At 36.6% G+C, this 123,789-nt stretch overlaps 3 protein-coding genes and 1 long non-coding RNA gene across 5 annotated transcripts; 3 read left to right on the plus strand and 1 right to left on the minus strand.

Annotated features, from left to right (window-relative positions):
* The first annotated feature begins 24,545 nt into the window (after window positions 1–24,545).
* On the plus strand, window positions 24,546–38,759 carry nr1d4b (nuclear receptor subfamily 1, group D, member 4b). The gene is made up of 8 exons (XM_051913517.1): window positions 24,546–25,207; window positions 30,304–30,633; window positions 30,719–30,807; window positions 30,940–31,084; window positions 34,203–34,759; window positions 34,891–35,076; window positions 36,452–36,662; window positions 37,631–38,759. Exons 1-8 carry the CDS (start codon window positions 25,192–25,194, stop codon window positions 37,825–37,827), a joined length of 1,731 nt encoding a protein of 576 aa, XP_051769477.1. The 5' UTR covers window positions 24,546–25,191; the 3' UTR covers window positions 37,828–38,759.
* Window positions 38,760–45,004: 6,245 nt separating this feature from the next.
* Window positions 45,005–55,102, plus strand: faim2b (Fas apoptotic inhibitory molecule 2b). Its single transcript, XM_051913520.1, has 12 exons — window positions 45,005–45,215; window positions 46,847–46,910; window positions 47,002–47,078; window positions 47,167–47,231; window positions 49,361–49,414; window positions 49,515–49,565; window positions 49,663–49,702; window positions 50,243–50,280; window positions 50,391–50,478; window positions 50,645–50,740; window positions 53,938–53,991; window positions 54,129–55,102. The coding sequence occupies exons 1-12, from the start codon at window positions 45,201–45,203 to the stop codon at window positions 54,276–54,278; spliced, it is 792 nt and encodes a 263-aa protein (XP_051769480.1). The 5' UTR covers window positions 45,005–45,200; the 3' UTR covers window positions 54,279–55,102.
* A 3,822-nt stretch (window positions 55,103–58,924) lies between these two features.
* Window positions 58,925–117,311, minus strand: rbms2a (RNA binding motif, single stranded interacting protein 2a). 2 transcript variants are annotated; one of them, XM_051913519.1, is made up of 14 exons: window positions 117,171–117,311; window positions 94,005–94,165; window positions 79,033–79,091; window positions 78,827–78,918; window positions 71,422–71,579; window positions 70,630–70,709; window positions 69,810–69,919; window positions 69,635–69,678; window positions 69,419–69,512; window positions 67,296–67,346; window positions 67,047–67,157; window positions 66,128–66,205; window positions 65,950–66,037; window positions 58,925–64,395 (listed from the first exon to the last, which is right to left on the minus strand). In XM_051913519.1, exons 1-13 carry the CDS (start codon window positions 117,240–117,242, stop codon window positions 65,957–65,959), a joined length of 1,191 nt encoding a protein of 396 aa, XP_051769479.1. In that variant the 5' UTR covers window positions 117,243–117,311; the 3' UTR covers window positions 58,925–64,395; window positions 65,950–65,956. The 2 variants fall into 2 exon arrangements, with proteins under 2 accessions (XP_051769479.1, XP_051769478.1); XM_051913518.1 differs by having other exon boundaries at window positions 67,272–67,346.
* LOC127523064 (uncharacterized) lies at window positions 116,204–117,517 on the plus strand. The gene is made up of 2 exons (XR_007932810.1): window positions 116,204–116,894; window positions 117,205–117,517. It is a non-coding gene; the product is annotated as an uncharacterized LOC127523064 (long non-coding RNA).
* The last annotated feature ends 6,272 nt before the right edge of the window (window positions 117,518–123,789 follow it).

Here is a 123,789-nt window from a genome sequence, read left to right on the forward strand (position 1 = left end):
GAAATAATTTTTAACTGTGTATGCATGTGTTCAGTGGTGGTCAGTGATTGAAAGGTTGGACAGCAGTATTAGAGGTCAGTCCTGTGAGTGTTGTGTCAGAGAAGTGTGCAGAGAAACAGGCAATGTGTGCGATATTGGTAAGTTTTCTTGCCAATGAAAGAGGAAAATATTGTGGAGTCCAAAAGTCGTAAACTACTAGTGATCATGCTTCTATTTGTCAGTTTTTATATGGGTAGTTTATAAATAATGTATCAATGGTTTTTCATCACCGTGATTTTAGATTAAAATGTACAAATGCACATAATTTCTATAAAAGGGAACATGTATGCTGCGACTGAATTTCTTTCATGTCTTACATGTTAATTTTAAAAGTACACTGTTCCATGTTGCCTTTCGAACATATGATTTTAAAATCTACATGCATAATACTTAGAATTAGCAAAAAAAAATCCTATTTTTTTGTCAATAAATTATAAATATTTCTTCTTTATTTTACATGATAACATTTTATTTGTGTTAACTTTTTTGAAAACCTGAACTATTCTGTTTATTTCTAGGTTTAGATTAAAAAAAAAAATCCCTGATTTTCAAAGCAGTCTCAGACGTTTGGACCACTGCATATACCTGCTAGTTTGCAGAGTGAATTAACTGAGCATGACAGAAGCTTTCCTGTACATATCAGCATAAGTAACAAGTATACTTGTGGCATAACTACAGAAATAAAGAATATATCCGATCTATACAGAGCAGTAAAACAAATATATAAGGGCATGAGAGCAACAAAGTAAGGAAAATAACAGAAAAGGAAAGTACGGTTGAGTGAGTTTTTAGAGAACATAAAATGGGGCCCCGTTTGGAAGCGAGCAGAGGAGAAACCGCAGAATGGAGAGAGCCTCAGGCTGAAGGAGGAAAAGAGAAAAGAGAAGTGTGTGTGTGTGTGTATGAGAGAGACACAGTAGGCTTTAATCAACAGCAAGTTGTCTGTAATGAGATCACTACACAGTCCACACAGATTGATGTCATGTGAAGTTCTGTGTGTGCATGTCTGTGTCTGTGTGTGTGTGTGTGTGTGTTGGCATATGCATCAGCACACCAACAACAGCACACATAGACAAAGAAGTTAAGCAGAATGTAAACGTGTGTCGTACTCAAACGTCCAAAATCATTCTCAGTCGGGGGCAAACACACAAAGAGCACACTGTGCTGCATTTAAAGGGACCTGGCAAGAACAAGAGGAGAAAATGAGATAGAAATGGAGAGAGAGAGAGAGAGAGAGAGAGAGAGAGAGAGAGAGAGAGAGAGTTTTTAGTTTTGGGTTATAAAGTTAAGCTCACATCCTAACCAATGAAAGAGTACATTCATTGTGCAGACACCCAAATGTGAAGTCATTTATACATTTCCACTGCCATGGAAACACACACAAACCCGTTAATTACTTCATGCATGTTGACACAAGGCCATGCACTTACACACAGTTCCATACACTAATATAAGCGTTAGGGGTAAACGGTGCACGTATTCGTACCGAAAATGTTCGGTATGGGTCTTTCGGTTCGGCACGTATGTGTACCGAACTAATGCAGTGTAGTTTAACCACTGTGTGAATGTAATTTAAAGGGGTGGTTGATTGTGATTTCACTTTTTTTAAACTTTAGTTAGTGTGTAATGTTGCTGTTTGAGCATAAACAACATCTGCAAAGTTACGACGCTCAAAGTTCAAGATATATTTTCTTTTAAAGAATTTGCTGGTTAAGGACTACAACAAAGGCTGGTATAGGACTACAACAAGCGTCTTCCTGGGTTAGTGACATCACTAACCCTAAAATTTACATAAACCCCGCCCCCGAGAACATGCAACAAAGGGGGTGAGGCCATGTTGGGCTGCTTTAGAGAAGAGGAAGAGTTGTTGTAGTAGAGTGTTGTTGCCATGCCATCATTTTACGCCGGACTGCTTCACAAACGAGGGTCAATTCAACGCTGGATTTGGACAAAAGATTAACATGACGCCACATGCTAGTCCATGAGTTGAAGCAACTCAACAGCAACTACATAAATTTATCCACTAACCATTCAGAAACATCCAGTTTCATTCTAAAAGTTGTAACTTCTTCTTGAGTCTCTCTATCAGTGTCTGACTCCGGTTTGAACAATGTAAGGCTGAACACCGTTACTGACAATCCTCATTTTGGCTGCGTGAGATTCTCCAGCTTTGTTGTTGTTGAACAACTGAAGCGCGAGCTGTTAAAGCTCCACCCTCTTCTGGAAAGAGGGCCGGGAGCAGCAGCTCATTTGCATTTAAAGGGACATACACAAAAACAGTGTGTTTTTGCTCACACTCAAAAAGGGGCAAATTTGACAAGCTATAATAAATTATCTGTGGGGTATTTTGAGCTGAAACTTCACAGACACATTCTGGTGACACCAGAGACTTGTATTACATCTTGTAAAAGGGGCATAATAACTATGTTTTTACTCAGTGCATAAATTAGGCCTACATCTTACAGTTGAATCCTTATCTGTAAATGTGTGTATTTCCATTTTGCATAAAGCCTCATTCTGACAGCAAGCGAGTCCCGGTTAAACTTCACAGACTTCATTGAAGGAGCGCCAGCGCGTGCATGTGCATCAAGCAGATGAAGTGCAATAGAATAGATAGCGCAAATATATTGTAAATATAAATTTATTTTGATGGTCCCTTTTACACATTCTGTTGACTATAAGTAAAGTTGATAGAATATTAATAGAGTGGTAGGGTTAGGGTTAGAATAAGTTGACATGTACAGTATTTGCAAAGTGATTTATAGTCAGTAGAATGTCTGTTGAGAGCATCAAAATAAATGGTTAGCAGATATTAAGCAGACGGTCTACTAATACTCTAATGAGAGTTAGTTGACACATGGTGCAACATTACTTATAGTCAACAGAATGTTCAAAGGGGACCATCAAAATAAAGTGTTACAAAATATTTTTATCCCAAAAAATTGGAAAAAAAATTTTATTAAGTTTTATTAACAATATTCGGGAGGAACACGTTTAAATGATCTACCCAATCAGCACGAGAGGAGGCCTATATATAGATCTGACTCACCTATGCTCCTCTGCAAACATATGATTTTCTGCATCGCTCCACCACCCCAACTCATCACTCTTGGCTGGTTTCTATCCCTGCCAGGGATACGGGGGGAGTATTTACAGAACCATAATTTTTGTGTATTGTTACACCCCTAATAAGTGTAAAATGAAGGTTTAGCCCTCACATATGGACATACACCCATAAAAATCACAAAAACTTTAAAATAGCGACATTAAAGGTAGTTTTCTCCTGGCGGATGAGTGAAAGAACAATTCCATATGCACTGAAAGTGATCCAAAGCCTTATCTAGGTACTAGAATATTTAGAGTGAGCTCTTTTGATTTGTAGATCCATTGAAAAATGCTGGTCACCAGCATCTGATGTTTTCTGGATATTGGTGTCCTATCCGGGCTTCTTAGCTAAGCCTGAAATACCTCCTTGGTGAGCTTCAACCAGCTTCATCAGAAATACCATGCTGGTTGACCATCATTTTTTTCTGGAAACCAGCATGGTCCACCAGCTAGACCAGAAAGACTGGAAATGCATGCTAGTCCAAGTGAGTCTTTTCAGCACGGAGCCAGCTAGCAACACCCTAGCAACGTGCAAATAAACCACTCTGATCAAGTAACCACAAAGCAACACTCAGTGGTGTGGTGTAATGTAACGAAGTAATAATACTTCGTTACAGTACTTAAATATTTTTTGGGAGAATCTGTACTTTACTTGAGTTTTTATATTTCTGTCAACTTTTACTTTTACTCCACTACATTTCCTAAATAAAATGTATACTTTTACTCCGATACATTTTCCCAAAGCATTTTCGTTACTTACTACAAAATAAAGTCGGAGAAACACTGACTGCAAACAAGCATGTGCAAACAAGAGCTCGTACAACCGCGGTTGATCTCATTTTCCGGGTTGCGTCCGTTGCTGGAGTGGCTGAGAAGAGTGCGCGGTCATTAAACAGTACGAGAGCGGCCTCTAGAGGCGACATAAAAACTATCACCGATGCCTCGTAGAGTTTGTTTTGACACGTGACGTGAGGCTCCGCGCTGCACATAGCGCAACACTTCAAAAACGGATTTAAAACGGACAACAAAACGGTATGTTATACAGTGTACACTACAGTACATGTTTTCAAATCATTATAAAGTAATTCGTTTGTTGACTAGATGCTGCATTAGTGAAGAACAGTAGTATGTTTGCCGTCGAGGCTGAGAGGATGCTAACATTAGTAGTACCTCAAGCGGTTAAAACAATGTGAAAAAAACACCAACTGTTTAATGTCTCGATTGATACCATTCATTTGCATTCCTTTATATCCATTTGTTCGCTGTTATGCGTTCGTTATCCAGCGAAGTTGCATATTTAAACTGTGTCCTCATCATGCAGCGACAGAAACATAACAAATCAGAAATGTATACGATTTCAGTTCTTTTTTCTTTTTTTTTATCGCCACTGTAACACATTTTGACTAGATAATCATTAAGTTTTCTAAAATAGAGGCAAATAATGTGTGAAAGTATACATATAATAGGCCCATGCTATGCCTTTGTGTGTAAAGATGGTAATTTTTAAGCATGACTGTTTGGATTCATATGAAATGGTAACACTTTACAATAAGAGTCCATTTGCAACATTAAATAAGGTTAATAAAAGTATTTTTCATTGTTAATTTCAACATTTACATTTTAAAGTTGTCTCTTACATTACAGGTGCTGGTCATATAATTAGAATATCATCAAAAAGTTGATTTATTTCACTAATTCCATTCAAAAAGTGAAACTTGTATATTATATTCATTCATTACACACAGACTCATATATTTCAAATGTTTATTTCTTTTAATTTTGATGATTATAACTGACAACTAAGGAAAATCATAATTTAAGTATCTCAGAAAATTAGAATATTGTAAAAAGGTTCAATACTGAAGACACCTGGTGCCACACTCTAATCGGCTAATTAACTCAAAACACCTGCAAAGGCCTTTAAATGGTCTCTCAGTCTAGTTCTGTAGGCTACACAATCATGGGGAAGACTGCTGACTTGACAGTTGTCCAAAAGACGACCATTGACACCTTGCACAAGGAGGGCAAGAGACAAAATGTCATTGCAAAAGAGGCTGGCTGTTCACAGAGCTCTGTGTCCAAGCACATTAATAGAGAGGCGAAGGGAAGGAAAAGATGTGGTAGAAAAAAGTGTACAAGCAATAGAGATAACCGCACCCTGGAGAGGATTGTGAAACAAAACCCATTCAAAAATGTGGGGGAGATTCACAAAGAGTGGACTGCAGCTGGAGTCAGTGCTTCAAGAACCACTACGCACAGACGTATGCAAGACATGGGTTTCAGCTGTCGCATTCCTTGTGTCAAGCCACTCTTGAACAACAGACAGCGTCAGAAGCGTCTCGCCTGGGCTAAAGACAAAAAAGGACTGGACTGCTGCTGAGTGGTCCAAAGTTATGTTCTCTGATGAAGGTAAATTTTGCATTTCCTTTGGAAATCAGGGTCCCAGAGTCTGGAGGAAGAGTGGAGAGGCACACAATCCACGTTGCTTGAGGTCCAGTGTAAAGTTTCCACAGTCAGTGATGGTTTGGGGTGCCATGTCATCTGCTGGTGTTGGTCCACTGTGTTTTCTGAGGTCCAAGGTCAACGCAGCCGTATACCAGGAAGTTTTAGAGCACTTCATGCTTCCTGCTGCTGACCAACTTTATGGAGATGCAGATTTCATTTTCCAACAGGATTGGCACCTGCACACAGTGCCAAAGCTACCAGTACCTGGTTTAAGGACCATGGTATCCCTGTTCTTAATTGGCCAGCAAACTCGCCTGACCTTAACCCCATAGAAAATCTATGGGGTATTGTGAAGAGGAAGATGCGATATGCCAGACCCAACAATGCAGAAGAGCTGAAGGCCACTATCAGAGCAACCTAGGCTCTTATAACACCTGAGCAGTGCCACAGACTGATCGACTCCATGCCACACTGTAATTCAGGCAAAAGGAGCCCCAACTAAGTATTGAGTGCTGTACATGCTCATACTTTTCATGTTCATACTTTTCAGTTGGCCAAGATTTCTAAAAATCCTTTCTTTGTATTGGTCTTAAGTAATATTATAATTTTCTGAGATACTGAATTTGGGATTTTCCTTAGTTGTCAGTTATAATCATCAAAATTAAAATAAACATTTGAAATATATCAGACTGTGTGTAATGAATGAATATAATATACAAGTTGGAATTAGTGAAATAAATCACCTTTTTGATGATATTCTAATTATATGACCAGCACCTGTAGTTATAATGCACTATGAATTAACATGAACGATCAATGTATAATTAATATATTAGTATTTTTTATATTTAAAAATTACAATAAACATTTAGCCATTTTTTTTAATTCAAAGAAACAAAATGTAAGAGTTAAAACTGAACACAATCTTGCAATTTTTAATAATATTTTTTGCTCCTTTAGTATTTTACATTTACTTGTACTTTTACGTTTTAATACTTAAGTACGTTTAATATCAAAAAAATACTTTTCGTACTTAAGTACAAAAAATATCACATACTTTAAAACTTTTACTCAAGTAATATTCTAAACAGGTGACTTTTACTTCTACCAAAGTCGTTTTCTGGTAAGATATCTATTCTTTTACTCAAGTATGGTTTTCGAGTACTTTATACACCACTGACAACACTCCAGCAACCACCCACAACAGCGTGGCGCCATATAGTTTTTACGTGCACACATTTTCTTCAGAAAAAGTAAATCTAGTTTACAGTTCAGCATAGGTATTACATGTTTAACTACATGTGTTTGGTGAGACAAAAAACTTTTCTCAAATTTGCCAGTGATGTCATCACAAACCTGTCATGAACTCATGTCTGTCAACTACCATTACTGTCAGATTCCCGTCTGCTTTGCAGTCATTCTTTTTTCTTCGTCTTTCTTGCCATTTTCCCTCACCTAAGCCTCCACTACTTTCCACTCCTCCATCTGTAATGGAACATCTATTTTTGCTCGAGTCGCCTCACAGTCGAGAGAAAGATTGTTACCACAGTCTTTCTGTTTTTACTCTGTTCTTTTTTTGTAGTTTTTTCTCTCTCGCTCTCTCACTCTCTCTGTAACTTTGACTTTTTCTCTTTCTCTGTCTCTCTCACAATGATTGAATTACCATAAGTTTGTAGCCATGCCAAAATGTGCCAGGTTGTTCTGATTAAGACAGACATCATAAAAGTTTTAAAAACTCAACATTATTAGAAAAGAGAGAAAGAGAGGGAGAGAGAGAGAGGGGAGAAGGAGGAGTTTGAATAATGGAAAAGCAGTTTGATGCACATATGGAAACAATTGTACAATTTCTGCTGTTTCTGCCAGGAGCATGAGTTTAAAATCACCACCAGAGTGACGCTGTCCTCTAATCCATTAGTCCATTAATGTCTGCCTCAGGCCTTCTGATCCGAAACAAAATTATCTTAAAAATATGAATTTGGAATTTATTTTTTTAAGTTATTGAACATAATTTGAAGCATCATTAGAATTAATATAGATTTCTATACAGAATTAATTTACTTTCTCTGTCAAAGTAAGAAAACTGAGTCTATGTGTTATGTGTTTAAAACTATAGTGTTTTGTGCAGTTACCTGCTGCCTTAGAGAATATAAGCCATTTAGTCTGTTTCTGGCATATGTTTACAATGAAGCGCTTACAAAATAACATGTTTGTAATGATGACTTCTGCAGAACTATATTAGGTCAGGCGGTCAGGAAACCATTCAAAATACAGTAGGGTCATATTGTGAAATGACGTGACATGTGGCCAAATATGGTGTCCCATACTCTGAATTTGTGCTCTGCATTTCACCCATCCAAGTCCACACACACAGCAGTGAGTAATAAACACACACACACCATGAACACATACCAGGGCAGTGGGCAGCCATTTTTGCTGCGTTGTCTAGGAAGTGATTGGGGGTTTGGTCTCAAGGGCACCTCAGTTGTGGGTAATGAGTGTGGACAAGAGAGCTGTTCATTCACTCCACCCACCTACTGTACATTTCCTGCCAGTACTGAGACCCGAACCCACAACCTTCAGGTTACAAGTCTGACTCTCTAACCTAAATGAAACAAATATTTTATTCAGATCCATTCCAATAGCGAAATAAATTTCCTAAGAAAAATTCAATTTCTCATGCAATCGTGGTAAATAAATAGAGCATAATTTTGTTGTCACATGCTCCTTTTTAAGCCTTGAAAATCTTCTGGTTAAAATGATCTCCACTTTCTGAATTTCTGCACCAAAAAAAATTTTGTCACAAAGGAAGTTCTGTCATGACATCTCTTGAAGTGTTCGGCATGGTAATGGATATGACAATGTTGATATGTTTGGTCTTAGATCTGCTTCTGTCGGATGGTGCTGCTGCTGTGGTTGGTTATTGCTGCTGATGTTGGTTATTGCTGCTGCTGCTGCTGCTGTTTGTTATTGCTGCTGCTGCTGCTGCTGCTGATTAAGAATCAAAAATATTTATAGAAGATTTACCCATTTAAACTTGTTTTTAATTATTCAGTTTGGGTTAAAGTATGGTGTATTATAAAACACTAAAGTAAACTAGCCAGAAAATATGATATATAAACATTCTTTTAGTTATTACACAGGCTGCAGCATACCCAAATCAAACCTGAGTTTGCGGACTTTTTCGCCGAGTTTGCCGTCCTGTAAACGTGCATGCGGCAGATGATGTAAAACACAAAGCTTACCTCAGGCTTTTTTTTATTTATTTATTTTTATTTATTTATTCTTTTACGTTTATATGCGAATGTTGTACACCTCCCTATATTAACTTACTTTCAAGACTATCAAGTTTATAAATGACCAACTTATAAAATAAAATTTATAACTGTCTTTGTAAAGAAATGCTCACTTTATATGCAGCTTCGACGCTGCTGTGACGCTGTACAAACGCTTCCAGTGTGAACACTCGAGCGACTCTGCAGCTGCAGTGACGATGTAGTTATGCTCATCTGTTATTGCTGCTGCTGCTGTTATTGCTTTTGCTGCTGTTATTTATTGCTGCTGCTGCTGCTGTTGTTGTTGTTATTTCTGTAGTCTCAGCCTCAGACGTCACGCCCACGGACCGTTGGCTGAATGTCTGATGCATATGGCACACTTATCTGGAAACACTTCAGCAGTATCGAAGTCATCATCTGGTTGGTTGAATTCTACAGGATGTCCGGGAGACGTGTGTGTTGCTTTCTTTAATGGTCCGCTTGGAAACAAATACCATGACGCCAAACCGAAGAAGAATGCCGTCATGTTTACAACTGTGACAACGAGCGCTTATCAGGATCAAATAAACGCTGGATTTTCAAAAGTATGTGAAGTTCGTGGTTCCATTGTTGCAGTAAACTTGCACAACGTTCTTGAATAATTTATAGATGCACGCCGGTCTGTTATTGTAGGGACATCAACTTTCATTTTCACACCCCTAAACATGACGTGGAACAAAACAAACTCTGATTGGTTGCTTTACATGTCAGTCAAACGTCCTCTTGGGCGGTCCTTAGCCAATGAAAGCTGCGATAGAGTCCTGACCTTCTGCTGTCAGTCTGAAGGTCTGGCTACGCGAGACTATTATTGCTGCTGCTGTTGGTTATTGCTAGTGGTAGTGGTGGTGGTGGTTATTATTGCTACTGTTGCTGCTGCTGCTGTTGGTTATTGCTGTTGGTGGTGGTGGTGGTTATTGTTGCTGCTGCTGTTAGTTATTGCTGCTGCTGGTGGTGGTTACTGTTGCTGCTGCTGTTATTGCTGCTGCTGTTGGTAATTGCTTCTGCTGGTGGTAGTTACTGTTGCTGCTGCTGCGGCTGCTGTTATTGCTGCTGCTGCAGTTGTTCCCTTTCAGTCGGTCACGTTCGACGTATGTCAGTAGTGACCGACAAATTGGGATATCGCTAGAGAGCCCTATCAGCTTTGAGTGAACTACAACAGGCCAATGGAGTTGGCGTGCGATATTTGCATAATGCACACCGCCCCCGCCAGGTGGTATAAATAGGGGAGCAGATGCCATCGCACTCTGTCTTTCACTTCGGAGCCACCCTGCTATTAGTCTGAGAGTGACTTCACAAGCCTTTGAAGAGCTTTTGTTCTACAGTGCTGGCTTTATGGCACCTTACAGTGAGGCCGCGAGCTTCCCAGAGTGAGCTTCTTGAGCTGGTATACAGCTCTCAACTTCTGTTTTCACAGCATTATTTGCCCCGTTTGGTTTGCGATTTGGGCCGGTTCCTCTGTGTCTGTGACTCAGGGAGTGAAAAGTGTACCTGGAGTCACATCGCGGCTGTTCCCTGTGTGCTTCGGCACAAAGAACAAGAGCTTCTAAAAGAGCTTCATGTCTCGATTCTGCTTCGTTACAGACCCCTTCTACGGTTTGCGTTCGAGGGTCGGGCATATCAGTACAAAGTCCTACCCTTCGGGCTGGCCTTGTCGCCAAGGTCTACGCTCCTGCCGTATGTCACAATTCGCCCGCCATCTCTTGCTATGGAGTCAGAAGCATCTGAGGTTGCTTCGTGCCATTCATGTCCCAGACATGCTCAACCGTGCAGCCAACGAGCTCTCACGGCAGCCTCCGCTTCCGGGCGAATGGAAACTCCATCCCCAGGTGGTCCAGCTGATCTGGCAGCGCTTCGGCGAGGCACAGATAGTTCTGTTTGCCTCCCCGGAGACTGCCCACTGCCAGTTGTTCTATTCCCTGACCGGCGGCATGGTCAGCACGGATGCCCTGGCACTCAGCTGGCCCCGGGGCCTACGCAAATATGCGTTTCCCCCAGTGAGCCTTCTCGCACAGCTCCTGTGCAAAGTCAGGGAGGACGAGGAGCAGGTCTTGTTAGTGGCTCCATACTGGCCCACTCGGACCTGGTTCTCGGACCTCACGCTCCTCGCGACAGCACCTCCCTGGCCCGTTCCTCTGAGGAAGGACCTCCTGACTCAGAGACGGGGCACCTTCTGGCACCCGTGTCCCGACCTGTGGAAACTCCATGTGTGGTCCCTGGACGGGACGTGAAGGTTCTGAGTGATCTCCCGCTAGCGGTCGCAGACACTATTACTTCCGCTAGAGCTCCTTCTACGAGGAACCTCTATACGTTGAAGTGGAACCTGTTCGTCGAATGGTGCTCCTCTCACCGAGAGGACCCCTGATCATGTTCGGTCAGAGCCGTGCTTTCCTTTCTGCAAGAGGGCCTGGAGCGAAGGCTGTCTCCCTCCACCCTCAAGGTGTATGTTGCCGCTATCGCCGCACATCACTATGCAGTTGATGGTAAATCGCTAGGAAAGCACGATCTGATCGTCAGGTTCTTGAGGGGGGCGAGGAGACTGAATCCCCCCCGGCCCCCCTCTGTACCCTCTTGGGATCTGACCCTGGTTCTTACATCTCTACGGGGTCGTCCCTTCGAGTCTTTGCAATCAGCTGAGTTAAAAGTACTGTCCCTAAAGACCGTCCTCCTGGTTGCATTGGCCTTGCTCAAGAGGGTAGGGGACCTGCACGCATTTTCAGTTGACGAATCATGCCTGGAATTCGGGCCCGGGGACTCTCACGTTATCCTGAGACCCCGGCCTGGATATGTGCCCAAGGTTCCTACCACTCCCTTTCAAGATCAGGTAAACCTGCAAGCGCTGCCTTCGGAGGAGGCAGACCCAGCCCTAGCTCTGCTCTGTCCCGTCCGTGCTCTGCACCTGTACGTGGACAGAACACGAAGCTACGGGTGGGTAGTGGTCTCCGCAGCGTCCCCTACGGGTTCGCTTCCCCAGTGTAGTCTAGTTTACTTAGTGGGTATATCGGAACAGCAGTAGACTCTCTCGGCGTAAGCTCGCCCCCTTCCCCGTCCCACTGGTGCGCCGGGTGGCTAGAGCTTGCGCTGGGCACTGGAAGGGGTTCATACTGTGGCGCTTTATTTGGGATCCCAATTCGTCGGTCACTACTGACGTACGTCGAACGTGACCGACTGAAAGGGACCGTCTCGGTTAGACGTACTATTTTTTCCGGTGTGCATGTTAACCAACGGATGCATTCACACCGCCTAGCAGGAGCAGCGCGTGAGTGTCAAGAAGGAGCGTCGCATGAGCAGCAGTGAAGCGGGGGTTTCGGCGCCGAGTCTATTTTTGTTGCACTGCTGACGCTCAATTAAAGTGAAAGCACACTTTTGATGGACAAAATAAATATAATTTCACACAAAAAGTGTTCAAAATGCACAGAATAAACATGTCTAATGTGTTTTAACAAGAATTTGAGTATGACAAAAATATTTATAGAAGATTTACCCATTCAGACAGGTATATAGGCTCTAGCACTACCCAAATCAAACCCGAGTTTGCTGACTTTTTTCGCCAAGTTTGCTGTCTTGTAAACATGTGCAGGTGGCAGATGATGTAAAACACAAAGCTTACCTCATTCACGTGCAGCAATGAATGACACAAGGCTTTTATTTATTGATTTTTATTTATTAATTTTTTTCACGTTTATATGCAAATGTTGTACAAACTTTCAAGACTATCAAGTTTATAAATGACCAGCTTATAAAAACAAATTTATAACTGTCTTTGTAAAGAAATGCTCACTTTGTATGTAGCTTCAAGCCGCTGCTGTGACGCTGTACAAACGCTTCCAGTGTGAATATTCGAACGTCTCTGCAGCTGCAGTGACGATGTAGTTACGCTCATGTGCTGCGCACGCGCCGCTCAAGCTTGCAGTGTGAAACGCTGTTATTGCTGCTGCTGCTGCTGCTGCTGCTGTTGGTTATTGCTGCTGCTGCTGCTGCTGCTGCTAATGGTTATTGCTGCTGCTGCTGCTGTTATTGCCACTGCTGGCAGTGGTTATTGCTGCTGCTGCTGCTGTTGTTCATTGCTGCTGCTGCTTATTGCTGCTGCTGTTGGTTATTGCTGCTGCTGCTGCTGCTGCTGTTATTGTTGCTGGTGGTGATGGTGGTTATTGTTGCTGCTGTTATTGCTGCTGCTGGTCATTGCTACTGCTGCTGTTGTTTTTTGCTGCTGCTGCAGTTGCTGCTGCTGTTGGTTATTGCTGCTGCTGCTGCTGCTGTTATTGCTGCTGCTGTTGGTTATTTCTGCTGCTGCTGCTGCTCTTGTTGCTGCTGCAGCAGAGCAAGTACGGGACTTGCTACTGCCAATACACACACAACACGCTGCTATAAGCAAGTAAAATATGCTGCTGCTCTACAAAAAATATCACATACATGAATTACCTGTATCAGATCTATACAGGTGGAGCTGGGGAAGGTGGAGGGTTTCTGAAGCACGCTGCAAACTGCTACAGTAAATGCTGACCAAGTATTTGAAGATTGAGCAGCGAGCTCATTGGCTACTGATACAACAGGAACCAATCAGCTTTGACCCATAGAGAATTATGTGATCGCAAGCAGGTTGAGTTAAGGACCTATTAGCCTGCAGTGTTTAGAGTTTCATGACAGAACTTTGTATGAATGAATTTGCAGATCATGTCTAACCTGAGGATTGTATTTAATTGATTGCATTTCATCAGATAAAGCTCTCAGTTCACAAATGCTACTGAGGGCAAGTAGGGCAATCGTAAGCCGTCTTACACCAGAGAAACAGTCTGACCATAACCACAGACTCCAGTCTTTTGTTTATGTTTCCAGATCAAAACATAAAATGCAAATAAAAGAACAGAAGTATTACATGCACGCTTTTAAAAATGCAATCTTTCCTTTCATTGCATACAAGCTGTTTTTCGGAATGTATTCATCAACTTTCAGGCAGTTCAAACCTATAGTGTGCTTGCATATACATTGACTAAACGTAATTTGCCAATAATGCTGATTTCATGTGTGTGTGTGAGTGCACATATGCTTGTGTTTATAAGAGTGTCGGTATGAATTAGGGCGTTGAACGCTCTAGGCTCAAGGTATTTTGCAAGTGTGTGTTGGCAGAGCTGTATGCTGAGTTTCCAAACACCACGCTCACTCTGTAATTACCAACATGCCCATCACAACATGTCCTGACAAAAACCTTTTTTCTTCTCTGGATCCCTCCTTGTTTAATTCTCTCTTCCTTTCTGTATACAGTTTCCCCTCAACACATGCAGACATATTGTAACGTGTGTATTTGGATTTATGTTGCATTCTGCACATCACTAGCATCATTATCCAAAAAAATAAATCTTAAGGTGAATAGGGGGTGATCCAGAAAGCAGTTTAACTGTTAACAATGGAGTAGCCTACAGAAGATTCAGCTCTCTAGTGGTTGGACTGTAAAACTGCAAGTTACTTGCAGAGAAACAATCCCAGGTGAAAAAAAGTACATTTCTACAATGTACTTAAAGTGCTCTATTTTCATGCACTAATTGTGTACTCAATATACCAAAAAGTCTTCTTTAGTACTTCTTAAGATAATCTTAAGAACATCTAAGTATACTCAACTGTGCTATTTTGTGTCACCATGAAATATGAACTAAAATGTGCTTTTAATATATTATCTAACTAAAATATGTATTTAGTTAATACTTATAGTACATTTGAACCCAAAGTGTACTACAAGTTGTAATTAAATATATATTTTAAATACAGAGATAGTATGTTAAAAGCACAGTTGAGTACACTTAGATGTTCTTAAGATTATCTTTAGTATTAAGAAGTACTAAAGAACAATTTTTAGAATATTAAGTACAAAATTAGTGTACGAAAATAGAGCACTTTAAGTACATTATAGAAGTGTACTTTTTTTTCACCTGGGATGTTTTGGTATATGAGAGCTGGGCTTCGGCTCGGCTCTTCAGCACAGATGGATGAATGATGGTCTGAGGCACACCCGTGATTACAAGGCGATCATTTTATTGGCACCCTTCTAAAATAAATATCTATATCAACAGGCTAAATGATGTCTTCTGAGCAGGTCTACCACTGTTGCTTTGACAATACAGTCTGTCTGATATTGTCCGAGTTGTTTATGGACTCACTTTCCCTTACTCCTTGTATGGTTTCCTTTTAAAAGATACATTTTTATCATATTATTGCTCGTTAGTTAAAGGGTTAGTTCACCCAAAAATGAAAAGTCTGTCATTTATTACTCACCCTCATGTCATTCCAAACCAGTAAGACTTTCGTTCATCTTCAGAAAACAAACAAAGATATTTTTAACAAAATCCGAGCCAGTTCTGTTCTCTCCATTGACAGTCTACGCAACTACATCTTTGATGCTTCAAAAAGTGAATTTAGGCTTTTTAGTCACATATAAACATTCATCAGCAAACATAAACAGAAGCTCAAACGTACTGCGTAACACGAGCAAGTCAAGCGAACATGCTTGAGCTTCCGTTTACCACAACTGATGTGTGAGTTGATCAGTGTTTATATGTGAATATAAGCCTAATTTAAATCTGTTCATCATCTACAGCAATCATGTCTCTTCTGAAAATTTGGACTGTAACACTTTACAATAAGGTTCATCAAGTTAATGTATTAACTAACATGAACTAACCATGAGCAATACATTTGTTACTGTATTTGTTAATCTTTGTTAATGTTAGTTAATAAAAATCCAGCAGTTCATTGTTTGTTCATGTGAGTTCACAGTGCATTTACTAATGTTAACAAATACAACTCTTGAATTTAATAATGTATTACTAAATGTTGAAATTAAACTAGCTGTCTATGGAAAGACAGAAATCTCTCAGATTTCATCAAAAATATCTTCATTTGTGTTCCAAAGATGAGCGAAAGTCTTACTGGTTTGGAACGACATGAGGGTGAGTAAATGATGACAGAATTTAATTTTTTTGGGTGAACTAACCCTTTAAGGCTACGCACAAGCTGTCAACTAACACACCTGACGTAACCACACAGGAATTATGTAAAACTAAGATTTCCCGCTTAATCCGACCCACAGCTTAAATTCTAAATCATTATTATTAGCTTACCGTTATGAGTCAGGGTAAGGAAAGGAGTTTTTACTTGCTCGTCTTTTTATCCCTAGTAGCTGTGAAAGAACATTTTGCAAACAGTGTTAACCTCAGCTTAAGGTTCCAAAAATCAAGTTAACTCGCAGGGTACTATGTTAGTAACCATAGCAACTGATCCAGTGAAACTAACCTGCTTCTGTATTCCAGAGTTACTTCCGGTAAATGACATTTCCTGAGGATCAGGTGGGTGTAGTCACAGATTCTATGCAAGATTATAATTATTATACTACAGTATAATACCACATATTTGCAGTACACAGAATGCTCATTAAAATGGGTTGATCTGTTTTTAATAAAAATCTCTGATAGTGCTTTAGATTAGAAATTGCTAATATATTTTTAGGATTTTAAATATTATTGAATATACAAATATCTACAAATATTCAGTGGAATACCAGTTGAATTGTAGTAGATTGACTTTGAATTGAGGTGACAAACAATATATATTTGCATAGTTGTAGAATTAAAATGAATTCAACAAAATTTATATAACTGCAATAAATGTTTGGTTTTTTTTTTCCTAAAAAGGAAAGACTGTCAAGACAAACTTTAAATATCGGCTTGTTTCTGTCATAATTCAGCTGTGAGGCATTTCAATTCAAATTCTAGGCAACTCTATCTTTTATTGTAAGGGCGCCATCTTGTGGTTCATATACTGAACACAACTGCAAGTTCTTTGCAAAGACATTTTAAAAAAGTAAAATAAAAATAGTAACTACCTACAGTGAATACAAACAAATCTCCAAATCCTCAGTAATGACTGTATTTATTTAACAGAGTAAAAACCTTCTTTAAATTCAGTTTTATTATTGAAATGCCTGTGCAAACAGCCAAAGAATATAAATCTATGGATAAAATGATCCAGGACAGCAGTAGAAATAAAAAGCCAGAGGAATGGCCAGAGGGTTATTACGACATTACTGTATTCAAAGTCCAGTGTGAAATAATAGTCGTCAGATTAAGTACAAAATATATCTATTGTGATAATTCTCCCAAAACCATCAATCATTATCAAATTTTGATTCTTGTGGTCTTTATATTTATTGTGATATTTTTGTTAGTTTTATTTATAATAGGTTTAGTTATAATTATATTTGGGTCATTAACGAATAAGGTTTTTAAAAGTGTAAAAAAAACAAACAAAAAAAAACATAATGGAGTTATAATTAATTTTGAAATTTTATTAAGTGTTAACAATGAGATTATGTGGTTTTTATAATCAATTAACACTGCTTTTGTCATTTTTTACAAGTTGGACAAAATTTGTCACCAAAAAAGTAATTCGGTTTAACCAAAATTTTAGTTTTACCGAATGACACTTTTGGTTATACCGAATGACCATATTTTCAAACAATGCTAACAGGCTGATATGCGATACTTGCTGATACATGCGTATAAGCAAGTGAATTTTTCAGATAGTTGAGAGAGAGTTAGTTACTTTGCTTCATGATATTGTGGTCCTTTTGCAGGTGTCTGAATGATGTCACATCCTGTCACATGATATTGACCGCATGACATGATCCAAAATGGTCCCTTTATTTTGGTTACTCCGAATGATATAAATGAAATTAATTTTTCCCGGACATTCTTTCTCATAACAAAGAACGACTTCTTCACATAAGAAGGTTTTTGTGAGAAAAATAGGTTTTTGTGAGAAAAATATCCATATTTAAAACTTTATAAAGTAAAATAACTAGCTTTCGGCAGACAACCATATGCATCGATTTGCGTCGAAAGAGTAACCCCTGACCTAATGCATGACACAATGACGAACATGGAAGCACAGAGGATAGAGCAAAACAAAACACCGGTCACAAATTAGAATTCTAAAACGAGATATTTTAAGAGAAATGTTGGAGGATTTCGATATAAGAGAAGAGGAGCTTGAGTTTGTTGTCCAGCCCTATTTGTTTGAACCATGAGAGGTTACACTCTGCATCATACATCGTGTTTTTCGTCAAGGGTTACTCAGAGGTTACGCAGTATGTGTACGGTCGTCTGGCCGAAGCTAATTGTTTTACTTTATAAAAACCTATTGCTTCATTTTAGAAGGCCTTTATTAACCCCCTGGCCTGGAGCCATATGGATTATTTTTTATGATCGATGGATGCATTTTTTTCAGGCTTCAAAACACGCCCCCCTTTCACTACCGTTATAAAGCTTGGAGGAGCAAGGATATTTTTAAATATACCTCCGATTGTGTTCGTCAGAAAGGAGTCATATACACCTAAGATGGCTTGTGAGTGACAAATTGAATTATGGGATAATTTTCATTTTTGGGTGAATTATCCCTTTAAAGACACTACAAAAGAGCTGAAAAGCACTACTGAAGAGTTACCTTCCTGCAGACCTCAGTTCCAATCCTGTTCCACACCTGCCTGTAATTTTCAAGTAAACCTGAACACCTCAAATATACAATACACAAATATACAAATAAATATGTCTTGACTTTTTTCCTTTTATTTTGTAGGTATATGGCATCAGGAGAATCTGCATGCAAACAGTCTCAATCTGCATTGAGGAGACATGCAGGGCAATTGAGATGCACGTGATGCACCAGTTTCTCCCAAAGCCCACAGAAGACATCTGGAGAAATATAGAGAGGAAAAATGGCAATTTCTAATCATTATCATTTATTGCACTTATTAAAGTACAGATCACTACATATGTAAATTTGTGTTATAATTAAATATATTAAAGCCATTTATATATTACATATATCTATTGTTCATATCACACTTGCTCATATCACACTTATTCATATCACACTCACAGACACAAGCACACACACACTATTTCAGACTCTGTACTAAACACAGAGTTCGAAAAGATTCATGTTTCAAAGTCTGCATCTGAAGTATTAGAAATTACGGTTACAGAGGAGTCATCACCAACAGACATGCATATGAGACAGTGATCCATATTTTTATGTCCAAAGGCCTTAATTATAACAAAAAACAAAGATATGACATCCAAAGTTGTTCTAAATATAAAAGAATAGCAGTGTCCACACCACCGCTATAACGATAATGCTATAGAGAAACGATATCGTTGGGATCACTTTCAGAACTATTTTTTTTTAGCTGTTGAACGATAAAACACTGACAGCCAATCAGATTTCATTCTAATTTAAGGGCTTGCGCATTTACAATGGCAGACGACATTACGGAGAAGTTAATCGGCGAGGTTCAGAAAAATCCAGTGTTTGACAAGTCAAACCCCCTTTTCATTATGAGATCATTATGCAAGGCTAGCAAACAGTGTAACATAAAATTACCGCATATCCAGCGCTAGTTTCGACAACATTGTCTTGCTTCCTTAAGTTGCAGTGAAAAAGACTAGGTGTTGTTTTTTTTTATTATTATTATTCCACTATATTGACTTCCTCAGCTAAATTCACTGTCAGATTAGATTGATTACACTAGCTATTCACTCGAAACATAGCATGCTGAGGACATCCGCTGATTAAAATTGTGTAAATGCATCAAGAACAGCAAAAACATGTTGTACACACTTTGAAACCACAGCGCATGAGTTAGAATAAACAGACCGTTATCGTTCGTTAGTGTGGATGCAAGTTATTGTTATAGTTATCTTTATAGGTAGAGGATGACTTTTATAAAACTTAGGTGGAACATCTGGTTTCACTGAAATCGTAGCTTTAATGTCCTTCAGAGTGCCCAGTTCATTCTTAAAGACTTCACTGTACTTGTAAAGCACTTCATGAATAGACCCAGGCTGCTTAGTTTGAGTCATATCGTATCATACTTGTATATCGAATTACTTTCCAATTCAGCTTAACATTCTGGAGCCAGTTCCTACCACACAGGTTTGTACCATTCCCTTCCACTACAATTAGTGGTAACTCAATATGCTTTTTAATGTAAATTCTTCTTCTTCTCCTCTTTTTTTATTTTTTATTTTGGGGGAGGTGGTGAAGCATTTAATTTATTAAAAACTAATTAAATAACTGGTAATCAAACTGGAAAAATATGAATTACAGTTTCTGACAATGAATTACAGGTTCTTCGAAGCTTTACGAATCTTTTGTTTTGAATCAGTGGTTCGGAGCGCCAAAGTCACTTGATTTCAGTAAACGAGGCTTTCAATAGTTCGAAACGTACAAAACGAAATTTCAATAGTTCACGTGACTTTGGAAGTTTGATACGCGATCTGAACCACTGATTCGAAACAAAAGATTCGCAAAGCTTCGAAGCAGTGTTTTGAAATCGCCCATCACTAGATATTGTTGAATAAAGTCATTATTTAGTTTTTTTGGCGCACAAAAAGTATTCTCGTCACTTTATAATATTAAGGTTGAACCACTGTACTCACATGAACTGTTTTAAATGTCTTTAGTAGCTTTCTGGGCATCTGAAAGTGTTAATTATCTTGCTGGCAATGGAGGCCTCACTGAGCCATCGGATTTTATCAAAAATATCTTAATTTGTGTTTTGAAGATTAAAACGAAGGTCTTACGGGTGTGGAACGACATGAGGGTGAGTAATTAATGACAGAATTTTCATTTTTGGGTGAACTAACCCTTTAAATAACATTCTGTTCACATGACATTTCATGAGGACATGTACTCATGTGTCAGGTTTTTGGCTAAATAACACCAAGTTAGAAAACATGGCCATATATTCTAGGAAACAGTGTAGGCTGTAGGGAAAATGCTTATGTAAGGCTGCACATTAGGGTGTATGTTTGAGCTCGATGCATGTTAACAAATAACACCACATGTTAAACTTATAGGCTACATCACTGTTCAAAGGTTTGGGGTCAGTGAGATGTTTAATGTTTTTAAACCAGTCAAAAACCATAATATTAAGAATAAGTCTCCATGAGTGCAGCAAATGATTGATTAGGATTGATTATTGTTTGATGTGCAGATGCACAGTGGAAGCAGACGGTCCTTTTCCTTTTCTCCTACATGAGAGATTCAGTAGAGCTGGTGTGTGCTGCTTGACTTTGTAAGTTCATTCTTTTGAATTTTGTCTTTTGTATAGTGATGGGAAACCGAGGCTTTCATCAAATGGTGCTGAAAAACGGTTCATTACACAAAGCTTTTAACACAATGCGCATTAGCGACATCTGGTGGTCAGACTTGTTTTCTCAACAATAATATAAAATATACAAGTATGTGATCATAATTAATAATTGACCTGAGTAGTTGAAAAATATTTTTTCGCGAGCTGTTTAACCCTTATGTTATGTTTGGGGTCTCTGAGATCCCAGCTATAAAACTTTTTTTAAAGGATTAGTTCACTTTCAAATGAAAATTACCCAAGCTTTACTCACCCTCAAGCCATCCTAGGTGTATATGACTTTCTGATGAACACAATCGGAGAAATATTAATAAATATCCTGACGCGTCCAAGCTTAATTATGGCAGTAAGCGTTACCAAACGAGTATGAGCTGAAGAAAGTGTCTCCATCCACATCCACTTATCATAAACATATTCCACACGGCTCTGGGGGGTTAATAAAGGCCTTCTGAAGTGAAGCGATGCGTTTGTGTAAAAAATATCCATATTTAACAAGTTATGAAGTAAAATATCTAGATTCCACCAGACCGCCTTCCGTATTCAAGTTATGAAGAAAGTGTAAACTGGCGTTGCGTCAGTTAAGCTTTTTCCGTAAGTTGAATAGGGAAGGCGTAGGACGTAGCGTAGGCATTTTGAAATGCTAGAGTTTTACACTTTCTTCGTAACTTGAATACGGAAGGCGGTCTGGTGGAAGCTAAATATGCATCGCTTCACTTCAGAAGGCCTTTATTAACCCCCCGGAGCTGTGTGGAATATGTTTATGATAAACGGATGTGGATGGAGACTTTCTTTAGCTTCATACTCATTTGGTAACGCTTACTGCCATTATAAAGCTCGGATGCGTCAGGATATTTATTAATACATCTCCGATTGTGTTCATCAGAAAGAAGAAAGTCATATACACCTACAATGGCTTGAGGGTGAGTAAAGCTTGGGGTAATTTTCATTTGAAAGTGAACTAATCCTTTAAATGCAATAGAGGTGTGACGTGCATTCAGTTTCTGTTTGGTGTTGAGGTTACAGTTAATTTAACTATTCTACTGAATCCCAAATAAGTACACACACACACAACCAAGTCAATATAAAGTCAAACAATGACGAGCAACGAAATGACTGGATAATCATCATGCATCAGATGGGGTCGCGAAGTGCCTTTTTTTTTTTTTTTGATTGTTAAAATGTTTAGTATGTTTAATTAGTTGGACTATATGAATTGTAATTCATTGTTTTGTTATATTTGAATTTAAGGTTTTGTGTTTTATTGTCTGATATGATACCATACAACTCTATGGCTCAATGCTGTTGCTGCCAAATAAATGATCATGGATTGAGAACTGGATTCATCCTGGTAGCACATTTCCTGAACCCAAGTCCTGTATCCCATACTTACAACAAGTGAAGGATAATCCACAGCTAGCTGTGCATTAAATGATTTTTATGCCTCTGCGGAGTGCATTCAAATGGTTTAATGCACAGCTAGCTGTACGTGGATTGTCCCTCTTATACCATGGTCATTTGCAAGCATTGACAAGTTAAAGCTGTCATTGGTGTTTGCAGCACCACAGAGATAAAGTAATGTGGTAAAGTTACCTTTATTTGGTTGAATTATAACATTTATATAAATGAATTGATTATTAGCCAAGAGAGACAGAGAGATGTGCATGTGAATTGCCTGCGTTTGTCTCTCTAGCTGTGAGTTGAATTACTTCAAAAACAGCGATGTTACCACCTCTTTGCTGAGTAATATAATGTAGCGATTCAGTAGCAGTGAAGTTAATTTATTAATGAAAGCCGTGGAGCTGCATTGACTAAAAAGTTTATGTATGTGCGCAGCATGTCTGAATGCGGGTCAGTGATGTATGTGTGTGCACTTCAATGAAAGCTGTGCATTAATATATGGTGATTAAACTGGCTTGGAACTACCTATGCATTAAACTGTTTAATTGCACACCTTCCAGCCAATCAGAATCAAGTATTCAGACAGACCATGGTATAATTTAAAATAACGTTTTCTAAGTGAACATATTTCAAAATGTAATTTATTCCTGTGATCAAAGCTGAATTTTCAGCACCATTACTCCAGTCTTCAGTGTCACATGATCCTTCAGAATTTATTCTAATATGATGATTTGCTGCTTAAGAAACTTTTATGATTATTATCAATATTATCACATTTTACCAATTCCAAACCACATCAATCTTAATAACTACTATTAATTGTGTATTTAATCATTTATAAGTGATATATAATTGTCCATGAAGGCTGGAAATGAAAAACGCCTTATATTCAGGTGTACAGAATTATTAGGCAGGTTTTCTTTTACAGGCAAAATGAGCCCAAAAAAAAGACATTTAACTCAGTCTGAAAAGTCAAAAATTATTAAATGCCCATGAGAAGGACGCAATACTAATGCATTACTAGTAATTGCAAAGTTAAAGCATGATCAGTGGACAGCAAAATGCTCATTGGGTCAGCAGGGTCAGACAAAAACAGGCCAAGAAGAAAAGACACATGTTAACTGCAAAAGAATTAAGAATTAAGGTGAAGAATGAAAGTGTGAAACCATCAGGAACCCTTTAGTCTCCAGCACCAGCATCTTCCAGAACTGCAACCTACCTGGAGTCTCCAGAAGTGCAAGATGTCAGGATCTCAGAGACTTACGTTAGGTAAAGAATCCTAAAAAATGACCCCCACTTAATAAGAATCACAAGCTGAAGTGTTGTAAAATACATGAAGACTGTTTTTTATAGGCTTTATAGACAGACAGAGTGAGAGTGACTCTTGAAGGACCAGCACCACGTCCTCTTGTACCACTGTTTGAAGAATTCATCTTCCAGAATCTGACGGTAAGTTTTGGGAGTTCGTTTTTTTCCATATCTGCAAAACAGACTTTTCAGAATACGACTCAAATGAACTCCCACCTAGATTCTTTGACAAATAGAAAGTTCAAAAGAACAGCATTTATTTCAAATAGACAATGAAATATGTAACATTATAAATGTATACTGTCACTTTTGATCAATTTAATGCGTCATTGCTGAATAAAAAGTATTTCTTTTTTTTTCTTTTTTTAAATCTTACTCTTAATTTTTGACGTGTAGCCTATACAGGCACATTTCTCTAGTAATAGCGTTATATAGACATGTTTCTAAACATCATTGTTTAGTTAGAGTTCTCCAAACATCAAACATTATTTTACCAAAATATGGGTAGCTATTTTAGGCACATGACCTACATCCAAACCAGTGTGATGCAGGCTAAAAACGTGAGACCCACATGATGCCTTTCCTAACTGCGTACTTCAGGCTGTTTGATGCGGTGTTCAGTCGGGCAAGCCCTCGATGGCTCCGAGCCTATCAGTAGCGCGTGTGTCGAGAGGAGGAACTCGAGCAATATAAAGCTCTGGAGGGAAACAAACAGCAGTCACGGTGCGCTCCTCCTCCTCTCCATGTGCTTCACCCGGGGCTCTACTCCCCCTCTTATCACATTTGCATAAAATGTGTGTCAGTAGGGCAGCGCTCACATGCAGCGCGCGCATGTAGCAGGCATTCCAATGTCAAACGAGTCCACGCGCAGTCATCTGCCACTGTGAACAACAGAGAGGAGGAACAGCAGTTACTACAGCAGCGTGACTGGGAAGGGAAAAGGGCGTGTGAAACGGAGTCATAGTCCTTGGCACACAATACCACAAACAATTTAAAGGGCATAGAAAGGAGGGGGGAAACTAGTGGGGGAAAAGCTCAGTCACATTTCTAAGACACCTGAAAACGTGTTTGGTGTGTGTATGAGTGTGATGCCTGTGCACGTCTCAAACTAGTTGCACATCTCTGCCTTGATGCCAGGTCACTAGCTCTGATTGTTCGTTACTGTAATGTACACGATCCAGTCTTTAAGGACAGCTCTCAGAGAGTGAGGACGCTTACCTAAAGGACTTCTGACTTTTGAGAATCAACTTCTTTTTCCGAGACAACAGACTTCTTGAAGTTCTCACCTGTGTGGACGGAATTTGAAACACGCTGAATATTATTATTATTATTATAGAGCCGACTCAGATATCTGCATTTCCTTCATCAACACCAGGAACAGACACCATGGACGGCAGTCCAGGTGAGTTTTAAGAGCATTATTTTGGCTACAATTATTAATTAATGTAGATAAATTATTTGTACGGATGAGAGACTATTGGTAGGCTTGTCATTTATTCACCCTTTTATAGTTATTTGCCTATTTTGACATAATATCTTGATTAACTTTGTAAAATAGTGCAATAAATATATTGGTATATATTGGTATACAAGATACGCTCACTTTTGATTGCCAAAGATTGTTTTAGCCTACATTTTTTTCATTTTACAATACCATGATGGTGTTATTTTTAGCTTTTGCACGTATATATATATATATATATATATATATATATATATATATATATATATATATATATATATATATATATATATTACTATACCGCGCTCTACCGATGTTTTGTCAAATGTTTCCGGTCTCGCGTTGCACGTAAACAAACTCACGTGTAGCTGCTCGCGCGGTCTTTCAATAGACTGTGTACATCATCATGATGCATCATCCTCATAAATGAATCGTGACCTCCTACCAACCAACGACTTGTTGGTAAAACAAAGTTGCTATCGTAAAAATTAAAAGCTATATCTGGGCACTCGCCAAAGTGATTCGTTTATATCATGTGTACTCCAGTATAGAGGTGGGTAAAATTCAAAACTTAGCTACTACCAAGGTGTTTCCCTTTCGACCCGGTAACGTGTTCATACTGTGATTCATTAACCAAGTCACGCTTGTGCGCCGGTGACTGATGGTCATTATCTTTACGCGCTCCTCCTTTACATTCACTCAAACACGTGCATGTCAATAACTGCTTATGAACATGTGAGAGGATAACGATCATTTATCCTGAAATGAAACACAGTAATAACACTTATACAGCACATCATGATCAGGCAGTAAACCACAGTTTTGTTTACTGACATCACATGACCTTTGTTATGAGGCAGTGATGCTTTTAAATGGCTAATCTGAAGTCATTTATTAGAAAGTCATATATTTTATTAGTAAATCATACTCAGAATGGAAAGTATCCAGCTTAGTGTGATTCTAAAATACTGATTAAAAAAAAAAAAAAAAAATGGCCGCAAGTAAAATAATGATACACACTTAACATGGGCACTTTAAAATAGTAGACTCTAAATTGCAAAACTGTCCATTTCTTGTATATTCTTCTTCTTCTTCTTCTTATTATTATTATTATTATCATCACAGACTACAATTATGCAGTCTAACAATTATCAGTGTGCTATTTTATGATGGGTTAGAAATAACATCTCTCGAAACACATAACCATATTGTCAATTATGTTTTCTGTGTAATTCAAGTATGTGATTCTGGAGCCTGTGATTTCTTTGAAAGCGCTCCCGCTGCGCATTTTGCATGTCATCATAGCGCTGTTCAGTCAGACAGACTTTCACTTTCACTGTCACGAGGATCAACTCCGAACTCCACGTGCCACGCGTGATTTCCCAGGCACACACCCCCTCCTTGCTTGTGTTTTTGTTCCGGCAGCCCGTGTCTCATCCGGCCTCTGAAGGGAGGGAGGCTGGTCACTGGGTCAAAGTCAAACAGGCACAGATCCGAGCTTCTCTCTTCTCTGCCTGCGTGATCTCTATTAAACACATATGCTATAACAGGCACACCCTTATGTGATAGAAGATGGTGCTTTTAAGGCCTAGATTAAGTTGTCTCGTAAAAATAGAAAGCTTAAAGCTGTAACAAATATTTAACTAACATGCACTTTTCCCCAGTACAACATCTGGTAGTGTTGCTTAATTCTGATGCATTATGCACATTAATTATTCCTGATGTCAAAAATGAATAAATCATATTACAAAGCAAATGATAAGATGTTCATTTGTAGCACACTGAGTGTTCATTCACATAGGTTGTGCTGCACACCTGTGTTTTCTTCAAGAAGATATAATATTGACCTAGTTTTCAGCAGCAGCACATGTCTGAGGGCATCAAACCTTCCAACGAGATGGCAAAAAATCAAAGCCTCCCAACTGAGTCTGAAAGCTCACCTGCCAAATCAATGAAAACGTAATTTACTTAATGTCCATTTGGCTGGTTTAAAATATAGTTCAGTCCTTCTAGCGTTTAATAATTTTTCTGTAAATCATTTGACACTGCCTTTGTTAAACATGAACATGAAGAATATATAAATAACGCATGAATAAGAACGGTTCAACTACACATTCAGATACACCTATACATGAAATTCACAGCAGGCTGTACATCTGGGCTATAAATAAACGCATGAGAAAAACTGTTTGGAAGATGAGTGGGCACTTGTAATTCACATTGTATTTAATGCACATAATGGATGAACAAAAGTGAGCTCTCGAATAATATTGAATATGAATAATAACACTGAGGGGAAGCATACACTCTAAAAAATGCAGGGTTAAAAACAATAAATTATATTGTTTTTACCCAAGTTGGGTTGAAAATGGCAGTTGGGTTAATTGTTTGCCCAACCTGCTAGGTAGTTTTATTTAACCCAACTATTGTTTAAAAATTATTGTATTTCTTGTTTAAAATGAACCCAAAATAGGTTGGAAATTAAAAATCAGACACATAATTACTAGAGGCAACAATAATAATTAAAAGCTGAACATTTATTAATAAGCAATGTAATAAATGTTTATTGTTTAATTATTATTCATTACACTTATTAATAATATTCATTTAATAAACATATAATACATGTTAATTTCCAACATATTTTGGGTTCATTTTAAGCAAGCAATACAGTCATTTTTAAACAATAGTTGAGTTAAAGTTTGGGCAAACATTTAACCCAACTGCTGGGTTTGTCCAATTTTCAACCCAACTTGGGTTTTTTTCTAACCCAGCATATTTTAGAGTGTAGGATTCGTAAGTGAGTTAGTATCACATTCCAGGTGATACAAAATTATATACAGTATCACTGTAACACAATATGCGATACAATACTACATAGTATAATATGAAATGTACATTTATAGCCTACTAATGTTATTAAAATCCATTAAAGTCACTAAGTGATTATACATAAAGTCTATCTTGCATATAAAACGAATGCAGCATTCATATGAATGTCATGTATGTTGCTGTTGAGTGGGACCTTTGTTTTTCCTGAAGAGCAGGTTTTACAAATTCAGACCATAACTGAAATTCAGTAACCCATTCAATTCTTCATTCTTTCTCTCACTCTCATTCACCCTTGTGCATGTGAGACACTTTACACTAGAGAAAAGATGTTTCATGTGGCAAATTATGTCCCACAAATATCACCATGCGTGGAAACAGTTTAACTCGGATGAAATTGGGAAGGGCAGTCAATGTAGCATAATCCCAATACTTAATGCAGTTTGAGAGGCAGCACGTTATATAAACAAGTGAGAAGAGGTGAAATGAGATGCGTTTAAAAAACAACAAGGCGAAAACAAAACAAGCTCGTATGTCAAGCAAACGTGACCGTGCACGTTCATGCATGCTCTCCAGTTTCCGGTGACTCAAGTATTACAAACACGGGCGCATAAATATGGCCTTGGTTACTGTTTTTAAGCCCTCTTCAAACGTGAGCAGCAGCCTGGCAGTTTGTGTGGCTTTTTTTTTTTCTCGTACTGCGGCTGTTTTAGACACGGGACTGCGGAAAGAGGCTTGTATTTTCGGGGCGTTCACTGTGTCAGGAGTGCATGTGAGTCGGCGGTCAGGTGGCTGGCAGCTCTGGTGCGCGTTCCCGGGCGCGCCGCCAGAGGAGCGCGCAGCGCGTGAGGTGGGGGTGTGAGAGTTCTTAGTGCCGTGTTTCTGATTCGCAAACAAATTGTTCTTTTGAGTCGGTTCTTTTTGATGATTCGGTTTAACAGACTCGGAAGGTTAGGAGGAGTAGAAGTTAGTAAGAGAGAACTTTTACACGTTGGAGACAACGCGACGCGACAAGAAAAACACGCGTAAGAAAAACTTTTTTTAGGATGGCATCATTAAACTGGAAGAAGCATATTGCATTTAAAACAATAAAATATAAAACGCAATCATGTAAACAAACGTGTATTTCACTAACACTGAACTTGGGAAAACCAGCATTCAAACACTGTGGAGAGAGACGAAAGTATTGAATCACTAGGGTGAACCGACTCACTGAAGCAAATCCGATTCCCCTACACGTGAGTCAGTCTGGCTCATCCTGGCACATTTCTCACATGTTTGAGCCTTCTCCTGGCGCGGTTTGAAACATGTGATTCATGATGAAGGATGAGCTAGCCAGACTGAAAGTAGTGGAGGGTTCAAACATGTGAGACATTTCCAAGTTTACATAGAAATCAGTGGCCTGGCAGCTTTTTCAACATTCTACTGTTCTGGACAAAAAAATAAATACATTTCTGAATAGGCCACATCCACACCCTCTCTGAAACAATCCCATTCAGTTAATAGCAGACATTTAACTGATTCAGAGAGTAACAATGTGGCTGGTAACTGAAATGTTGCACGTTCAAATCCCACATACATTTGCTTAAGATATTAAATGTCAGGTTGACATGGGGGGGGAACAAAACAAACAAAAAAAAAATATTTGGCTATTTGGCACTTTGCATAAAAGCCTCAGCTAAATGACAAATTTGCTGAATTCTGCAAAATGGATTTAAACTGAGATGTGAATATACATTCTTATTGGTAGATGAATTTAGCAACAATGTTTAATAAACAACTGTGTAGAGTGCAGGGGGTATGTAGAAAGCTAAAAATGAAAGCCTTCCCAATCTGATGATTTTGCGATAACCTACAAGTTAGTAAACATATATATTTATAACATGAAAACTCTTGGTATAGTTTGTTTTTGTGCACAAATACCACACGTGAAATTACCCATAGCAGATCTAGGCAGGCGGAGCTGAGGAGGGTGGAGGGCTGCAGGACCATTTTACAGCAAACACTAAACCAGACTATTTAAATGTTTAGCATGCAAGCTCGTTAGCTGCTGATGTACCAGAGACAAATCAGCTTGTAGAGCCATGTAGTGAACAATGTGCCATCTAGTTTTTCATGACTGAACTAGATATAAATAATAACAAGGCCAGCTTATCCTCATGAAATATTCTTTTCCCTCCCTTTCTCTCTTCTCCACACACACACAGGTGAAGGAGTGATCCACTATGCAGGCTCAACAGGAAGTGCCAGCCCTAGTCCAGGAAGCCCATCCAGTGGGTACCAGACCCAGTCTCCATCTTCTCAACCCTCATCCCCCGAGGAGGTCTCCTTCACTGAGCTTGGTACCCTTAAAAAATATTCAGCTGGAAGCAATGGCAATTCTGCAGGGGGCAGCAAACTGGTTTTCCAGTTTCCAGAAGTAAGCAGTGCTACCTCTGTCAACACCGTTACCCCTACCGTAACGTCATCAGGGCAAAACTCTTACTCTCACCCGATGGTTGGCAGGCGACCCATTGGGTTCACGGGTACCTTTACAAGTGAGTATTATTGGAGACATTTTTGATATTATTGATATCTTTGCTCACTGACCACTGCTAACCTGTTTCAAATTTGTGTTACTAGAAACAGGAGGTATGGTGTTGCTTTGCAAAGTATGTGGGGATATTGCATCAGGATTTCACTATGGTGTCCATGCATGTGAGGGATGCAAGGTAAGGACACTCACAAATGCATAAAATACTCTCAAAATGCATGTGTTTAATGTTGGCTGAAGTCACCATTCAGTTCATGTGCATGATGCTTTACTCACACACACATTCAATCTGATCTTGTGTTATCTTCAGGGTTTCTTTCGCCGCAGTATCCAGCAGAACATCAATTATAAGATGTGTGTGAAGAATGAAAACTGTCTGATCATGAGGATGAACCGCAATCGCTGTCAGCACTGTCGCTTTAAGAAGTGCCTCTCTGTCGGCATGTCCAGAGATGGTAAGAGCTTTTAACATACAGTTATTAATAATAAACATTATTATTCTTGGTATGACTATATTATTTGTGGTGTTTGCTGAGGGGAAACATCAGTATTACTACACATAATTAGTGTTAGGAATGTTGTTCGTTCAGTAAACAACCACCTTGTAACCCCCCAGTTACACCCTAGTAATTGAACTTTTCTAATCAATTATATGTTTGACACTGATCTGGAGACCAGAATATAGACTAGTGGGTCTCAGTCCAATATGAACCCAACTAACAACCACACACAACACCCTAGCAACTGCTCAGCAACATGATAACAATGCTTAGAGTCCATTGGCAACTCACACTTAGACAGGTTTAAGGTTAGCGAAGCACGTTTGAACCTTTCAAAGGCCATTTCCAAGGTTGTAATGTGGTCTTCCCATGACTCAGTATAGACTACAATATTGTCAAGGTATGCTTCACAATTAGGTACATCACCCAACACAATATGCATCAGCCTTTGAAAAGTGGCTGGTGCATTTCTCATCCCGGACGAGCCCCCACTTGTTACATTCCCCTCCCAGTCTAGGGGTCAGGAGGGGAGGTAACGAAGGAAAAGAAAATATGATAATAAAAAGTAGCGTAGATGTAAAAGTATGTGGAGAACACACTTCAGCCTCAGTCTTAGAGTGAAAACATAACACAACTTTAAGAAAAAAATGTTTATTTCCTTCATATACCATAAAGCTACACTATTGACAATAGACAACTGACCTTTTTTGCTGCAAAATTTTGCTAATGTGACCGCATCTTTACAGCACATTTAAAACATGCTTTCAATTCTGCTTTATATTTCCTCAATCCAGCATCCACCATCTGTTCTGTAATGCTTGCACCTATGGCTTACGCCCTGTTCTGACAGTTTCCTTTCACCGCTGATTTATTAGTGCGGGCACGCCGAAATCCCACAAGTCATCACTCACTGTAAAAACTGCAGCAAATCAGGTTAATTTGGGGAATTGGGGACACAAATGGCCCGAGCTCCTCGTACACTGCAGTTTAATGTGTTTCCAGGTCTTCGTTTGCTGTATTGCAGGATTAATTAAAATGCAAACGCTAGCTGGGATTTAATGAAGTGCTTTGTCGATATAACCCAGAAGAAGAATTTCAATTGAATGCAGTGCATAAATGTACTAAAATATCTTTTTTCGGTTTGTCCTCTAGCACACTTTGCCCATGCAGGACAGTGTTGTCTCTGGGGAGCTTTGTAAACTGGGCTGATAATAAATCATATTTTCTGGGGCTAGTGTACATATTTAGGTGACCTAAAAAGCGGGAAAGTAAAGTGATACAGTATGCACCATCATATTTCAACGTCACATGATGTACTTGACCTTGTTTTCCTCACTTGTAGCCACACTGTAATTAAACTAGATTTCCAATTAATTTGAAAGTTCATGAATATATAAAGAACCTTTATGGATTTAACTTTTCAGGGTATTGTAATGCTATGATGCCCTTAAATGCAAAAGGCTTTGTGAATGTCACTTGCTATACAGTAGATGGTATATTATCCATTATATTAGATCCATTATATTGTGTCATTGCACTTGTCACCTGAAACCTTGACTTCTCCCTTTACACTGGCCTTCACGTGAGGCTGCTAAAGATCTGGTTTTGCATTAGTGCTTGTATTAGCAGTTTTAACCTAACCTTGCTTGCTGAAAGCACCTCACATTGCTCAACACTCCTTATCAGTCCAGTTTATCATCATTATATCATGTTCCTCTGCCCTACAACTTAACTATTCTAACGCCTTCTCCTCTTTGCCCTTTTCACCCGTAACCTGCTAACCCTTTAACTCATGACTGTATCTATTTCACCTGCTGTCATTTACTCCATCACTCATTCCCTCAGTGACATCACCTCTGCTTCAGGTGACTCACTGACCCACTTCCCAATGGGATAGAGACACAGAGAGAGAGAGAGAGAAACAGAAGGATGGGGGAGGTGTATTATACAGTTGTAGGATCTATGAATAGCTGTGAGGTGGAGTAGGGAGAGATTGGAAGAGAAAGAGGTGGGGGAGGTAGAACAGAAAGAAGCTTTTCAGACCAGTCATAATCTGATATGAAAGATTGGTGGTCACTGTGACGTAATCTTGTTTCATGTCTAGTTTAAAACGGATAGTTCTGATCCTGAATGCAGTCCTACTGTTCTACATCATATAATAAAACTGTCTGCCATATGCATAAATATAATTTAGTAAACTGAAATAGGAAACTTAAAGGATTATTTCACTTCAGAATTAAAATTTCCTCATAATTTACTCACCCCCATGTCATCCAAGATGTTTATGTCTTTCTTTCTTCAGTCGAAAAGAAATTAAGGTTTTTGAGGAAAACATTCCAGGATTTTTCTCCATATAGTGGACTTCAACAGTTACCAATGGGTTGAAGGTCCAAATGTCAGTTTCAGTGCAGCTTCAAAGGGCTCTACACAATCCCAGACAAGGAATAAGGGTCTTATCTAGCAAAACGATGGGTCATTTTCTAAAAAGAATAAAAATTGATATACTTTTAACCACAAATGCTCGCCTTGCACTGCTCTGCGATGCGCCACGCATTACGTAATCATATTGGAAAGGTCACGCGTGACGTAGACGAATAGCGCGGTAGGACGAAAAACTTAATTTCTTTTCAACTGAAGAAAGAAAAAAATAAACATCTTTGATGACATGGGGGTGAGTAAATTATCAGGAAATTTTAATTCTGAAGTGAACTAATCCTTAAGACAATAAAACACTTCCCTTATCTGCTCTCCACTCCATCTCGCAGACATGTGACTTAATTTTTGCAATTAGCACAGTCCATGTGCAGCCCAATTTTGCATTCACAGAAAATCGCTTACTTCCATGGTGCAAAATAAGGATAAATCAATAAGGCAATCAAGGCTGTGCTGTTGTGAATAAAGGTATTCCAGTGCACGTTATGTCTAACAATCCCCTTTAGCCATTCACAGTACAGCACAGCCTCTCATACCTCATTTCATTATTGTAAAGTTGTAAAATAATGGAAACCTTTGTATTGTACAACTTTGTATGATTCGATTATACGTAGTGACATTTATTCCCCCTTTTCTCTAGCTGTGCGATTTGGACGCATTCCAAAGCGTGAGAAACAACGCCTACTGGACGAAATGCAGAGTTACATGAACAGCCTTAATGAATCAGCATCCATGGACATTAACTGTACTACACCCACCGAGACCCCTGCCAGCCCTGACGATGGCCAATCAGAAGAGGCCATTGGTGCTATCTCACAAGCTTATCGTAACATCTTCGTGAATGGGGAGAAGTTGTTGGTGAAAATTGACGATGACAACAACAACAATCCTTCTTCCTTCCGTCATAATCAAATACAAGAGTCCGGCTACACCCAGTCTCACCCTCAGCCAAGCATCTCACCGCAAGAACATGCTGTCCATTCCACAACAAGCTGCCTCACCCAATCCAGATGTCCGTTCGCCAATCACGACAACAAACCAACAATCCAGGTTATGGACAACAATCATTATAACTTTCCACAATCCTCAAGTCCCAACCAGGGAACTACACCTTCTCAAAGCTATCCATCTAAGCACAACAGTTATTCCACTCAGACGTCTTGTCCTTGGAGACTGAGTCCTGGTGCTAAAGTTCTGGTAGGTTTTTATGAGGGCATATGATTTGTTGCACACTGCTAAACAACATCGAGTTTTACTATTTTATATATATATATATATAATATATATATATAATTCATGAGACTCTTTCTCTTTCTGTATTTCCCTAGGCATGTCCTCTCAATGCATGTCCCGTCTCCCCAGCCAGTCACTCCAGTCAACAGGTCTGGGAGAGTTTCTCCCAGTGCTTCACTCCAGCTGTTAAAGAAGTGGTTGAATTTGCCAAGAGCATTCCAGGGTTTCAGGCACTGAGTCAACATGATCAGGTCATGCTACTGAAGGCGGGAACCTTTCAGGTGAGAAACGCCAATGTCTGTCCACAGATCAGTTCCAATCAGACTGTCTTAGCTTGGACGTATCTGCTTTCCTTCATGAGCCTACATGGCATCTCAATTACAGAAGGCAGTTTCTAGTGGTGGGAAATCCAACTCCCCTGCTGAAAAATCCAGCATAAACTAGCATGAATCCCATGTTGGTCCGGGTTGGTTTAGTTCTGGTCTTCCAGAACTCCTGCTTCCAACATGTTCTCCAACCAATACGCCTATAAAGGTCATTTGTCACTTCCCTGAAATATGACCCATAGGAGCATTTACTAAAGTTGCGCCCCTATCGACAACAGGACACTTTCATTTTAATTCATGAAATACGACCCATACGAGCATTTGCTAAAGTTGCGCCCCTATCGACAACAGGACACTTTCATTTTAACGCATTGTTCCCTTTTATCTGCGTCATATTTCGGGTTTCGCGTAGCTCAATTGACAGAGCATTGCGATATATAACAATATGCAATCATGTGATAATGCGATTGTGGGTTCAATCCCAGGGAACGTATGTGCTCATAAAGTGTATATGCACTATAAATCACTGAGTGTAGGTTTAGGGGTGGGGTGGGTGTAGTTGTTAATAAAAAAATGCGTTTTGCTAAATGGAAATAGGACAAATGGTGTAAAAAGCCCACACATTGAATTTAAATGAACTTGCATTTTGATTGGTAACAACAGTCATACGTCATTTCATGACGACAGACGTAACACGACACTGTCATTATTTTTGCGCCAGCTAGAGGGCGCATGACTTTAAAATGTAAATATAGGTTGTAATAAGGTGGTTGAAAAACGACCTATAGGGTCTCCCTGCTTCCCATGTTGGGGGCCAGCAAACCAGCATCCCATGTTTGTCCCAGCATGCAAAATATACCTTATGCTGGTGACCAGCAATGCTGGATTTTTCAGCAGGGTCATTTCCACAAATCAGTTCTTTTGAACAAATAATTTCAGAGAATCAGCTATTTAGAGCCAAAATATTGTTGACTCAAGCTCATGACCCAAGAATTGATTCGGTTCAGATTGGTTTTGTGAACTAGTTCAATTGATTCATTGAAAACATTTGACTCAACTGAACAATTCGATCATGAATCTGACATTCCTAGCTGTTTCATTAGTTAAAAGTTTCAAACACACTGTGTTATGGACAACTATTTACAGACTGCGCAAGGCTCTAGACTTACATCTTTACAGATTTGTTTTCAACACTCAACTACTATGGTCTGAATGTGAAATGCTTGCAGTACTTATATTACAATGAATAAAGTCTTTGAGAGTTGTTGTGATGCACTTTACACGGCCAAATCTTGAACAGATTATTTAACATAATTTATCTTCATTGCAGGTTCTAATGGTGAGGTTCTGCTCGCTGTTTGACGCCAAGGAACGGACTGTAACATTCCTAAATGGTCAGACCTACCCGTTGGCATCCCTGCGAGTGCTTGGCATGGGCAGCCTTCTGGACGCCATGTTTGAGTTCAGTGAGAAGCTGGGGAACATGGGGCTGGAGGCTGATGAGATGGGCCTCTTCATGGCTGTGGTGCTGGTTTCTGCAGGTACATTGGATTCCCAGTAATTGAGAGAAATATCACTCACAAGCAATGTTTGAAGTGTGTCAGTACTAGTGAGATGCCCAACTAGGAAACATTTTTAGGCATCAAAGCTGTGCTTTTCACATGGCTGTTCCAAACAGTATAACGATACTTTAAAACATACATAATGTTGGGCCAATTCCAAATCAGCATTACATGTGTTATTTGTGGATAACGTGATACTAATGTGCATTGACTACAGCCACCGTTTTGGATGGAATTTTTTGCAAAGGAAGTGTTGATTGCAAAAACATTATATTTTGATATGATTCTATAATTTTTTTCATGTTTGTTTCCACCATGGAATAAAAAATAAAATTCATTGCAAATTTTTTGAGGAGAAAAAGTCAGAATTATGAGATACGACGCAATTACCTTTTTATTTTATATTTTTATAAACAAGCTTCCATAGAAAATAGTTCTATTAGAACTCTAATTATTTCGCAATTTTTAAATTTGCACCATGTATTTATTTTTTACATTTTAGTGTTAGGAGCGCTATTTGTGTAGTGAAGCTGCTACCCATCGAGAGTGTCTTAAATCAGTCAACTAAAATTTTTTTCCATTCCACTGTGCTACTTTTGCATTGTTTTTCAATGTAAACTTGCTAGACAGATGTCTTTAATCATTGCACTCGCGTCTCGCACCTTTTGCAGCGTCTTACAGATGACATGGCATTCTAAAAATGCAGCGTTCAAGTTAAAAGAAGTTCAACTTTAAAAAACACGTCTCTAGATCTTGTGCATTTTCTCGTTCCGTTGACTTGCGTCTCGTATTTTAAATGGAAAAAATGTGTTCTGTGTGAATTGGCCCTTAGAAGGTAGTTGCTTTTGCAGTTTACTAGAGTTTGGAATAGAGTTGTAATGTCTACATCTAAGTTTGTACACAGAAACAATATTCCGGTTACTCATGATTATTTTTCTCTGTATCAGATCGCTCAGGTATATCAGACGTGAGTGCCGTAGAGCAGCTCCAGGAGGATTTGATTGCCGCTCTTCGCGCTCTCATCACACGCCGGAGGCCGGAGGACAGCTCGCTCTTCCCCAAACTCCTGCTGCGTCTGCCTGACCTCCGCACCCTCAACAACCAGCACTCCGACAAACTCCTTGCCTTCCACATTGACCCCTGAGGACAGAAAGAGACAATCACCAGACCTACCTAAGATCATCTACACAGGGTCAAAGCAGAGATTCAGGGTGCTCTTCTTGTACAAATAAGCCATGCATAATTCAGGATGAACTTCACACTTACACAGACACCTCAGACTTACTTCACCACGTCAAACTTTTCCAGTGTAACTTAAGAACTCTATAAAGAACGGAGCAGATGCTGGACATTTGGACTTTTCAGGAGAGTTTCAAGAAATCCGAAGAAGAGGGAATAGATTTTTCTTTCTACAATGGACATTTGATGAGATTATTAGGTGATTTTATAACCAGAATTAATCTGGACTCTCAAATCAGTGTCAGTATTCAGTTTTGGGACATTATAAATATTTTTCTCACTCCAGATGCCATTCATTCATTATCATGTTGTTCAAAACATTGCACAACCTTAACTACTTCTCATATTCTAACTCATAATTCAATAATTTCATTTAACACATTCTTATATCACTTTGTGGACCATTATAAATATTGTTTATTGCTCATGTCAGGCACAGGCAGTCAAAACCTTGAGTGTAAAAACATGTATTATAATTGAAATATATGATAGTTTCTCATAACTGTATAAGACTGTAATATGTATTCTCATGTGGAAATATCATAATAGCAGGGACAGTGGGTTGTTCAATGAAGAAAGGACTGCTCATCTTGTATTTAAACTTGTAATTTACAACAGCTCTGCATGGATATGGTTTATTCTACTCTTTGCAGTTCAGAATTATCTGAGTGTATTGAAGAGGATGGGTTAGCTGCAAAGTGGCCATTGACATTTCTACACAAATTCAATTCATTTGTTTCACGTGCATCTAAATGTATATTTGATAAATGTATTATGTTTGTTTATCTTTTACCATAGAGATGGCAAGATTATGTATATTAAAAGATTACCTTTGAATTTTTGCAAAGCTGAGTATTTTGTATACATACTGTCGTGTGTGTGTGTGTGTGTGTGTGTGTGTGTGTGTGTGTGTGTGTGTGTGTGTGTGTGTGTGTGTGTGTGTGTGTGTGTGTGTGTGTGTGTGTGTGTGTGTGTGTGTGTGTGTGTGTGTGTGTGTGTGTGTGTGTGTGTGTGTGTGTGTGTGTGTGTGTATAGTATCCCGAGCACTGCACGTTCCTTTGCGCACGGAATGCTGATGGAGCACAATGGTATCCTAGCAACAGGAAATGGAACCAGCATGAGCTGATGTATGTGATCTATGCCAAGATTTTCACCTTCATTTAAATAATGGCTGCAGGGGTCCAAATGGAATCTTTGTTTCATTTCATATATTACATACGCTGCCTTCTTACAATTACTGATATGCTACTGTAGCACAGAATAATCTGTCTAGGAGTGCAGTGTAGAATATTTAATGTTGGCCATACCAAATGTATTATACCTGTGAAGAACTGCCTGTTCAAATAAAATGTTAGACGAATGTGATGCTGTTGGTAGAATGAGGTTGAGGCAACAGAAACGAAACAAACATGCTATGAAGCCACTGACAGCTGTGGAATGAGACAAAGGAACAGGGAGAATTTGAATTTACATTGTGCCCCTTCTCTTTACTGTGTTTTAAAAGAAAATTAACATTACTATTTGCACATGATCCTTACGAAATATATATTATATATAATATATATATATATATTATAATGTATTATACACCGATCAGGCATAACATTATGACCACCATCGTAATATTGTGTTGGTCCCTCTTTTTGCTGCCAAAACAGCCCTGACCCATCGAGGCATGGACTCCACTAGACCCCTGAAGGTGTGCTGTGGTATCTGGCACCAAGATGTTAGCAGCAGATCCTTTAAGTCCTGTAAGTTGCGCCTCCATGGATCAGACTTGTTTGTTCAGCACATCCCACGGATGCTTGATTGGATTGAGATCTGGGGAATTTGGAGGACAAGTCAACACCTCAAGCTCGTTGTTGTGCTCCTCAAACCATTGCTGAACCATTGTTGCTTTGTGGCAGGGCGCATTATCCTGCTGAAAGAGGCCACAGCCACCAGGGAATACCGTTTCCATGAAAGGGTGTACATGGTCTGCAACAATGCTTAGGTAGGTGGTACGTGTCAAAGTAACATCCACATGGATGGCAGGACCCAAGGTTTCCCAGCAGAACATTGCCCAAAGCATCACACTGCCTCCACCGGTTTGCCTTCTTCCCATAGTGCATCCTGGTGCCATGTGTTCCCCAGGTAAGAGACGCACACGCACCCTGCCATCCACGTGATGTAAAACGTGATTCATCAGACCAGGCTACCTTCTTCCATTGCTCCGTGGTCCAGTTCTGATGCTCACGTGCCCACTGTTGGCACTTTCGGCGGTGGACAGGGGTCAGCATGGGCACCCTGACTGGTCTGCAGCTATATAGCCCCATACGCAACAAACTGCGATGCACTGTGTATTCTGGCACCTTTCTATCAGAACCATTAACTTCTTGAGCAATTTGAGCTACAGTAGCTCGTCTGTTGGATAGGACCACACAGGCCAGCCTTCATTCCCCACGTGCATCAGTGAGCCTTGGCCGCCCATGACCCTGTCGCAGGTTCACCACTGTTCCTTCCTTGGACCACTTTTGATAGACACTGACCACTGCAGACCAGGAACACCCCACAAGAGCTGCAGTTTTGGAGATGCTCTGACCCAGTCGACCTATCACAATTTGGCCCTTGTCAAACTCGCTCAAATCCGTACGCTTGCCCATTTTTCCTGCTTCTAACACATGAACAAAATGTTCACTTGCTGCCTATACTTGCTACTTGCCTTATATATAAAATATGTCAAATATATATGCTATCAAATATAGCCTATATCAAACATATATGAATAAATGAGTCCAGATTCGTACAACTATACACAACAACAAATAAATATTGTACATCCAAAAAGTAATGCCTGATATGGCATTATATTCTTATATACAGTAAGTGCGCCCTCTTTAGGTTACTGTGCCATATTACATTTAAGTGAACAGTAATGTTAAAGACATTAGTTTTAATAAAGTCTTTAAATGAATGATTTCCTTAAATGAGTTCTAAAACAGTTTCTTGTCCAGCCAAGCTAAACAAGCAATGAAACAAAATGCTGTAGCTCTGAAACTCATCAGATAATTCAACAATTGTATCTGGAATTATTTTATATTTGTCTAAAACTGAAAATGTGAATAAAGTTGATGCAGTAAGAGCCAGTCAGAAGAAGAAGCGATGTATAAAAATATTTTATTTATAAGTAAAGAATAAAATGAATAATAAACAATGAATGTTTAAATAAATAATAATCAGCTTTTAATAGTAAGTAACAAAGTAATAAAACAGTCTGTATCACAACATCTCTGATTAAAATAATATTGTCACAGGAGTAAAAGAGCAAAAGAAGGGCAAGAGCAATAGAGAGTATAGCATATAGTATATAGTATACTTTGCATAAGCTTTTCCATCATGTTTAGACCATCATGTTTATAATAATACTAATGTGATTACAAGTGAGACAACGAGCTCATGCAACATTTAATATGAGACAGGATACCAGACTTTGTAGATGAAAATAATAAAGATCAATTTAGTATATAAAATAGCATGTCTCAACTTGACATTTTCAGAGGCAGAGCTGAACTAAAATCTGAATAGAATAGATTAATATGAGTATATGATATCAAAAGATATAATGGATAAAAAGAACATTCTTGAATGGACTGATACAGGAATAATATGTTTAAAAGGATAAATCATAGAAATAACCATAATCATAATGATACATTTTTATATACATTTTTTATACACCATAGAAATAAAGTGAATAAAACAGAAAGATGAGTTTTTTCAATTAAATTCTTAATTGTGAAATTAAGCTGTTATTTTTTGAGTTATCAAGTTATTGCTATTGTTGCAAAATATATATGGGGACTCTGGGAAGAAAAGTTATTACTACTGGACAGAAACCAGGCCATAACAGAGGGAAGAGCGCCCTCTACTGACAAAACTATGTTAGCTTAGATGATATAACTTTAAAAAATATTTCTGACATGTCTTTGAAAAATACATTTCTGTAGCTCATACAATGCCAAGGTCATGTTGTCGAATCCCAGGAAATGTATGAACTGATAAAATGTATACCTTGAATGAAATGTAAGTCACTGTGGATAAAAGCATTTGCCAAATGCATAAAAGTAAATGTAAATAAAAAAAAATAAAAATATCTAAACTCTGCAAAACGGAGATCTTTCTTTCCCTTTAGCACATATAAATAAACACCCATCGTACTATAGTTTGTCCCACTGACATGCAGTCTTCCAGAAATAAACCCTTAAACCTTTAACATTCTTAACACACTTAACACACTGTCAGTCATTACAAAAGCAGCTTACAAAAGCCATGAAGTCACCGTTTCAAAGCTGACAGTCACATGACCCACAATCTAAGACAGGCAAAACATTCCTTACTAATAAGTACTATTATACGATTGTTAATACATAACATTGTAGATGTGCTTAGATTGTTCACACATGGCAGGGGTCTCTAAACTCGGTCCTGGAGAGCCACTCTCCTGCAGAGTTTAGCTCCAACTAGCCTCAACAAACCTGCCTGGAAGTTTCTAGTATGCCTAGTAAGACCTTGATTAGCTGGTTCAGGTGTGTTTAATTGGGGTTGGAGCTAAATTCCCCAGGAGCAGGATTGGACAACCCTGACATATGGCCAAATTGATATATTGCCTATGTAATTATATCAACAATATGAATCACAAAAAATGTGATGAAACAGCTAAATCTAATTATTGATTACAACAGAAATTGTAATTATTCACTTTATAAACATAGATTAGGTGTGACAATTTGCCACATATACTTCATATCCCTCATGACAACCTGTCCAGCCTCTTCTATTAAAGGGCACCCTTTCACAAGATGTAATATAAGTCTCTGGTGTCACCAGAATGTGTTTGTAAAGTTTCAGCTTAAAATACCCCATAGATCATTTATTATAGCTTGTCAAATTTGCCCCTATTTGGGTGTGAGCAAAAGCACGCAGTTTTTGTGTGTGTCCCTTTAAATGCAAATGAGCTGCTGCTCCCAGCCCCCTTTCCAGAAGAGGGCGGAGCTTTAACAGCTCACGCTTCGGTTGCTCAACAACAACAAAGCTGGAGAATCTCACACAGCCAAAATGAGGATTGTCAGTAACGGTGTTCAGCCTTACATTGTTCAAACTGGAGTCGAACACTGATGGAGAGACTCAGGAAGAAGTTACAACTTTTAGAATGAAACTGGACGTTTCTGAATGGTTAGTGGATAAATGTGCTGGCCTTTGCAAATAAACATAGCATTTTTAATGTCTTGTCTTTACAGAAAACGTTCACAGTTTTTCAGGACAATCACCTTTTACACTGACTTTAAGCAAGGTTTAAAATAGACGACAGACATATGGTCTCTATGACAACAATAGCTTTAGCCACATTTGTTGTAGAACTGACTAACATTCACATTGACTGAAATGGTGATTTGCTCAAAAATCATAAAAAATAAACAGTGTGACACTTCTTCTGGAGGTGAAGCTGGTACAGATCCATCCTTGAGTAACATCTTTTTAGCAAAGCCTGCTTTGTATTTCCCCTCGTTCACAAAGCAGTCTGGAGTGAAATGATTTGCGCAGACATAAATGCATTTAGGTATATTTTGGGGCGCATTATCTTCAAAAATAAAACAAATCCACTGTGTCTTCAGTGGCTCAGATGTTGGTAGAAAATGAAATCTCCTATGTTCACTCTACATCCAACAACAGAACACTGGGATTGCTTACGAGACATTGTTGTTGCTAAAGCTGCTCGGGCGCAGAGAAAATGGTGGACAGCATACAATTCACTGAGGGCGGAAACTATGGTAATGCTGGGCTGTCAATCAATGGCCGTGGGTGGGGCCTGATCAGTGTGATGTCACACTGCTCAGAGAATCAAAATGGCATGTCTAATGAGACAGCTTTGGTTTAATGGGGATTTTAAAAAAGAGGAGTGGGTGGATTTTTATCATTGTAGGGTGGTTGTGTTCACACACTGCCAACACACATTTATATTCAAACACCTTGTAAAAGTGGATTTTGCATAATAGGTGCCCTTTAAACTGTCATGGAAATAAGTTACTGACACTTGATGTACAATCATGCTACAGTACAATATTTATCCTATTTAATATAAAAAACTATGGATTCACTGGTAAATGAAGTGACCAGTGAATTAATGACACCAACTCTGCATTATTAGAGGCATTTTTACATAAAAAAAAAAAAATCCAGTGTTTATTTATTTATTTATTATGCTATTTTATTTACAGCTCTGCATTTCTAACTTATTGTTACTGTATTACCAATAGATTGGCATCTTGGTTGAAAAAACTTGGTATTTATTGTATTTTTCTTCTATTTATATTTTCTGCTATTTAATATTGTTAGGGTACTTTATTAAAAATACTTCAAGTTGTCTCCCCAAGTTATGTGTCAATCCTATTACAATCATAACTCTTTTTTATAAAAATATGTGTTAAATACATATTAAATAAATTTATTTTAGTTTTAACAAATAGAACACATTTATGGAATAACCCATATAACACACTTGTTATAATGCTAAAGCTCTGTCAGTGTGTACACTGAAAAAAAAAAGTTCTTCCTCTGTGTTTTTGTCTTGTTTTCCAGTAAAAATATCTCAACATCCTAAAAAATCAAGATTTACTTGATCAAAATGGCTTAAGATAATAAGTCTTGTTTTCTGAAAGACTGATCAAAATGAAGTGAGTTTATGTAATATCTATCAGTGGGGTCAGAAAAACAAGACTTTTTTTTGCAGTTTATTTGTGTGGTTATTGTTACAGTTATTTTTATGTTATTGTACATTATATGAAACTCTAGCAGGACTTACTTTACTTATATGCATGTGTTCATTACAAACCCCACACATTTCCAACATTTTAAAATGTCATATTCATATGTTCATATGTAGAATCGTCTTTCCCCTTTCGGGTTTGTCCTCCATACATAATAAGCTACATAACTCTAAATATAGCACAGCTGTTCTCTGAGAAAGAGGTTGGATCACAGATCAAGGAAAAGCCCAAGATCAGTGTTATGAATGTGGTAACTTCCCGCTCGCTCCCATCAATACATCCAGTACTGAGACGCTGCTAGAATGAAGGGAGGGACTAACGGGAGCGTAAGACGGATTAGCCTGAATAGACACTATAAATCTCCACCGCAGAGACACACATGAACCACAGACAGCTGACCGACAGAAACCTGCTCCGCTCTCTCTGACTGAGAGAACACACATCACAACACTGCAGTGACAACTGATCACAGAAAATGACACAGAAAAAGGTAAGGTATCGTTTGATCAATTACTCCAGAATAGAATAGAATACAATACAATACAATACAACAGAACACTCTAAAAAATGGTGGGTCATTTCAACCAATGTTTGGGTCAAATACTGACAAACCCAACCGTTGGATTTAAAAATTGAATTTAAAAATTTAAACCAGCGGTTGAGTTTGTCCATATTTGACCAAAATATGGGTTGAAACAACCTGGCTTTTTTTTTTTTTTACAGTGAATAGAATAGAATAGAATAGAATAGAATAGAATAGAGCAACAGAATAGAATAGAATAGAATAGAATAGAACAGAACAGAATAAAACAGAAGAATAGAATAGAACAGAACAGAATAAAACAAGAATAGAATAGAATAGAGTAGAATAGAATAGAGTAGAATAGAACGAAACAATGGAATAGTATAGAATCGAACAGAACAGAAGAAAACAGAAGAATAGAATATAATAGAACAGAACAGAACACTCTAAAAAATGCTGGGTTGTTTCAACCCATGTTTGGGTCAAATATGGACAAACCCAACCGTTGAATTTAAAAAGAATTTAAAAAATTTAAACCAACAGTTGAGCTTGTCCATATTTGACCAAAACATGGGTTGAAACAACCCAGCATTTTTAGAACAATAGAATAGAATAGAATAGAATAGAATAGAATAGAATAGAATAGAATAGAAGTGTGTAGTCCCTCAGAAGACATGGCATGCTTTACTGGCATATTTCCATAAGGAGATTATTCTTACTATTTATAGATCAAGCTTCTGACTTTACATAAACATAAAATTATTGACAGTTTTATTCTACTAAAACATATTAAAAATTAAACTGACTATATTACATCTTGCATTCATACACACAATCTAAATGATCTTTTGGCTGGGTTTGTCCATATTTGACCAAAACATGGGTTGAAACAACCCAGCATATTTTTATTTATTTATTTATTTATTTATTTATTTTTTTGACAGAATAGAATAGAATAGAATAGAATAGAATAGAAATCAGGAGACTTTCTGTAAAACCTGTAAGTTGTAAAAGTGAAGGTGAATTAATCTACAAGATATGATATCAATATAATATAATAAAATAATAATAATATATAATAAAGTAATATATAAATAATGGTTTCAAATGTAATTGACTGAATGGGGTTAAAACTGAACACATGAACTAGAGCTCGTTTCAGAAGTGTGTAGTTCCTCAGAAGACACGGCATGCTTTACTAGCATATTTCCATAAGGAGATTATTCTGACTATTTATAGATCAAGCTTCTGTCTTTACAGAGACATACAATTATTGACAGTTTTATTCTACTAAAACATATTAAAAATTAAACGGACTATATTACATCTTGCATTCATACACACAATCTAAATGATCATGTCCTTTATTTCATGGTTTATTTTGCACAGGTCTGTTAATCTCTAAACTGGATTGGATCGTATCTATGAGTTTATAAACAACAATCAAAGATTAGTGTTTACTCAGAGTATTTTATAGCCATTCTCAAAGTGAGTTAAATGAATATGATCGATGATTAATATTTGGCAGTGTTAATAGCGTGTTATTGGCCTCTATCTTACATGGCTTAAATATTTACCAACTATGTTTGTTGTCACAGGTTGCCCCGACGGTCCAAACCGTTGAAGGAAACATGCCTCCAAGCTACGACGAGGCCAATGCAGGTAGCTTTGACTAACATTCTGCCTTCTGTCAAATATATTTTTTCTGCTCTTGTTTGTTTATTTATTCATTTATTTATTTATCCTTTTGCAGGATGCCCTGGTTACTACTATGGTGAAGGAGCTTTTTCCTGGGATGATACGTTCATTAGACGAATTTTTATACGAAAGGTAGCAATTTAAATATTTAACTTAAATATAAATAGAGGACTATCAAATCCAAATGCTTGTAATAAAAATGTCTCTTCATTCCCTGCAGGTTTATTCCATTCTGATGCTGCAGCTCTTTTCAACAGTCGCAGTCATCGCCCTCTTCACATTCCAGTGAGTTACTGATTCTACTGATCAATGGTAGTCACATTACTGAATCAGTTACACTAGCGTTCAAAAGTTTGGGAACAGTAAGATTTATTATTGTTTCTGTAATGAAATTAATACTTTTATTCAGCAACGCATTAAATTGATCAAAAGTGACATTAAAGACATTCATAATGTTACAAAAGATTTCTATTCATCAAACTGAATTTTGTTTCTCACAGTTTCCACAAAAATATTATGCAGCACAACTGATTTCAACATTGATAAACCTTACAAAAAATAAGTATGCTTCAAGTTAATTTTATTAAGTATACTCAAGTAAAGTTCAAGTATATTTTAAGTATATACTTTATGTAGTAAGTATATCAATGTACTAGTATTATACATGTAAGTGTTTCCAATACTACTAGTTTACAACTACGTTTTTCGTTTGTACTGCAACTATACTACAAGTGAACTTGGTATACTGATAGTTTACTAGTTTAATACTTGTAGCACATTTTTAGTTTATGAAAGTACACTTTGAAGTATACTCTTAGTAAACTACTAGTTTAGTGGTTTTATACTGCAAGTACTTTTTAAGTTTTTTAAGTGAAATTTAAGTTCACTGTAAGTGAACAGCATACGTATAGCTTACTATTTAAATATTATTTTTGCTCTTTAAGTATACTACTACGTTTCTATTCAGGTATTCATTTCTATACTTGAAATATATACCTTTAACTGTAATTTAACTTTTTCCCAGCCAGCGTTTTTTTTTTTTTTTTTTTTTAAGTTGCCAGCCAGCAGCAGCAATTTCATGGCCCCCATATATTTTGATTTATAAAACAGTTAGTTCCTGTCCTTGATTGTGATTGGTCAATAGCTGTGTTTTATTCACGATAAAACACGGCTATGACCGCTTCACCCAACGGTTCTGTGTATCACTACACAACATCCTTAGCAACCACTCTTAGCAACGTAAACTGTATGTTCTCAATTGATATTGTTCATTGAAGCTTACTGTATTATGTAGAAGAGTATTATGAGAAAGAGATCGATTGAACGAACCTGCATTCAGATTTAGCATTTTCATCAGTCCTATGTTCATATTAAAAAATCTGTTTAAATGTCCGCTGCAATATCTTGTCCTTTTAGCAGTTAAGGGGTTTTCCAGTGACTGACAGTGCTAGTCAAAGCATTTGTCAGTTGCGTCTTGTTCCGTGTTCACAATAATTCAGTCTTTTCAATATAAAAGTCTTCGCCACTGAGTGACTCACTCATAAAGACAATCTTTGCCGTCATCTAATGTCGTAATAATGTAACTTCTGTTGCTGTTCATAGTCAGGGACTATTTTTTCCGGTGGAAGGAAGGCTTTTAGTGAAAGTTTACTTCATGAAAGTTGCATTGATACACATATTTTTTGGCTTTAATATTTGTATTGTGTGGTAACCGTTTTAGAAAAGCAATAAGGTACTCGAGGCTGGTGCTGTATCGTGAATATCTCTGCTTCGTGTTGTTCCTAACAACACCCTTCAGCCGTGACTTATTCACGATACAGCACAGCCTCTCGTACCTAAGTGATTACATATGAATATCTGAACGTAATATATCAAAAGAAAAAAACAGAGCTGCTGCAATTTGAACAAAAAGCTGAGAATACCTTGTTTTTACCATGCATACAGTAACGTTAAGCAGTTTTGATTTATATTCTGTTTAATGTTTGATGATCGCGTTATTTTACATGAGCGTCAGCAATGCTTGTCACATGTTTCTGCTTCTTCTTCGCCTGTGTTTTGATCCAGAGATGCTTTACTCTTCAGAAGATGTGTAACAGCGCCCCCTATTTAATAGGCTACTCAATCAAAAGAGTAAACAACTACAAGCCAAGTATACTTAGAATACTTAATTATACTTTTTAAGTATATCTCTATCAAAAGACTGTGTACAAGTATAGGCCAAATATACTAATATTTCACAATATCACTGTGTTTACTGTTTTGACTTGGTGAGCAAACTTCTTGACTCAAAAACAATAAAAAATCTTACTGGCCCCAAATTTCTGAACAGTGTATGTTATCAGTTATGTGTGAGCGTATTATATTTAGTATTGACCTTTTGACACTCCTAACCACTTTCCCTCTGCTATACTCAGTGCTCCAGTGAGGATGTACATTCAAACACATCCTATTTTATACTCCATATCCAAGTAAGTAACATCAATAATTAAAATATTGCCATAAATGCTTTAAAATGTTCCTTATTTAGGCATTTGATCTTTAACCTTAAGCTATGTTTGTGTTTTGCAGTCTTCTGTTTCTGATCACATATATCTCATTGGCTTGCTGTGGTGATTTGAGGTCAGTTACTAAAACTTGATCAGTTGCAGTTGTGGCTATTCACTCTTCGCTATATGAGAAATAAGAAGGAAAACACATTTTCATTTCTCTATTACAGGAGGCAGTTTCCATGGAATCTTATTCTACTTTCAATCTTTGTGAGTATCAGTTTAAAGATACATTACAATTTTTTCATCATTAAATACTTGCATGCTAAAATAAAACAGTCCCTCAACCCAAGTTCACTCTTTAAAATAAAGCTTCTTTATTGGCATCGATGGTTTCATGAAGAACCTTTAACATCCATGGAACCTTTCAAATGTACAGAAAGATTCTTTAGATTATTCAAATGTTCTTCATACTCAAAAAAAAAAGAAAAAAAAAAAGGTTATTTTAAGAGCTGATCACTGGAAGGTTCTTGAGGAACCAAAAATGGTTCTTCTTTGGCATGACTGCAAAAATGTCCTTCTGGAAACTTTATTTTTAAGAGTGTAGAGTACAGTTTTGCCTTTTGTCTTAATAATCAATATCTACAGTAGCTCTAAAATTATTTTAGCCATTCGTAAAATTACAATATATATATATATATATATATATATATATATATATTTTTTTTTTTTTTTTTTTTTTTTTAAATGTTCTTTGATTATTTTCTTCCCTTTTTTTTGCATGCTTTTGTGAACATTGTGCACACAAAGACTCTGAGCATGGCTTGCATGTTGGGTTTTATCTCCAGGTAATGACATATCTGTTACGTGTTTGCATGCTCAAACTTGCTTTTCCAAATTCCACAAGATATGTTTAATATCTACTGACCATAATGGTCCTTTTTCCTACTTCCGACAGTTTCTACAACACCAAGTCTGTGTTGCTGTGCATCGGCATCACTGCCACAGTGTGCCTGTGCGTCACCATCTTCAGCTTTCAGAGCAAGGTGAGCAACCGATGAAAGAATTATTCCAATGATTAATATTACTAAATTGACCTTCTTAGTGAACATTGGTGAGCAATATGGCCTTAAAGTACAATAAGTACAATCATTTATACATGCAAAATACAATAATATTACAATTCTAAAGTATTATTTTTTGTCTCTATAGATTGACATCACCTCATACCAAGGTCTTCTCTTCATTCTGTGTATGGTCATGTTTTTCTGTGCTATTGTCATGGGATTGGTGGTTCCCTTTGGCTATGTAAGTATCAAAAAAATCAAAGTAAACTATAGCAGCACCTGTAAACCTCACTGAGCTTTTCACTCAATCAAATAGACAGATCAGGACCAGTGTTGGGGAAGTTACTTTTAAATGTAATGCGTTACAATATTGCATTACTCCCTAAAAAAGTAACTAATTATATAACTTAGTTACTTTATATGAAAATTAATGTATTACATTACTTTTGCATTACTTTTTCTCTGATGACTGAGGCTTGCTCTCGTCCAGGCCTTGCTGGTGTTTTTGTACAGAAAATTTTTTGTTTTTTTCGTTGCATTCAACAACACACACCTTCATTTTCTGACCCCTAGAGTGATGTATACCATAAAAAAGATCTCATAACATTATGGTTTATATTACGTACTGTACAACTCTTGTTATTGAAAGTTAAAAGTAATGTTCTTGTTACTTTTGTACTTTTTGTCTGTTCCCACCAGTGTTATGGGAAGTTACTTTTAAAAGTAATGCATTACAATATTGTGTAACTCCCTAAAAAAGTAACTAATTGCACTACTATTTACTTTTTATGAAAAGTAATTCGTTATATTACTTTTTCTCCCCTGGGCTGGGCTTGCATATTTGGTTTTTAACAAAACCAACAACAACAACAACAACAAAAGTATATATAAAATATAAAGGCCCTTTCACACCAAGGGCCAGATTTACTAACAGTTTCCGCCAGCGCAAAACTCTCTTTTGGCGTTAAAAAGCTACTGTCCGGATTTACTAAAGACATGCAGTGAAAAATCAGCGCTAAAAAGGCGTGGACTGAGTTGTTTTTGTGGCTGATCTTATTGCATATGCATTTGTAGGAGTTTCCCTTTCAGACGCAAAATTTATGGGAGGAGAGTATTTAAATGAATCATGCAACACGATTTACTAATGTTTGAGCTAGTCAATTTACTGGTATTTGCGGAATTATTTAACACCCAAAAAAAACAATGTCTTAAACCATTTTGCAACATGGCTGCAATTGTTGCTGCTAGGAGGAGACACCGCAGAGAGGATTGCACTGTGCACCGCATTTGTGGAATTGCACTCTCACGCTAATTTGCCCCGTTTAGTAAATCTGGCCCCAAAAGTGAAATGAATAATCCTCAGGCTGAAGCAAATGCAACTTTATGTCTGTACAGTAGAGGGCGCAGCTCAAACAAACCTTTCAGCTGTGCTGCCATTCTGGATCAAAGAAGAATAGGATGTAGGAGAAGAAAGTTCAACACAAATAAAAACAAAAACAAAATGAAACACAAATATGATGTTCAACTAAAGTAATTTTTTTGTTATTAGTATAGCTGAATTGGATCATTGAAGGTCAGCAGCAAAGACATTGCTTAATAAAGTGAGATTAAATACATAAAGGCATTCACAGACAGGGCTTAGATTAAGCCAGGATTAGGCCTTAGCTCAATTAGGATATAGGTATTAAGTAGCTTTTATAAACTTTTTTAAACCTTAGAAAAAAAACATTACTAGTCTGCATCTTGAGACAAAACAATGGCACTGACATATTTTAAGATGTCACTTTAAGTTGCTTTCAGTTAAAACAGCTCAAACATGCATTTTAGTCTGTGAAAGCGGGGGAAAGTACATTTGTGTTATTGAACATATTTAATTATAGGAGGTTTTCGTAATATTCTGAGTTTGCATTTTACTGTTTTTATTCATTTTGAGGAACACTGAACCTGTTTTTGTGCCAGTGAGATGAGTAAATGTTCACATTTAGTCTAGTCTGCTCTCGAAATTATCATAAATACTAGTTTCCTAGTTAAAAATTGCACATGAACGCCCTCCCATTTCGAAACTTGAATGCGATGAGCTCGTAATCACGACTTCAGAAGTGGGAATTATCAAATTTCTGATAGCACGTGAACAGCATAGTACAGCATCACTCACGATTTCTCTCAACATGACGGCAGGAGAGCTGTCAGTCAATACATGGGAAAACTGTAACTTGCATTACTTGTTTGAAAAAGTAAAGGCCCGTTCACACCAAGAACGATAACTATAAAGATGACTATATTTGTGTCCACACCAATGAATGATAATAATCTGTTTATTCTAAGCTCAAGCTCACGCTCTGTGTACAACATATTTTTGCTGTTCTTGTTGCATTTACACGGCTTTAACCAGCAGATTTCCTCAGCATGCTATGTTTCGAGTGTAATCGATATAATACTAACAGTGAATTTATTGATCTAATCTAACAGTGAATTTAGCTGACAAAGTCAATATAGTGGATAAAAAAAAAACAACGCCTAGTCTCTTTTGCTGCAACTTCAAAGGAAGCAAGACAATTTTTATGAAACTAGCGCTGGATACCTGAAGTAATTTTTATGTTTCACTGTTTGCTAGCCTGAGATAATGATCTCATCATTAAGACTTCAATTATTCCAAGGGTATGGCCAATTGTTTTCAATATATCTATTTTCTTTAAAGTATTCTTGAACAAGGGGTTTGACTTGTCAAACAGTGGTGGATTTTTCTGGACCTCGGCTATTAACTTCTCCACAATGTCGTCAGCCATTTTAAATACGAGAGCCCTTAAATTAGAATGGATTCTGATTGGCTGTCAGTGTTCTATATCGTTATCGTTATAGCAGTGGTGTGGACTCTGCTATTCTTTTAGAACGATTTTTAAAACTATATCTTTATCGTTATCTTTATAGTTATCATTCTTGGTGTGAACGGGCCTTAACTCAGATATTTTGTTGTAAATTTAAAAGTAATAAGTTACTTTACTAGTTTACTTGAAAAAAGTAATCTGATTACGTAACTCAAGTTACTTGTAATGCGTTACCCCCAACACTGGTTCGCACACACGAGTGCACATGTCTAAGTGACTATATTATGTAGAAGAGAGAGAATTTTCATTAAGTAATTTAAAAAATGTTTAAGCAAATTAATTAAACTGAAAAGTAATACTTTTTTTAAAATGTAACTGAAATATTAATGTGATTATTTATAAAGTAATACGTTACTTCACTCATTACATTAAAAAAGTCTGATCATCTGATTACATCTGATTACGTAATGCACGTTACTTGCAATGCGTTACAACATTGTTCAGAACTGTATTTTTAGATTTCGGCTAGTAATACCAGTCCCAATCTGTACAAAACCATTAACAGTCCTAACATAGATTCTAGTCACTTTCTAACTGCTTTCTCTTTTAAAAGGTCCCCTGGTTACATGCGGTCTATGCCAGCGTTGGAGCTGTTGTATTTACCATGGTAAGAAGGATTAGTCAAGAAAGGATTATGGTTTTAAATGATGAGAATTTATTATGCGATTAAGGTTATATAATGTCGACTGACCTGAGTCTCTTTTCTTTTCTTTTCTTTTTTCTTTTCTTTTCTTTTCTTTTCAGTTTCTAGCCTTTGATACGCAGCTGCTGATGGGGAACAAGCAATATACTCTGAGTCCTGAAGAATATATCTTTGCAACTCTTAGTCTCTACCTGGATGTTGTGTACTTGTTTACGTTCCTGCTGCAGTTGTTTGGTGATGGTCGAGAATGAGTCACGGTTGTGTAGTAATATTCTCCGTCCAAACTGTTCTGCAACCTCAATGTATGTGGCCTTTTATGTATTGGTAGGTTTAAGGAAAATCAACGCTGTAAAAATGTTTTCTTAGGTAATTGCTTATGGCAAATGATGTTACTCCTGTGTGTTAATATCAGTTTTCACTCAGCTAGTTGGTTCAGAGTTCAAATGTTGAGTTTATATTAAGCTCTATTATTTTTATACCAATAATCTATTTAATCAGTTTTTGTATAAATCTTATGCGGTTGTTGCGTCAAAAAAACAGTTAAAATGACTATAATTTGAAACCCTGTCATATAAACATTTATCACAATCTGTCATTGTGTATTGCATATCTGTCATTTTTCATAATGCATTGTATTTCTGTAACTTTCACATATAGGTTATTCTGTATTTCTGTATATTCAGATATCTATTCAATGTACTACAGCACTTCTGCTTACATATAAACCTAGTCTGTCTTCATTAGGCACTTTATAGTTTTTGTCGTCTATAAAAAGTTTGTGAAAATTTGTAACTGATAGATAGATACTAAATGGTGGCATTAGTAATGCATGAAATATGATTTATTTTTGAGCTAATCCCAACTTTCTTGATTACAGTTTTTAAAGTATATTACTTAAAAATAAAAGAAAAGGAAACCTCTACTCTACAAGAGTAAAATGGCAAGTTACCTTGTTAGGTTGCTAATGGGTATGAGAAAGCTAGAAATAATAGAGAAAAGAAGATTGAGCATAATGAAGAATGTCAGTACACATGTTTAATAGCAATGAATTCACAGACTGATGATAATGCTAAAGAAAAATAAATAAATGGACATTAACTGAACACACCAAGAATGGCAGAGGTGTTGTGTTTGTGTTTTGGAATGCACTGAATGCGCATGAACACACCAGTTTATGTTTCTCATAATCTTTAAGTGTATTTGATACAAAGTTTATGGCTTAATACTTTACATTTTATGTCTGTGTGTATATATATATATATATAATATATGTATATATACATATACATATACAGCCCTTTTGCTGCCAAAACAGCCCTGACCCGTCGAGGCATGGACTCCACTAGACCCCTGAAGGTGTGCTGTGGTATCTGGCACCAAGATGTGAGCAGCAGATCCTTTAAGTCCTGTAAGTTGCGAGGTGGAGCCTCCATGGATCGGACTTGTTTGTTCAGCACATCCCACAGATGCTCGATTGGATTGAGATCTGGGGAATTTGGAGGCCAAGTCAACACCTCAAACTCACTGTTGTGCTCCTCAAACTATTCCTGAACCATTTTTGCTTTGTGGCAGGGCGCATTATCCTGCTGAAAGAGGCCACAGCCACCAGGGAATATACCGTTTCCATGAAAGGTTGTACATGGTCTGCAACAATGCTTAGGTAGGTGGTACGTGTCAAAGTAACATCCGCATGCAGGGCAGGACCCAAAGTTTCCCAGCAGAAGCATCCCAGAGAGCATATATCCCTACTTCAAGAACCAACTGTAGTTGGGGAGGGAGGCAAAAGAATTAGAGGGACGCTTCCAGACTGCCCACCATAATTCCGTTTACCCTGCCTCCACCCTAAGGGGCTACCTGAGATTCTTAGAGAGCAACCTACAAATGCCACCCATCCAAGGGGGAGCATACATTCCTATCATTATTCAGGAAAGGGAGGCAAACAAGAGAAGGACATATTGCAGTTTGCACAATAACTCTCATCAACCGTGCTCTAAACCCCATGGGAGCTTAGACCCTACTTAAAGACCCCATTGCACTGGGGGACAGCAGCTCAACTCCCAAGACCTGCAATAGCTAACACTCCATCTTTTTTTCTTTCTTTTAGCACCAAGCTATAGTATGACACAGATAACAAGAAGGGACTCCCCTACAGGGAAGGATCTACCTCTACTTTTCTGCAATCTCAAACACGGGTCATACTAAAGAGGCCTATAAAAGTACCCATGTTAAAGGGTAAAGGGGAACGTTTATCTCTACGTCAAGACTCAACAGTAGTTGGGGAGGGAGGCAAATGAAATAGAAGGATGCTTGCAGACTGCCCACCACAATTTTGTTTACCTTGCATCAACCCTAAGGGGGTACCAGCCAAGCAACCCATCCACAGTGGAGCATACAATTCTACTTTAGACCCTAACATCGGGGAGAATATAGCTGTACCCTGGTAAAAGCATGCCAAGAAAGAGATGCCAAAGGCAGTCTACCTCTGCCCACAGCCACTGACCAATGCCACACTCATCTTGGGGGGCAGGTGAAGGGGACAGGATGTCTTCAGACACATCCCAACCTACAACCTAATCTGAAAGTATCTTTGACAAAAACGCGCCGGCATGCATAAGTAATCCAGCACAGAGCTGCTCAGAGCGCATATGAGAGCGGTTTCCGTTTCCTGTTTTACTTTCAACCAAAAACCTGCTCCATTCCTCTGCCAATTTGGCAATGGTTACTTTCAATTCTCCCTCAGGAGAATAAATGGCCATAAATGACAATGTAGTAGAGCATGCACAATTAATCCTTAAAAGATCGCAATCTCGATTCAAACACACACGCAATCTTAAAGTGGCCCTATTATGCTATTTTAAAAGTTCTTTATTTTGTTTTGGAGGACTCCTATAACAGGTTTACATGCATCAAAGGTCAAAAAACGTTTTAATTTTCTCATAATATACATTGCACATCACCACATTTTTTAATGATTCTTAAACGACTCGTCCGATGCTTCACTCTCTCTAAACCCTTCCTTTCCACAAGCCTGGTCTGCAATGATTGGCCAGACGGCCCAGTCTGTTGTGATTGGTCAACCACTTACACCGCATGCTGAAACAAACACCCATTTACCATAACTGTTTCAGCTCTGGAGGCTTCCAGAGGCTCAGTGATTGTACACACTGTAAATACAGTAATGATGGCGTTGATTTTACCATGTCAATCCAAGCACGAGTCTGACGATGAAACACTGGAAAAACTAGTTATTCATCCTAAGCCTCCATCGCAAGAACGACTTGAGCAGGACATTTCTCAGTGATACACTACTCCATTTGACGTTCATCATGAGATGTTGCAACTGTAATTCCTCTACATCTGCATTAACAAGTGTATGTCCATCAACAAACCGATGTGTACATTTCCAATTCATTGCGGTGCACATTATCTGTATCATCATTAACTGTATCAATAATAGTGCTAACGTTAGCCGAGTACTAACGTGAATGACTGATGTCACATTAGTTTGTAAAACAAATTTTGCTCCATCCTTTATCATTACTCAGAGTAGTAAGAACAATAGACAATCTGCATTAATGGACAGTTTTAGGTAATAGTGAGCCACAGGTGATTTGCAGAAGTATTTCAATAAGACAGTTAGCTGGTTAGCTGGAGATGTAGTACAATATAAAACTATGTATTTTGAACACCCAGTAGAAAATATATACAACAATTAATCATACTTACTGTGAGGAGCAAGTCCAAATAAAGTGGCTATTGTCCCATCTTTAATGGCGTTTTGCGAATCCTATTTAGACCTCATAGATATTTGAGAAGCAATTGTGAAAAAGTTATTCTGTTGTTGTATCGCTGTGGTAATTTTAACCACTGACTCTTCACATCCTTATCCTTTGGAAGTGTTTACAAAGAGAATTTGCTTTTGCTGAGCAGAAAACAGCATCTTCTCGACATGTATACAACACGAACCAGCTACAGCATTTGAGGGCGGGTCAAAATAGACATTGTTCGCGGGCAGCCAATGAAGATCATAGACGGCATTAGGCAAATTTGTTACCCAGTGACGTGTGGCCATCACGGAAGTGGGATTCGAATGCCTAACGATTAGTTTAGGCTGTTCAGAGTTGATTCTTTGATTTGAGAGACAATAACTTTATTTATCGTGCACTTTCGGCTTCACAACTTTGCAGATCGTTTACATTCATAGACAGCTACATTACACATTGCAAGAAAGGTAATATTCGAAAAAGCATAATAGTTAATCAGTTTTCGTATAAATGTTATGCAGTCTGCCTGCCAATGATTATTGGTGTTCATTTACAAGTGATTCAGATGCCAGTCACGCTGATGGCGTTTCCCTAGTCAACTCCATGACGCAGCGTTGAAGTTCCACTTCGAAAGGGAACTATTTTGATTTAATCAGGTAGAAATAGGTCTTTATGCTATATGGAAGCCTGTTTATAAAAAACAGTAATTGCGACTTCTTTTCTCACAATTGCGAGTTTATATCTCAGAATTCTGACTTTATAACTCAGATAAAAAGTCAGAATTCTGAGATAAAAAGTTGCAATTACTGTTTTTATTTTTTTATTTAGTGGTGGAAACGGGCTTCCATATTATGCTAACAATTGCAGGTTATGAACAGTATATGAATAGTAAGGATTTGCATCCAAGACAAAATTATTTGAACATTATGGTCAAACAAAGTGTGTCTACTGTATATGTAGTCAAATTAAGACAGCGGCAACTTAATATAAATAAATAATTATAAAGTTAAATGAAAATTAAGAGTATTCCTCACAATCTATAAAAAAATCAATCTGAATGATTAAAAAAACTGCAGCTGATGTTTTGATGTTATTAGGTGAAAATGCTGTGAATAACTCAAAAACCAACAAAATACAAACAAGATTTTATTAAAAAAAAAAAAGAAAAAGAAAAATTCAGGAGATCAGTTAAAAAAAAAAAAAAAGTAAAAACAAACAGAAGATGCTTTTTTTTTTTTTTTCATCAAAACAAAACAAAAAAACAGTAACAGAATATCAGAAACTGTGGCACAGGAAGACAATTTACTGGCTAGAAACTCTGGGTAACATGCAAACAAACCATCTTCAGCTATCTGTACAAAATGTGTTTCTGTATAAATAAAGAATACGTTTAAAAAAGCTGTTCAAGAGACAAGCCATTTGTTCAATAATCACAACATCAACATCACAACCATACTAAGGATCTAAATACCATCTACCGACCCAACACAACTAAACTGAACGTTCATTTGTTGAGGCACATTGTACAAACTTTGCAGGTTTGAATTACAACTTTGCTACAAATAACTTTGAATGGTTCTGTTGTTTATGGCTTTATCTGGTGAACAGCTTGAACACCCCATGTTAGCAGCAATACATTTTGAAACTATGAAATGAGCTGTTCAAAAAATTAGCAGCTATTCGTTGAAATTAGATGAAATAAAATCACGCAAATTGAACCGGGAACTGATTCAGTATCATCCCAGTTGCTGAAAAAGATATAAGAATTTAGATATGCAATAAATCTGAATTAAAATCAACATCATTTCAAAGTTTCAAAACCATGTTTCATGTTTTGTATTTGTAATGGATGATACCAAGCTTGATAACCAAAAATAAATCCTGTTTTCCTTCATGAGGTGAACTGCATGAGAAATATCTTTAGTACAGAACATTTGACATAGCATAGTCAAAACTTAAAACATCAACAATAAAATCACATTGAAAAAGTGGGCAAAGGGTAAGAAGTCAAAGTAATGGAAAAAGCTATGCCGTAACCAACTAACTCAAGCTATTTCAAATCTCATCAGCTCCTTGATCATTCATATAGATATCATATGGTATTTTAATTTTTTTTTTTTTTTTTTTTATTAAGAAACTTGTTTTTAAATTGTATAGACATGTTTCTTCTTGGTGGCATTGAGATCTTTGGTAGCAGGAATGAATCAATTCTTTGGGTGGCCTGAAGATTTCAGTGACTGCCAATAGTTTGAATTTCAGTCTGAGTGACGGTAAACTATAAAAGAGGTATAGATGGATTTCAGTAACACAACTTTCTATGAATGTAATTTCAAACTATCATAGAAGGTCACCTAGCTTGTAGCTACTAGATATTTTTATGGATGGAGAATGTAAGAGTCTCTTAATGAAAACCATTTAATAGTTTTCAGATCAAGATCATGGCTTTACATTCATAAAATGTAAAATGCACCAAGAGGAAGGAAGTAACAGCTGCATCATGTGCCCTTTAGTGTGATATAAGCCCTTGTGTTTATATCCTATAGAAGAGCGAGTCTTTTTAAAGACACAAAAAGATACAAAAACAACTCATGTGTAACACCATGAGTAAATATACACTCTTTTTAGATTATCAATGACATCAAAGCATTTCATTTTGGATATTCAAACTCTTATAGAAGTGCATCATGATTGACCAGGACAGTACATTTCAAGTACAACAATAAACTGCACAGAGAAAGACATGAAGAACAGGAGAGCAACTCAAGAAAATGTTTCTCATTTGCACACAAACACAAATTCCAAAAAATCCTATGAATCAGGGATTTAAAAAGGAACACCAACCAACACACACAACCAAAGGAATTGTCATCATCATCTAAAGAAGTAAAGCTTCGCCCAAACACTACAGCTAATCTCACTTGGAAGTTAAAAACACGTCAGTGAAAAACAGCAGCATGAAGGAAGAAGGCGAGCGCACACGCTGAAGAACTGCTTCTGTCCTTCTTGATCCTAATCGTAGTTGTTCCTGCCTTTCATACGTGTCATGTATAATCCCAGCACCATAGCCAAGGTATTTCTTCAAACAACCAAAGCCATGATAACACACGACCTGATGAAGCCACCCACTGTATCCATTACCGCAAAACATCACTTTATTAATCAGTATTTTGGTCTTGTTTTCCAATAAAATTATTTTAACAGCCTAAAAACAAAAAAAAATACATTTACTTGAAAGGCAAAATTGTGGACAAGAGTAAGACTTGCTTTGAGAGAATATATCTGGAATCATTTTTCTAATAAAAATAAATGTCAAAAAAGGACAACTAAAGAAATTATTTTTACTTTAAAAAAATATATATATATTAAGCTGTTTTTTTTTCTAATAAAGTAAGTAGGTTGACTCAAGGAGGCCAACATTTTGAGATCACATGACTAGTGATGGGAGAAACATTAGGCTTGTTCGAGATGCATCAGCGCTGCGCAGACCAATCGGCGTATGAAATCAAAGTACCAGAAGAGCATTTGGAGAGCAAACGACTCCTTATGCTTTTGAATCGCTCTTGCAGTACTTTGATGCAGTACTTTCTTTGTCATACTTCGATGCATCTCGAACAAGCCTAAAGCTTTTCGAAACTTTGAATCAGCTGAACGAATTGCTTCACAAAATGAGTCACTAGCCGCATTTCCATTACAGATTTGTTCAAAACTTTTGCGATATTTTCTAAATATCAATAAAAAACTATTGCGAAATAACGACGTTTCCATTAACCGATGTTATGCGACTAAAACCCTTTTTTTTTCTCTCATGATAAGTTATTCCAAAAATCATGGCAAAGGATGTTGGTAGGTTTACGTATAATCACAGACACTGCACTAGCCATTATTTTTTAATCAAAGGAGGCGTAGGCATGTTATCCAAGCATTTATGGCAAGGAAAGCCCCTTATGCTTGGGAGCAGCCACGTATGAAGTGTTTCTGGGTGTTTCATACTCCTAACTGCTTCAAGTTCTTGCTAAAATTCAAATTGTGGCATTTCTTTGTTCTTTAGAATCCAGTAGTCCCGTAATACTTTTGTCTTTTATGAGTTTAATAAAGAACTCTCATCTTCTGTCCAAACATACCGCGCCCTCTTTAAATAATGATCAGCTTTTACATACGTCAGGTGACCTGTAAATGCAAAAAAAATAGTTTCCATTGCAGTTTTGCGAAATATTCCTTTTTCGAATTGCCTGAAAAGCCACCTCATGCAAGCTTAAAAACTTTTTTGCAATATATGGGAGCTTTTGCGAAATTGATGTGTTTCTATTGAACGTATTTTCAATTCGCAATTTCAATTTTCGCAATTTAAAGGGTAATGGGAACGCGGCTACTGTTTCGAATCACTGGTGACCCCTGCTGGTCAGAGTAGTGTAAATGCAGTGAAAACTCAGCAAATACATGCATAAAAACCTGGGGAAAAAAATGAAAGTTTAATCTATTAAATGCAATTAACAAATCATCTAATACCATTAAATATGAAGTGTCTTTGTAATATGTGCTTGTTTATTAAATTGTAGGGCTTGTTTAAGAGCTTGCTTAATCAGACCAATAAAGCGTGATTTATACTTTCGCCTGACTCCGCTGACTGCGCGCGCTCCTCCCTAAACGTACGAGGTGTTTATACTTGACGCGCCTGCCGTTGTACTATTCTTTGAAACGACAGGGGGCGACAGAGTAATTGTTCTCTAAACCCTCAGTAAGCAGCGGTGAGAAGTAATAAGGTACACACGTGACATACACTTCACCAAACCCACACTACAAAAGAAGCAAAGAATCATGTGAAGTCCAGAGATTATTACTTGTGACATTAGAACAAAATGTATGGATATGAACATATGTATAAAGAACATATGTATAAAACCAAATTAAACAATTTATACGCGCTCCAAATCACTGGTTCGAAACAAATGATTCACAAAGGGTTTGAAGCTTTACGAAGCATTGTTTCGAAAGCACCCATCACTAAGTCTAAGATGTCTGCCATATCGGCCAGCACAACATATATAAAACATGACTGAGTTACCTTTTATATGTTTAGGTATTGTTACTTCAAAACAAGACAACAAACGGATTAAAACTACAACAAACCTTAGAGGCCAGATAAAAACAAATGCCTTGATTTTCTTTTCCTGTCATTGTTAATTTGTCCTACTGCATGTGTTTAATAAATCTATACCAGTAAAACGGCATAGCGGCGAATATTTCCTTTAAGTCTACCAAAATGACAGCAGATAACAACAGGTGAATTTGATTAATATGCTCTATTACAGCATGAAGAAAGACTGCTGATTTATGGCAGTCCCATATTGAGAAGCTTCATCAGGTCAATATGTTATCGTCACTTTTATGAAATACTTTTGATACTAACAAACCACTTAATGTCACTTCCTCTAGACCTCTGTACTGTTAGCCAATGAAAGCCATATTTATGAAACACTATGTACATTACAATGCGCATTTCCAATGCTTTTGGAAACCTGAAATATTTGGTGGCATTACACACACCAAAAAAATACTAAATCATCTCTCATTTTAGCTATAGTATCAAGGCAGGAGACAGAAGTTTAATTCTAAAATGATTAATTATGCTTTTTTACATTTTTATATTTTAAATAAAACTGAATTGATCCTCAACACTGTAATGTTAGGCACAAACTGTTTCACAGGTAATCATTAGATTTAAAATGCCCCTCATAAAACACTTTTTTACAAAAATCTGATTCATTTCCATTACTAAATTTAAAAAAGCTTAAACAGCTGAAGCACATTGAAAATAACTGGATAATCTCACAATATCAGATATTCTATTTCTGCATCTAATAGTTCATAAGAACTTGAAAGACAAATCTATATTGCCTTGATATGTACCAAAAAATATTTATTTTTTTCAATAAATAATAATTTAAGGATTGTCTGATGCTTTCAGAGAAGTGATGATCAATTAGAGTGATTTTATCACTATTTCTTTGAAGATTCTTAAAATGGTACGACATGAAGAAGTGGCTTTAAATGGTTTCTTCACCAGAATATCACACAACAAACTCAAAAATAGGACAAATAAAATGCACTGTTTGCATCTTAATCTGTACAAAAATATCTTACTGCTGCTGACTGAAGAAAAAAAAAAAGAACAAATCTAAAAAAAAAGGTTGCATATTTTACAAAAAAATAAAAGACATGTTTTTTACTTTCTCTTTTCTCATCCTCCCATATTAAAGAATTAGTTCTTAAAAATAAGAATTTGCCATTACGTGCATAAAAGAACACATTGTGTTTTCCTAACCCTTTTCTAAATTATCTTTGTTTTTTAAGCTTTTTTTGTTTTGTTATCAAAATAGATCAATTGATAGCTCTTTTGCACAGTCTCCCACTGTTGGCTGAGTGACACCTGAAGAGAGAGGAGTTGAACAAAAGATGACTGATGTCCTTTTTGTCTCTGTTCTACAAAAGATACACGCTCCTTTTGTGATCCGTATCCCCTCTGCTACTCTCTGTCTGTGGTAATCCGCAAATCTCCCAGAGAGATTCCCATTGTCCACAGCACTGCATAGCACCTCCAGAGGACCTGCAGAGAGAGAGAGGGAGAGAGGGAGAGAGGGAGGGGGGTTATGTAGTGCGTTGTAAAAACTGTAATTCAGATTTGCCAATTTTCTATTGTTTTTTTTTTTTTTTTTATAAACAACAGGATAAAAAGACCCAATTAAATTATTTACATTTTATTTTTTTTATTATTTTTTTTTTACTTTTGTTTTGATTCCCAGTGTGTTAAGTGGTGAAAATGGACTAAAAAGTATGGCAACAACCTAAAACTAGACAAGTTGGATGACAAACTTTGATGTTGGCTTGACAAAGCCTTGTCTGAAAGTTTGAAATAACTTTGAAAAGCTTGAAGTTCGAAGGTTTTACTCAAAGTAAATAAAATTTTGTTAACATGTTCTAGCACATTGTTAACATGTTTTAACAAGTAGCTAACATATTTTAATGCTGCCTTCACGTGCTCTCAGAATTAACGAAACTTCGAAATTTAGAAACTTGAATGCGATGAGCTCATAATCACAACTTCAGAAGTGGGAATTATCAAATTTCCGATAGCACGCGAAGGCAGCATAACACATCGCATAGCATTTTTTAACATGTTGTTAACATGTTTTAACACATTACTATGTTTTAGCATGTTTCTAACATATTTCTTTTACTAAGTTTTTAGCATGTTTTAACACATTACAAGTATGTTGCTAACATGTTTTAACACGTTTCTAGCATATTTCTAACATATTTTACCATATTTGCTAACATGTTTTGACACATTACATGTTGCTTACATGATTTAACAGATTGTTAGCATGTTGCTAACATGTTTTAACGTGTTTAACATTTAACATGTTGTTAGCATGTTTCTAGGAAGAATTAGCACATTGTTAACATGTTTTAACATTATTTTTATCATGAATTAACACATTGTTACCATATTTTAACATATTGCTAACATGATTTATCACATTGCTAGCATAAATTAACAGGTTACCATGTTTTAACATGTTGCTATCATGTTACATAATGTTAACATGATTTGACACATTGCTAAAATAAATTAGCACATTGTTAACATGTTGCTAGAATGATTTATCATTATGTTTCTAGCAAGAATTAACACATTGCTAGCATGTTTTATCATATTACTAACATGATTTAGTACATTTCTGACACATTTCTTGCATTAATCAGCACATTGCTAACATGTTTTAGCATGTTGTTAGCGTGATTTAACACTGCTAACACATTTCTAGCATTTTAACCCACTGCTAGCTTGTTTTAACATGTCGCTAGCATGTTTTAACATGATGCTAGCATGATTTAACACATTGCTAGCATGTTTCAACATGTTGTTAGCATGCCCTAGGCTAGTTTCTAAGCTTTGCTGGTGATAAAGATAGTTAAGATAAGATACTCTATAAGAGTTCATGTCTGAAAGTTTTGTCAAGCCAACATAAAAATCTAAACTTCAGAAATGCAGCAGTGCAGCACGCTTGCTACGTATGAAAGGTAAATGCACAGTGCCAAATCTGGCATTTGATAGACAGCACACTGAATGTTTCCCATCTTTTATGTGTTGTATTACCGTAGCTTCATTTGCTGTGTTGATAGGAGTAATTAGTGTGTTCCGAAGGCGTCTCCATGGAAACCTGCTGCTGTTGTCCACTGTTTTCCTACATCACAAAGAATGAGAATTAATCAAATCTAAACAATGAACCTGTTCAGCTTTTAAAGCAGTGTGCGATGATGAACGGTTGTCATACCTCTAATGTAACACTAGAGGGAGGCACTGGGGTGTACTGAGGGATGTATGTCCCTTGCATAGCTGTATTAGGAATATACTGCAGACAACATAAATAAAATCAACAGTTAAACAAAAACTTTGCTTTACCTTTTAAAGTGCCCCTATTATGCTATTTTAAAGGTTCCTAATTTTGTTTTGTCATCTCCTACAACAGGTTTACATGCATCCAAGGTCAAAAAACACTTCAATTTTCTTATAATGTCCATTGCAGCATCAGCGCTTTTTGCACAGTGTCTGAAACAGTTCGATCAAGGATTCAGACTCTCTAAACCCCACCTTTCTGAGAGCTGCTCAGCTCTGATTGGTCAGATAGCCCAGTCTGTTGTGATTGGTTGACAGTGTCAGAAACCAGACCCTCATTACAATATCTGAATTTCAGCTCTTCCTCAGCACTTGATACACAGTGATACGAACAGTAGCGATGGCGTCGATTTTACCATATCAATCTCATCAAAGTGGATTTGCTTTGGCAGCAGAAAACAGCGTCTTCTCGACATGAACAACACGAACCAAACTCTTCCAGTCTCAGATACATTGACAGTGTTTGAGGGTGCTGATGCTGATCAGCCAATGAAGAGCAGAGGCGGGCATTATGCAAATTAGTTACAAACCTACGTAGGTTCAGCAGGAAGTGAGACTGGAATTACTGACGACTCGTTTCAGTTCAGAATCACTTTTTCTTTTAGGAGACAAAAATTCCATTTACCTTTGAAACTTTGCAGACCTTTTACATTCACAAACAGCTCTATTACACACTGCATGAAAGGCAATATCCCAAAAAGTATAATAGGGGCACTTTGATAGTAATTAGGTTCTACAACAAAGACAAACTCCTATTGAGGAACTATTAAAGATGAAAATCATTGTAACAGGCCCACCGTTCCAGCGCTGCCGAGCGACAGGTGACCGAGCTGCTGGGTCAGGGGTCCGATCATAGACGTGGGCTGAATGGACATCGGGTGATCCATAGCTGGAGTCAGAACGGTCCCCTACGGACAGAGAGAGAAAATCAACAAGGTGATTCTTTCGTTATTGAAGGGAAGATAAAATATACTGGATGCATGTAAAGTACAGTAAAGCTACAGTTTGATGATATAACCTACGAATAGACATCTGTGAGCACTCACAGTGGGCTGCATGAGGTACGACTGGTGATGCATCCAGGACGGGCTGTGCACCTGTGGATCCAGACAAAAAAATTATGTCACTTCTCTGACTGAACCTGTCCCATGCAAACTCCCTGCTGCCGCTCATGAAATATCTCTCTCCACTAGGCACTAGCAAAATATTGGACCTGAATTCAAATGCACCATACCAGCCAATATTAGCTATCCCACAGTGCATTTGGATCCATATGCTGCTCATTTAATGCCAGACGGTACCGTTCGTGACAGTGACTGGAATCCATTTTCCATCTGATGCTGCATTAACGGCATATTGAGACGATGAGAGCTGAATCTACTTCAACATGCTCTTAATTTATTTTCTAAATATTTCTCGTGACTCATACGTAGTGGAAAAAAATGAAAAAAAGTATTTTGTGTTACACAAGTTGTTTTTAATGAGGAACAAGCTAATCTAACATCTTTTATTATCATTGCAGAGCATCGGTTATGCAGTGATGCGCTATGAAATTATTGCAGCACAAATTAATTGTAATATTAATTTAATAACAGGTATGTGTGTGTGTGTGTGGGGGGGGGGGGGGGGGGGGTCTTGAGATCACTTCAAAACACTTTCAAAACACTGCTTCATGAAGCTTCGAAGCTTTACGAATCTTTTGTTTCAAATCAGTGGTTTGGAGCATGTATCAAACTGCTAAAGTCACGTGATTTCAGTAAACAAGGCTTCTTTATGTCATAAGTGTTTCGAAATTTCAATGGATCACCACTTTTGGGGGGCGTGACTTTGGCAGTTTGATACGCGCTCCGAACCACTGATTCGAAACAAACAATTTGTAAAGCTTCGAAGCTTCATGAAGCAGTGTTTTGAAATCACCCATCACTAGATATTGTTGAATAAAGTTGTTTTTTGTTTTTTTGGTGCACAAAAAGTATTCTCGTCACTTCATAACATTAAGGTTGAACCACTGTAGTCACATGAACTGTTTTAAATATGTCTTTAATACCTTTCTGGGCATTGAAAGTGTTAATTATCTTGCTGTCAATGGAGGCCTCAGTGAGCCATCGGATTTTATCAAAAATATCTTAATTTGTGTTCTGAAGATGAACGGAGGTCTTACGCGTGTGGAACGACATGAGGGTGAGTAATTAATGACAGAAATTAAATTTTTGGGTGAACTAACCCTTTAATATTTAATGTGCTCAATAGTTCTCTGACCATTAAAATAAATCTACAGATAAGACAAATGTTACGTGCTAGCATCATTACTCAGTAATCCGACTCTAATGGGCCGTTCAGTGCGCTTTGAGTACGCGTGTCAGACCTACAGGATCTCAGCGAGTAGTATTTGCTTTTGCCTGTTCATCCATTAGCACTCAATATGGTGTCAGAATTCCCACAACCCTCAGCTCAGCTGAGTCACTGCGGTCTGAGATTCTCATTTAACGCATGCCGTGAGTCACTGTGAGTTTCCTTCTGACTGCTGTCGGCTTTGGCACACGCTCATGCAGCCTGAGCTCAGTATCTCAACAAAATGAAAAAAATGTAATCTGGATTGACCTCAAGTATGCTAATGACTTGTGTGCAGAGAGAACTGATATAATTATTTTAAAGAGGACCTATTATGCCCTTTTACAAAGTCTTGACTTTTGGGCTCTTCTAGAACAGGTTTTCATGCTTGAATGTTCATTATTTTCCTCATATTCTCCATTGTTGTAACGCTCTGTTCAGTTCCTGTCTCTATGAAACCCCTCCTTCTGAAAAGCACAATGTGCTCTGATTGGTCGGCTGGAGCAGTGTGCTGTGATTGGTCAAGCACTTCGAGCGTGTTTGGGAAATGTCCCATCCCTTACCATAACCACCAGTTTCAACACACTACTAACTAACTCAACCAGGCCCTGCCCCTTTATTCTGTGTATGAATTATTCAAATGAGGAATAATGTGAAGAAAACTCAAGACTACAATGGAGGTGTTTCAGGGAGTTCAGAAACAGTGAAACTGATATAGAGAATAACTCCCGCTGGAGGGACTTTGTAGAGCTTTTTCATGATCAAACAGCAACATTGCACACTAAAGAGAGATGAACATGGAAAAAAGCAGAATAGATCCTCTTTAAATGATGCTCACCTGGTAGGACGGTACTTGTGAGGGCATGTATGGAGACAGAGATGTCTGAGCGATCATTCTGTTTGGAGCGATGCTGTACGGAGAAGAATAAAACCTGAAAATAATAAGCAGAAACAATAAAATAGTCAATATTGTGATGATATATAGGCAAATATACAAGTTTTCTTTTAATATATACATCAAATAGTAGGTTTTAGTAGGAGTATCTGTACTCACCCATTCTGTAAGGCTGTTGGGTCGTATGTGAGCGTCATTCCTCCCTGAATGTAAAAGGAACATTTTTAACTTTACATAAAATGTACAGGGTCTGTATGAATACTCACAAATGTAAATACAAATAAATACTAATGCATATATAAATACTCGCAGTCCACAATGAACGTTCTCATACCGTATCACCGTCTCTATGCCAGGGTCGACCGTTTTGTAGGTACTTTGCCTGGTTCTGTCGCTTCTTTTGTCCTCCGTCAGCAAACTTGCATAACAACGGTTCTGTAGGTACTACAGTCGAAGAGACCAGTAAACCCCCCCAAAAAATTAGTTTTTAACATTTCTTTACTTGGAATTTATATAAAATAAATAAAATATATATTGTAGTGCTATCAATCGATTAAAAAATTACCTAGATTAATCACACTTTTTTTTTTGCGATAAATCGCGATTAATCGCAATTAAAAACAGTTTTTATGTTTTTAATATATATTATAATGTAATAATTTCACAGTTAATCTCCAAATTAATGTAGAAACAACATAAAGACAGTATATTTTAAATACTAGTTTTGTTACTATGTTAAATACTTGTTCTTTTTATGAATGAAGGCCAGTATCACTGATACTAATACAGCTACTAATTTTTTTAACATTTATTAGGCTTCAAAAAATATAACAACATCTAATTTAAGTGAACTTAAAACAATCCTCACATAAAACCATAATAAATGTCATATTTTTGTGCCCTTCCTACCTGTCTAACAGATAGGAAATATACAGAAATTGAAAAAAGTTATCAAACATGCACTACATAAGTTATAGCCTAAATTAAATATAGATTAATCCTTATTAAAGCTACAAAAGTTCTTTAGTCAAGAGCAGTGAGTGATTTTCTCTGTTACTTTTGTTCATGTTCATATTTTTAACGCGTTAAACTGGAAAAAATTAAATCGCATGCATTAATGCGTTAAATGTTGACAAGACTAATATATTGTCTACCTGGCACTCCTGGTGGGGTTTTGATATATTTTCCATTAAAATGCTGAATGATGGCTTCACACTTCTCTGTGGACTCCATCCTGTTATACAAAGACATGAATAAACAAATAAATGGTAGGGAAAAGTGGTGAAATTCATTTATCAGGCTTTATTTTTAAGTTTGAACATATATATTTCATACATAAACAATGGTAAAGACAGGAATATCCCTGACTGGAATATTGATAAAACGTACATTTATGTTATTCATCCACACAGCATTTTTTTTTTTTTTTTTTTTAGAATTTTAAGTAATTGTAAGTTTTTAGATTGTAAGTACAAAATAAACACCAATAGTCATAATTAGCATACTAAACTAAAATGCATATAATAATACAAATAATTTGATAATATTATTAAAGTCCCCCTGAAATCAAAATTTAAGTTTTTTAGCTTTTAGTATGAATATGTTAGCCTTAATGTTATGAATAAGCTGGTGTGTTCCAAAACACTGACAAAATTCACATTTAGGAGATATAAGCATTCAAAACTTACAGTCTCTCACTTCTACTAAAATGGATCACGGATTTTCATAGAATCTGTAGTCCCGCCCCCTCCTACACTATCAACAGACACTAAAGCTAAGGCTGAAATCAGTCATTTGCTCACAAATTTACTAGTTACTTTAATAATGCTGTGCGTTCCAAGACACTTCAGCGGGCCTATAACAAATTCTTATATTTGAGAAGTTATATAACTTCTCCCCCATGTGGTTTGGAGGATTCATTGCAGCTTGAGTGATGGATAAAATACCTTGCGAAGCCAACTCCTCTGCTGGTTCCGTTAGCATCCCGCAAGATACGTGTGGAGATAACCTGGCCAAAGGATTTGAGCATGGCCTCCAGCTCCTGCTCATCCATGGACACGGGCAGGTTAGAGATGTACAGGTTGGTAGGATCCTGTTCCTGTTGCTGGAAATAAATACATAAATTATATCTGACTGTACATATCACTCATACAATTCATAGTTTTCATGTGATGTCACACCCTTATAGGAACACCCACCTGGAGGGCAAAACAAGACTTCCCTCCATTGACCGCCAGTCATTTTTACAAGATTTGTACTAAGTGCTAATGTAGTAAGACAGTGATAATAAAAGAACAAATTCAATATACACCTTGATGAATGAAAACCATTATAAACAAATCACTTAACCATTTAATGTGTTGCATTCATATTCTGGACTCATATGATATCCTGTATATAGTATGACCAATCAATAAGCTGTATACTGAATTTGATCTTTTAATATCACTGTTTTAATACATTAAGACACTTTAAGAGTTTTTCACGTTTAAGTGTTTAAGTGTCTTTAAGTGTTTTTAGAATGTCCTGCTGTTTATAATGCATTTTGTTCACATATTTTTATTTTTCTTCTTTTGAAATGGAAAACTATGGAAGCTTGTTTCCGCCACTAAATAAAAAAATAAAAAAGGTAATTGAGTTTATAACTCACAATTCTGACTTTATATCTTGCAATTCTGAGAAAAAAAAGTCAGAACTGTGAGATAAAAAGTCGCAATTACCTTTTTTATTTTTTTATTTCATGGCGGAAACAAGCTTCCATAGAAAACTGACAGGCCTGTGCTGCAGTTCTATGGATGTTTTGCCCTCTACGTCTCCGTGCCAGTCATGTGACTGAAAACTATGAATTGGTAAAATATTAGGGCTGTCATGATTCCTAGATTAAATTCAAGTACTCGATAAAAAAAAAAAAAAAAAAAAAAAAAAAAAAAATCCTCGATTCTGATTACTCTAAACCCGATTACTTGTTTATCGTCAAAATAATAGGCTGATTACTCAATTACCAAAATGATTGTTATTGACAGCCCTATAAAATATTTCATAGAGTCATTTCTACATTTCATAATTTCCATTTTCTTTATTTCACACACTACTGCCAATTTACCTGACATATCCATTTTTATATTAGAAACATATGGGCCAAAACTATAACTGTACCATTTATAGAATCATAAAGATAAAAACTAGATCATAACATAGATTTAATACAAGATGGATGGGGGAATTATAACACTTTCAGCTGACAGGAATAGTGTGACTTTAAAGCAAAAGCTTAAGTGGGACTTAAATTATAATGGTATAAATTGTTTAAACATTTATTATCAATACACACACACACACACACACACACACAGGTTTGCTTTTTTTAATTGTGGGGACATTCCATAAGTGTAATGGTTTTTATACTGTACAAACCGTATTTTCTATCCCCCTACACTACCCCTATCCCTAAACCTACCCATCACAGGAAACTGTGCACATTTTTACTTTCTCAAAAAAACTCATTCTGTATGATTTATAAGCCTTTTGAAAAATGGGGACATGGGGTAATGTCCTCATAAGTCACCTTCTTGAAAAATGGGGACATGGGGTAATGTCCTCATAAATCACCCTCTCCTTGTAATACCTACTGTATGTCATACCCATGTCATTATACAAATTTGTGTCCTGATATGTCACAAAAACACGCACATACATACACAAACACACACACACACACACACACACACACACGCACACACACACACACATATATACACTGCATACACATACTAATTTTACCACATCTTTCTGTGGCAGAAACAGTAAGAGTAGTATGCTAGTATGCGGTTCTGAATTCAGTAAAACACATGCAAGCTACAACAACAATGGATGGCTACTTGGAAGAGATCGTGCAAGGAGATTAGAAAGTACCCGCATTTGCACAACTCCAGCTACAAACCTAAAAGATTATAAAGATGTGTATATGGGTTTTAACTTGTGACAAAACAGAGTGCAAGTTGTCGTAATGCGCATGCGTCGATGTCTAGACGTCAAACCGAAGCACCACACAGCTTGACGACACAGTGGTCTAAAAAAGCTAAAATAAAAGAGTGAACAGAGAAACAGAAAGAAAGATGTGACAGACTGCTGCAGACAGACACGATCTTTGCTCTGCCGGTCTCATCTTTCCCTGGAGAAAAAGATCTCCTTCCTGTTTCCATGACACGCTTCCCAGACTCTCTCTAAACACATTAGAAGCTTTCTTTGAGAATGAAATAAACCACGATTTACAACATATTAACAAAATATTTATGACACAACATTTCATTTAAACAACATTAAGCATGTTCACTGGCTATGCTTAGACACTACTCTTCCTATTTCTGCATTATTCAGCCTGTAAACAGTTACTGTATGCATACCGAGACGATGACCCATGTTACCACTACAGTGAACAACAGAACACACTGCACATATACTGTATCCCACAATGCAATGTGCTCAACTTGACCTTCTACTTCCAGTATGATAAATGAACCAGAAGTAATTATGTGTACAGATGCATTATTTAATCAGACTGTCAAAGTACAAAACTCTGTAAAATCTGACATATGAAATAATAGCCGGAAACATCTTTTTTTTTTTTTTTTTTAAATGGAACCTTCCGACAACATTTTTTAAAAGCATTGATATGTGTATTTTGTTGAGCATCATATTTGATGGCTTTTAATGCTCATATAGTATGATATAGTGAGAATATTTTTTTCAGAGGCCCAAATTGAGCAAAAATATGCAATTTTTTGCAGATGCTGATAGGAGATTATGATTGTGATGTAAATCAAAGAGATCTTCATAACAGTATAGCACACTACTAGCAAAAAAAAACTATATCTCCCAATAATTTGGAAAGATTATATTTAATTGTTTATTTTTATGATCAAATCTCTGTAGTTTTAAAACATATAATGCAATGCAATACAATGATGATTGAGAGATGAACAAATAAACCTTCCTCAAAAGCCTGATGATCATATTTGATACTCAAATTTGAACATGATTTTTCTGATGATATATGGATAATCAATTAAACCAATTAAAAAGTTGCTTCAGTCCAGTAAGTGTTCATCAAGAAATATTACTAACAATATAAAAGTTATTCTTAAAAATCAGTAAAGATTTCACAGCAAAAAGACACGTGAACCACAACCTGAAGGTTGATGTTTTTACAATTATTCAATCAGAATAACTTCCCCTCCCTCTTGCAGCATCTCCTCTCAGTTCTCTGATCACGAGGGTGGGGCAACCTGTCACTCACATTAGATCCTCCAATAGCAAACCACAACCATCCAATCAATTCCCCACAGACAAAATCAAGCCCCGCCCTACATTTGTTCTTGTTCCAGAAGCCATTTTTACAGTGGCCAGTAGTGCACAACACAACGAAATTAAATAGCAAACATAAGTTCACAACACAACGGAAACAAACCACAACACAACGAAATCAAGCCACAACACAACTGTGCTCCCGACCACTAGGGGGCTCTCAGAGCTTGGTAAAGTTAGTTTTCCTTGCCAATGTTCTATAGAGTCGGCAGTGTTATCAATACCACGATTAGTTTCAACAGTATGTAACCACTGTATATCGATATGAAATATTAATTCAAAATCAACTACGTGCTCAATAGCTTCATATTTATACCTGATGAAGGGGTCGTCTTTGTAAGACTGTCGCACGGAACAGTGCCAAGGAAAACTAACTTTACCAAGCTCTAAGAGCCCCCTAGTGGTCGGGAGCATTTCCGTTGTGTTGTGGCTTGATTTCGTTGTGTTGTGGCTTGTTTCCATTGTGTTGTGGCTTGATTTCGTTGTGTTGTGGCTTGTTTCCATTGTGTTATGGCTTGATTTCGTTGTGTTGTGAACTTATGTTTGCTTTTTAAATTTCGTTGTGTTGTGCACTACTGGGGAACCGTACATTTTACTCGGATACACATTAGAATAGGGAAGAAAAGACTATCACAAGATTATAACAGAGCCATTCACACACACACACGCACACGCACACACACACACACACACACACACACGTTTGTTTTTGTGAATTGTGAGGACATTTCATAGGCATAATGGTTTGTATACTGTACAAACCGTATTTTCTATCGCCCTACACTACCCCTATCCCTAAACCTACCCATCTCAGAAACTGTGCACATTTTTACTTTCTCACAAAACTCATTCTGTATGATTTATAAGCCTTTTGAAAAATGGGGACATAGGGTAATGTCCTCATAAATCACCCTCTCCTTGTAATACCTATGTCATACCCATGTCATTATACAAATTTGTGTCCTGATATGTCACAAAAACGCGCACACACATACATACAAACACAAAATGGCAAACAATGCCCCAAACGTGCCAGAGAAAAGACTCAGAGAGCCAACAGACATAAACATACCTTTATCTAGTCAAATATGTCAATTAATCTTATCATCGGGAATAAAGATAGTTTCACATCAGCGTGTGTGTGTGCGTGTGTGTGTATGTGCGTGTGCATTTTTGTGACATATCATGACACAAATTTGTATAATGACATGGGTATGACATAGGTATTACAAGGAGAGGGTGATTTATGAGGACATTACCCCGTGTCCCCATTTTTCAAAAGGCTTATAAATCATACAGAATGAGTTTGTGAGAAAGTAAAAATGTGCACAGTTTCCTGTGATGGGTAGGTTTAGGTGTAGGGGTAGTGTAGGGTGATAGAAAATACGGTTTGTACAGTATAAAAACCATTACGCCTATGGAATGTCCCCACAATTCACAAAAACAAACGTGTGTGTTTAAACCAGCCAAGCATTACCTAACCAACGTCAACAAACCTCAGCATAAAACATGAAGCTTGACTCGTGTCCAGGAAGCCACGCAGGGGCAGGTTTATGATACTGGTATGTAAATGTGTACGTACTTACAGTCTACTTACAGGATAGCACTTTATTTTACAGTCTTGTCCTACATGTACAAATGTTTGGGGTCAGTCAGATTTTTTAATGTTTCTGAAAGAAGGCTACATTTATTTGATCAAAAATACAGCAAAAACAGTAATATAGTGAAATATTATTACAATTTAAAAAAAAAACTGTTTTCAATGTGAATATATAGTAAAATATAATTTATTCCTGTGATCAAAGCTGAATTTTCAGCATCATAGGCCCTTTTCACAATGATGTCAGTTAACTTCCGCCTATCCGCAAAGCAGTGGATCTGTTGTTCCGTCTTACCTTCGCGCTGGCGACGTCTCGGGAAAATGCTTTAATAACTTTGAACGCGAACTGTTTATGTCAGGAATTTACACAATCGGCTTCTTTTGGTAACGTTATTTATTATTTCCTTTCTGTAACTGCCTTGCTTAGGGTTTCCGCGAGCAGAAACTTTAGCAATGTTGTGTCCTTGAATTGCTGTCATAGTTTTATCACAATGATTGTGTCCACACAAATCTGTTAGCCTATTTGGAATAACAAGAATATTGTCTTTAAAAACAAATCTTTATTTTTAGAAATTGGTAGGCTATGATAACGGTATTGTTTCTTGTGAGATTTATTCATGAGTAATGGACACCTGAAAGTAGCACATCCACATATAATACTCCGAAGGATTAATGGTGGGAAGATTTTAGATCATTTTACATCATATCAGTTTAAACTGAACTGGTGCAATATATTAAGATTGTATAATTTGTAAGAAGTTTATTGAAAATATTCATTTAATGAAATAATTTTATTTAATTAACTTAATGCTGCTATAACAGTGAGTACTGTTGTAAATCCTCTGTATACTTTTGTATGTCTTGTTACACAATAAAGAGATGAATGATGACAATAATAGACACTATTAAAAATACCATGTACAGGAGTCATTTTTTACAACATTAACAGTCTTCATGTAGAAATAATATTACATTAAACACAATTTTTATTATTATGTATGTGATATTTATCGAAATAAAACTGAAAAAATAGACTTTTTGATATTTAAAAAGAATAAGCTTATGTTGATCTTCATTGTACATACAGGCACTGAAATACGTAGTACATTAAACACTGAATGAAAAGTTTTTTTCTGCACGTAAAAGTCGGAAACGTGCGTTTATTTCACAAATACTGACAAATACATATAAACAGCTTCATCTGCAGTAAAGACAGCAAAGTTTGCACGTTACTACGGGCAGCAGAAAGTGTACGGCTTCAGTGCTCCGTATTCAACTCCTCCTCCGACTTCAAGCAGCAAATCTCGCCGATCGGTAAGTTCGTTTGAGATCTGCCAAACACCTCGCCTTGAATTTACATGAAATTAGGCGACTACAGTCATCCTCTAACCACATTTGTGGCATATGTACAACTATTGGGTGCACTTCATTTGAGCGGCGCTAGTATTCCACTATGCTGACGGAAGTGAGGATGCACTGCTTCGAGTCTAAACGGAAGCTGTGTGACGCCATGTGAAAAGGGTCTATTACTTCTTATAAATTGTTATTTTTTTATTATTTTTTTAAACATTTAATAAAAAAATATTTTTTGTATTTTAAAAATGTACAAAGGTTTAATTTTAGGTTAAGGTATTGGTCAAAAATAACAGACTAAAAATAACTGAAGTAAATATAAGTTGGTGTGTGTATGAAAATAAGACATTAAGTACAACAACACCACCAACAAAAACACATGGCCGATGATTGTGTGTACTGCAAGTACTTTTTGGAGACTATTGCATATTGTTGAACTTTCATTTTTGCTTTGAACATGAAACATTTCTACAGACGCTGCAACAGTCATGATATTACGTCATTCAACATATAATAAATAATAATTAATCCAAAAATATTCAGCGTACTCTACTGCAAAAAGTTTGTGTTCTTTTAATTCAGCTAAAAGGTCATGCTGTGAGGTTTCGATCTTCTATTGCTCACACGTCTTCATGTGATACGAATTCACAGGTCAGAGTTTACCAAACTTGAACTTTGGAATGCAGCGAAATTCCAAAACTTCTTGGCATGAGCTTGTGTTTGAATGCAATTCAGTGGAATGAAAAATGTAGTGTGACTGTGGCTTAAACTGTAGCGCTGCAATGTGAATCAAACGACATTCAGTTTTACCACAAGCATGGAGACAATCAACGCAAAATGATTTATCAAGGCTGCGCTGCTCGAACGAAAACATGCCAGTTCTAAGCAAGAGAGCTGGAATTCATGGAATAAACAAAGATGACCTCCTCACTACATACTGCTGAAACTGAAGTGTCAAAGCAGGTTTACTCAGATTGATACAGATTGAAGATCAATGGTGTATGTGCTGAATGAACATTTCTGTAAAATACTACCTTGGCCATCTGAGCTTGAACCCCACTGGACTTGAGCGCCGTCACAGCCTTCTGCGCTGCTGCGGGACTGTCGAAATCCACAAAGCCATAACCTACATATATACACACACCAAAAGTAAATAATTTTATGTCAGATGCATAGGCTAATGAAACATTGAGAAGTGAGGTGTGATTTTCTCAAGAACATGAAGTTGATCTGCACTCACCTTTGCACTTGTTGGTAGTTTTGTCCAGAATAGCTTTGGTGGACACAATCTTTCCATACCTTAAAATATCAATACAAAGATCATGTTAAATAAGACTCAGCACCATATATATATATATATATATATATTATATATTTTTTGTCAAATAGGCCTTTATCACACTTCTATGTTTGAAAAGTAGAAGCTTCAGAACAGATACTTCTTCTAAAGACACCAACCTCCATTTACATTCATTAATTGAGTATTGTGAAACAAAATAAAATGGTGTCATGATATTCCGATGCACATTTTGTGATTTAAAGGGGAGCGCATAACCCATGCTGTATCCATACTGTATGTTGTATGTGCAGTACTTCAGAGTCTGTTCACCTTATCTTATTACAGAAATGCAAGAATACAATACAAACAACATATACATTACAGAGCATTAGAATTAGCCAAAGTTTACATTTTTAATTGTGACTAAAGACTATTTTGGGCGGATTAAATTAAAGATTTGGGGGAAACTTACTATTAAACAATAATGTTTGAATTTTTTTCATGCACTTACATTATTATGCATTCATAAATAATTCAATCAAATTGAAACTGTTCAAAAACAGGAATATTTTGAGCCCATAGACGATTATTCAAAAATAACTGGTTTGATCATCTTAAATGAGTTATATCCTCCGTGTTTGAGTGCAATTATTAGATAGCATTATACTGTAGACAAAAATAGGTGGTCAATCATATTATATATAATAGAAAAATGAACAAAATAGTATTCAAAATAAAATTAAGTCAGTTTGATTATTCCTCTGGCAGTAACTTGAGCTGCTCTTCACTTTTCTCATGAATAAATGCCAACACCGACAGCGCTGATGATCAATGTTACACATTAAAATGAAAGATGGCATACATGGTAGGGTATCATGTAAGTCTAAATAGTTTTAAATACTGACGTTCATTATTAAGTTAAACTAAATTAGTTTAATTTTATTTTCAAAACTGCCGTCCATCCATTGACAATAATGCAGGCGGAAATTCATTTATGCTACTAATCGGAGCTGGATGTGACTGTGATAAAGGCCTATAACTGCAAGAGACTACTTTCAAAAACATCAACAACTCTTACCAATCCTAAACTTTTGAGCAGTAGTATATACATTACAACCAAGAAGCAAGTGTTGTAAAGACTTTTAAAGGGGACCTATAATGCTTCTTTTCACAAGATGTAATATAAGTCTCTGGTGTCCCTAGAATGTGTCTGAAGTTTCAGCTTAAGATACCCCACAGACCATTTATTATAGTTTGTCAAATTTGCCCCTATTTGGGTGTGAGCAAAAACACGCCATTTTTCTGTGTGTCTCTTCAAATGCAAATGAGCTGCTGCTCCGAGCCCCCTTTCCAGAAGAGAGTGGAGCTTTAACAGCTTGCGCTTCGGTTGCTCAACAACAACAAAGCTGGAGAATCTCACGCAGCCAAAATGAGGATTGTCAGTAACGGTGTTCAGCCTTACATTGTTCAAACCGGAGTCAGACACTGATGGAGCGACTCAGGAAGAAGTTACAACTTTTAGATTGAAACTGGATGTTTCTGAATGATTAGTTGATTCAACTCTTTTCTGAATGATAAGTTGATTCAACTCATCGTCTAGCATGTGCCGTCATGTTAATCTTTTGTGCAAATCCAGCGTTGAATTGACCATTCGCAAAGACCCTGCCCCCTTTAGTTACTGTTGCTATGTCCGACAAGCCATGCCAATCTCTCGCCACACATCATGTTCTCAAGCAGTGAAAAATACATCCCAGAGCAAAGAGGACACTGACAACACATCGACAGACAAGACAGAGCAGGTTACTTTTGATATGAAACAAAGTCTCAAATTTCAAATTTTGTCATTTTTAAAGAAATGAAAACAATAAGTACCATTTTGTGGCTCTTTAATGTGTCGTGACAGATCGCTGTAGCACCTCAGTTCAAGTGGATCGTGAACCGATCATCTCTTCCTACTAGTTCATTTATAGCAACATCATAAAGAATGTAGTTTCAATCACGGAAAGACATTAGTACACACCATTTTTCAAGTTCAAGTCCACCTACGTTAATCTACTTACTCCCCTGACTGCTTTGTCAGACAAAATGGCAGATTCGCATTATGATTGGTTAGATCGCCTGTCAATCAAACTCCTGGTGAAGGGTCAATTGACCCTCGTTTGTGAAGCAGTCCGGCTTAAAATGACGGCATGGCAACAACACTCTACTACAACCACTTTTCCTCTTCTCTAAAGCAGCCCAACATGGCCTCACCCCCTTTGTTGCGTGTTATCGGGGGCAGAGTTTATGTAAATTCTAGGGTTAGTGATGTCACTAACCCAGGAAGAAGCTTGTTGTAGTCCCTACCAGATGTTTGTTGTAGTCCTTAAACAGAGAATTCTCTAAAAGAAAATATCTCCCTTTGCATTGAACTTTGAGCGTCGTAACTTTGCAGATGTTGTTTATGCTCAAACAGCAACATTGCACACTAACTAAAGTTAAAAACGTGAAATCATAATCAATCACCCCTTTAATATTTCAAATAATTGCATGGTGGATACCAACAAGTTAGCTAATGTATGCAAAATGCAATTTTAAAATGTAAATATTGCCATATGAGGCTTTTAGCCAATATCTAGTTAAATCACTTCTGTATCAGCATGTTTTCTCCAATTATTAATGCTAGAATTATTCCTAATATTATGACTTTTCACTTTGACACCAAAACTATTTTTTTTCGTTTTTATAACTAACACATTTGCAAATGAACACTAACTACTTTTTTTTTTTTTTTTTAGTCAGAACATCTGCATAGTCAGAACATCTACATAGCTTACACAAATACAGCTAAACAACAATGAATCTAACATGACTCATTTGTACAGCATTTACACATGTATAGTCGGCCGAGTCCACACCCTCCTGTCCAGTGTAAATGATCTGCGCTGTAATCGGCCTCAATGCTGCTGTTTGTGTACAGGTTGAGACGTCGCCCTGGGGAAAAAAACAATTTGTTCTGGCCTTTCCTCCACCACACCTGTCTGTCTGTCTGTCTGTCTGTCTGTCTTTCCTTCCGTCTTCCCCTCATAAAAAAAAATAGACAAACTACTACAAATAGAACATTATCCTGTTTAAGTGTGATGTGTAGTTTGTTGTCTTTGAGGAATAATTTGACAGAAACAGCATGTAAGCAAGAACGATTTACTCCTATAATGCCAGAATGGCTTCAAACTCAAGTAAGTTTGCTGAACATTATGTTTAAAAATCAATTATCCAATGCTGGGTGGATGATGCATCAGATTTTTTAATCACATCAAGATTTTAAGTTTACGTTTATATGAGGGGAAACGTCTGTTTTAGGTATAATGCTGACGTGGTTATTAACCGTTTTGAATATTAATTATTTTGTAATAGACAAAATACATTTTTAGTAAGTTTTTTTTTTCACTAGTTCATTTAAAAAGGTGTGAAATAAATTACAGCAGTCAAATATTCTTTGTACTATTTATAATATGCACTAAAAAATGGTTACCTCCAAGTGTTTTGGTTACTTTGATGGTCCACTTTAGACATTCTATTAACTATAAGTATCTTTGCACATTCCACTGACTGTAAGTAACTTTGCAACTACATGTCAACTTATTCTACCCGAACCCTAAACTAACAGTCTACTAATACTCTAATGAGAGTTAGTTGACATGTAGTTGCAAAGTTAATAGTAGTTGAATGTCTAAAGTGGACTATGGAAATAAAATGTAACTGCTATTTCTTCCTGATTTAACCAAAACGATTTGTTTGTTGGTATAATTTAATGTATTTAGATTGAGTCAGTGATATTAATATAGATGTTGCCATTTTTAAGGTTACCACTGAACCTATAAACACTAGAGTGCAGATGTAACATTTATAAAATAATTAGCAAAATGTTGTTTAAAATATGTTTTGATGGAGTACAGGACGCCAGGTTATAGGACATGTCAGCTTCTCGAAAGTTTGTAATGTATAAGATCAATCTCCAGTTTTTAGTTAATGTAACAAAAAGTTTTAAAATGCATAATTTGCAAAACAACTGTCTAAATATTAATTGAAGTTTAACAAACGATATTTATTCTAATTTTCTAATTTATTAATAAACATCTGTAAATGTAATAAACAAAAACTAAATACAGTATAGCGACAGTATTTTTATGTAATTTATGTGTGTATATTACACACACAAACATTACCTATTATCAGGACATAAATAATTTATTAGATTAAGTGCACGCATGTTTCTCTCTCATGAGTCGTGAGCTTCAGTGAGAGCAGACGACTGATGTAACCTGACTCCAGTCCTGACTCCTGCTCCAGTTCCTAAGCTCTCTCTTCTCTCTCTGTCTCTCTGTCTCTCTACACTGGATTCACTGCGCAGTTACACTAATCTTTGTGCATAATACTTTGCCAGAAATATGCTTTACCAGAATTATACTTGGAAAAATATAAACTGTGCCAAGATATTTTTTAACTATACTTAAACTATAGTTTACTAATAATTTAACTTAATTTAACTTAATTTAATTTAATTTAATTGATGAGTTGGAGCAGATAGTGAAGAAAAAACAGCATATATGGGAAATCTTTTTCCCAAAGTACTGTCCAAACTGGTAGTGAAAATAAGTAAATAAATACATTTTAATTTAAAATGTAATTTAAAATGTGATTTAATTTAATTTAAAATTTAATTTAATTTAAAGTACTGTCCTAACTGGTAGTGAAAATAAGTAAATAAATAAATACATTTAATTTTAAATTTAAAATGTAATGTAATTGTAATTGTAATTTATTGAATTATCCAAAGTGAACAAACCAAAGAAAGCAACCAACTTGAACATGAACATGAGCAGACTTGACGATGAGCAGACATGACTATGAGCAGACTTGATTATGAACAGACTTGACTATGAACAGACTCGACTATGAACAGACTTGACGATGAGCAGACATGACTATGAGCAGACTCGACTATGAACAGACTCGACTATGAACAGACTCGACGATGAGCAGACTTGACAATGAACAGACTTGACTATGAACAGACTCGACTATGAACAGACTCGACTATGAACAGACTTGACGATGAGCAGACATGACTATGAGCAGACTTGATTATGAACAGACTCGACTATGAACAGACTCGACTATGAACAGACTTGACGATGAGCAGACTTGACATGACACTCACCAACAGTAGGGTTACATTAACAATACACAACAAAGTAACATGAGGAAGACAATGGCTTTAAATACAAGAACTAAGTGAGCACATGACTATGGCAACCAATGAGCAAGTGACACAAGGAACAAGGGAACCAATGACAGAACAGAACTGAAAACCACATGACCATAAACAACCAATCAGAACATGACACATAGACTAAGGGAGAACATGAAGCATGGCACAAACAAGCAACATCAATACAAAACCATGTAAATAAAAGACATGAACACAAAACCAAAACTATACGTGACAGTAATTTAATTTAATTTAATTTAATGGCAGTTAACCAGTTAACCCAGGGGTGGGCAAACTCGGTCCTGGAGGGCCGCTGTCCCTACAGAGTTTTGCTCCAACCCTAATCAAACACACCTGAACCAGCTAATCAAGGTATTCAGGATTACATGCAGGTGAGTTTTATCAGGGTTGCAGCTAAACTCTGCAGGACAGTGGCCCTCCAGGGCCGAGTTTGCCCACCACTGAGTTAACCAGTCAAATCTTTTTCCCAAAGTACTGTCCAAACTGGTAGTGAAAATAAATAAATAAATTTTTATTTAAAAATTCATTTAATTTAAACAACAATTTATTTTAATTTTAGTTAATTTAATTTGAGCAGATAGTGAAGGAAAAACAGCCAACGTCTTCAAACTGGTAGGGAATAGTAAGTAAATCAATCAATCAATCAATCAAATCAATCAAATCAATCAATCAATAAAATACTTTTTTTTTTACATAAATAAAGAAGAAAAACAATAGTGTCTTTCACTTAGTAGTAATCATTTTTAAAGGGTCTGTCATAAACTCATTGTAATCCTCGTTCAGACATCAGAGATAACTCTCCAGCGCCTCTGGCAGTACGCACAGACATTCCTGTCTGTCTCTGACTCTTTTCCGATCACGCTGACATGTGGGAAGTCTGTCGTTCAGCCAGTTGGCACGGTGGAGTGTTGTTGGCAAAGCCGCTCTGGAATGACTAAATGAAGCATAACTTTCTACATTGAGTACAACTGTTGGAACAGTACAAGCGTTATTAACACACCGTTTGGCTGCTACAACTGCGACCTGGTCTATCATGAGTTACTAACACCGATAAATAGCTAATACAGTTCAAATCAGCTTTGGATTTTAAACTAATCAAAGTAGCCCGTTCTCAATGATATGCTACAACAGCATTTTGATCATTAATTTGTTGATTATTTCTTTGATTAATGCTCCTTGCTAAATGCTCTCCTTTAAAAAAATTTAGAAACTGAAGTCAATATAATGTATGTTATACATCATCTATTTTTGCACAACAGGTAATATGATTATTACCATATCCACCTTCAAAATAGGAAGTGACTTATTATGTTGTAGACTGTGAGACAAACATCCTGTTGAACAGTTCAAAGGTCAAACACCTATCCAACTTTTACATTGAGACATCTGTTGTGTGTGTGTGTGTGTGTGTGTGTGTGTGATATATCAGGACACAAATTTGTATAATGACATTGGTATGACAGGTATTACAAGAAGAAGGTGACTTATGAGGACATTACCCTATGTCCCCATTTTTCAAAAGGCTTATAAATCATACAGAATGAGTTTTTTTTTTTTTTGAGAAAGTAAAAATGTGCAGTTTCCTGCGATGGAAAGGTTTAGGTGTAGGGTTGGTGTAGGGCAATAGAAAATACGGTTTGTACAGTATAAAACCATTACGCCTATGGAATGTCCCCACAATTCACAAAAACAAACCTGTGTGTGTGTGTGTGTGTGTGTGTGTGTGTGTGTGTGTGTGTGTGTGTGTGTGTGTGTGCGTGCTACCGTTCAACCATGACCCAGTTAGCACTGATGCTGTCCTTTCCTTCACGTGCTCTGGTATTTGTTTCCCCACTGCTGACACTTCCTCACCTCTCTCACCCTGCGATCGCTTTACTTCAGTCTGTGCACTGGTTACGGCTACACTTAAAAATCCACGAGGAACCTTTAACATCCATGGAACCTTTCCAGCAGGTTCTGGAATAGTGGTTCTTTATAGTGGAAAAAAGATTTTTAAAATGTTCTTCACACTGAGGAAAAATATGTTCTTTTAAGAACTGATCACTGCAAGGTTCTTTTGGGAACCAAAAATGGTTCTACTACGGCATCACTGTGAAAACCCCCTTTTGGAACCTTTACAAAGAGAAAAGCTGAGGAGAAATCGCTATGGTTTTGAACATACCGGGTGAGTGTAGAAAGCTGCTAGCAAATGTAAACATACCTGTTTATGTCAGTGAGGAATATGTTTACATCCGCTTCCCACTGAAATCACGTGAGGTGCTCTTCTGGGTATGATAATCTTAATAATATCCTGTAGTGTGTGCTGCACTACACATTTCAAATCGTGTAGTGTGTGCATGTTTGAGATTTGTGAGAATAAAACCTGTGAAGATTCTTCTTATGTGTGTGCTGCAACCAGATTTCATATTCGGTTAGGATTTAAAAACTCCTCTAGTGTGAGCTTGGCTTGAGATGTTTCTGTCCTGCCATAGAGATCCAACGCAACAACCACTTTCAAGGTCCTAGAGAAGCATTCAGTTTTTCCACTTGCAAATTCCACCTTGTAAATAGCGAATCCACCGTGGCGCGAGTGCAACTGGCTTTTAAAGGGAATGGGAGATGAGACTCTGATTGGTTTATTGCACGTTACTCCCAAAACACACCCATCACTCATTAAGAGAATAGGAACAACCCTTTTGGACCACGCGCCGGGCGCACCAAACATTTTCCTCATCGTTAAACTAGCAAAAGTGGATTTGAACACGCCCTAAGTACACTTGCGCCATGCACTTTAGACCATGTGCTTGGATCGTTAAAATAGGGCCCCATGTTTTCACAGTTATACAGTAGAGGGCGCTATTACGCATCTTCTGAAAGAGTACAGAATCTCCTGATCAAAACACAGACAAAAAGGAGCTGTGTGTGTAACAAGCAGAGTGTACGCACGTTGTGCACCCGCCTATAGGCGCATATTACTAACGCGCTCTTTAAATAACAAAAAATAAATAAATACTGCGCATTGTGATGTGTTCAGGCGCATTGTTGGCGTGTTACTATTTTAAGGCAACTGAAAACGACTGCGCCATTGACCAACTGAAACCTGGTCTAAAGTCAATGGCACAGTCTATTTCAGTTGCCTCAAAATCGCAACGCGCCAACAATGCACTTGAACACACCTTGTTTTCAGAGCAGCACGCCCATGGGTGCACAAATGGGCGCACAAATGGGCGCTAATGCGTTTGCTATTTAAACAACGTGGTGCAGGACGTGAAAATGATAACTGTGTCAGGCTGAAACTAGCAAAAAACACTTGTCAGGCCTGGCGCCGCATTGCACCGGGTGTATGATAGGACCCATAGTTTTAATTACAAACCTGCTTCTCAGTCAAACTGTGAGTATCATATATAGTATCATATACTATAAAAACTTAAATGTACTCAATTGTTTGATGAAACATTTTTACATTTAAAGATTTTGAGTAATTGTTAAAGTTGTGAAATCACTGAAATGATTACCTTATGAATTAATAAACGCAGGTAAAAAATTTAAGTAGATCTGAATAACTACATTTAGAACCATGACAAATAAAACTGAGTAGCTACACTATAAAACCCAACAGGTTACAGTCTTACAAAATACAGATTTCGCAGAAATGCCGTAGAAGAACCATTTTTGGTTCCTCAAAGAACCTTCCAATGATCAGTTCCTTAAAGAACCCTTTTTTTTCTCTCAGTGTGAAGAACATTTTAAAAACATATTTTCCACTATAAAGAACAATTTATTAATGGAACATTTCCGTGGATGTTAAAGGTTGATGGAACCATCTATGGCAATAAAGAACCTTTATTTTTAAGAGTGTTTAACTCAAATCAGTTGAGGAAACCGATTTAAAAACTAATATTAAGCAATGTGAACTTACATCATTTGAATCCACTAAAACAGAACACATATTTTGCAGTTGACTATTTAGCTAGTAATAGCAAACATCTAGCAAAGAGACTATCACTGTTAATGCTTTTAAAGTAAAGCAGCATCTCTTGGCCCTTCCTCAACTGAACCACACACTCTTCACCACAATGTTAACCCCAACATTAAAGAAATCCCTATAAATCCCAACACATCAGAACATTAAACAATAACAGATCTCTCCTCATATTAAACCTCTGCAAAACACACAGAATAACACTTCATTTCATCATTTATATAGTTCAATGCATTGAAAAATCAGATTTCTTCTCTTTGCATGCAATTGCAAAGAGAATGAAGAATATTGAAATGGAATGAGTAATAATTGTATTTCTTGAAACTGATCAGCATAATTTCTCCATTCTCAAATATTTTGATTCTCGATTATTTTCAAATATTCATTCTGAAATATTTTGAATATTAGCAAAAAATATATAAAGTATAACTTGTTGATCATTTATTTTCAAAAAATGTACATTTTAGACAAAATTGTTTTTAGGCATTTATTTTGGTATGTCCAACTCAATCAGTCTCTTAAGTGATATTCAGAGATTTTATTAAGGCAGTATAGTTTTTCATTACTCTGATACTCGCAGATGCAGTCAAATATTAAAAGAAACATTCTGCTCATTTTTGATGAGATATTAAATGAGAAACAACAAATTAAAGCATTTATCTGCTGCAGCTAAAACAAGAAAATGCTTTAAAACAGGTTTGGCGAACATGCCATTTACCCGGTTGATATGTTGGACTGCTGTTGAAGGAACCACAGAGCCACAGTGTTTAACTTATGAATGGCTTATTTAGTTGTGTCTGCATATTAAGCTGTGACAGAAGTACATGACGCACACATTTATACAGCTACACACCAAAGCAAATCATGAACGCAGTTTGTTTTAGTCTGGTAAAGTCACATCCTTCATACAGCAGGAAAAGATCACTCATATAGCTGTTGGCTAGACAGTATGTGAGGCCATAAACGGAGTGCTTTTACACAGATTACATCATCATGAAATTACCGTAAACTCCCCTCTTAACCTACAGTCTCCCAGCGGGGGGAAACTGGGTGGATCAGGAACAGAGTCTTATAATCTTACAAAAATGCATATGAAGCCAGATGAGACTACAGCAGTGAAATAGAAAGCAAAACTGACTTGCTTTATGTCTAACAAATCATGTCAATGAACTTGCATTTACTCTGATCGACACACTAGTCAAAAAGCTTAGCAAAACCTGTTCATTTTCTCAATCCACTTCATAAGGTGCATCCTGGGATGCTTTTTTTTTTTTTTTAATAGTATTGAAGGAGTTATATTAGACACTTGTTGGCTGGTCTTCCAGTTATTTATCTATAAAACAATTTCAATCATTTAAACAAAAGCTGCTTTTAAGATTCAGTCAAGAGAAACAAATTAAGGCAAATGTGTCCAAAGTATAGCACTGCCTTCATAGAAACTGAGGACTGTAAGCTGAATCTTTCCATAGCCGAAATATGGCTGTGCTGATGTTTGTGGAAAATCAGCATTAGTGTAAGGTGCATTTTTTTTTTCTCAGAAATGTTTAAAAGCAGCGTCGCACTGCTTTTTCCAGTTCATCTCCAACAGAAGCAAAGCGTCAGCACCTCTCTCTCGCTGCCGTGCAAACGCTGTCCCACATCTGAACTGAACTGAAGAATGTGTCTGTTTAAACATTAATGATAGGGTCTAAACAAGATTGGTCTTGACTTGCAGAAGCAAAACCCGTTCTCAGCCTCTAGAAATCTGTAAAATTATGGTATACTGCGGCACAATTTACTTAAGATTGATAGTACAGCTTGTATTCAAAGCACAAATTATCAAGTTTAGCAAGACTATTAACATGCAAAGCTTCTCATGAGTAGATGTACGGTGTTAGCTTATATTACATAAAACCTTACCAATCTACAATGAAAAAAAATCTACTAAAATGTATTATATATATATATATATATATATATGTGTGTATATATATATATATATAAAATTTGCACAAGTGTGTAAATAAATAAGAAACAACAACGGAGTGTCTTTAAAAGCCCCTTCCTTCCGTCATGGATTCAAATCTCAAGTTGACAATTTAACAGTCGAGCCCAAGCCTCCATTACCAATTCTAAAACGTCACTTTAGAACTAGTAATGAAGAAATGCTGAGTTGCTTCACTGAAACTTATTTTATTATGTAGAGTAGTAGAGTGTTATGAGAGAGAGAGATCGACTTAGCGAGTGCATTATTCATTATCACAAAATCAGTTTGAATGTCCGCTGAGGAAAACGTTATCTTTGTCATTTAGTAACAGTTAAGGGGATTTCCCGTGACAACGCAAGTCAATGCATTTATTGCGTCTTATAAAGTGTTGTTTCAAGTAAAAAATAATGTCCTTCTTTACAACCTTGTTTCAGTCCCTTTCAATATAATAGTCTTTGCGACTGACTGACTCACTCACTAAAGACAGTCTTTGCTGCCATCTAATGGCGCAATAATGTAAATTTCATTGAAGTCGAAATCACTAACAGACTCTTTCTCAATACCAAATATGGCATATTATTATTTATATAAAATAAAATATTATTTATTGAACAATAATATTTAAATTAACAATAATAGCCATTATAGAAGTATAAGACGTTTGTCCACACCCGTAAGACCTTCGTTCATCTTCGGAACACAAATTAAGATATTTTGATCAAATCCGATGGCTCAGTGAGGCCTGCATCGCCAGCTCCCTTTTTCAATGCCCAGAAAGCTACTAAAAACATATTTAAAACAGTTCATGTGACTACAGTGGTTCAGCTTTAATATTATAAAGCGACAAAAATACTTTTTGTGCGCCAAAAATAACATAACAGCGACTTTATTCCACAATATCTAGTGATGGCCGATTTCAAAACACTGCTTCGAAGCTTTACGAATCATTTGTTTCGAATCAGTGGTTCAGAGCGCCAAAATCACAAGATTTCAGTAAACGAGGCTTCGTTACGTCGTAAGTGTTTTGAAACTTCAATAGTTCACGTGACTTTGGCAGTTTGATACACGCTCCGAACCACTGATTCGAAACAAATGATTTGTAAAGCTTCGAAGCTTCATGAAGCAGTGTTTTGAAATCGCCCGTCACTAGATATTGTGGAATAAAGTCGCTATTTTGTTATTTTTGGCGCACAAAAAGTATTATCGTCGCTTTATAATATTAAAGTTAAACCACTGTAGTCACAACTATTTTAAATATGTTTTAGTAGCTTTCTGGCCATTGAAAAAGGGAGTGTTATTGCTGGCGATGCAGGCCTTACTGAGTCATCATATTTTAACAAAAATACTGTATCTTAATTTGTGTTCCGAAGATGAACGAAGGTCTTACGGGTGTGGAACGACATGAGGGTGAGTAATAAATGACATCATTTTCATTTTTGGGTGAACTAACCCTCTAAGCTGTTCTTGGTGACTATAAGAGCGCTGAACAGCCGCTGACCGCCTGGAGCTCACATCTCCGAAAGAGTCTAAACAAATTTTCGAATAGGCACTATGCTTATATATAAAGTGCATATTTGAGGTCATACCAAATAAAATTTCTTAAAACTACATTCCATAGCACAATAACAGTAGTATCTGTAAAACTGTAGTGGGTTTGCTCCTCTGCCATTGACACTTGCTGTGAGAAATGCTGTCAGTATAGATCCGACAGTTATAAGCAGTGTGATACAAATTGTGAAATGGTTTCTGTGTGAAATTAGTAGAATATTGCATAGCTCTAAGCCAATCATATTCGAGAACCAGAACCAGAACTAACTGAACTAAGGCCGTGTGTCCACTAAATTGCTTCAAACCGTAGCAAGCTGAAAACACTTCGCTGTAGGCGCATGAGAGCGCTTCGGTAACGCTTTCCTGAGTGCTTTTCAGTTGAGACACTTTGCTTGCTATGATACAGAATATCCGCGGAAGTGTTACTATAAGTGTTACTACTATTTTTTTTTCTGTACTGTTTCTACATAAAAATGCTCTGGCTCTTGTTTTAAATTATTTTGTTCCGTTATTATTCTTGTTGTTGTCATCTGTTGACGTTGTACAAGCAGAATGTGGCGGTTGGTCGGTGTTGTATTTGTCCCGCCCCTCCTCCACTGTGATTAGACGGCTTGGTACAAAGTAACATTGATGAGCACTGCGTTTTACCCAAAGTTGAACATTCTTCAACTCTCAGCGACCGGTAAAAAACGAGAAAAAAATAGACGCTCAGCGCTTCGTTACGCTCCTGGCATTTAAAAAAACGCGGCACTCCCATTGAAAACAATTGGAAAAATATGCTAGCCTCAGAAGAAAAAAAAAAATGCTTTGGTGGACACACGGCCTAATATATATATATATATATATATATATACACACATACATATACACACATACATACATACATACATTATATATATATATATATATATATATATATATTGGAATTAGCTGAAAGGATTTGTAAAGTTGTTCGACGTAACATTTTAAAATAAATGTCGGCTTCATCACAAGAAAACAAAGCATTTCCTTTCTGACACTCCTATTTGATTTATGTCTCCTGAATTTACCCTCATGTTTCCTCTTTTGAACCACAAATGGCTTGAGTTCAAACCTCAAAGCCTACTGTAGTTTGCGATACAAAACATACTCAAAGTTAGATCTGATCTTGAGATCTCTAGACTATAAACGCATTAACAAGCAGAAGTTTGCAGATAAAACATCCAATTTAAAGGGTTCTCATCAAGATTAAAAAAAAAAAAAAAAAAAAGTATCACACACATGTGTATCACAATATAAGAAGTCCTAAAAGAGAAAAGAGTGCTTAAAGGAGCTTCAAAGCAGTGGTGTCTGAACCTCTTCTGAAGTGAGAAGACAAAGTCCCATCTGAATGTTTTTTTCCATATGTAAATTCATTTCCCTTCCTTGTTAAAAAATGACATATGGAACACGTTACACTATCAATAAGTTCAAAAACAATACTGCAATACAATTTATCAGGTTTATACATTTTAAATCTCATCAAGTTTGTGCATATTAAAAATAGTTTACATTGCTTTCAAATATGCAGTAAAAATTGTAAGTTTTCATATAATTCACTCTACAAATTCATAGGAATTCACCATCAATTTGCCAAAATAGTTGCATTTTCTTATGATATTGAGTTGGTTTTAAATTTGGAGTGATTCACAACTAGGGAGTGATCACAGTGAACCCATGAACCATGGTGTTTACCTGATCTCAGTCATGATGTAGACATTTTAATGACACATTTGTATAATAAAAAAAAGGGGAGAGTTGTCGTTAATAGTCTCTTGTTTGCCTAAATAGCCATGCCCTCAATAAAACACACAAAACAAGCCCTACAAATTAATAAAAGAACATTATACACATATTTCATTGCAATGGTATGTCATGATTTGTAGATTGTTTTGTAAAAGGTGCTTTTATGCATGTTTGGACTGAGTATTCATTGCATTTACACAGTTTTGACCGCCAGCTGTTGCAAACATCTGGTGTTTCGAGTGCTTCATAAGAGTGAATCAATTGAAGCAACTAAAACACTTATAATTGAAACACTCTGTTTTCCTTATCACTACTTTTCAGATGTATTCTGATTAAAAGAAAATGCTTCCTGATAAATATGACAAGCACAACAAAGCTAGCTAGAAAGAATTATATAGCGTACATAGACCAGCAAGACTTACGGTTGGCAGAGCTTGACCAGGTCTTGGTCAGTGGTCCCAGGATGGAGTCCACGGATGTAAAGGTTTGTTTTGCTCAGCTGTTCCCCGCCTCCTGCACTACTTGCGCTGCTACTGTTGGGACTGGACAGTGCCATCTGGTGGCTGGAGGACACATAGGCTTGCTGTTGAAAAAAAAAAAAAAATATTTATATGTATAGTACAGTACAAACCATTATAAGTACAGTTAAATCAATGTTATTAATATTTAACAAAACTATAACAAAGACAATAATTTGCAGTGAAAAAATTATTGTTAATTATAGGGGACCTATAATGCCCCTTTTCACAAGATGTAATATAAGTCTCTGGTGTCCTCAGAATATGTCTGAAGTTTCAGATCAAAATATCCCACAAATCATTTATTAAAGCTTGTCAAATTTGACCCTATTTGAGTGTGAGCAAAAACACGCCGTTTTTGTGTATGTCCCTTTAAATGCAAATGAGCTGCTGCTTCTGGCCCCCTTTCCAGAAGAGGGCGGAGCTTTAACAGCTCACCTTCGGTTGCTCAACAACAACAAAGCTGGAGAATCTCACGCAGGCCAAAATGAGGATTGTCAGTAACTGTGTTCAGCCTTACATTGTTCAAACTGGAGTCGGACACTCATGGAGAGAATCATCACTGAAATGAATCATGTCTCATGTAATCGCGCAATCAGTGTTTCAACTGTGGAAAGACGTCAATAAATCAGCTTGTGAACAATATGTCACGTAACGCCACATTTACCTCAGGGAAGCCATTCAATGAGCTTAAACTCGATAGTTAGCTATAAAAATTAACTTTAGAAAAGAGCATTTTAAAAAAAATATATGCACTATATTATATATTCCTTATATTTTTACTTAACCTGTTCTTTAATATTAAATGTGTATATTTGAATACATCTGTCATGAAAACAAGTTATGACAGCCACCGTTTAAATGTTTATATTCGAATAGAAACAATTAATTTTCATTAAGTCATTAAAAATGTATTATAACATTATTATAAAACTGCCCTATGTGCACTTTTCAGTTTACTTTATTGTATGCAAATCAGTTGTTAACCTTTAATATTGCAGTTGTGAGAGACTTTTTTCTTTGAGAAAAGTTGACATGCACTGTAACTTATATCCAAATGAATCAATATTGAATCAAACTGAACCGAGATCGTAATTGAATCGAATCACAAGCTTGCGATTCAAAATGGCATCAAATCATGAAATTTGTATCAGTGCCCGGCCCTACACAGTGAACGTGATCATTACACATTAACAGCTGTGTCCTTATACTCTAACCTGCACTGGTTAATGTGAAGGATGTGTCAGTTCACCCAAATACACTATCAAAATCCTGCATGTTGCAATATCCCATGATTTTCCTTCTCCTCTGCTCCATGAGTTTGTTGACTTGACCTTTTGTCTCTTCCATCCAAAAATAACATTAAGCAACTTTCAGATGCCTGCCAACAGAAAACCACCACTAAAAAAGTGAAGGACAGCAAAATGTGTAGTTCATCCTGGCCTAAGGTTTAAAGCGTCAGTCTATCAGGCATTAATCATGGGAAATCAGGTGACACCGGTAATAAAGCTGTCAAGACATGGAGAGGATGTGGACTGACATGACTGACATGACTGCATGAATAATAGGTTTAAACCAGGGTATGTGAGTGAAGAAGAGTGGGAACAGAGTTGGACAATTTTGCCTGGAGTGGGGAGAGTCTGAAAATGAGAGAAAATAAAAAGAAGGGTTTCTTTCACTCAAAACCTGATAACTAGGAGGGAAAAATTGCTGTCACTCTACTTCAGTCTCCAATCCATTCTCACACCCAAGGCATCCGTGTGAGAGAGAAGCCAACATCTGCGCTTTGGTGTCTATTTCAATTTCAAATACTTTATTTATCCCCGAAGGGCAATTCACAAGGTCACGCAGAGAAACAAGCAATATACGTCAAAAATACAACACAGTAAATAAATAACACAGTGTACGCAACATATGTGTATTCTATGATATGACATATAAACATCTAAGAAGCAGATCCAGACCCTATAAAAATATAACAAAAAAGTTTTTTTAAAAATATGTAATCACAACATGGTAAGCCTGGGGGTCAGAAATTATTGAGAATTTAGATGTCTATGTACTGATGCAATAAATTTATTCCAAAAAAACATTTTTGAAAGTATCCCAAAAGCCTCTATGTCTTCTGAAGCCATACGATAGCTTTGTGTGAGGAACAAGTGAAACTTAAGCATCGTTTCTACCTTGTATTAAGATGCGACTTTTGACAATCAGAATTTTGGTGATCAAGTGGTCAGCGCTAGATACCGGTGGAAAGGAGGTCCCAAACATATTGAGATCAGATCACTGAGCCCACAAACTGAGGAAGTCAAACACCATTAAAGGGTTAGTTCACCCAAAAATGACATTTCTGTTATTAATTACTCACCCTCATGTCGTTCCATACCCGTAAGACCTTTGTTCATCTTCAGAACACAAATTAAGATATGTTTGATAAAATCCAATGGCTCAGTGAGGCCTCCATTGCCAGCAAAACAATTAACACTTTCAGATGCCCAGAAAGCTACTAAAGACATATTTAAAACAGTTCATGTGACTACAGTGGTTCAACCTTAATGTTATGAAGCGACGAGAATACTTTTTGTGTGCCAAAAAAAACAAAAAAACGACTTTATTCAACAATATCTAGTGATGGGCGATTTCAAAACACTGCTTCATGAAGCTTCGGCGCTTTACGAATCTTTTGTTTCGAATCAGTGGTTCGGAGCATGTATCCAACTGCCAAGGTCACGTGATTTCAGTAAACGAGGCTTCGTTACATCATAAGTGTTTCGAAATTTCAATGGTTCACCACTGGGGTGCGTGACTTTGGTCTGATTTTATCAAAAATATCTTAATTTGTGTTCTGAAGATGAACGAATGTCTCAAGTGTGTCGAACGTCATGAGGGTGAGTAATTAATGACAGAATTTACATTTTTGGTTGAACTAACCCTTTAAGTTTTGTAATAGAAACACTATCTTGGGTCCTATGAATTCAAGAAATTTTGGATGAATACATTTTTGATGAATAAATCAAAAGAAGGGTTGTACACTAATAAAATTGCGATATGGACTAGTGTCTGTAACATTAAATTGCAAATCTGAAGTCTGCGTGTTTTGAGTGTTAATGACCAAACGTATCTTTATAAATGTTGTTGCAGGTGAAATATAATGTGGAGAACATTGAATAAATATTTTTTCATCAGGTTAGATATTAATTATTGATCACGTGTCAAACCTCTGTCTACTTAACCTTCGGTCTCGCACATCCACCATGTTTGTAGCTTTTTTAACCATTTTTATTCATGTTTGTAGTTTTAATCGAATCCTCGCCCATTGTGCAATGAGCAATATTAGCCGTTAGAGCGTGCAGGGATCTGCACTTCGGATTCTAACCGGAAATAGTAGACCATATGCACTATGCACTTATACACTATGCATTCATGTCAGCCAGTGTATTAATTGTATAAGGTTATTTTGTCATTCAGCATCAGAGTCTGATAGCCCCTCCCCCTCTGCTATGTAATTAAAGCTGCGACAGTTCAGTGCAGGAAGTGTCCAACTGTTTTTTCGGTTAATTAAGTGCATCATTTGGGTATTTAAAGTGCACTTTTTCTTTTTGGAATTTTCAGTGTGAACACACTACTCGCACTATTTTACTACTACAAAACGTCACAGAATAGTGCATGAGTATATACATTGGACGCACCTACTAATTCTAATTTTGAATACTATTTAGGATAGATAATATGCAAATGAGACACAGCAACATAAACTAAAAGCTCTTCAATCCAACCCGCCAAAATAAAACTTCAGTTTAACTTGAAGATTTGTGACAGGATTTGTACAATAGAATGTACCTACAATAATAATAATTATAATAATAAAATTTAATTTAAGGAAAATAACTTTTTCTCCCATGTTTTAATTTTAACAGTAAACCTCTGTTGTGCAGTAGGCTACTTTGTTTGCCTACTGGGGATTGTTAGATATTTATTTGATTACAGTTTAAAAGATGAATTAAATTTGATTAGTTTTTGATAATACATTTGTATTAAATCATAAATCCAGAAAAATTAAAACAGACAACACAGAACTTCTCAAAAAAAAAAAAAAAAAAAAAACATTTCATAGGGCACTATTATTGTAATCACTTTAATAAATTATTACATTTGTTAAATTGATTAGACATGCTTTTGATGATAAAAATTTAATTAAAGATCACGAAAGGGATTATGAGAAAAAATTAAACAGATTTCATAAAGCTCTAAAAATGTATTTTTTGTTACTCTTTTAATAATTTTTTTTGTTAAATTGTATAAGTTTCATGATTTCACTTAATTAGACATGCTTTTTGATTGTTTGGGAATTTAGGAAAAAATAAAACTGATTTCATAGGGCCCTAACTATCTGCCCTTGTGTAACACCACCTACTCAGCAAACACGTGAGCATTATGGGACAGTATTATGAGCAAGCATAACAACAAAACAGCTTTTGTTATTTTATTTTTTTTACATAACTCGCACATATATTCTTTCCTTAGATTGTCTACTTATACTTTCTGTAGTTACAGATCAATCTAAAAAAGCATGCCTTCTCATACTATTTCTACCTTGATTTAACCCAAAAAAATAGATTTGTTAGTATCAATTAATGGGTTAAGAATATTCAAGATATTCAAAATTAGGTAAGATACAAGTCTTATCTTGTATAATCTTCTTTTAAGTCTGTTTAGATTTTCTGGAAAATAAGACAACAGTATTGATCTAAAATAAAACATTAAGAATAAAACAATAAGAACAAACATTTCAAACATTTAAAAAAAAAATCTATTCTTTCAAGACAAAAAATAAATAAATTTATATATTACTACTCAAAAGAGCATCTATGCCCATATAATGGAAGTGGTGTTTCACTTATCTCTCTTTTGCTGGTTTGTCTGAGAGCGTCTCGTGGGAATCATCACAACAAACTCAATGAGCCATTCTGCACTACAAAAGAAATGAATGTACTTTTCCTCTGAAAGCAACAGACATTTGCAGGAAGATTGCATGAAAACAGAAGACAAAGAACAGCACATTAAGCAAATTGAACATCTCTCACAGCTTTACCATGTGACGCGTAACACTCCCTGTGTATTATCACTCTGGGAAACTCTCTGGCTGCCTTATTTGCTCTTGACGGGGTTCAGAGGAGGATAAAGCGTCCAATTACAGCGGCAGCAGACATCTGACTGCGCACACCGCGAGAGGGGTTATAGATCACGGCCTGCTAGTTTAAGGATCCACCAGCACAAATCAAGCGTTCGGGGGCCCTGCAGGGACTGCTTCAGTCCTGCTAATTATGAGCCTTTCTGCTTTGTGAGCCCGTCTTGCTTGCGCTTTAAAAGTTTTAAAAGAACCCTGCACTGGCTCAAAAGCTCAATCTGATTAGTCTGTTTATTCATTAAAAATACTTCAAAGGTGACGAATTCTTAAGCAATTTTAGTGCGGCTGAAATCCATTATTTGAATCAAACTCACACCACAACGTCTCCAACAACCACAATGACTCACAGAGAACACAGGTGCCAAAAAACACAGATCAATGAACAAATACTACAATAATTAGACATAGGGAACAGCTTCAAAGAACTTTTAGCATGGCCTTGCCAACAGGCAGTGCCCGAAGATCAGAGAAAACCAAAGTCAGATTCAGTTCAATTACAGGGTTTCTGCAGGTTTCATAAAGCTAATTTTAAGACCTTTGTAGGGAGTCATAAATGGAAATGTAACACTCTCAGAAATGCGTCATCATATTGTTATCATTAAGTATAAATGGCTAGAAAGCATGGTAACATGTAAAATCTTACAAATATTCATTTCCATGTTACAAAAGTAACACAAGATGTACATGATACGTTTGTTATGGCACCTGAGTGCTGTTGCTAAGCAAAGAATATAACTAAAGTAGATTTTTGTGTAATGTAAATTGAACTTTTTTTTAATTTTGACAAAGAACAAAAAAAGTTCATAAAACCCAAAAACCATAAGCAGCACAAAAGCATTTTCCACAGTGGGTGATGTTATTGTATCACTGGTGTCGATATTTCAATAACTTACAGATACACAACTAGGGTTGCAAAGGGGTGGAAAATTTCCACAAACTTTTCATGGGAAGTTAAGCTGTATCATATATAAACATAAATCTAAATATTTTGTTTGGTCTTAAGCAGACATGCATGCCAATTAATATAAATTTAAAACATTTTTGACTTGATTTATTTGTGAGTAGAACTTTAAATCGAATTTTCAACTACATTTAAAGGGTTAGTTCACCCCAAAATGAATTTGACATTAATTACTCACCCTCATGTCGTTCCACACTTGTAAGACCTTCGTTCTTCTTCAGAACACAAATTAAGATATTTTTGAAGAAATCTGAGAGCTCTCTGACCTCCCTATACACAGCAATGTCATAACCAATTTCAAGGCCCAGAAAGGTAGTAAAGACATTGTTAAAACAGTTCATGTGACTGCAGTGGTTCAACCTTAATGTTATGAAGTGATGAGAATATTTTTGTGCCTAAAAACAAACAAAAATAGCTGTGTATAGGGAGGTCAGAGAGCTCTTGGATTTCATCAAAAATATTTTAATTCGTGTTTCGAAGATGAACGAAGGTCTTATTTAATAAAGGGTTAATAAAGGCCTTCTGAAGCGAAGCAGTGTTTGTGGAAGAAAAATATCCATATTTAACACGTCATTAAGTAAAATAACTAGCTTCCGGCCATGCGGATTCTACTTCCGTCTAAAGTGTAATTTACACAACGTACTACTGGTGTTACGCTACGCCATGACGTACTATGGTACTTCCTACGTCAGTGGTTCCCAAACTTTTTAGAGTGTTGTAACCTCTGAGTGATTTACCATCCTTCTGCGTACCCCTTCTCTTCTACTTAGACTGCAGTCATACCTTTTCATTAAAGGACAATAGTTGCCCCCTAAATTGATTTTCCAGTGCATTTTTTACCTTTATGAATAACTTTATAAAATAAATAATGTTTTAAATTAAAAAATTAAAAAAAAATATTCAATGATGGTAAAAACTAAGTGAGACTTTTTATTATTAAACTAATACCACCAGTAGGTGGCGTTCATAACTGCAGAATTGTTCACGAAACACCAATGTGTGCTGTAGTTCTGCTGTGGCTTTCATTGGAACTATTATTTCATTGCAAAATAGTGTAAATACTGACAGTACTGTGTTTAAAATGCACATTTTGTTTGTTGACCTGTTGTATAATAATAAATGTCATGTTTGCAATCATGTGGATGTTTGGGAACAATTGCATTCTTGCTCATTATCAACATTAAATACAAAAACTCACAAGTTTGAGTCTTAAATCGATATCAATCCACTCTGTGTCTATTTGTTCTTTGTGTGGTAAGTGCTAAATCCCCACTTTTACAAAGGTGCATTGTCGAGAACAGCAATATAAGGTAGCGTGATTTGCTACGGCAGCAAACTCTGCACGCAATCTGTCATATGCACGCTGCTTGTGTGGATGCAGTCAGTTTTCACCGCAAAAGATTAAGTAATTTGATTGGTTGTCATGTATTTACGGCATTTGGTTTTAATTTTATTTTAAGGTAGGGTAGAACCAAACGAACGGCAAGACTCAGCATTTTGTTCGTGTACCCCCTTCTGTCACCTTTATAAAGCTTTGGAGCATCAGGGTGATTATTAATATAACTCTGTATCTGTCTGAAAGAAGAAGGTCACATACACCTAGGATGGCTTGAGGGTGAGTAAATCATGGGGTCATTTTCATTTTAAAGTGAACTAATCCTTTAAGTTCCCTGTTACAGGTTAACCTGCAATTTTTCAAATTTCCAGTTTATTCCCATTAGTTTCTGTTAATTGCCATATATTCCCCTTAAAGGGATAGTTCACCCAAAAATGAAAATTCTGTCATCATTTACTCACCCTCAAGTTGTTCCAAACCTGTATAAATTTCTTTGTTCTGTTGAACACAAAAGAAGATATTTTGAAGAATAAGGGAAACTGAACAGTTTTGGGGCACCATTGACTTCCATAGTATTTTTTTTCCTACTATGGAAGTCAATGGTGCCCCAAAGCGGCCTGGTTACAAACATTCTTCAAAATATCTTCCTTTGTGTTCAGCAGAACAAAGAAATTTATACAGATTTGGAACAACTTGAGGGTGAGTAAATGATGACAGAGTTTTCATTTTTGGGCGAGCTATCCCTTTAATTCCCATAGAAAGTATCCAACTTTGAAAATTCCTGGAATTTTGCAACCTTATACGCACACAAACATTTGGTGTTCTTACACTGTACTTTGAAAGCCTGGTCACCTGGACAACCTGTTCCCTGCAAGGTTATTAAATAATGAAATTTCAGTGTCTTTGAAATTAATGCCTTTAATTTTTCAATGTCCTCTGAAATCCAGTGAGGTTTGTGATGCTTTGATGTTCACCTGAAGTAAACTCACTGTGGTTGCTATGATTACTGACATACCACAAAAGTTACCACGGTTTTCAAGATTAAAAGTTTTCTCTGAGTTATCTTCACCTGTTAAGTTAGCTAAACCTGCATGGTTTTTGTTGTGCACAATGCATCAATGCACAATCTACATAATACTTCATTAAAATGTAATAACTATTGCCTCTGAAACCATGTGGTAGTGCAAAATATATCAATGAATGACTAAATACATATATAAATGAATAAATAAAAAAAGAACAGAAAAAAAATAACTCAGAAAATTAGACTGAATAAGAACATTACGTTTCAGACAGTGTGATTTCTGGTTCTGGATTCACAAAACATTCTTAACTGCCATGTTCTTCTTATTTTTCTCTTTAAAACTAAACTTTAAACAGGAATTTGAATTCCCGAAAAGAATGTTCTTAAAAATTGTAAATAACCTCTTAAAGTCAGGATAAGCTCCAGCCTAGTCATAAATACCTAACGGTAAGATATTTAATGAATTTATCGGGTTGTTTAAAATACATTACACAATTTTCAGTGTAATTTTCCTATTATGCAGATTGTAGTGACTCCAGCCCCCCGTTCTCTTCATTTAACCTTTATTTTCTCATTTTGTTAACTGAACTGTTCACATAACTACATATTAGGTGTGAGAAGAGGAAACATATTTCTGATCTGATGGCCCAGAAAGGAACTCAAATCCCATGTCACAATCTAGCCCTACACAATGTGGGCTGAAACAGAAACTTGTGCTTCACATGGAGCGTTTTATTGGCTCCTCTGGTCTTAATTAAGACTCCGGATATCCACGAGGCCAGCTTCCCGGTTTAAGCCTGTTCTTTAAACATCTCGCAGAATTCACCTCCTTTTCTTTTCTTTTCTTTTCCTGCCTGTTTGTTCTCTGCATGTGTGTGTCCTTTGGGCCCCTGAGCTCAATTACATTCCAAGGATTTTTGGGATGTTCCTAATAGAAGTATGTCTTTCCTTCTCTTCCATTAACTATAGTCAGCAGTCAACAAAACACCTGCTTCTTCACCTCATAGACAAACAGCAACAAATAAAACACAGCTAAGCATACTGCAAGCAGACAGACTATTGACTGAACTTACTGCATGACAATGATTTAATGTAACTGCAATTCAAAGAAATTCAACAGTCACACAACAGCGAGGAGTAATACTCAAAAAAATAATACAAAAAGAATAATTACATTAATTTGATTACACTTTAAAAAATTTATTTCAATTGTGGACAGCAATTCCTCACATTGAAAATGAATTTTCATAATATTAAACTAGACTGTAATCTTAATGTAATCACCGTGTGTAGCCGTGAAAACACGAAAGTAACTCAAAGTAACCAATACATCTAATATAGTATGTTGTTTATATGTACATTTACTACAATATTATACCACATAAAAAATTTATATTAATTGGCTTATTTAATGTTAATTAATTCTTAATTAATGTTTGCTTACTATTTTGTATTTTTCTAATTGAAAACAATATTGTTCACTGCACATGGAAAAGAAAAAGAAAACTTGATCATGTTCTCAAGCACTAAGAGCTTAAATGGAAGCAAGAAAATCTGACAGTCTGTACAAAGTACAGTAACATGACAAAGTAATAAGATCAATGCCATATATTTTGCCATAAACAAATATGTAATTTTCTATGCAGATTCACTCCCCTATAAAATCCCCCTCAATCATTCTAGAATGATTAATTATTTCCAAATAGAGCGATTTAAGTCATTCAGTGAAATTGTTTTCATATCGCGATACATATAGAAAAACAAAATATCGCAATGTCAGTTTTTTCTAATATCGTGCAGCCCTTCTTGTAAACATTTCATTAGTCATCAAATAGTGCAGACATTTATTAAAAGTATTTCTTAATGACTGATTCTTTTTGACATGTTTTTTTTATATTTCTCAGAATCCTTAAAACTTCCCCCTATAGTCCCCCTATAGTCAGTAATTTTATCCCTTAAAACTCATTATCTTTGATCACCAAAATGATATATTTAAAAAAAAAAATTCTGTAATTTCTTCATGTCTTAAAATAGCTTGAATGTAACTCTACACCCTTGCTTCATTTAGTATACGCGGATCAATGGATATGCAAATTAGCCCCGCCTCCACTCACTTGCACGAGCTCAAGAGATCCATTCGATCAACTTACTGAGGTAAACGCTGCACAATGGCATCGCTCTTTACATTGTCGGACATATAACCGTAATTAATATAATAAGTCTTTTGCTTGACTACGTTATCAAACAGCTAATAATGTGTTGCTAATGTTACACAAACCATGTCCCCGTTCGCGAGTCAGACAGCTGTCTTCTAACAATCAGTATCATTAGAAACGCTTTGAACAACTCAGAACGTCAGTGGAGAAAGGCGTATAGTTCATCATAACATTATAATTCACCCGCTATATTGCTAAATCTATCCGATTTTTCATATCAATATACCAGGATAACCTGGCTTCTCTTCAGACTCCTTGCGCGGTCAGTTAATGATATGCTAAAGCCCGGCCACACACTGACGTGATTGGTTACAAGGTAGTTTGTGACATCAGCGATTTCAAACCACGTTTTTGAGACTGTCTTTTTTTCACTGCAGTTTTAAAGAGAAAATACTCAGCAATGGTGTTGAATAATGATGGTTTGTCTTAAAGCATATTAAAAACACCATTACAAAACAACATTAAAAACTTGATTTTCAGCATGGGGGGGTCTTTAAATAAATGAATGATGTATGTGGTAATGTATATACTGTTTAAGTTTATGCTCTGCTAGTTTTCTGCATGTTTATGGATTATAAATACAGAGGATTAAATCGTATTTTGGCTCAAGAGGACTCTTAACTATTTTCATTTAATATGGTTATCAACAGTTTTTGATTCGGTTTTGATGTTCAGCATCTGTCATTGTGAACATCACATTCTCATGAAATCCAGATAGAGCAAGAATATTGCTTTAAAGTACCAAGGAACAATTATATCAGGTTGGATTTGACTGACTAATCTCTCTCAAACAGCAGTTTTCATGTGACTTTTAAACAGTGAAAATATCAAGCATTGAAACAATTTCTCTCAAGCTTTCTGTCTTTTTGTAATATTTCAAAATAAAACTTATATATAGGCTATTGCACATAGACATTGTTCTGTGTTTAAATAAAGTTAATGTTGCACTGTAGTTCATGCTCTGCAATGTACAAAAATGACAATTATGCAACTTAATTGCTACAGGTTACAGACAATTTGTTTATAAGCCTTGCACTGCTATAGAAAAAAAGAGACATATTTTTGGAAAATCTGCAGCTAGTTTGCATAAGTCTCAGATCTGTTGTATGTTTGGCTGCGGTTGGAGTGAGTCAAACCATCACCAGCAGAGACAGCAGGACAGGACAATCCTCTCATTCTCACACGCTACGCCACATTCCTCCAGCTGACATCAGAGCCCATGACATCAGACTCATCTCCAGCGTCTCACTCTCGCTGTCTGTCTCGTGTCTTCATTACCGTGTGTAACGTAAAACAGCATTCAGAGAAGGAAACCTGATGCTGTGTTACATTAACCTGATTCTGCTCCGCATGCGTCTCATATCTTCTTTGTCTACATTTTCAGCTCTTCCAAAAATCTTTGGTAACACTTTACAGTAAGTTCTCAGTTGTTAACATTAGTTAATGCATTAGCTAATATGAATGAAAAATGAGCAAGATATTTGGTAACACTGTATTTCGATAGTCCACTTTAGACATTCTACTGACTATAAGTAACTTTGCAACTACGTCAATTTATTCTACTAATCCGAACCCTAAACTAACAGTCTACTAATACTCTAATGAGAGTTAGTTGACATGCAGTTGCAAATTAATGAGTTAGTAGAATGTCTAAAGTGGACTATGGAAATAAAGTGTAACCATATATGTTTTAAAACTATTTATTACTCTGTGTTAATATTAGAAAAAATATATTTGTTCATTATTTGTTCATTTTAGTTCGCAGTGCATTAACTAATGTCAACAAATACAACTTTTGATATTAATAATGTATTAGTAAATGTTGAACATTAACTAAGATTAATAAATGTTGTTGAACTATTGTTCAATGTTTTTCCTGTAGTCCACATGCAATGTCATTTTTTTTATGCAGAAATATGTCATATACAATTTATCCCTATCAAAATGTTGTCTCTAAATGAATCAAAACAGACAAAGAAATAAAAAAAAAATGCACACAACAGCCAATACTAAATTATAGCAAATTATATCAAAATCTCTACCAGTTGTCACATATCCACCATCGGTCTGTATACTAGGGCTGAAACGATTAGTCGACATTATCTACAACGTCGACAATAAAAAATTGTCGACAAATATTTTTGTTTTCGAATAGTCTTTTACGGAGCACCGGACATGACATGCAGGAAAAAATAAGTAGGCTAAATCGTGCGCACTATTTACCAATTCGTTCCCTCCATTTACTAAAACGTGCACACGATTTACTATTTCGTTCCCTCGATTTACTAAAACGTGTGCACGATTTACTATTTCGTTCCCTCGATTTATAAATCATGCACATGATTTATAAATCGAGGGGACGAATTAGTAAATCGTGCGCACGAATTAGTAAATCGAGGGAACGAACTAGTAAATCGTGCGCACGATTAAATTTTTTTCCTTGCATGTCATGTGCGGGGCTCCGTAGTCTTTTGATCTCATATGATCTATTTAAAGGGCCTGCAATAACGTGGTTTGACCAGTGGGGCGCTGTAGCGCAATACTGTAATGCAGCACTCCCGGATCGAATCCAATAGAAGAAGACACGGTGCTTCGGAGTGCATAGTGCAAACGAAGTCGAACCCGTAAAATGCGTGAGTTTAACATAGCATAAAACATAACATTTAGCATAACTACAAGAAAAACTGTCATGCAGGGCCACCAACACTCATTCAAACTAACTGTTCGTCACACGTCCATTTTCTCACGCATTGAAAGATGCATCGCAGAGCATAGAGGACACAGACAGCGCGCCGACAGATAAGACAGATCAGGTTACTTTTGATATAAAACAAAGTCTTAACTTTTAAATTCTGACAATTTTACTACGGGATTCAAACAATACATGTGGTTTTGGCGCTCTTTCATATCGCTGTAGCGCCTCCGGTCAAGCGGCATGTGAACCTATTATCTCTTCCTCTTTTCTGCTATTACAGCACGAAATAAACATGTATATCACAAAATGTTACATTTACCTCAGGAAAGCCATTCAGTGACCTTAAACTCGATAGTTAGTAAAAAGAAAAAAAAGAAGAAATTTAGAGAGGAGCATTTTTCAGAAATTTTTGCACAATATTACATATTCATATTTTTACTCTTAAAAAGTTATTACAGTTCCCAGACATAATAACACAGTACGTCATTTTAACAGTATTTTTTAACAAATTCATTAAAAATACACTTTCAAAAGCTGAAGTGATTTCCTTGTTTTAATTATTAGTTAAAGTATAACTCAGTATTTTAACTAATTGCTAGTGGAATAATCCAACAAAGCATACTGATTAACCAGTATAATAATCGATGATTAGTCAATTAATCGTTCTAATAATAGGTAGATTAATCGATTATCAAAATAATCGTTTGTTGCAGCCCTACTGTACACCCAGCTCTACATAAAGTGAACTCTTAAATCTTTATTTAATTAGATTTTAATGGAATAAAACACACACACACACACACACACACTTCAGTCCTGAAAACCATTAGTCTCAGCTATCAGATTTCTTTGTGACTTTCATTGTTTTTGTTTAATCAAGAGGAAATTATCATGATATCCCATGATAGACCAGAGGTCTGGCTCGACACCCTGGATTTACTGCATCCAAACACACTATTCATGTGAATCACTAACAGACATGTTTAGTGCTGGATTAGGCTTCTGTGAATTAAACCTCAAATATTTTAGTAAAGTAAAGTAAATTTTTTAATACCTTTTTTTTCCCATTAAGTTTTCAAGTCCTGTAATTGTGTCACTAATACAAGCATTCTGCAACAAATACCTATACCTTAAAAAGAAAAGTGGGGAAAAAAACTATTTTTACACTGTTTTATAACTATTGTGTTAACAAATAACTTTATCACACAAGCTTAATCACCCAGGATTCTGACTCTTTTATTAAGACATGACTATATCAAATTTACCAACTATTTTGTGCTCGTTTTTAAAAAAACACTTGGTGAGCAAATGGCATAACCATCACCTGTTTATAATGGACATCGGACTAAGAAAAAGCCAAAGCAGACAAACTTCTTGTTGTTGCTGTCGTTTTTAAGTGAACTCTGAACCTGTCTTCATTTCTGAGACTAAAGTTAGTGGGATTTTTTTTAGTTTTAGCTCTAATATTTAAAGAATAATTTCATGAAAATTATACAGATGTAAAAAAAATATATATATATATAGTTCAATATCTAATACTTCAATATCTAATCAAATGATGGCTGAGCCCTGAATATCCTCTTACCCTAAAACTAACAGATCCATTCAGAATAAAACTCAATTAAAGGCCTTATGGCACAACATTATCACATTAAATAAATGACAACAGTCAGTCTCTACAAGTCAGGTTAACAAAAACAAATAAAATTCTATTTGCATTTCACCTGTTTGTTTGAAAGTTCACCATGACAGTCCAGTACACAAATATGTTATAACTAAGGCATTATAAACTGTAAATTATCTTTCACTTTGTGCAATTAGCAAACATCCACTTAGTAAGGACCTCATTAAAGTGAGGTCTGCACATTGTATTTTTGCCTTTCATATTATTTGTAACATATTTGGCAAAAACATGACTGAACTAAACTTGAAACAAAATCAAACCTTACGGTTAATTTGTCCTGAAAACTGATGCACAAAGCAACAATTAAGATCCTGAAATGAATCAAGGTGTTGTTAATTGAATGACTAGCTGCATGATTTCTTAAAAGCTGAAAAGTTGAACATTAAAATTCAAGAATGTCCAAATAAAGAATTTAATAATAAGCAATGAGGCAGTTTGAGAAAGGGAAACATACTCTTTTAACATACTCTTTTAGTCAAAGGAGTATCTTCAAAAATGCAAGAACAAATATGCACTATATTTGAACTTGAATGATGTCAAACGTAGGAAAATTTAAATTAAATTTGCAATTGTGCTTTAATTTTGATCACAATATGATTCCAATAGACTTCAATGATGCAGATTCACACTTGTCATCTTCTCATATAGTGTCTCATCAAATAAAGATATCACTATCAGACAAATATGATTAAACCTGCATAAGTTCACAGGCTCACTGCTTTATCTGTCAGTTTTTGTTATCTGATCTGTTAAAGCTGTGGCTCGTTTCATATTTCAGCCAAAGAAACTTCGGTATATCCTACTGACCTTATGCGCCAGAGAAACAAGCGCCGCCATTTTTAGAATTTTGTGTTTGAACTTCTGTTCTTGCGGTAGCTCTGTATATTTCTATGCCATCGCTTTTGAAGAGTAATTAGCTGGTGAAGTGCATTTACTAATTGTAGAGTTAACAAAAGTTATGAGAATTGCCAGAGATGGCCATGCATTCTGCCTGGTTTTCATTGTGCGAATATTTGACAGTTTTACCAGTGTTCAAGAGGCCTTTTGTAATTATAATATCTATTATATAAACTAGCATTTCGCCATCTGATATTAGGTCACCAGATAAGTGTGTGTTTGTGAAAGACTACAGTACATATTTAGCATGTTTTTACATTTGTTGTAATGTTCACAATTTAAATCTATAGAACGGAGAGTCCAAAAATGATAGACTCTAAAAAATACTGGGTTAAAAACAACCCAAGTTGGGTTGAAAAATGGACAAACCCAGCGGTTGGGATAAATGTTTGCCCAAATTGCTGTGCAGTTTTATTTAACTCAACTATTGTTTAAAAATGACTATACAACTTGCTTAAAATGAACCCAAAGTATGTTGGAAATTAAAAATCAGACACATAATTACTAGAGGCAACAAAAATAATCAAATGGTGAACATTTATTAATAAGCAAAAGTTTAATCACTGTAAAAAAAAAAAAAAAAGTTGAGAAAACTTAATAGTATAAGGCAACAAACTTCGGCAGATTTTTGAGTTCTCAAATTCAGTTTATACAACAAAAAGTTGAGAAAACTCAAAAATCTGCTGGTTTGTTGCCTTAAACTTTTAAGTTTTCTCAACTTTTGATTTTTTACAGTGATTATTATTCATTAAACTTATTAATAAATGTTAATTTATTAAACATATTAATAAATGCTAATTTCCAACATATTTTGGGTTCATTTTAAGCAAGCAATACAGTACAGTTGGGCAAACATTTAACCCAACTGCTGGGTTAAAACAACCCATTCGCTGAGTTTGTCCATTTTCAACCCAACTTGGGTTGTTTTTAACCCAGCATTTTTTAGAGTGTACTTTTTTCCTTCAATGTGTTCTTAAGCAATGAATGGTGTAGACATAGAAATATGAACTTTACAGGTAAAACAATGAAAAATTGTTGCTTCAAAGGCAATGATTCGATTTATACAGCAACTGCAACATTTCTTACAATTTACAATCAGCTGAAGGCCGAAATGAATGTGTGCAGTTTTCTTGCAAAAATCTTGGAAAACTGCCGCCATTGAAGAATTCATTAGAACAGCAAGACACCCAGCAGAATTAGGATTTCTGGGAAATGTAGTTTTGAGTAACGTCATTTTAAAGGCAATGTGGTAATTCAAAACCTTCTGCCATCTGGTTCTATAATCGCCTCCCACTCACAAAGAGCCTTTTCTCGTCCCTCGGCTCGTGTTTATTTTGTGTTCTCTCTTTTGTTTACTCTTATGGCACAGGTACAGGAATGAGAGATCGGGTCAGAGAGACAGAGCAAAGAGAGATGGTCGAGATATGTCTGGAATTCTCCACATGTGCACTTAACCTGTGCATGAACTCCAGGCTACGGCCAAATGTTTTTCAGCTAGTCATGGGAGTAACATTCTCACCACTAACACAAAAGTTCACTTTGGCCATAGTCTTGTGAAATCCACTCTTCTCGGGAATATAGCTATGGTGAGAAATCTATTTAAATGTTACATAAAATGTAACATTATAAAATAATGTTTGATATATTTGTTATGTCACTGTTTACCAGTTTGAATTGTACCAAAATTCTGGATATGTTTGAGGTTATTAAGCTAAACATTGTTCTAATAAGCTGAGCACACTTGTTTTATTTTGAAACACAGAAACGACAGAAACCATGAGAGAAATTAGTTTCACAGCAAATGCTTGTTACTGTTATACCATTATTTGCAGCCAATCAAATTTTCAGTTCCTGAGTTATTTGAGTGTGTTTCTGCTTTAAAGGTCACAGCAAAACACTGCTGTTTGAGAAGCCCTTCAAAGACACTATATTTCACTAGAATATGATGATGAAACTGGTTGATATTGATAAGAACTTTAGAATGCATAAATTAAACATGATATTATTTACTTTCTTGGTATTTAACATCATCAATAATGTGTATTTCATAAGTATCTGTGGTGAGTGCAGGACTCTGTCTGAGTGATTCTGACAAAGATATATGCAAAGACAAAGATAACATGCTAATAATTCTCTGTCTGTAATTATAATCCATAAATATATATCTTACCTAAGACAGAGAGTGAAACTGCAGGCTTATTTATGGGAGGACATAGAGTCAGATCATCCACAACAAAAAAAGTTTAGGCAGACTGGTTGTTGTTAAATGGGTGCTGAAACTAAAATGTCAAATACTAAAACTAATCATATACAAATTAATCAAAACTTAAGTGTTTAATAAAACAAGAAAATATTACTAAATAAAGTATAAAATGTAAGAATATTAAAAATTTTAGAAATATAATAAATGTCCTCCCACATGTAGCCCATTCTGGACTTGTCATGTTACAATTTTAAAAACTTAATTTTGTGAGTTTATGCCAAAACATAACACAACTATTTAGATGGGAGATCAATTTTCTATTTAATACACAGTTTATTGTGGAGCTTTTCAGATATCTGTGAGACCATAAACATATTTGAGTGTGGATTTCTTTCAGCCCTAATTCATCCCTCTCTATATGTTTTCCTCTTTTGGAAAGTCATGGAAATGCAATAGTGGCTTTTCTTATTTAGTTGTTGGAGCAAGTGGTAATGCAAAAATTATATTTGCTTTGGTCTCCCATGTACCTCTATTTACCAGTTCCACTTTCCAAACATGGAAACGTGAAAAGGGTTCATATAGAGCAGCATAAAACCACTCAGGCACATGCCAAATGCAGAATGATGGGCTTTAATGTAACCTGAGAGCTTCACATTCAAAAGTCCATAACAGTTACATTAAAAAAATTGTGGGATCGAAAGTTCATGGCATTCAACCAATCGTATATAGAATCAATGCATACAATGCATAATATCAATGAGAAACAATGCATACTCTATCTGCACCGTAAGTAAAGGCACCAGGGTTATATGAGTCCACCAGACCACTGAGGCTTGCAGCCAGCGGCCGGTGCAGGGCATGTGGCATGAGGTCTGCCTCCAGTACTTTAGGCTGGAGAGGACGAAGTTTGATGAGCTGCTACAGAAGGTGGGATTGCCAACTGCAAAGCAAACTAATGCTGTGCCATTTCTTAAAGGAGTAGTTCACTTTAAAATTAAAATTTCCCCATGATTTACTCACTCTCAAGCCATCCTAGGAGTATATGACTATCTTCTTTAAGACAAATACAATGGTAGTTATATTAATAATCACCCTGATGCTCCCAAGCTTTATAATGGCAGTGAATGGAAACCACATGTTTGAAACTCAAAAAAGTGCATCCATCCATCCATCCATCCATCCATCATAAACATACTTCACACGGCTCCGGGGGGGTAATAAAGACCTTCTGAAGTGAAGCGATACATCTGTGTTAGAAAAACATTTTTCTTACTCGAACGCTTCACTTCAGAAGGCCTTTATTAACACAAATTAAGATGTGTGTTCATCTTCAGAACACAAATTAAGATATTTTTGATAAAATCCGATGGCTCAGTGAGGCCTCTATTGCCAGCAAGATAATTACTAGTTACTAAAGACATTTAAAACAGTTCACGTGACTACAGTATTTTAACCTTAATGTTATGAAGCGACGAGAATACTTTTTGTGTGCCAAAAAAAAAAAAAACAACGACTTTATTCGACAATATCTAGTGATGGGTGATTTCAAAACACTGCTTCATGAAGCTTCAAAGCTTTACGAATCTTTTGTTTTGAATCAGTGGTTCGGAGCGTGTATCAAACTGCCAAAGTCAGTGATTTCAGTAAACGAGGCTTTGTTACGTCATAAGTGTTTTGAAATTTCAATGGTTCACCACTTGGGGGCATGACTTTGGCAGTTTGATACACGCTCCGAACCACTGATTCGAAACAAAAGATTCGTAAAGCTTCGAAGCTTCATGAAGCAGTGTTTTGAAATCGGCCATCATTTTGGTGTTTTGGTGCACAAAAAGTATTCTCGTTGCTTCATAACATTAAGGTTGAACTGTTTCAAATATGTCTTTAGTAGCTTTCTGGGCATTGAAAGTGTTAATTATCTTGCTGGCAATGGAGGCCTCACTGAGCCATCGGATTTTATCAAAAATATCTTAATTTGTGTTAATAAAGGCCTTCTGAAGTGAAGCGTTTGAGTAAGAAAAATGTTTTTCTAACACAGATGTATCGCTTCACTTCAGAAGGCCTTTATTAACCCCCCGGAGCCGTGTGAAGTATGTTTATGATGGATGGATTGATGCACTTATTTGAGTTTCAAACAGGTGGTTTCCATGCACTGCCATTATAAAGCTTGGCAGCATCAGGGCAATTATTAATATATCTCCGATTGTGTTTGTCTGAAAGAAGAAAGTCATATACCCCTAGGATGGCTTGAGGGTGAGTAAATCATGGGGTAATTTTCATTTGAACTAATCCTTTAAGTCAGACGACTGGCAATTAGTTTGCAATGAGTACCTTGATTGAATGTGAAATGTTTCATTTTATTGGGAAAATTGTGATTGATGAGATTATTCTCTCCTGCACGCCGACACGGCGATCAAGTGCGCTCCATATCTATACCATCAGTAGTTACTGCTGAAAGTCGCTGATCATTTGCATAAAGATAAACTTTTCTCAACTTTGTCATGTCGATGGACATGCCCACATTGTGTCATCCAATGTCAACTTTTGCTCATGCCACAAAAAAACAACAACAAAAAACACTGAAAATGAGATAATGTTGCTGTGAGTCTCTACTGGGGGTGGGACAGTTCAGATTTCTCACGGTTCGGTTTGTATCACGGTTTTAGGGTCACGGTTTCGGTACAGTTCAGTATGTGCTATGTTCAGTAAAAAATAGGACAACTGTCAAATAAAAATAAAGAAAATAAAAACAAATAATCTAACTACAAGAAACAGCACAAATAAATACATGAGAGCTAAGATACAAATAAACAATGCTTTACAGGTTTTTTAGGTATCTAACAGCTTTCAGGTACAGAAATTGAATAAATTAATCAAATATAAAATTACACTGAATATAAACTTCTTTGAATAGTTAAATAAAGATGAAATATTATTGAAGTTACAAAAGCTATTCAGTCAAGAGTGATTTTTTTCGTGTTTTGTCGTTCAATTAACATTAAAACACATAGAGCAGGAATATTAGACTGCTTTCCCTTTAAGATATAATTCAAAGATCCAGTACACTGATACTGATACACATGCGTTGTCTCTGAGTACACACACACACACAGATTTGGGATGAACCGCGGTGCAAGCGCGTGCCGAACCGTGGGTGGAGAACCGAACGGTTCTGTTTTTTACAGTGAACCGTCCCACTCCTACCTATGTAAACAGGGCTTAACTGATATTTGAAGGACTAACATGCATGTAAAGTCTACTATTTATTAAGAAAGCGTAAGTGAGTTTTTGTGGACAACAGTCAAGCTGCTGTAACTTAATGCATTTCACGGACAAAACAAGCAGAATTTCATTTCACTTTCATTTTTCAAATTGCAATCAGTTTCCCAAGTCTTCATCTGTGACGTTATGTTGTCTCTAGACTGTGGGTGTGACTATGTGCGACACACTCACTGCGTCATGAGCCATACAACTATTAGCAGTGATTGTCAAGCGCTTGTGACTGTAAACATTCCAGACACTTGCACAGCTACCATCACAGTTTTCAGAAATCAACATATGTCACTTGCGTTCTATTGCTTGAGACACGGTACTAGCAAAACCAATGTCTTGGGTTCAAATCCCAGACAACATGTTTGGATTAAAGCAGCTGCCAAATGTCATGTAAAACTCTTGGTGTACAGCAACTGTAAATGTGAAATACATTGCCAACAATTATACCTTATTATTTAATTTAATATAAATGAACATAAACAGCCAATTATAGGTTACTTACATATTAAACCAGAATTTCTATCTGCCAACATGATGTCATAAGCTAACTGTTGTTCTTTTGTTAAGAAATAATAATAATAATAGCCTAATAATAAAAAATAAATAAAGTACTGGTACTTTGACATAAAGAAATATATGAAGGAGAGCACTGATTATTTATCGTATTATGAATGTGCGTGACATTCAGAAAATGTCGCATTTGATAAGCCCCCAAAAAACTCTTAAGTTCAGGAAAACAATGGAACATTCACATCCTGAATTATGTAACTGTTTAACCCCATCTACAGCTACCAAGCGACGCTACAATAACGCTCACATTATAAACAACTAAGCTGGCAGCATTCCAAGCGCGCGCTTCAATTATTATAAATGTAACTAATACAGTATGTTGCGTCGCGCGCTTGAAGACTTAAGTTCTCGCTTCGCGTTGCTCGTCGAAGTTACTTTGGTTCTTTAACAAACATGGACGGTCACAAGAGGCGTAAACATAGTCCACAGAGTCTGATGAGTTCGCTGAACTGAAACTTTTTTCCATTTTATTACTCTGCAACGCAACAGTCGAAAGCGTCACGGTGGGTTTTTCGAGGGGTGGGGCGTTGTATTTTCCCATCGCTGAAAACTTGCAAACAGAAACATCAAAGCATCCGCATCCGTCTTTTGATACGATACCGAATATGTCGATCACTTACCGATACTGGTCACATTTGAATGGTTCATATCTATCAATATCTTCATTTTTTTAAACCTTTTTTCGCTGTGGGAAAGTAAATTTTCCATAATTTACTTCCAACGTTCGATAGTAAAATTATGGAAAACGATGTGAGTATTAATGTGTGTGGGTTTAAACGAATTGAATGATTACAATAACACGACGAATGTAGCTATTGCCAGAAACTTATGAAAGCCGCCATTCTCAACAAAACCAAGCAGATCCTGAGCCGTCTTTTAAACGCGCTGTATCCAGCTCTAGAGACAATGATTCCATAGAAAGCTGAAGTTGATTTGTCAAGGACACTGCAGCTCACATTTGTACAAAGAAAGCCACTGGTTTTGGAAAGCAACAGTCAAATACACAGAAAAGTCCGTCCGCGTTACCTTTTTGCTGTTTCTGCTGTTGTATCCGTTGTAGGGGTTGATTCCCGTCCTTGGCGGTACGGAGAGCAGCATTTTTCTCAGCGCGGTGTCCGGAGCAGCGAGGCTGACGTCAGTGAGAGGAAGTTCAGGCGGGATCGAGTCCCGCCGTCGCCAGGACCGAAGCCGCTTGCCGCTGCTGCTGCTGTGTCTCTCTGTAACCCCGCCCGGGTCCTAGCGCCACAGCCACAGCCACCATAACACACAGAAACCTGCAAACGCTGTAGAAATTTTGAAAAAATATAGTTGCCGTTGTATAAAATCTTGCTGTGGAGAGTTTATTAAACGAGATAAAAATGTGCTTTGGAAAAGTTATACTTTAATTTTTATTCATCTTAATCCATCCATTTTTAATTAAACTTTATGTCTTTGTCTTACTCATTTTTATGAAAAACACTTTAAATTACCATTGTGTCTATACAAATAAGCCAGACTTGCATTTTAAAATGTCAATGAATTAATGAAATAATGCCAGATTTTAAACTAAAACCTTCCAGCTACACATTCATTTTATTCCAGAGTTATATTTTAGTCCAGAGTGCCTTTTAAAGGGATATTTCACCCAAAAATGAAAATTCTGTCATCATTTACTCACCCTCAGGTTGTTCCAAACCTGTATAAACTTCTTTGTTCTTTCGAACATAATTTTCATTTTTGGGTGAACTATCCCTTTAAGGGGTAAAATCAATTTACCCCTTATCCAGCTAACAGGGAATGTTTTCAGAACTATAACTAACATTCTGGCAATGTTATGAACAAACGCTCTTCAAGTAACATTAATACAGCATTTGTTCAAAGTTATTTGGTCTTTAATAAGGTTCTCAAAACATTAACATAAAAACATTATCTATACATCATTTATGTTTCAGTTGGACGTTCGTCTAACATTTTTTAAATGTTACTTGTTTTAGAACATTCAGAGAACATTCAAAAGTAACGTTCCCATAATGTTTGCAAAACTATTGCTTAATCAAGAAAAAAAGCTTTTTAAAACATTTAAAAAACAGTATGTTTTGAAAGTTCAGAGAACAGTCAGAAAAAATTTATTCATAACTTAAAGGATTAGTTCACTTTAAAATAAAAATTACCCCAAGATTTACTCACCCTCAAGCCATCCTAGATGTATATGACTTTCTTCTTTCTGATGAACACAGTCGGAGTTATATTAAAAAAATATCCTGATGCATCCAGTCTTTATAATGGCAGTGAATGGGATCAACGAGTTTGAAGCTGAAGAAAGTGCATCCATCCACATCCATCCATCATAAACGTACTCCACATGGCTCCAGGGGGTTAATAAAGGCCTTCTGAAGCGAAGCGATGCGTTTGTGTAAGAAAAATATCCATATTTAACAAGTTATAAAGTAAAATATCTAGCTTCCGCCAGACCGCCTTCCGTATTCAACTTACAAAGAAAGTGTAACACCTCTCGCAGTTCAAAAAGCTTACGCTACATCCTATGTCTTCCGTATTCAACTTATGGAAAAGCTTTTTTCTGTAAGTTGAATACAGAAGGTGGTCTGGCGGAAGCTAAATATTTTTCTTTATAACTTGTTAAATATGGATATTTTTCTTACACAAACGTATTGCTTCACTTCAGAAGGCCTTTATTAACCCCCTGGAGCCGTGTGAAGTATGTTTATGATGGATGGATGCACTTTCTTGAGCTTCAAACTCATTGCCTTCGTTCACTGCCATTATAAAGCTTGGACGCATCAGGATATTTATTAATATAACTCAGATTGTGTTCATCAGAAAGAAGAAAATCAAATACACCTAGGATGGCTCGAGGGTGAGTAAATCTTGGGGTAATTTTCATTTTAAAGTGAACTAATACTTTAACAGGAACATTAGCAAAACATATTTTTGTTAGCTGCAGTTATTTCTACTCATCTTGCTGGATCTGTCTGCTGCTTTTGACACAGTTAAACACCAGATCCTCCTGTCAGCCCACACGACACACATTTCTGTCTGGATGAAGGACCACCACCTTCAACTCAACCTTGCAAAGACAGAACTGATTGTGGTCTTGGCCAACCCAACACTTCATCACAACTTCTCCATTTAGCTAGGTTTGTCAAGCATAACTTCTTCCAGGACAGCCAGGAACCTTGGAGTTGCTCCTCTCTTCATTGCTCCGCTTCCAAAACTCTCACTCCAATCCTAACCACCCTGCTCTAAGTCGATCTCGAACCCAGGGCCATTCGCTGCTGGCAGGCGAGGTGAATGCACTAACAATGACGCTAAACACCTCTTTCTCTAGCTGTCGTCAGTGTGCAGTAGTTTAACAGCAAAACTTTCACCATCTGGCCACTGTTGCACACGCGATGCGAGTGGATGTCTGTTTATCACAGCTGACGCGCAACAAAATGCTTCACGAAAAATAAAGCGCAGTTGATGAAAGAACAACAAGGAAGCACAAAAAATGAACATACAGTACACAAGAGTAAATACAAACAAGTGTTCGTTGTTAGTCGCAAAAAGCACAGCAGCTCCAGACAATCAAAACCCAGTGTTACTTACATGATAAGCGGGATCAAAGCAGTTTTCAGGCCTTCCCATTTAGCTCTCTCCAGCGCTGGAAAGCTTTTCTAATATAAACCGGGTCCTAAAGAGCTTGCCCAGGCATAAACCTTCATTCTAGTGATATTCTTTTGAGCTGTTTTGTATTGTGTCCCATTTCTCGTTCTGCAGTTTTTTTTTTCTTATTTTCAAATCTCCCTCTTGCTCGTTCTCTCTCCTCTTTGTTGGTTCAGCTTTCTTGTAGATCACTCAAATTATTATTTTTTTTTTTTTTTTTTACTTTAGACTCAAGAGCCAACAGATATTACGTCACTGGTGCTCAGAGGGCTCCCGATTGTCCTTGGTGATAACCCCACAAACTTCTTCAAAGCATGCTTTGTAAGTAACTTATTTTCTCATAGGACCATGACAACATAATCCTTTTATTAACTGATAGTCCTTGTGTTTGATAAAATGTGTGCATAGAGTTAAAGAGTTAGTTCACCCCAAAATGAAATTTCTGTCATTAATTACTCACCCTCATGTCGTCCCAAACCCATAAGACCATTATTCCTCTTCGGAACACAAATTAAGATATTTTTGATGAAATCTTAGGGTTTCTGAACCACACATTGGCAGCAACGTCATTGCACCTTTTGAGGTCCAGAAAGGTAGTAAAGACATTGTGAAAATAGTCCACGTGACAGTAGTTCAACCTTAATGTTATGAAGCGACGAGAATACTTTGTATGCGCAAAAACAAAACAAAAATAATGACTTTATTCAACAATTTCTTCTCTACCCTGTCAGTTTCCTATGCTGTTGATGTAGTAAACACATTGCAGCACTTCCATTTTTTTTTTTTTTTTTTGTCAGAACGCCGGCTCGGTATTGACAAACGCTGTACACGTGATCCGCACGATGCATGCGTGTGATGCTGACACAGGAGCCGGCCAATACTGAGTCGGCGTTCTGACGTAGAACCTGGAAGCGTTGAGTTCACTACGTCAACTGCGCAGGAGACTGACATAGAAGAGAAGAAATTGTTGAATAAAGTCGCTATTTTTGTTTTGTTTGTGCACACAAAAAGTACCTTTCTGGACCTCAAAAGTTGCAATGACTTCACTGCCTGTGTGTAGATCAGAAACACTCATATTTTATCAAAAATATCTTAATTTGTGTTCCAAAGATGAACGAAGGTCTTACAGGTGTGGAACGACATGAGGGTGAGTAATTAATGACAGAAATTAAATTTTTGGGTGAACTAACACTTTAAATCACTAAAACTTAGTAGCAAATGGTCTTTCTAACCTCTTTCTATATTCATATTGTGCTACTATTTATCTATAGTCATATTCTGCAACCACTTCACACATTCCCTCATGTGTCTGTCTCATTACAAGACTATATTTTTTAACATTATTGATGATTATGTAATGAGAAATGTCATGAATGTGCTCTGTTGTTAGGACTCCGATGATGATCACTCATTTCGCCACCTTGACTTTGGGATCCCCCTTGTTGTGCATGAAGGTGCTGTGCTCCCATCTTCCTTTCATCTCAATCAAGCTTCAATTAAGATCATCATTGAGGGAGAAGTTGTGATGGAAGGTATTAAAGACTTGCCAAAAGCTGTGTGCATTCTCTTTGGACTTGCATATGCACTGTATCTCAACTACCCCAAATCAACGAAGAACACATTCCAGTTCACCCAACAAGTTCTTCTCATGTTGGGCCACAGTGAACTAAAATCCAGCTTACAAACATTAAAAAAAATCAACTTACAATTGATTTTCATAAAGGAATTGTGAGAAGTTTCCATGACTGTTTTTTGTTCTCAAGAAGGGCGATGTGAATCTTTGAGCAGATGCTTGTTCAGATTGTCCAGTCACTTCAGTAAGTGCTCTTAAGTTTACCAGTGTTCTGTGCTAAAAGTGTACTGTATGTTTAAAACGGAATATTGTTGATATGAGTTATGTTGTCAACTCAAAAGTTGTCAACAGTTGGAGTGTGTGTGTGCGTGTGTGGTCTTTTTCATTAATCTTTCATTTTCATTCAGTTTAATGCTTGTCTGCATATTGTTGAATACTGTGTTCATTTTCCTCTAAACAATTTACAATTGTTAAGCAAAAAGATTTGGTTATGCAAAATGTTTTTACTTGTCTTTTTGGTTGACACGTTGAGTACATTGAAGTGTTTCCTCTTTTCTTTCTTTTTTTTGTCAACAATAAAAAATAAAAAAAAAACATTGAAATGTTGTTATTGTTTAATATCTTCAAATTAATACAAAAAAAATCAATTTAAGTAGTATAATTTTTTAAATTATAAAACATTACTTAAATATAACATTTATTTCTACTTAAAAACATTTGTTTAACTTAATAGTTATTTTATAAAATGTATGCTCATTAATAATGTGAACTAATGAATTTCAGTAAAGACTACTAATATAAACTTTATTTGTCTACTGCACAACTTAAGATTTTATGTTCATACAACTTACGTTGTTTAGCTTCATCTTGTGTAAAAACTAAAATGGATTAGTGCAATGGGTTTCCACGCAATTTTCTAGTAAAGTCAACTAATTCGGGTTAAGAGTGTGGGGTGACTATTTCCCGTGACACAATACGGCGTACACTGCAGAGGAATGGCATGCACGGGTGCCGTCCACGAAAGAAGCCTCTCCTAAAGCCCAGGCACAAAAAAAGCCCGCCTAGAGTTTGCCAGGGCCCATGCTGACAAAGATGAAGACTACTGGGACTCTATACTCAAAACTGTATGGCGTCGCAAAGGTGAGGAATACAAAGAAAAATGAATGGTGCCTACAGTGAAACAAGGTGGTGGCAGTGTCCTTATGTGGGGCTGCATGAGTGCTGCTGGTGTCGGGGAGCTGCATTTCATTGATGGCATCATGAATTCACAGATATACTGCTCTATACTGAAAGAGAAGATGCTACCATCACTCCGTGCCCTTGGTCGTCGTGCACTTTTCCAATATGACAACGATCCTAAACACACATCTAAGGCCACTGTTGGATTTCTGAAGAAGAACAGGGTGAAAGTGATTCAGTGGCTCCTGATCTGAACCCAATCGAACACCTATGGGGAATTCTGAAGAGACAAGTTGAGCATCACTCTCCATCCAGCATCCAGTCTCTAAAAGAGGTCATTCTTGAAGAATGGAAAAAGATAGATGTTGCAAAATGTTGCCAACTTGTTCATTCCATGCCTAGAAGACTTGGTGCTGTCATTAAAAATCATGGAGGCCATACAAAGTACTAGATGTAGTAGTTTGTGTTGTGGGGTGTACTCATTTTTGCATCACCCTAATTTGAGTAAAACTGAAAAATGTGTAATCTAAGTTATATTATTAACCTTACTTTCGTATTTTAAGTTAAACAATGTTATATAAAACTTAGTCTTGTCAACATTTTGGAAATTGTTTTTGTGCTCATTGAGATATAAATGTTAATTTTCAAAGGGGGTGTACTCATTTACGCTGAGCACTGTAAAAGTCACAGCTCATGTTCAGCATACTTTCTCAATGATTTCCTGTTACATAATAACAGTGTACCAGTTGACAGCTATCATAGTTTGATTTGTTTCTTGTAGTGTTAGTCACTCATGCATGCTACGTAAATTCGGATAAAAATTCAGATAAAATGACCCTCAGCCAGAGAAGCTAAATGATAGTAAATGAGTGCTACTCTATCAATATTTATGTCACTGTGGAGACTCATATGGTTTGGGTATAAACAGGTCTGTTGCCAAGCAACATAGCCCCCAGTTATGGGCATTTTGTCTCAAAAAATCCACAAAAATGAGCTATTGAGCGCCTAAGCGATACATGTGAGATTCTGTTTGTTTGTATGGTTGTTTATATGGTTACAAGCAGTTTAAGTGTTGCTCTGGCCCTTCAAACTATGAAAACAGAATGATAATATGATTAGAAAAAGTGAGTTTTACATTGCATTCAAACAACACTAACAAGTCCCTATCACATTGGTGAGACAGTTCATGTTTTTATTAGGTCATCTTTTTCCCTGAAACCGAGAAAAAGACAATGGACTAGATTGCACTGT

Source organism: Ctenopharyngodon idella, chromosome 11 (genome assembly GCF_019924925.1).
Source record: "Ctenopharyngodon idella isolate HZGC_01 chromosome 11, HZGC01, whole genome shotgun sequence".
Classification (NCBI taxonomy): Eukaryota; Metazoa; Chordata; class Actinopteri; order Cypriniformes; family Xenocyprididae; genus Ctenopharyngodon; species Ctenopharyngodon idella.

What these genes read in the sequence shown, in the direction of transcription:
- nr1d4b (XM_051913517.1), top strand. An exon ending in GTTCACGGGTACCTTTACAA is followed by an intron (nt 30,634 to 30,718) that starts GTGAGTATTATT and finishes TTGTGTTACTAG; the next exon opens with AAACAGGAGGTATGGTGTTG. An exon ending in ATGCATGTGAGGGATGCAAG is followed by an intron (nt 30,808 to 30,939) that starts GTAAGGACACTC and finishes TGTTATCTTCAG; the next exon opens with GGTTTCTTTCGCCGCAGTAT.
- faim2b (XM_051913520.1), top strand. An exon ending in CTACGACGAGGCCAATGCAG is followed by an intron (nt 46,911 to 47,001) that starts GTAGCTTTGACT and finishes ATCCTTTTGCAG; the next exon opens with GATGCCCTGGTTACTACTAT. An exon ending in GCTTGCTGTGGTGATTTGAG is followed by an intron (nt 49,566 to 49,662) that starts GTCAGTTACTAA and finishes TCTCTATTACAG; the next exon opens with GAGGCAGTTTCCATGGAATC.
- rbms2a (XM_051913518.1), bottom strand. Translation starts at nt 117,242, where the DNA reads ATGCTGCTCTCCGTACCGCCAAGGACGGGAATCAACCCCTACAACGGA. An exon ending in AGAGGAGTTGGCTTCGCAAG is followed by an intron (nt 70,710 to 71,421) that starts GTATTTTATCCA and finishes TTTGTATAACAG; the next exon opens with GATGGAGTCCACAGAGAAGT. An exon ending in GTGCTCACAGATGTCTATTC is followed by an intron (nt 67,158 to 67,271) that starts GTAGGTTATATC and finishes CTCTGTCCGTAG; the next exon opens with GGGACCGTTCTGACTCCAGC.